Raw genomic sequence first — 127,968 nt, forward strand, 5'->3', positions numbered from 1 at the left:
GAAGTAAACACAGTTAAATGACTTGCCCAAGTTCATACAAGTAGTAATTGTCTCAGAAAAGATTTGAACTCAGAACATTAGTCTTCCTGTCTCCAAGCCTGCACTCTACCCATTTCACTGTCTAGAACCGATATATTGAATAGTAGGCATGTAGTTTCTTATGCTTCTGTATGATGTTTTACTTAATCTGTTCCACTGATCGATCTCTCAAGTTTTAGGCAATGCTAAATTGTTCTAAGAATTAATGCTCTCTAGTATTGTTTGAATATGACCTCATTCCTTTTTACTTCTAAAAACTTCCCTTGAGATTCTTGTACTTTATTTTTCCTAGCACTAGAAAGTAATCCTTTGCTGGTTCGATTGGTATGGCACTGCATAAGGAAAGCAATGGAGGTTTTATTGACATTTTTCTGTTATTGATTTGGCCTAATCAAGAGCAGCAATTAAAATTTCTTTTTTTTTCCTTAGGAGTATTTTATTTTTCCAAATACATATAAAGGTAGTTTGCAACATTCATTTCTATAAGATTTTGTGTAACAAATTTTTTTCCTTCCCTCCCCAACAGCAAGCAAACTGACATAGATTATACATATACAATCCTTTTAGACATTTCCATATTTGTCATGTTGTACAAGAAAAATCAGACCAAAAGAGGAAAAAAAAAAACAAACACACACACACAAGAAAGAAAAAGCAAAAAAAGGAAACAAAAAAGGTGAAAATAGTCAATCTACATTCAGTCTCCATACTTCTCTAGATATGATTGACTTTTCCATCCCAAGTGTATTGAAATTGCAAAGAGTCAAGTCTATCACAGTCGATCATCACATAATCTTGCTGTTACCGTGGACAATCATCTTCTGGTCCTGCTCATTTCACTCAGCATCAGTTCATATAAGTCTCTCCAGGCCTTTCTGAAATCATCTGCTGATGTTTCTTAAAGAACAATAACATTCATATCCCATAATCTATTCAGCCATTCTCCAACTGATGGGCATCCATTCAGTTTCTAATTCCTTGTTACTACAAGGACTGCTACAAACATTTTTGCACATGTGGGTCCTTTTCCCTCTTTTATTATCTTTTTTGGATACAGACCGAATAGTAACAAAGGGTATGCAATTATAGGCCTTTGGGTATAGTTCCAAATGAGCAATTACTATTTCTGCAGTTTGTTTTTATTTTGGTCAACAGTGTTTTATAGTTGTACTAATTTAGTTCATGTATGTATCTTGGTAGAATTTAATGTTATTTTGAATAGATTTCTCTCTTTTTGGATGGATCACATTGGTATTATATGGAAATGGTGATCATTTGTATGTTTATTTTATATCTTCCATCTTTGCTGAGATTATTCATTGTTTAAATTAATTTTAGTTGATTTTCTAAGTACATTATCATGTCACCTTCATTTTCACTGATGCTTATTTTCTGTTTCTTTTTGTATTATTGTCATAGCCACCATTTCTAGCTCTATGTTGAATAGAAGTGATTGTGAAGGCATACTGGATTCACTCTTGAACTAATTGGAAAAAACTCAAGTTTATCCCCATTATAAATTCAAGTTAGCTTTTGGTCTTAATACTTATTTATTGATAAGAAGAAAAAGAAAAATTAAAGTTAAAGAAAAATTCAGTTATTTCTATGTTTTTTGGTTGTGGTATTTTTTTTTTAAGTACAGAAATGGGATATTTTATTGCATCAAAAACTTCTTTTAGATGCATTGACATAATGATTTTTGTTGTTATTAATATAGCCAAATATGGTTATTGCTTTCTTAATGTTACTTGAGAGTATTTTCTAATATTTTTACAAACCAATCCTGAATTTCTGGTAGAAATCCAAACAAGTTCTAATGTATAGTATTTTTTATTTATTGCTGTAGTCTCTGTTCAACTTTCATTGAATAGTTTTGGATCAATGTTCATTTGGGATGTCGGTCTATCATTTTTGTTTATTTAGTTGTGATTCTCCCCTATTGGGTAATGACCAATATAGCATCCTAGAAGGATTTGATAGAATCCCTTCTTCTGTTATTTTTTGCAAACAACTTGTGTCTTCTTGGAATTATTTTTGAGTGTTTGATTGAATTCACTTGTAAATCCATCTGGTCCAGCTTTGTTGGCTTTTTTCTTTCAGTATTTATTTATAGCTTGTTCAATTTCTTTTTCTGAGATTGAGTTGTTTAAATTCTTTCTTGTTCTGCTAATCTTGGTATTTAGTAGTTTTGTAAATATTTATTTATTCATTTTGATGTGGTTAATGGCAGTGCAGAGAGTTGTGGGAATGTGGGAACCCCTCTTTGGTCGGTGCAGGTTGGATGTGAAAGAATTCACGAACCCGAAATATTAGACTGGCAAAAGGAAGTTTATTGGCCCTGAGAAGTCAGCTTTTGCTAGGAGACTGACTTCTTCAGTGGCAAGGTCCTGACAGAGAGATAAAGAGGGGTTTACTCTGAGAAAAGAATGTCTTCCCAGTGGGCAGGGGTACTAGCAGGCAGCTATGCTAGAGAGGTCCTTTGGCCTGGCATGGTCCTGCTGTTAGGCCTTTGCAAAAAAATGAACCCCCAAATTGCCCTTTAAATAGAAAATCTGAGACTGAAGTTTCAATTGAATGTGTAATTACTTCAATGTTGTCACTGCCCCCAGGCCTAGATTCCCAGTTGAATGAGATCACTTAAGTTAGAGCTAAGTAGGGAGTTCTCCTCTTACCTGGAACGGGCAGGAATCCTAATAAGAGTAATAATTAAGGAGCATTTATTTATCTCTTTAAAATTTGTAGTTATTTTTTCAGTCTTTTCCAGTAGCCCAATGATTAGAGCCAAGGACATGGTGTCTGAAAGTTATTCAGTCATTTTCAGCCCTCTCTGAACCTCACTGAAATTGCCTCAGCAAAAATATTGAAGTGGTTTGCAATTTTCTCTAGCTCATTTTATAGACGAGGAAGTTGTCGTTTGGAGTTTGAGGGATGCTCAGTTATTTGTTTAGCTCAGAAATGTCTGAGGCAGAATTTGAACACAGCCCTGACTGGATTTCTCACACTCTTTCCTCTGTATTTGGCACACAGCTTTAATGTGCAATTAGTGGTCGGTCAGGTTACAGGGAGTAAAAGCATTCCTGATTTTCTTTAAAGCTAGAGCTTTGTCTCTGAGATTAACTCCAATTAATCATGTCTACTTTGTTTGTATTTAGGTGCTTTCACACAGTCTCCCTTATTAGAACATAAGAATCTAGAGGGCAGGAAATTATTTTTTATTTTTTGAACAGCAAGCTTATGGATGTGAGGTAAGTAGAGGGTAGGAATGGCTCCAGGAACCACTTCTACTCACCTCAGTGGCCCTCTGCTATATTATCCTAAAGAGGAGAAAGAAAGAAATAGAGTAAAAAAAAAAACTCCAAGGGTGTGTAGTCTCATATTTACGTAGCCAGTACAAGGTAGGTGATTCTGACCCAACCAATTCATCCCAGATTAATTCCCAGTGGCCCAAGCCAATTTTTTCATTCCCAATAAACAGGACTAAATCACTCATCCCCAGTGAGGTTAGGGAAACGCTTCTACATGTCTACACTCTCCTCTGGGAGATGTGATTGTTCCCAAAGTGGGGAAAAGGGGACGCTAAAGCTGATTGGGCTTGACCCGGTACCTAATTCAACTTCTTACAGGGTCAAGATGGGTGCTCTCTGCTGGGTAGCAGCCACAGGCAGCGGCGGCTGGGTATAGTGTGGTCACAGAGGTAGAAAAGCTGGAACCAGTCAGATTTCTGCCAAGTGCCAGCTGCACGACCCGGAGCCAGCAGGATTCAAGTAACTTCCCAAGATTTATCTACTGAGCCATAGGATTCTGATCTGTGCTGATAGAGAGGGTCGAAAAATCCCCCAAATCACAGATCTTTCCCTATTGGTCAAGAGTTGAATGACAAAGAAGAGGAATACACATTTAAATGATTTCTCCAGAGAGAAGGCAGCAAGGTGGCCCAGGGGTTAGAGCATGGAGCCTAGAATCAGGAAAACCTGAATTCAAATGTGACCTCAGATTCTCACTAGCTGTGTGACCTTTGCCAAACTATTCCAGTACTTTTGTCAAGAAAACCCCATGAACAGTGTGTTCCACATGACTGAATGTAGGTGGCAAGTATCAAACCCATAGCCCATAAGACAGCCCAAACGAGCTCAAAATGCAATTGGAAAATGTTTCACAAAATAAAAATACAATAAAAAAATAGATAACATTACATCTTAACACTAAATCAGCTTGAATCCTTGATGATTTAAGTGGTCCCAAACCTAATCCAACCGAGTTGAGGGAAGTCTGAAGGACAGGAACTCAATAATAATCCTGGGAAGGGCTTCTCTTACCTTAGGATGGCCTTTTGACAAAGAAGGAACTATTACATTTGATATTAACAATATTAGAATTAGTTTGGGGCAGCTGGGTGGCGCAGTGGATAGAGCACCAGCCCTGAAGTCCAGAGGACCTGAGTTCAAATACAAACAAAAAATACAATAAAATTAGTTTTCCCGTCACTATTTACCAATTCTGTGACTTTCCGAGAGTTATTTTATTTAAAACCTTGGTTTAAATCTACCATCATATTTTTTGACCCTCTCCATCACTCTCCCCAAACCATTTCTAGAAGATGTAGGTTGAAGACCTGAGCTTAAAAAGGCAGAGGTCTCCCACTGCATCCAGGCCTGTAGAGAGCCAGAACTCTGGAGAAGTATACTTGAAACAAGGTGCTAATTCAGTGGAATTGATGAGAGGATGGATCTCTAATTCACATCTATACTTAGTACTTAGCATGGTGATGTCATGGTTCTTTAGTTCACACATACTCAGTATACTGTAATGATGTAATTGTAAAGTCTCTAGTTCCCATATATACTTAGTACTTAGTATGTGATGTCATGGTTCTCTAGTTCACACATACTCAGTATACTGTAATGATGTAATTGTAAAGTCTCTAGTTCCCATATATACTTAGTACTTAGTATGTGATGTCATGGTTCTCTAGTTCACACATACTCAGTATACTGTAATGATGTAATTGTAAAGTCTCTAGTTCCCATATATACTTAGTACTTAGTATGTGATGTCATGGTTCTCTAGTTCACACATACTCAGTATACTGTAATGATGTAATTGTAAAGTCTCTAGTTCCCATATATACTTAGTACTTAGTATGTGATGTCATGGTTCTCTAGTTCACACATACTCAGTATACTGTAATGATGTAATTGTAAAGTCTCTAGTTCCCATATATACTTAGTACTTAGTATGTGATGTCATGGTTCTCTAGTTCACACATACTCAGTATACTGTAATGATGTAATTGTAAAGTCTCTAGTTCCCATATATACTTAGTACTTAGTATGTGATGTCATGGTTCTCCAGTTCCCATATATACTTAGGACTTAGGGTGGTGATGTCATGGTTCTCTAGTTCACACATACTCAGTATACTGTAATGATGTAATTGTAATAGGGGACAATTTAAATTGGGGACAAAGTCAGGCTTTGGGGAGACTGCTTGAGACTAGCAGACTGTCTGACTGCTGGAGGAGACTGGGTCAGACCACAACAGACACAGACTGTGTAAGAGACAATAAAGACTTTGGACTCTATTCTTGTCCATTCTCCTGGTGTCTATCCTGCCGAGACCAAGGCCCTTCTGGGGGACCTCCAGAAAGCCAGCCCGGACATTACCCAGGGCCATCTCCACTCATCCTGCTCTATATCTCTGGCCACTGCTTCCTGGTGGCTCTGGAAGTGAAAGGGAAGCCAGTGACCTTGCCTCTCTCCCTTCAGTCCAATTCCCTTTTGTGTCATGGTGTCCCCCCTCCCTGATGTCATGGTCTTCTTCCAGAATTAAGGACAAACAACAACCATGAAAAATGGAGGCAGCAGACACTTCTCCAGCTTAGACCTTTTAGCTAAATTCTAAGTTAACCTTTTAAAACTTTCATTTGCAAAGTTCTGAGACCCAGCGAGGTTGCTCCATTTACCTATTTTTATAGAAAAAAATGTCTTTGACGGCTTAGCGAGGTCTTTCTTCATAAGATGTACTGCGAACGTGAGTCTAAACAAGCCCTCCCCATTCCCCCAAACAAAGACTCTTTGAAAATGTGTCCTAGAATACTAAACTAAGGTTAAAACTCCTGGGGGAAAATGCAATTAAAGTTAAAAAAAATGACCCAGGTAATCTCAGATGTAGCATAATATTGGAATTTTATGCTGAATTTGTTTCTTTAATAAAGAAAGCCCAGCCCCATAACAGCTAACAATTAATAATAATGGTAGGCTTTCCATATGTCAGTGATCATTTAACAGGAGAAAACATGACTGTAAGCTAATTGAGCATTCCAGAAAAAAGCAGGTGAAGGTTGAGCTCCAAACAACATCTGTCCTTATAATCCCCAGGTAGCTTTGTTGTTCCCTTGGTAACCAAAGAGGGAGGGAGCAGCCCACCCCCAGACACCATTGTGGTCACCTTGGGTAGCCCAGTTTTCTCAGGAGATAATTTGTGGGGGCAGAGTCCAAAGAACATTTCAAAGAACAATTGTTCAAAGAACAAGTCAGGAGGCTAGGTTCTAGTGCGAGGTCTTCCACTGAGTAGAAGTATGAACTTGAATAATTTGGGGAAAATGAATGAAGATTAGACTAGATGGCCATTCCATTTCTTTCCAATTAAAAAAAAAAAAAATGTGCTTCAGTGCTTCCATTTCTGGTATAAATCTGTAGGGAGAACGGGGGTGTGGCTGCTGAGCCTTGCCCAGATCGCTTTAGACCTGGAAGAGATCCTAGGATCACCTAGTCCCATCTGTAGGCCAGAGGAGCCACAGCCCTACTGCTGCTCATTCTTTTCATACATCTTTTTTTTTTTTTTTTAATCAATAGTATTTTATTTTTCCAATCCCATGTAAAGGTCGTTTTCAATATTCATTTTTGTAAGATTTTGAGTTCCGATGTTTTTTCTTCCTCCCGTTTTTAACCCCGTCGCTCTATGAGAACAAGCAATCTGATATAGATTATACCTGTACAGTCCTTTTAAACATATTTTCATATTGGTCATGTTGGGAAAGAAAAATCTAAATAAAAGGAGGAAAAACCAGGAGAAAGAAAATGCAAACAAACAAATGAAAAAGGTGAAAATACTCTGCTTTGATCTTCATTCAGCCTCCATAGTTCTCTCCCTGGATGTGAATAGTATTCTCCTTCCCAAGTCTATTGGAGTTGTCTTGGATCCCTGCCTTGCTGAGAAGAGCTAAGCCTGTCCTAGCGGATCATCACACAATCTCTTACTGTGTACAATGTTCTGGTTCTGATGGAATGTGAAAGTCTGCCTTGGGAATCCTCCGCCCAGTCTGTCTGACTCTGATAGACTCCTTACTTCTCACTTCATTGCTGACTGATGATCTGGTCAGCGATAATCAGATTTCGGAGACCACCCTCAATGCACCTGGAGATCACTCCCTAGCCCTAGCCCGGAGCCTTAGAATCAGCAGATCTATGGTAGAAGCTGGATTAAAGTATCTCCTTGCTTCTGTGTCTTTACTGGATTCTCTCAGAGTTCAGTCTGCTTTGTAATGGAGTCACTATTACTTTTTTTGCAGAGGCAGTTGGGGATAAGTGACTTGCCCAGGGTCAGTGTTAAGTGTCTGAACTCAGCTCTACCTGACTCAGGGCTGGTGCTCTGTCCACTGAGCCGCCTAGTTGCCCCATGGTCATTACATTAAATAATACTGCCCCTTGACTAGGAGGTGGGTTCAAATTCTTCTGCGAATTCTTCTGAGACATCTCATGACACCGGTCTGGGACCCCAAACTTTTGGGGTCCCCCCTTTCCCAACCTGGATAATTCTCACTTTCCTCAGCACCAGTTCACCTAAGTCTTTCCAGGCTTTTCTGAAATCAGCCTGTTGTCATTTCTTCCATAGCCTAACTTATCCGCCATTTCCCCGACCCAGGGGCGTCCACTCATTTTCCAGTTCCTCGCCACGGGGTCATACAGCTTTCTGAGGGCACCCTTTAGCAGCTTCTTCTAGCTGATTGTGGTAATTCTTGTATATAATTGGTAGCATGGTGCAATCACCCTTTGGGTCACCCAACTTCCTGCTTAATTCAAGCCCATGCTTAGCAAAGGGAAAGCAGAAGCAGTCCCTGCCCCCCCCCCCAGTTTACAGCCTAGCGGGGGGAGACAGATATAAATACAGCTATAGGCATGTGCAGCCTAGATGAGGGACCTCTGGGAAACACAAAGAGTGAACATGGGGAAATGGAAAACCGTCCCCACCCATCTTGTGGCCACGGCACGCAAACCTCTGTACGGATATACTCACCTACATGCCCACGTGTGTGCACGTGCTGTGTGATCTATATTTGGAATCTGTATGATTTTGTATTTAGATAAGGGGTAACTCGGAAGTGGTGTCAGAGGGAGGGCATTAACTGGGGAGGGAGAGAACAGACCCAGCCTCTTCTAAAAAACGGCAATTGAGGGTCTCTAAGGGCACTAAGGGGATGGGGGCATGGAGGAGGGAAAGAGCAGCTTGGGGATGACTAACAGCGTGGCAGCCGGGTATCTGGGGTATGCCCGGCGAACATGGAGAAAAGGGCAGGAGGCTGGTTCCTGCTTTGTGGAGAATAGACCAGGCAGGGAGGGGGATGGCTACTGCAAGGGCTCCTGTAAGAGGCTCTGAACTTGGGGCTTAGCCGTGAGAATGGAGCAAGCAGGACAAGAAAATGGCATCCAGATTATCACACACACATCACACTATGACACAGTGATCTGTCTGGTTCAAATTAAAATTTCATTCTTTAGAATTCACAGTTTCAGAAGTGAAAGAATTAAACTTTCGAATGATATTTTTGTAAGATTACACACACACACACATATGTATGCATCTGAAATTATTAAAACTGGTAAGACTTTAAGGCACTTTGCACCTACTTCCAGTCATCCACCTTGGTGAGGTCTTCAATGTTAGGTTTGATCAGCAGGAGCTGATGAACATTGGTCCCTGAGGCAACCAGGCAGAAGGCTCCGAGAGAGGTCACTTTAGCTCCATGGTCCCTCCATGATCCAGTCTGGTGGAATAAACTCTCTCTGCCAACAAGATCTCAGCTCCAGACCCCGAAAAGAATAAGAATTGAGTCAATGCCCTCCTGAATCTTAAATAGTTACAAAAAGCAGTTCAGAGGGAGGTCTGAAATGGGCGTCCAGAGAAGAGCCAGTTTGGAGCACAGGCCCAAGACTCGGAGGTGGTCAGTGGTTCTGTTAAAGGCAACATTGTATTCTCTGGCTCAAGCTCTGGATCACTTCTGAGCTGCCAGGGCACAATCTTTGCAAAGATTTTAAAAGCCTTGCTATCCACACAGGAAAAACCAAGTGGATGAAGAATGATGATTGTCCGGCCGCTATACAGTCGGACGGACATCCCAGAAAACTCACCCCTTAGTGGACAGATCTTGCACATGACATGGACAATCCACAATTGAGCCTCGGGGGGAAGATAGGCCCTTTGGGAAATGGTTAGTAATGATCCTAAGTTTCTCCCTAAAACAGGATGCATCTTTAAAAAAAAAAAATTGATTAAGCAAATATAAAAGTAGAATTGTTATAATGATTCCACCCTCAGCTTTTCATTGATCTAGATTTTTTTCTGGAAAGATCCAACCCTTTCATACCAGACTAAATAATTCTTTTCTCTGCGCATTGCCATGGCAACAGGCAGCAGGGCTGAATTCTGGCTTCTGCCTCAGAAATTTAAAAACTAAGAGGAAAAGAGATTGTTGCTGGAGCTCTGGGCATGAGCAGAGCTTCTCACTGTGGGCCGAATTCTAATAATAAAAGCAGGTGAGGTCATCACAGGAGCCCTTTGTAAGGATGGTTTGGGCTCTCCTGAAAGGTTTAATCTGTTATCACATCAATATTTCAGACTAGGCTACCTCTGAGTTCTGGGCAGCCACTGCTTAAAATCATTTTAGTTTATCCATTTTTTTTATGGAACTTTTTATGTAAAACATTTTTTTTTTTAATAAAATCAATTAAAAACAAGTAAGGAAAATTGGAGGTCAGAAGTGATATTCAATGATTGAAATGATGTTGATGATGATGATGATGATGATGATGATGATGATGACTCATTAGAAACCAACCCTTTGATATCTTCAACATAGAGAAGAGCTAATCCAATTCCAATTGATCAATGATGGACAGAATCAGCTACACCCAGAGAAGGAACACTGGGAAATGAGTGGAAACTGTGAGCATTCTTTGTTTTTCTTCCCAGGTTATTTTTACCTTCCGAATCCAATTCTTCCTTTGCAACAACAACAACAACAAAATTCGGTTCTGCACATGTATATTGTACCTAGGATATGCTATAAGATATTTAATATGTATGGGAATGCCTGCCATCTAGGGGAGGGGGTGGAGGGAAGGAGGGGAAAAATTCGGAACAGAAGGGAGTACAAGGGATAATGTTGTTAAAAAAAAAATTACCTATCCATATGTTCTGTCAAAAAAAATGTTATAATTATAAAAATTAATTAAAAAAAAAAAAAGAAAGAAACCAACCCTTTGAAGACTAATTAACTAGAGGCATCTAGTGGATAGAGTACCAGGCAGGAGGTCAGGAGGACCTGAGTTCAAATCTGTTCTCAGATACTTAACACTTCCTACTGTGTGACCCCGGGCAAGTCACTTAACCGCAACTGCCTCAGCAAAAAACAAAAACAAGACTGATTAACTTTTGTCTAGGTATCCTTAGCACCTTGTACAATATTAGGCACACAGTAGGTACTTTACAAAAAACTCTAGCATGCTTGATTGTTCTAAGTCCAAAGGTTTTTGTAGAGTAATTCCATAGGATCTAGCAATTGAACATTTGAAACAAGTTGAATTTCTGTAAATATTAATATTAAAATAGTTTCCAAGGATGTGAAGCTGACTATGTTCCAAGAACTAGGTGGGCTTCGTGGATAGGGCCCAGTGCTTTGAGTCAGGAGATGGGAGTTCAAAATCAACCTTGGCCATTTGCTAGCTGTGTGAGCCTGTAATTATTTCATGTCTGTCTACCTTAGTTTCTGAATTGTAAAATGGAGATCCTATGAACAACTATCTCCCAGGGTTGTCATGAGAATCAAAGGGGATATTTTTGAAGTGTTTAGCACAAAGGTTGCTATATAGCAAGTGCTTAACAAATTCCTTCCTTCCCTCCTTCCTTCCTTCCTTCCTTCCTTCCTTCCTTCCTTCCTTCCTTCCTTCCTTCCTTCCTTCCTTCCTTCCTTCCTTCCTTCCTTCCTTCCTTCCTTCCTTCCTTCCTTCCTTCCTTCCTTCCTTCCTTCCTTCCTTCCTTCCAGTTCATTAATCCACAGTACTGTCTGCTTATATTCAAGAAGAACTATTAATGCTGGACTGCTTTGTAGACCATTGGAGAGGGAAAAGGGAGAAAACATTTTCTGCCTAAGAGAGACATGTGCAATCCAGCAGAATCCCCTGCAAGCTTTGGACACATCCACAGCACAAGATCATTGGAAACATTTTTAGGATTCTAGAACACAGAACAATTGCTTGAGGGCAGACACAGCTCAGGGTTCATACAATATGATAAACACTTATTAGGTGCCTACTATGTAAAAGACATTGCTAAGCACTGGGATATAAATAGGAAACGGTTCTGCCCAAGGACTACAAACCACAAGAGAAAACTGAAAAAAAGATTATGGGTGTAGGGAAGTCATAATGGTGATGGCAGTGGAGTCAAAACTAGGCAGAGTAGCTGGTGTGGAATGGGATGACTGGGAGTTTCAGCCCTCAATAAAAAAGAGGCTGTGGGAGGAGTTTTTTGTTCTATCCTCCAGCCTTGAATAGCTGGGTGGTACAAGGGATAGAGCCAGGGAGACCCGAATTCACATTCACTTTCAGACACTTTCCAGCTCTGTGACTCTGGGCAAGTCATTTCCCCTTGTTTGCCTTAGTTTCCTCATCTATGTAATGAGCTGGAGAAGGAAATGGCAAAGTACTCCAGGAGCTCTCCCAAGACACCCTAAAATGGGGTCACAGATGGTTGAACAGAACTGAACAACTAACCCTCCATTCTAAGAAGATGCTGAAACAAGGGGCTTGGGATAAGTGCTGAGAGGCACAGGATTGGAGGGAAGACAGGACCTTCAGCCTAGAAGCATTTCTGGCTTCTCAATTTCATTACTTCCTTAATCCAGTTTCCACAGGAGGAAGGGGAGAAGGGCCCTTGACCTTGAAACATTTAAAGGAAAAGCATTAGATTAAAGAGAAAAGAATTTTCTGTAGCCAAGAAGTTTGATTCCGAACTGATCAAATCCCCTCCCTCTAGGAAAGTTTGGAAAGGGCTTTACACTGGAGAAATATTTATTTCTTAATATTGTCAGTTGAAATGAGATGATTGAGACCAGTTCCAATGATCTTGTGATGGAGAGAGCCATCTACACCCAGAGAGAGGACTATGGGAACTGAGTGTGGATCCCAACAGAACATTCTCACTTTTTTTGTTGTTTGCTTGCATTTAGTTTTCTTTTTTTTTTTTTTTTTTTTTTTTTTTTTTCCTTTTTGGTCTGATTTTTCTTGTGCAGTAAGATAATTGTATAAATATATATAAAAGATTTTACACATGTTTAACATATATTGGATTGCTTGCCATGTAGGGGAGAGAGGGAAGGGAAAAGATTTGGAACACAAGGTTTTGCAAGAGTGAATGTCGAAAATGATTTATGCATGTTTTAAAAATAAAAAGCTTTTAATTTAAAAAATAATGAACATTAAAAAAATATATACATATATATTGTCACTTGATTTAAGGCTTTTAAGGCACTGCACCGCTCCATCTCCTTCTTCTCCAGGCTGTGCTCTCCCAGAAGCTCCCTGTGACTCCCAGAAAGGTCCATTCTCCTCTTCTTCTAGTTGGATACCTCTTCCTAGAATCTCCTTGTTCTCCTCCAGGCTGTGCTGCAAACTTTCTCTGCCAACCCTCTCTATCTTTGACATCTTTTCTTCTCCATTAGAATGTAAGTTCCTTGAGGGCAAACATTTTTCTTTTCTGCTTAAATTGGAATTCTCGGTTTATAATACTGGGCTGGCACATGACAAGAGCTTAATAAATTTGGAGTAGGAGTTTAATAAATATTTACTGAATGATTGTTGATCGACAGACTTGGCACTGTGGAAACAAACTGGCAAACTATCCCTTCCCTCAAGGAATTTGACAATCCTTTAACAGTCCAAAACAGAAATACTTCAAGTGGAAAGGGGTCAGTTGCTTCTTGAAGAAAGCAGAAAGCAGACATGCTTCCATAAAGCAGACATGAGAAGGAAAGGCTCTCCGGACATGGATGGGCCAGGACCAAAGGCCCAGACACTGGAAACGGAATGTCAAAGAGGGAAGGTCAGTTTGTCTGGATCAAAAAGTACAGGAAAAAAGGAGCTCAGAAAAAAAAGGCTATGGCCAGGTTGTGAAATAAAAAGTGAAGTTTTTATACTTGATTCTAAAACCAGTAGAAAATTATTTGTGCTTTTTGAGGAAGAGAGTGACCAGGCTGATCTGCTCAGAGACAAAGCTTGATACAGACGTCTCCGCCAAACTGTGCCCATCTCACTGACCAGCGACTCACAGAATAAGACTAAAAAGTCAACTGGACATCTCTCTCATCCCACCCTGCTGGACTTTCCCCTGGAGGTCTCTTCTCACTTGGGATTTCCTCCTGTAATATTTTTCTGTTTCAGATTCCCCAAAAAACATCAGAAGAATTTGCCAAACATCTTAATTCCTGCCATATTTGTCTGTCCACATGAAGACTCAATAGTCAGAGCTGGTATAGCCATTATCAACCATTGCAAAGCTTTTAAGATTTTCTTCCAGTTAATTTCCTCAGTGGTGATCAGGCTTTCAAAGTCATCATTTTTGAAATCTCCTCACCTTATCCATGCCTGTTTCAGAGTAAGCCCTTAATAAATGCTAGTTGGACAGATCCGAGGAAGAGTAGGCAGATTCTGTTGATTGGGGAGCCCCACTGGAGGCACATGAATCTAATTTAATAATAATATATCTAAGGCCCCCTTTTATGTGTAAATTCTAAGCACAGGATGGATCCATTTCTCTAAGTAGGATGGGGGCTGAGCCATGAATTCATGAAGTGTCCACAAGAAATTACCAAGAACCTAAAGAGACAAAAAGGGTCAGAGCCCCAAATCCTGCCATCTAGCTCTGCCAGAGAGCACAGTACCCATTGATATTGATCAGTGCATAAGACAGATAAGAAGAGCTCACATAACCTGCAGAAAAGAATTAGGTTCTGTGAAAAAAAAAAAAAAAGAAAAAAGAAAAGGATTAGGTTTTGAACATGATGTCTCCTGACATCACAAATGTAAAAATGTCAGCTCTTTAAGAATAGATTTACAATTTTGCTTATTGCATCCCCGATAGGGATATAATGAAATGTAATACCTTATTGGGGTAATATATTACAGGGCTTCTAAAACTTTTTCCTTTCTCTTCATTTCTTCCTCAAGAAACTTTTGCACAACTCTGGGTATATAAAATAGATATATAAGTTAAATATTTACTGATAAGAAATCAGAATTTTGCAACCCTCAAATTCAATTGTGTAGTTCCTTGTGGGTTGCAACCTACAGTTTAAGAAGTCTGTCATATTATATGTATATAATTATATAATATTATATAATACTCCAGTAGGGTTTCTTGCACATAATTGCAATTTTTTTCCCCCCTGAGGCTGGGGTTAAGTGACTTGCCCAGAGTCACACAGCTAGGAAGTGTTTTAAGTGTCTGAGACCAGATTTGAACTCCTGAATTCAGGGCTGGTGCTCTATCCACTGCGCCACCTAGCTGCCTCCATAATAGCAATCTTTAATCTTTTCAGTGTTCTCCAGTTCTTTGTGACCCTATTTGGGGCTTTCTTGGCAAAGATCCTGAAGTGATTTGCCATTTCCATTTCTAGTTCATTTTACTGATAAAGAAACTGAGGCAAAAGGGTTAAGGGACTTGTTCAGGGCTAGTAAGTGTCTTTAGCCAGACTTGGACACACAGAGGAGTTTTCCTGACTCTAGCTCCAGCATTCTGTGCACTATTGATGTGGGTTGTAGTCCCTTTAAGAAACTAGTCCTTTCAGATTCATTTATTCCTTTCTGATTCCCAGCCCCTCCTAGCTGATGCATTAACAATCCAAGAAGCTAGGACCTTTGATTCACAAATCAGGGTCAAAAGCATCCCTTTGAATTGCAATAGAAGATTGCCACCTTCCCAGCCCCCATGGGATCTGAGCCAACTTGGGACTCCACCCAAGAGCCCCTTTAGCTAAATCTCTCATTGTAAAAGAGCCAAGCTGGAGTCCTCTCTTTGCTGAGGTTCCAAACATGGCAGCCTTATGCCTGGCACGCCAAGGACTCTGCCCACTGGAACACTGCTTCTGGTGCCCTCTTATCTTTACCTTCTACTTTACTAACTAGACTTTAACTTTACTTCCAAACCCCATGATAAACCTCTTTTATCAATCTAGGTTTTCGGGTCTGTAAATTCCTTTACAGGGGATTCCTGCGCAGCCACTAGACCTCATTTAGCTCTGTATCCTTGCGCCAAATCCAAAGGGGTTGCAGGGGACCTCTATTTGACTCCCTGTACCCCAAACCTGCCACTAGATCTCAATTAAACCCTAATTTCATTTAGGTACCCCAATTCTAGACCTCATCACTATGGAACACCTAACTGCCCTCACACCTACAGCAAGTGCTTAATAAGAGTTGGTAATACATTGAGTGCCTCCTAAGGGAAAGTTAATGGATGAAATTCTATGATCTTCTACATGACTGAGGCTGTGAACACTAGCCCAGAGAATGAAGGGATAAACCTCCATCAAATGTGTCAATTAATCTTGAAGTGTCTTTGCTTATAGCCAAGAAACAGTGAAATTTGGACCTTACCAAAAAATAAAAAATCTTGTTAATTCAGTGAGAATTTCAGTAGTCAGTGAGTTCTGGATCTCTTAGTTAGACTGTGAGCCTTGGGACTCTGCTCAAAATCATAGCTTCACGTGCATAAAATAAAGGGAAACAAAGGAAACCCATTATACACAAATGCAATTATCAGAATATTTTTTAAAAATTGGCAGGTTTGGGTTTGGTTACCATATTATATTCCCTGGTAGTTTCGTGAACCGCTCCTAGCAACAAAAGAAGAGTGCTTATGGTCAGACTTGTTCATCAGAGCCAACAATGCTGAGATCAAAAAATTTCCAAAAGCCTTTCAGAGCCAAGGTTGACTTTTTACAGACAGCCCTTGCATCCCCTCCCCAAGCAGGGTAGTCCTATTTACAATGGGGCCATCAATTACCTTATCTATTTCAAGTTATCTTAAGAATAAGAAGCAAAGATTGGGGTGGACTCAACTCCCACAGGGATTGAATTTTCAAGAACTTTTTAATTGACTGTGGTAATCCACACTGGACTCAGTTTCCCACAAAGCATTCTTTGGTACCATGGCCTGATCACAAGAATCTATTTAAAACATAATGCCTCTAAAGAATGAGATCATAAATAGATTAGAGCATAGTCTACCTCTCAGACTTGTGGGGAAGGAAGGAGTTTGTGACCAAAGGAGAACTAGAGATCATTATTGATCACAAAATAGAAAATTTTGATTACATCACATTAAAAAGCTTTTGCACAAACAAAACTAATGCAAACAAGATTAGAAGGGAAGTAACAAATTGGGAAAATATTTTTACAGTTAAAGGTTCTGATAAAGGCCTCATTTCCAAAACATATAGAGAACTGACTCTAATTTATAAGAAATCAAACTATTCTCCAATTGATAAATGGTCAAAGGATATGAACAGACAATTTTCAGAGGATGAAATTGAAACTATTTCCACTCATATGAAAGAGTGTTCCAAATCACTACTGATCAGACAAATGCAAATTAAGACCATTCTGAGATACCACTACACACCTGTCAGATTGGCTAAGATGACAGGAAAAGATAATGATGAATGTTGGAGGGGATGTGGGAAAACTGGTGGAGGTGTGAACGAATCCAACCATTCTGAAGAGCATAATTCCAGATCTGTGATTCTTTTCAGATTCCCAACCACTCCTGGCTGAGGCATATCCTCTCCAGACAAGTTGTCTTTTCAAATCCTGGTCAAAAAGTATCCTTCTAAATTCCAATAGGAGATCCTGGCTTGTCCCAGGCCCCATTCTGACTTGCTTGGGCCGCCCAGATCCCACTGGTTCTGATCTGCTCTAACTGTCCTCACTCCCAACAAGACACCCAATATAATAAGCTTCCATCAACTGGAGTCTTTGCAGATGGACCTCAGTAGCTTCCTTTGCTGCCAGGACTTTCTGTCTACTGAGCACTGCATTCTCTCAGTGCAAAACTCCATTTTCCGTAGATTTGCCACCATAGAAGTCATTCTCTGGGCAAATGGATTTCTATCTAACAATAAACTTTCATTTTGCAACTAATATTTGGGAATGAGTGAATTCTTTCACTTCTAGAACCTGCGACCGATTTAAAGGGGATTCTTGATAACTCTCTCTTAGCCACTGACCTCTAGACCACCTGGAATCTAGACCACTCTAACCTCATCACCTGGACTCTAGCTTCTGAGCCCCAGTTACCACCCGTGAGCACAGAACCCTGAATCTTAGTGAATTCTGGGCCCTTGTGGTCACTCGTGCCTCTGGATCCTTAGCCCGTGTGTTCTGAGCCCTTCAGATTCTCCAAGAGCCTTAAGCCCCCTCTTAGGCCCAAACTTTCCTCAAGACTAGAATAAGAGTATCTCAGAGCTGGGGCGCAGGAGACCAGCCGTGACTACCTCCTACACTGTCTCCATCCTTTGTCCTCCTGCTTCTGCTGGATGACCTTTAATGGGGCAGGTAGCAGCCTGTGGAGAACTTTCAAGGAGGGCCTAGAACCCCCACGGAGGCCAGAGAGAAAGTAGGCACTGGTTGTTATCCTTTATTCTCAGCGAGGACCAAAGGACTCCCTCTGTCCCAGTACAATGAGTTCTCCTGTGGCTCCACAAGTTCCGTATAAGTAGTCCACGTGAATATTGAGATGGTTCTTTAAACGTGGACGGGTCTCTTCTGAGCGACTTTAATTCTGCTTTGATCACAGAGCATGTCGCCTTCTTGGATGAGGGTACCCCATGCCAGAAGGTTTTGCGCTGGGGTCTCCAATGTTGCACAATCAATTCCAAGGAAAGCAAGCGCTATGCTAGAAAGAGTATCAAAATGAAACAAAAAAGAAAAGAAAGAACATTGCATTTGGAGACCTGTGTTCGAAATCTGTCTGCCATTTACTCCTTTGTTAGAGACCTTGGCTTAAAAAGGCCATCCCCCGTCGTCCTGATCTATATCTGGCCACTGGCCCCAGATGACTCCTGAGGGGCAGGTGAGGCAGGTGACCTTGCACAGACAGCCCTCACTTCAGTCCAATTCACCTTCGTTTCAGGACATCACCTTCCTGATATTTTGGTCCTCTCCTAAGAACAAACAACAGGAAACAAACAACCTTAAGATTTATTTTCCCTGGATCCCAGCTTCTTACTTTGTAAAATGACTGGTGGGGATGGAGAGATCTAATGGTTTCAAGGTCTCTCTTAGCTCAGATCTACCCTAAATGTTCCCTTATGTTGAGCTTAGATCTCAGAGTCACTTTCTGTGGCTGACTCCCAGCCAGTGGTCTTAGTGAGAAGGAGGCTAATTCTGCAGCTCTACAACAGCCCTTAAAACAAAGCTTCTACAGATCCTCAACACCTTCCTATTTGGGCTCTGAGCTTGCCCCTGTCTCTCCCAGACTGAGCAGACATGGCAGGATTTGGGGGCTCTGAACACCCGCCTTCCTCCTCAAAGACCCTTTTCACATTATGTGGGGTCTTAGAGGATTCGAAATCCCTTGAAATCATCAGGGCTTTAGGTGAATTATTTGGCCGGCCCTGTCCCCACTTTATTTTTTTAGTTTTTATTTTTTTTCCTGAGGCTGGGGTTAAGTGATTTGCCCAGGGTCACACAGCTAGGAAATGTTAAGTGTCTGAGACCAGATTTGAACTCCCGTCCTCCTGAATTCAGGGCTGGTGCTCTATCCACTGCGCCACCTAGCTGCCCCCCCTGCCCCCACTTTAAATCAGTTTAGTCCAACAAATACATTACCCTGGGCTACTCTGGGCAAGACTTTGGTGACCCGAACAGGCAGGACAGAAATAAAATGGGCTGAGCTACTGGGCCTCTCCACATCACTGAATGTTAGGTGTCCCTAAATCCTTAAAATAATAGAAACTTAAGTCAAGAGCAGGAAAGCACAAAGTAGAGACTGGGGGCAGGGACGGATTCAGCAAAGGGGGTGACATTGGAGCCGTCCTGGGAGGGAAGCAAAGGACGCTGGGAGTAGGAAAGGGAATCCACCTTAGGAAAGGTGGAGGTGGGGATGGGAATCTTGAGCTAAGCATTAAGCGTTCCTTGGGATCGGAGCTTTAAAACGTCCTGGAGAATAAATAACCTGAGGGCTCAATTTACCTCTCCTATAATAAATGGCTCCAATTACCAAGCTGTTTATCAGTCATCCCCTGGGGAAAATCCCTCCAGGTAGAAAATGACCTCAACAGAGACACCTGGACAAAAGAACAGAGATCTTCCTCAGTGAGAAGTCCCCCTGCCCTTCATCTTTGCCTTTTCCCTAGTCGTGGCTCTGGCTTATTTATTAAAATAAGGTATTATTTAGTTTAACACCAGAGTTCTTTCTGGATATACTCCTCATCCCCCACCTCACCTTAAGGACTTCCCCCTCCTATCTCCATCCCCTGAGAACAAAGGACCAAATATAGGTACAAGGGACTTTGGACAGGACCATCCACTAGTTCTGGTCCAGCTTGATCCAGCCTTGCAAATGCTGGGAATTCTGAATTCCGCATCCTCCCAGAGTCCTTTTCACTGGTGCTATGGACATCAGCATATGAATTGTTCTCTTTCCTTTCTAAAGGTGATTTCTCTGACTTCTTCATCACTGCTTCATTACACTCTTCATTCATAATTTTTTTTTGATGAAGCAATTAAATGACTTGCCCAGGGTCACACCGCCGTGAAGTGTTAAGTGTCTGAGATCACATTTGAACTCAGGTCCTCCTGACTTCAGGGCTGGTGCTCTAATCACTGCGCCACCCAGCTGCCCCTTAATTCATAAGCCACTTTCCCCCCAAAAAAACCTTGTTTATGACTATCTGGGCATTACTGAGGCCTTTATTTCCAAGTTCACCTGTTTAGATTCAGCACCAGGAATGGCTACAGCAGCTTCCCTATCTCCCTCTTTCCTCCTTTTCTTCAGAGAGTTGGGAGTTAGCCGCTGGTCAATAGTTAACTCAACCTGTTAATTCAAACAGAGGCTAGCTTGGCTCTCTAGGGTCTGTAAAGAGAAGTTTGTATATTAGAATTTTTAAGCATCCAAAGGGGTATCGAGGTGACACAATGAACAGTTTCCTGGGGTTGGAGTCAGGGAGACCGGGCTTACAGTCCAACTTCGGGCATTTCCTAGATGTGGAACTCTGGGCAAGTCACTAAAACCCTGTCTGCCTCAGTTTCCTCAATGCTAATATAGTGATAATAATAGCACCTCCCTCCCAAGAGTTGTTATGAGGATATTATTTGTAAAGCCCTTGGCACAGTGCCTGGCCCTCAAAAGCTACTTATTCCCCTCTCTCCATTGAGCTCCTCTTGATTTGTTGTTCTCCTTTCTATAAGCATTGTTACAGTTGTGTAGCTTTTCTCTCCTCTGCTTATTTCACTTAGCCAAAATTCGCAAGTCTTCCCATGATTCTCTGTATTCTTCATCCTCGGTATTGCTCAAGTGGAAGTCATTTTCCATTCAATGGATGTATACAAATTTGCTGAGCCATTCCCCTATCAACTTGTAGCTCCTATGTTTCCTATTTTGTGCAACTCCCTATTTCGAAATTGGATGGATGTGGCACCTTTCTAAGTCTGACCTTTCTGGGATATGTGCTAACAATGGAATCTCCTGGGTCCAAATTTGGAATCGCCTTTTTAGCATAAATCCAATTTCCTCTCAGGAATGGCTCACCCATTGAACAATGTATCTGGGAGCTCAAGCTCGATCCCAAACAAGCAGAGTTAGCATTAATAGAGTACATTAAAGTTTGTGAAATACTTTTCAAGTATTTTCCAATCTAGCAACCCTAAGGAGGAGGTGCTATCAGGATCCCCATTTCACAGATGAGGAAACTAAGGCAGACCAGGGTCCACAGGTAGTTAATGTTTGTGGCTCTTCCATAACCTAAATTTAACATAATCTATTCTGCTACAGTTGAGGTTCAAAAGGGACCCCAAAGGTTGGGAGACACAGCCCAGTGTCCCGAGGTGTCTCAAAAGAATTTGCAGGTTTGCAGCCTATCTCCAAGTCTAGGGGCAAAGTTTATTTGTAATTGTAAACTCCTTTAAAGCTGGCTGAATTCCAAAAGGATTTAACAAAGAATCGGAAGAAGGAGATAAATTTAAGTGGTTCTCCAAGTCACTGATATGCTAATTTTATGGCCCAGAGGTAGAACTGAGGAGTGGTCTCCGGGAATTTGGTTATCACTGAGCAGCAGATTATGTAGGGGACAGTCAGCTACTTTTGTGAGACCATCCTAAGGCCCTGAAGACTTTGGAATCATTGACTGATAGGTTGGTAGAACACTAGCACTCTAAGGTCCTTAGGATTATTGCTATATTTCCCCTAGAAGCCGTACCCTATTACCTCAATATAAGAGATGGCTCTTGGGTAGGGGAAGAGAAGGGATACATTGGGAAAGGTAAGTGTAAAGAGAGAAAAGAATAATTCATTTTTTAAAAAGAAGGTTGTTGTATGGACATGTCTACATATATTGTATTTAACATATACTTTAACATATTTAACATGTATCCGTCTATCTGCCATCTGGGGGAGTGAAGGAGAGGAAAAATTAGAACAAAAGGTTTTGCAATTTTCAATGCTGAAAAATTACCCGTGTATATATCTGGTAAATAAAAAACTATAATTAAAAAAAAAAAAAAAGAAAAAAAAAAAAGAAGTAATGAGATGATTCATTCCAGTTCCAATGATCTTGTGAAGAGAACCATCTACAACTAGAGAGAGGCCTGTGGGAACTGAACTGAGTGTGGTTCACACAGCATTCTCACTCTCCCTGTACTTTGCTTGCATTTTATTTTCTTTCTCATTTTTTTCCCTGTTTGACTTTTCTTGTGCATCAAGATAATTGTATAAATATGTCTGCATATATCGGATCTAACATTTTACCATGTTTAACATATATTGGATTACTTGCTATCTAGGGGAGGAGGTACAGGAAATGGGGGGAAATTGGATCGGAAGATTTCGCAAGGGCGAATGTTGAAGAATTATCCATGTGTATCTTTTGAAAATTAAAAAGCTTTGGGGGCAGCTAGGTGGTGCAGTGGATAGAGCACCAGCCCTTAATTCAGGAGGACTGGAGTTCAAATGTGGTCTCAAGACACTTAACACTTCCTAGCTGTGTGACCCTGGGCAAGTCACTTAACCCCAGCCTCAGGGAAAAGAAAAAGAAAAAGAAAAGAAAATTAAAAAGCTTTAATAAAAAAATATGCAATAGGTAAAAAATAAAAATAAAAAGATGTATTAATCTCTTCCCAAAGAGTTTCTTCTCCAAAATCAGCGAACTCACAAGAGTTTTCTTCTCTTTGCTGCAGTTTAGACTGAGGAGATATTTCATCTGGCTCAGAGAAAATGCTTGGAAGTTGGACGAGCCTGAAACAATCAAAGAAAGATCCTGGTTACTCCATGGCCTGGGCGAGTCTGAATGGTTTCCTCAGAAGCCCAGCTTTGCTTTAGATTTTAGCAGGGAATCTTAATTGTTTGATGATAATAACAAGAGCTGCTGTTTAGAAAGTGCTTTGGGGTTTGTAAAAGACCTTACCCACAGGAGGTAATGTGGTCTTCCTGGCTATCTGTCAGATAGAAGCCATTATTAATGAGATGGGGAAATTGAGGCATAAGAAATGGACAGATTTTTCCCTGCACTTACAACTATATAAATAAGTGAAGTGGGGTAGATAGGATTATTAGCATTATCTATATGGGCAGCTAGGGGGCTCCATAGAGCTGGTCTGGAGTCAGCAAGTCTCATGTCCCCAAGTTCAAATGTGATGTCAGACCCTAATTAATTGTGAGACCCTGGTCCTGTCACTTAACTATTTGCCTCAGTTTCCTCATCTGTCAAATGAGCTAGAGAAGGAAATGGCAAGCCCCTCCAGTATCTTTGCCAGGAAAACCCCAAATGGGGTCACAGAGGGTCAGATTCTGAGAAAACAATAATTTGTAGAAGAAGGAAATTGAGATTTGTTGACTTATTCATGGTCACACCACTAACTAGTGCCTGGGATGGGGTTTGAACTTACTTCTCTTTGATGAGGTCCTGAATGGTTCTGGACAGAAAGAAACGAAGAATTGCTCCCTGGTGTTCATGTGGCCTTTCATTTTGTCTGTAACCTATTCCCTAAATAAATGTACCTTTTGCCAAAGAGAACGGCCATTGTGAACCCTTCCTATGACCGAACCCCACCTGTCAGCCATCATCTGGTGTCTACATCGCCCACATACATCATTGTGACTCCACAGGAAGCACGCTGTCCCTTGCTTCGCTCAGATTCTCAGAAGATTAAAGATCTAAACCTGAAGGGGACTGTAGTGACCATCTAGACCAAGGAGGAAAAGAAGCTCCAGACCGGCTAAGAGATTTCTGAAAGTCCCACACAGACCTAATGATCACAGAATCTGAATTTGAACTCGTCTTATGATTCCAGGATTAACAATCTTTCCAATATACCCCACTGTCTCAGGTAACATTTCTACCAATTGGCACATTTTTCCATTCCTTTGTGAGCAGACATCTTGCTCAAAGGGAATGAAAAATTTTAATGAAAAAAAATCAATTCATTTCTAGGCATTTTTACCTGTGATCATTTGTTTTGGAACAGATCCTGGCAGCTGGGTTGCATCCCGGGGAGCCTATTCAAGGCAGCTTGGGAGCCTTTGAATCTCCTTGTAAAGAAAAGGGGAGCCAACATTTCATCTTAAGGAATCCTAAAGATTTCTTCTCCATTTTCTAAATCTTATTACCCTTCTACCATCTTAGTCCAAAAAGGATGATGAGAGACTTTGGAATACTAGTGGGCATCATGATCATTCTTTCTGAGAATTTATTATTTTTTTCTGACTTCTTGTCAATTCTGCAAGGAAGACACTTAGAAATCATCAAATTCAATTTTACCCCTGCCCTTTCATTCTTTATTTTTCATTTATTCATGCATTTATCTATTTATTTTACTTTTTATTATTTTTATTTTTTCCAGTTAGATATAAAAACGTCTTTTTGTTATACATTCTTTTTTTATTTTATTTTTTCCCATATTTCCATATGTATCATGTGGGAAAGAAAAATCAGAACAAAAGGGAAAAATCTGGAGGGAAAAAAAAAAGGAAAATAGTTTGTTTGTATCTATTATCTATTTCATTATGTATCCATTAGCTTGTTTGTTTGCTTGATTGTTTTGCAGATGAGGGAACTAAGGTTCTGAGGAGTTAAGTGACTGGAATAAAGTCAAACACTTAGTGGCCAAGGCTGGATTTGAACTTGGATATGTCCTGACTCCTAAACCGCAACATTCTGCCCGCACCTATCAAGAGTAAGTGTATAGGGAAGGAAATGTTAATGACTGGACAAATTAGGAAACAAGCCTTTTAAGAAGTGCCCAGAGCATTGTGTTTATTATGTGTTAAACACTGTGTTAAGTGTTCTACCAATATTATCCCATTTTTGATCTTGGAAGTACTATTATTATCCAGTTGCGGACACTGAGGTGGAGCGGAACTTAAGTGACTTGCTCCCGGTCAGGTTTTTTAATGTTCTCTTCCTCCCAGGTCCTTACAACCACAAAGAACAGATAAGCAAAACCAGGTAAACCAGTCTCTGCAGTCTAAAAGGAGATACTCCATTATATGTACCACTTCCACAAGAGGGAAGGCTGAGAAATACAATTTAAGAGAGAGGGATTTCAGAAAATTAAAAAAAATTCACATTAAAACAATAAAACAATTTGGGGCAGCTAGGTGGCGCAGTGGATAGAGCACTAGCCTTGAATTCAGGAAGACCCGAGTTCAAATCTATACTCAGACACTTAACACTTCCTAGCTGTGTGACCCTGGGTAAGTCACTTAACCCCAGCCTCAGGAAAACAAAAAAACCCAAAAAAACTAGTCTCTTCTCTCCTTGATACTGAACTGTGGCAAAAAACGGGGTCTCTCCTGCCTGGGGATGCCCTTCCTTATGCTCTCCCCTTGCTTCTCAAAATCCCAAATTTCCTCCTTGTTTGAAGTCCTGGGTCAATTTCTCCATAAGGCTTTTGCTGACACTCACAATTACTAGTGCTTTCCTTCCTCTCTTCATCTCCTGGTCAGCCCCTACCTCCCAAATCATTTTGCATTTTATTGATTTTGTATATTTTGTAATGCACTTAGAGATGTACAAGCTGTTTCCTTTTAGAGAATGTAAACTCCTCAGGGGTAGAGACAGTTCCCATTTTTTCTAGGTGGGCCCAGAGCCTAGCACAGTCTGGGGCACATAGGAGGTGCTTAATAAATATTGATGGACTGATTTGTTATTATAATAACCCAATCCCCTCTTATTATGAGGAAAAACACTTTAGCAAAATCCCATCTGACAGGGTATCCCTCATTCCTAATCTGAGTCCCCCAGCCAGGGAAAGAGGTGTATTTGATTTTCTAGGCTGTGATCAGGACTATTTGTTTTAAGTAATTTTTTTTTTTTTTTTTTTGTCTGAGGAAAGCAGCTTCTGAGCCACCCAGAACTGGCTCCATCCGGTTCTGATTAGCACCCAGAAGTAAATCTTCTGCTGGATGAATGAATAAGAATAAGTGACAAAATGCAGGTGAGCCTGCCTTTGGAAAAGGACAGACAGTGATTAAGGTTCTCTTCCCGAAGCTTTTTACAATTAAATGTCTCTTGAATTGATGGTGAGTGAAACTGAGGGTTGTCTTTGCAAAATTCATTTTCTGTCCCTGGAGGTATGTCTGAAACTGGGCTCCCCAGATAGTTCAATTTTAAGACATTCCACGATCTAATTAGCTTGATGTAACCATTAGTGAAATCAGGTAAATGATGAAGTGGGGTTAATCAAACACACCATGGAAACAAGGTAATCATTTCAGGACTTTGGTCCAGGATCCATCCTGTAAGAAACAAGTAGGAGAGAAAAGAGAAAGGCAAAAACAACAATAACAAACAGCAGAGAATGCTTTGGACTAAAAGCAAGGAACAAACAGGAAGCATTTGCTCCCTGTAATCCTCCAACATCAGGTCTTTTCTGCATGGATCCCTTGGGATAGAAAATAGACATTAAAACAGAATTTCCAGTCCCCTTAGTTGGAGGTTATCAGGGTAGCGAGGCAGAAGGAGCTGATTTTGGAGTCCCAGGAGCGGGTTTCAAATCCAGCCTTCCAGGTTACTACCTTTGTGACCTCTGGCAGGTCCCTGACCTTTCTTGGGGATAATTTCCTCCTCTGTGACTCTCTTGGAGCTTTAAACCTATAATTCTTTTGGACTGAGGAGCTCTATCCTTTGGGCAAACTGAGGGTTTTCTCCCCCTACCTGTCTCCTGACCAGAAAAGAGAGTGGGGATGGAGGCTCTTCCAGTTCTTTGCCCAAGCTTCTGTAAGTGTGATGGTGAAACTGACAAGAGGTGAAACTGACAGAGATGAAACTGACACCTCCAAGCTTCTGCACTCCATTATTCCGATGGGTTTAAAGAGAAATCTTTCTCCCACGTGTTGCAACCAGGACACAGAGCACATTTTCTCCTTTTCTTGAAATAGCAAAATCATGAGAAAACCACATTGACATTGGAGCTTTTTCCCCAGATTTTTTTCCTCTCTTTCCTTCATGTCAAGCTGTCAACTGTCATTTATGCTGAGACTGGGCTTTCCTCCAAACATGTCCCTCCTTCAAGCTGGATACTTAGAACCTTCTGCAGAATGCCAGATAATTAAGCTCTGATTTCTCTAATGCCGCCATAGACCTCCTACGTACCAAATCCAGTGATTTTTTTTTTTTTTGCCTGCTTTATCCTTATCCTTTCTGTAGCTTCTGCTCCCTGCTGACCACACTCCTTTCTGGAGGTTCTCTTGGAATTGATTGGAATTAGGAAGTCCTAAATTCAAATCCTCCCTCAGACATTTAGCCATTTGATCTTGAACTGATCACTTAATGTTTCTGAGCCTCAGTTTCCCCTTTGTAATGTAAAATGAGAATTTTAATAACATCTAATTCAGAATTAATGTGAGAATCAAAAACAAAATGATAATAACAACATCTAACTCAGAGTTATTGTAAGAATCAAAGATGTAAAGTTGTATATAAATGCTGGCTGCTTTGTGATTCTTCTTGTTGTTCTTTTTTGTCTCAGTTCTTTCCAGCCTAACTCTCTGACTCCTCCTTCCCTGCCTTATCTGACCCTTCCGGGAAGGTGCTCTCCTCTGGTCCTTAGTGTTCTGTTGGACAGGTGGTGCCCCACATCACTCACTCACTTGGGTGTAGAGGAGTGTGTGAGACATGGTGGGGAATATGCCCATGATTGACCACAGCCACTAACATCTCGACCTTATGTAGGATTGAGGTGATACCAGGAGTTGAATTGGGAGAGTGCTGGAACAGGAAAAAGGTATGAGTTTTGTATTTTGTTTTTAATTATTTAAATTTTTAAAAAAAATTTTAAAATCTGCTCTGATTGGCAGAAGAACATGGCTTTTGGCATTGGCTGGGGTTTGGGGAGGAAAGGCCTGAGGGTGGAATGTGGTCTAGCACCTGTGGACTCTGCTGGTGAGAAGTTTACAGCCTAAAGGGATGTACAGAAATTTCCAACTTCTTTCTTCCCCTTTCTCCTCCAAACTCATTCCAAATACACCCACAAGCAACTCCTGCTTTTCAGGACGTCAAGTTTCATGGATCTGGTGACCACTTGGAGTTGGAAGTGCTTCAGTTCAAAATTTGATCTCTGATTCAGTCTCTGTATAATTCTGGGAACTCATTAGCCTCCCTGAGTTCTGCTTCCTCATCTATAAAATGGGTCTGAATACATTTGTGAGCTATAGAAATGTCAGTTTCTTTGATGTAACACTATCTAATTAACATCTTGGGGTCCTTTCTCTGCAACTTTTCCTTTCTGGGAGAGGAGAGAGCTGCTCCCAGGTTAAGTAAGAGAAGAGACAGACAGCAAAGTTGTAACAGAAGAAAGGACTGGACAGATAGAAAAGCAGATGACTTTTGGACTCCTGAAGTCAATGAAAAGGGTGAATTCACCAGCAGTGAAAAGGAAATTAAAGCAAGAATTAGGAGTTGTTTTGCCCAAGTGAATGCCAATAATTCTGACAATCTAAGTAAAAAAAAAAAATAAATTGCCCAGGTTAACAGGAGATAAAATATTTAAATAAATAATCTCATTTTAGAAAAAGATGGATTTACAAGTTAATTCTACCAAACATTTATCCTCAATACCATAAAAACTATGTGGAAAAAGAGGTGAAGAAGGAGTCCTATTACATTCTTTTTATGACACAAATAGTATGTTGATATCTAAATCAGGAAGAGCCAAAACAGAAAAAGAAAATTAAAGAACAATTTCCCCAATGAATATTGATGCAAAAATTTTCAATAAAATATTAACAGAGATTACAGCAATTTATGAGGAAGATAGTACACTATGACCAGGTGGAATTTAGGAATTCTGGTTCAATGTAAGGAAAACTGTTAGCAACATTTTTCATATCAATAACAAGATTAACAGAAAACATGTGATCATCCCAATAGATGCAGAAAAAAAGCTTTTGACAAAGTATAGAGAATAAAGGACAAAACAAAAACAAGAATCCATTCTTATTTAAAATACTAGAAAGCATAGAAAAATTTTCAATAAAATATTAACAGAGATTACAGCAATTTATGAGGAAGATAGTACACTATGACCAGGTGGAATTTAGGAATTCTGGTTCAATGTAAGGAAAACTGTTAGCAACATTTTTCATATCAATAACAAGATTAACAGAAAACATGTGATCATCCCAATAGATGCAGAAAAAAAGCTTTTGACAAAGTATAGAGAATAAAGGACAAAACAAAAACAAGAATCCATTCTTATTTAAAATACCAGAAAGCATAGAAATAAATGGGGGTTTCCTTAAAATGATGCATAATATCTAAAACAATCAGCAAATATTATCTGCAATATTTTCCCAATATGATAAAGAGTTGAAGTAAGGATGCCCATTATCAACACTATTATTTAATATAGTACTAGGAAACCTTAACTTTAGCCATAGAAGAAAAAGAAGTTGAAGGAATTAGGATAGGCAATGAGGTAACAGAACTATCACACTATAGATGATATGATAGTGTACTTAGAGAATCCTAGGAAATCAGCTAAAAACCAGTTTGAAATAATTAAGAACTGTAGTAAAGTTGTAGGATATAAAATAAACCCACACAAATCATCAGCATTTCTCTATATTACCAAGAAAGCTCAGCAAGAAAAGATAGAGAAATTTTATTTAAAATAATGTAAACAATATAAAATATTTGGGAATCAACTTGCTAAGACAAACTAAGGAACTACATGAACACAATTATAAAACACTTTTCACAGAAATAGTCAGCTATAAATAATTGGTAGGCTGAGCTAATATAATAAAAATGATAAGTCTACTTAGTGAATTTTGTTATTCAATGCCATTGTAATCAAACTGCCAAGAAATTATTTAATAGACATAGAAGAAAATAATAACAAAATTCATCTGGAAGAATGAAAGGTCAAGGATATTAATGAAAAAAATGCAAATTATATTTTAAAGCAGCAATTATCAAAACCACCTGGGGTTGGCTAAGAAATAGAGTGATGGTTGATCAGTGGAATATGTTAGGTATTCAATGATTATTGTAATCAGCTATTTGATAAACCCAGACTTTAGTTTCTGGAATATGAACTCACTTTTTGAAAAAAACTGCTGAAAAATAGTCTAGCAGAAACGAGGCATAGACCAACATCTCATATTCTTTACCATGTGTTTGGATCCTTACAAGGTGCTAAGTCACTGGAATGGATAGAGACAATAATTATCTAATTTAGCATGGTTCAGTATGATTGATCTGACCCTACAAGGAGATGTTATGGGCCAGAACTTGAAACAAGGTACTGAGTGGAATTGAGGAGACAGTGGTTAAATCTAATTTAGCATTGATTTAATCCTACAACAAATAATAGTTTTCTAGTGATGAAATGATTGGTGTATACTCAGTGAGAAGCATAGAAGCAAGAAGCTTTCAGGGCCAAGGAGGACTTCGGGAGATTCAAAGTCAAGAGGACTTTAGGAGTCAGGATTCAGTCAAGGAGATAGGGAAGACAGAGAAGTGGTGGCAGGCTGTCTGGTGAAGAACACTGAAACCAAGATCCGAAAGGCCTCCAGAAAACTAGCTGAGCCCCTAGTGAAGGAGATAAGATTTGGAAAGAGACAGTAAAGGATTTGGACTTTAATTCCTGGCTTCATTTGAGATTATTGAACTGAACTGAAACTAAGGCTGCCTCAGAAACTCCCCAAGAAACCTGCTCCCAGAGAACATTACAATTTAGAGAAGAGAACATTACAACCATGCAAGATAAGATCAAAATGGGTACATGGTTTAGATATAAAGGGAGTTATCATAAGCAAATTAGGAGTCGAAGAAATCACTTATCTTTTAGATCTATGGAGAAGGGAAGAATTTATGACCAAGCAGAAGATAGGGAACATTATGAAATCTGAAATGGATAATTTTAATTACACTGAAGTTAAAAAGTTTTTGCAAAAACAATGTAACTAAGATTAGGAAAAAAAAAAAAAGATGGGAAGCAATTTTTAAAGCAATTGTTTCTGATAAAGACTTCATTTCTCAAACATATAGAGAACCAAATCAAATGTATTAGAACAGAAGTTATTCCCCAGTTGATAGTCAAAGGATATGAGCAGGCAGTTTTCAGATGAAGAAATTAAAGCTATCTGTAGTCATATAAAAATGCTCTAAATCCCTATTGATAGAGAAATGCACATGAAAGCAGCTCTGAGGTATTACCTCATACCTATCAGATTGGCTAATGTGACAGAAAAGGAAAATGATAAATGTTGGAAAAGATTAGGGACACTAATACATTGTTGGTGAAGTTGTGAACTGATTCAACTACTCTGGAGAGAAATTCAGGACTATGCCCAAAATATTATAAAATCTTGTATACTCTTTGATTCAGCAATACCATATATTAGGTCTGTATCCAAAAAAAAAAGAAAAGAAAAGAAAAGAAAAAGGACCTACATGTACAAATATTTACAGCAGCTTTGTTTGTGGTAGCAAAGGATTGGAAACTATATGGATGCCCATCAATTGGGGAATGGCTGAAAAGTCTGGCATATTAATGAAATGGAATACTATTATTCTATAAGAAATGTTAACCAGGAAAAGTTCAGAAAAAAACTTGGAAAGATTTTTTTGAACTGAAGTTAAGTGGAATGAGCAGAATCAGAACATTGTATACAATAACAGCAATATTATATGATGATCAACTATAATAGACGGAGTTCTTCTTAGCCATCCAGTGGCCCCAAGACATTTCTAACAGATTCATGATGAAAAATGCTGTCCATAGCTGGAGAAAGAATTATGGAGTCTGACTGCAGACTGAAGCATAATATTTTTACTTTTTTGCTGGTTTTTTTTTTTTTTGAGGCTTTTCCATTTTGTTTCTTCTTTCTAACATGTTTAATGTGGAAATATGTTCACATGGTTGCATATGTAAAACTCATATTACATTGCTTATGAGTCTTAGGAAGTCTTAGGGGAATGGGAGGGAAAGAAGAGAAAAATTGAAATTCAAAATCTTTATACATATGGAAAAATAAAACTATTTTCACATGTAATTGGAAAAGTAAAATACAATTTATAAAAATATAAATATTTGATGAGTTGAAAAAAAGAGTTTTGAAATTCACTGATCCTCTTTCTCACTCCCAGGCAAAAAGGCTGCTCCTCCTATAAACGTTTTTCCCGCATGTGTCGGATGAGGGAGCTGGACCTAGTGAGCTCTAATCTCCTTTCCAATGTGATGATCATAGTTTGTAAATAACTTAACACCACTTGGCATGATGATGTCATCCCGCAGAGGCTGCTGGGTTATCCAAGCTCAGCTCTGAGCTATAGTAGGTCTAAAGCCAGTATGGAGTCTTAGCCAAATCCAGCGCTAGTAGGGCAAGTTCCCAGGAGGGGGGCAGGTGGGCGGCAGGCTGCTTAAGCAGGGGAGAAATGGAACAGGTCAAATCCGGCTGGATGATGAGCAGCTCTCTAAGAGAACAGAAGTCCAGAGATGGCGGCTGCCTCCCAGCTGGGGAGCAGGAGACAAGCTCCATAGAGCAGCAGCAGCAGCAGTTACACCCCCCCTCGTCCCAACCCCCCCCCAGGCTTCTCCAGGGGTGAGATGGAGCTTCGGAAATGGCTTCCTTCTCAAAGGGGACCAAGCGTCCAGCTGTGGCCTGTCAGAGCAGTACGGGCTCCCCACGCTCCGCCACAGGTCGCACACAGAGTCCCCATGAACGTCCGGCTGCTTCTCTAATAGTGAGCATCCTGAGGTTGTTTTGGTCTAATTCGGTTCTGCACTCGTTCAGCACCTGGATGATGTGCTGGGCGGTCCGGTGCCGGTGTCTCTGTGTCACACAATCAGTTCTAAAGTTGTTAAGAGAACCGGGTTCTTATCCCCAGAGACGTGTCAGCGGCTGCTACTCATTTTGTATTTTTTTCTTAATTTTTTTAACTTGATAGTACCTTTTTATTTTCAAAACACAAGCAAAGATAGTTTTCAACCTTCACTCTTGCAAAACCTTCTGTTTCAAAATTTTCTCCCTCTCTCCCCCCTTCCCACTTCTCTAGGCAGAAAGTAATCCAATATAGGTTAAGCATGTACAGTTCTTCTATGCCTATTTCCGCAATTATTGTACTGCACAAGAAAAATCAGATCAAAAAGGGAAAAAAATGAGAAAGAAAAAAAAAAGCAAGCCAAAGGCAACAACGAGGAGAAAATACTATGTTGTGATCCCCTCTCACTGGCCGCAGATGGCTTTCTGATGGTACTTCTTTTCTTTCTTTGCTGAGACAATTGGGGTTAAGTGACTTGTCCAGGGTCACCCAGCTAGGCTGTGTTAAGTGTTAAAGGCTGGTGCTCTATCCACTGTGCCACCTGACTGACTTTAACCATTTCCCTGTCAGACGCTCTGGCCTTTGCTGATGTCACCCATCATTACATTGATAGAGTGCCTGGCCTGGCATGAGACAGACTGAGTCCAAATGTAGCCTCAGATACTTCCTAGCTGTACTACCATGGGCCAGTCTCTTAACGGCTTTCTACCTCAGTTTCCTCATCTGTAAAATGGGGATAATAACATCCACCTTACTCGGTTGTTGTGAGGGTCAAATAACATAATAATTATAAAGCTTTTAGATAATACTACACAAATATTAGCTATTATTATTTTCCTTCTTTTTTTGGTTTCTTCAAGGATTTCCCCGTCTTCTTCCTTACTTCCCCATTAGGCTTTTAAAAATCTTCCAATCTTCTTCACCCTTGTGTGAACCCCAGTATCTTTTCTCAATCTGGTACAAGAGGGCTTTTCTCCAAGCCAGTCTGTTACCTTGGAATCCCTGGCTGCACCATAGGGAGGAGTTTCTTCAGCAGGATGGCTAGCTAATTAGGTGAGAGAGGAGGTTTGGGGAAGACTGACCCCTGACTCTGGCCACCGCTTGGATTCCCAGAAATGAAAAGGGCTGGAATTGTGGGAATAGGGAGGGTCTCGGCCCCAGCTCAGGCTTCGGCCTCTCTGACACAGATTGCTCAGCCTGGCGGAACGGAATCTGTCTGGTTCTGTCTGCATGAATGAAGGAAGCACTGGGATCTCTGGGTAACCAGGGCAGGATGGGAGGACCTAGATTGACGACAGCTACGGGTTTTCGAAGTTTACAAGAGTGGCAAGATGGTTTCTGTACTTTATCGCATTTAAGTTTTACCTCATATTGTGGCTATTATTGTTCCTTTTTTTTTTTTTCCCTGAGGCGATTGGGGTTAAGTGCCCAGGGTCACACAGCCACGAAGTGTTAAGTATGTGAGGCCACATTTGAACTGATTTCAGAGGGCTGGTGCTCTATCCACTGCGCCACCTAGCTGCCCTGTTCCCCTTTTATAGATGACAAGACTGAGGCCCAGAGAAATGGAGGCAGGAGTTGAATCCAAGTTCTCCTCAAGCCCAGTATTCTCTTCCACTGCATCTTGCAGTTGCATTTCTAATCATTTCATGTAGCATCTGTCCCTCTCTATTTGCTTATTCATCATTCGACCTATTCAGCTATTTATTTTAATGTCTTATTTTTGTTTTCAGTTCCAAATCCTCTTTTCCCCACCCCTTACCCACTGAGGAAGCAAAAAATATGATCCCCAACGTATGAAGTTCATGTGATATCTAAAGCTGATCTTGAGGGGAAACTAAAGAGAAACTTGGGGGATGGGATTTTTTCCCCCTGAAAAGTGGAAACATTTTGATTTAAATTATTTTTTAGTCATGAGGAAAATGTGTAAGACAAAGTTTTCAGAGAGGAGACTCTAGAAGTCTTAATTTTAAAAGACCCCTAACTTTTAATTACATTAAGGGCAGCCAGAGGGCACCACAGGGCACAGAGCAGGGAGATGGGAGACCAGAAGAGCTGAGTTCAAATGCAGTCTCAGACACTTAATAGCTGTGTTCCACCGATCTTATGGCAGTTTCCTCATCTGTAGTATGGGGACCATAAAAGCACATCCCTCTCAGGGTTGTTGGGAGGCTCAAATGATGTAATCATTGTGAAGTGCTTAGCTCAGATCCCAGTACCAGCTTGTAAATATCGGCTCTTATTATTATTGTTATTATTCTATTGCTCCTTTATTCCCAAAGCGTTTCTTTTCTTTTTTTTTTTCCCCCTGAGGCTGGGGTTAAGTGACTCACCCAGGGTCACACAGCTAGGAAGTGTTAAGTGTCTGAGATCAAATTTGAACTCGGGTCCTCCTGACTCCAGGGCTGGTGCTCTCTCCACTGCGCCACCTAGCTGCCTCCCAAAGCATTTCTAAAAAAACTATGCAACAGAGTATTTTTACTCTATGGAGTAATGGAGCTTACTTAGACCATCATATAATTATAGTATCCATCAATAAGTCTGGACAGACCAAAATGCATTAGAAGCCTTTTTAGAAATTGCAGAAATTTTAATTTTTTATGAACTTGCCTTCCTTCTTCCCTCCCCACAGAAACCAAAGTGGGCCTTGAAGGATGGGAAAAGACAGCAAACATATCTCTCCTTGTTACTGAGATCACAAGCTGTAAGTTGGGATGCCTTAGTGCTGGTGTGTGTATATATATATACACACACACAGAGAGAAAGAGAGAGAGCGAGAGAGACAGAGACAGAAAGACAGAAAAAGGAAGAGAGAGACAGAGAGAAAGAGAGTCAGAGAGACAGAGAAAGAGAGAGAGAGAGAGACAGAGAAAGAGAGAGAGAGAGAGAGACAGAGAGACAGAGAGACAGAGACAGAGAGAGACAGAGAGACAGAGACAGAGAAAGAAAGAAGAGACAGAGAGAGAGAGAGAGGTACACCCCCACACACATACATATACACATTTACTACTGTATTTCCCTGAGCACAAGTTCTCTCCTGCAGTAGACTATAAGCCCCCCAGTCCAAGGGCTGTATCTCCAAAGTGTGTGATGAATGCCCTCCCAGCGGCATGAATGGAAGACTCGCTGCACAAGTAATAAGAAGGTGCCATAGTGCACAGGGCACCAAGATGAGTTTCCTGAGTTCAAATCTGGCCTCAGATGGGTGGGTGACTCTGCACAGGTCACTTCACCCTGTGTGCCTCAGTTTCCTCACTGGTAAAATGAGTTGGAGAAGGAAATGGCCAATTAATTGCTCCAGTATCTTTGTCAAGAATACTCCAAATGGCTCAGGAAGCATGTGACACAAGTGAAAGACCATAGTCCTCCGGGAAAGGGGCTTTAGGCTGGCTTGCCTGATGCTTAGTTTTCTAACAGAATTATTGGGGTGCAAAGTTTCCTTTCATTTCACTAATTTTGGCCCTTAAGCCAAAGGTGGCTCCCTGAGTGTTTGCAAGCCTGGAAGGCCCCCTCCTCATGGGCCTCTCTCGGCTTTCTGGTTTCCTTCAAGGCTCAGCTAAAGTCCAGAAGGCTTACCTAGCCTTAACCTGAGTGTCTTCTGAGACTGCCCTTGCCTTATCCCGTCTCTATCTTGTTGAACTCAGGTTATCTCGCCTATTAAATTGTAAGCTCTGAGGGCAGGGATTGGCCTTTTCCTGTGTTTGAGTCTCCAGAGTTTAGCAGTATGCTTGACTCGTGAGAGGTGCTTAATAAATGCTCATTGACTGACTGAGATATAGAGGGAGGGGGTTGGAAGATGACTTTGGGGGTTTCAACAGTGAATTCATTAGCTAAGCATTTTATTACATGCCTATGAAGTGCCAGGAATGCAAAAATTAAATGCTTTCTGTCTTCAAAGGAGTTCAAGATCAATGAAGATCTATGTATCTATCCATCCATCCATCCATCCACATGTATGTATGCACACATGTATGTTACATGTTATATATGTTATATTTACATACATATACTATATAAGTATATAGACTACAGGTCCTATGAAGACAAGGCCATTTACAAGGTAAAAACATTTTTTTTTGAGCGATGGGGGGAAAAGTTAGGAAGGGGGAGAATCTAGAAAGACCCTGTGGAGGAGGTGGTTCTAGAACAGTACTGAAAGAAAACTGGATTTGGACGATCTGTAGGGCAAAGACTGGGCCCTACTTATCCAAGGGGGGGGAGGAGACCTTTGAAATGAGTAAGGCAGCTCAGAGTGTGTAGACACATCATCTCAAGTGAGGCTTGAATCTTACCCTGGCAACTAGTTTGGGGAAAGAATTGCTTATACTTCTAAAACGCTTAATGTTATTGTTATTTGTAATTTGTCAAACACTTTCCTTAAAATAGCTTTTGAGCTCTGTGTACAAGAGTTAGTGTCCCTTTTACAGGGGAGGAAACTGAGGCTCATAGTTCATCTCTGGCCTATGATCAGGCAGCTGATGGTAAAATATAAGTTCTTGGAGGGAATGGATTGCTTTGTCTCCTGGACTAATACGGCCACCTGACAGCCAGCTGGGGGATGTGGTGGACAGAGTACTGGGTCTGGAGTCGGGAAGTTTGAGTTCGAATCCTGCCTTAGCTGGAAATCCTTCCAAGCTGTGTAATCCTGAACTCACTCAATCTGTTTCCTCATCTGTAAAAAGGGTTTAACAGCCATTCCTAGTTTCTAAAATTGTTGGGAGGATCAAATGAGATAGTTTGTAAAGAGCTTAGCATGTGCATGGCATCAGTTCTGGTTTCCTTCCTCTCCCTTCTACTGTACCTGATTCTTGGTCAAGTCCCATTCAAATGGAACCTAGGGAACCCCTTCCCACAACCCCTTCCCACCCATGTCCCATTTCCTGGCACTTAGGGCCTCCAGAGCACTTTCCCCACAGTCCTTGGAGAGGTAGGTAGGGGAAATCTGCCTTCCCCCATTCCACAGATGAGGAGACTGAGGATGGAAGTTGAGCGACTTCTTTGCCCAAGGTCCCAGGAAGTAAGGGCCGGGTCAGGGACCCCGGGCCGGGCGCTTCCCCTTCCCCCAGGAGTGGCCTCGGCTGCCTCAGCACAAGGCTTCCTGATTTTCCCTTCTAGCAAGGTTAAGGAGGGAAGGGCGCCACAAGTGCCCGACAGCCCAGGGCCGGCTGGGCTCGCTGCAGGCCGGCTCCGGCCTGGGGGAGGCTTTCTCCACGAGCGCCCTGGGGCCACCACAAGCGTTGCCCAAGCTCGGAGCTGCCGCCTCCGGCTAGGGTTGCACAAGGCCGGGCTTTCCTCCTCCTCCCCGCCCAGTCCGGGCCCTCCCAGGGAATTCCTGGCCCAGAGGCTCCAGAAGCCCTTCTCAGACGGGCCTGAAGGTGACGGTGGGGAAGGGGCTTTCCTGGAGGGCTGCTATCAGGCTCCCGGCGGAAGGAGAAAGAAGGGCACAGTACGGGTATGTGCCGGGGCCGGGGCCGGGGCAGGGGGGCAAGGGCTGAAACTAAGTCCGGACGGGAGGCTGGGGTCGGGGCAGGGGCTTAGGGAGGGACCTCGGGGCTGAATCCTGGGCTGGTTCTGGAGTCAGGGGCCAGGGCCAGGGCCAGTGGCTGGGCAAGGTCTGGCACTGTGGCAGGGTCTGGGCTGGGCAGGAGCAGCGGCCGGGGCAGGGTCTGAGCTGGGGCTGGGACTGGGGCTGGGGCTGGGGCTGGGGCTGGGACTGAGCTGGGGCTGGGGCTGGGACTGTGGCTGGGCCGGGCAGGGTCTGGCCCCCGGGCCGGAGCGGAGCCCGTCACACGCTGCAGCCTGGGCTGGCGCCCCCTCCCCCGCCCCCGGTCTCGGGGCGGCCCCCCCACAGCCGCAGCGCGCAGTTGGACTGGTCCCGGCTCTGCGGCGGCTGCGTGGGAGCCCGCAGATCCTCCCCGCGCGTCCGCTGCGTGTCTGCTGTGCTCGGCCCGACCCGAGGAAGCCGGAGCCGTAAGTGAGGGGAGCCGGTCTCCCGCTTCTGTCGCAGCGAGGGGGGGGCGCGGGGGCCGCCGGGGCGCGGAGGCGTCCTCCCTTCCAGATGTGCGCGAGCGGCCAGCTGCGCCCCGAGGCGGGCGGGGCGGGGGCGGGGCGGGGCGGGCTCTCCCGGGGAGCAGGTGAATGCGGTGGGAATCTCCCGAGCCCCGGCTCCGCTGGTTCCTGGGCCCCGGCACTGGGCGGGGACGGGAGCGGGGACGGGAGCGGGGACGGGAGCCGCGCCTTCTCCCCGGAGCCGCTTTTCTGAGGTTTTCTATAAATGAAGGAAAAGCCGCTTCTGGGGGAAGAGTCTGTTTCCCACCGCGTCCGAGGTCCGGCTTCCGAGCGGCTTCTCCCCTGGAGAGGAGGAGCCGCCTGGGGAAATGATGTCAGACCCGGGCCGGAGCTGTGCAGCCGGAGAATCCCTGGGCGGCCGGAGACCCTTCCTTCCCTCCGGCTTCTTCTTTACACAGAGAGAAACTGAGGCCCAGAAAGCGAAGGGGAACAAGCGCTTGCTAAATAGCCTACTGTGTGCCCGAGCCCGAGTCCTTTGCACTTGGGTCTCCCTGACTCCAGGCCTGGCCCTTTCCAGGCCGGAGACAATGTGACTTGCCCCAAATCTGCAGAGCAGGAATTAGCCACTTAACAAGCATTTGGAAAGCACTTAGTGGGGATAAACCGAGTGCTGGGGATGCGAAGACCCAAATGAAAGAGGGGTAGAGCAAGAAAAAAGACAAAAGACTCTTGCCGGCCCTGTGACCCCCGCCCAGTCATTTGAACTCTCTATGTCTCAGTTTCCTCATCTGTAAAATGGGGATAACTAAAGCAGAGTTGCTGTGACAATCAAATTAACATGTAATGTGTTTTTTTGATAATTTATGTAATAGTTTTACATAAATACCACCCACTTTTTTTTTTCCATTTCTATTTATTTCTAACATTCCTTTTTTAAAGTTTTGATTTCTCTCTCTACCTCTGGTCTCTTCCCCCCCACCGATGGAAGTCAAAAGATGTATCAGTCAGATGGTTGTTATTGTGCAAAGCATATTTCCATATTTATCCGCTTTCCTTTAGTGAGTTTGTGGCATCGGGGAGACATTGTGTTTGTGGGACACACACACTGAAAGTATAGGAGACTCCTAGCAGAGGTACAAGGTGCCTTTGGGGGGGATGCAGTGATCTTGGAAGGGAAGATGGAAATCTCCTTCGGCAGCAGGATCACAGATTCAGAAGGTCATCCCATTTAACTCGCTCATTTTGCAGGGATATTAACCTGGGCCCAGATGTGCAATGTCTTCTCCAAGGTCCTAAAGGAAGTATGACCCCTCCCCCCCCATGCAGACAAGAGCTCTGGCTGCTCAGATACTACCCTCGAGTCCCTCCCACAGGCCCCCAAGCCTTCCCTCCTAAGCCCATGCTGTGAACATTTCTGTCCATATTTGTAACCTGTTGTATTTATTTCTATATGGCCTTCGATATGCTCCTTGGGGTCATTTTGGCTTCTCTTTGTTTCCCCAGTTCTAAGCATAGCCTGGCACATAGTAGGTGCTTAATAAATGCTTACAGATTGGTTCATTTATAGAAAATCTCAGTAAAACACAGCACGGGAGACCCAAGCCAAGACTGAAGGGCAAATGGAGTTCTGGGGGGAGGGGGGCAAATGGGCGAGCCGACAGCTAGCTTTTTGGTGCAAATCTGACCATTTCAAAGAATGCTCACGAGTTTTTGTTTGTTGGTTGGAGAACCTGTGCACAGGGCCCAATTTTCTCCAGGGCAACTAAATGGAATTGTAGATTCGGGCCCTGATGTAAAACAGGTGTTCAGTCTTGTCCCGGAGGAGAGATCATGAAGGCACATACTCTCCTTGTGGCACAGAGGTGGGGGGCTGTGGGTTTGAAATGTTTCATACACTGTCCCTGCCCCTTGTTTTTCCCTTCTTAGAGGAGGGTTTAGCAGGAAGGGGGAGGGTATCAGAAAATAATGGATGTAAAAAGAAAAACAAACCCAAGACTTCAACAAAATTCAGAAAAAGATACAGCTCTTCTACAGAAAATTCATAAATAAGCCGTGCTAAGTGGAGATCACTGAACTTTGCTGTTTTTAGGAAGTAGATTGTAGAAGGGAGTGGCCTTGCTGTGATCCACAAGCCTTTTAACTTAGTGGGGGGGGCTCTAAGTTTGTGTTGAGGTGGGAAGGCGTGAAGCTTGGTGCGGTAGAAAGAACAGGGGCTTTTGGGGGCAGAAAACTTGGTTTTTCTCTGACACCAGTTGTGGGCCAAGTACCTTTCTGAGACACAATTTCTGCATCTGAGAAGTGGAATGATGGCTCTGATAGCATCTATCTCTGGAGCTGCCTGAGACATTTTTTTTACCTGTGACATAAACACTCCATACTATGCCCAGGGCAAATGAGAGCTAGAGGGGATGGGGGAGAGGGGACCAAGTACCCTTTCTGAGACTCGATTTCTTCATCTGATAAATGGAACAATGCCTCCCATAGTATCTACCCCTGGAGCTGTCCCGAGCTATTTTTACCTGTGAGACAAACATTCCATACTATACCCAGGGCAAGTAAGAGTCATTGGGGTGGGGAGGAGAAGGAAGGGTGATGAAGAGACAAGGGCCCTGGTTACCTCTGAGGCTCATGGGAGCATAGGAAGGAAGGATGGGGGGGGTAGAGAGGAGCTCCCATTGGAGGCTCTGGTCTCAGGAAGCCTTGCCTGCATTTGGGCCGCTCATCTGGCCTGGCAAGGTGAGGCTTTGGGCCTCTTCCTCGTCAGCCTCCTCTTTGTGCCATGAGGGGCCAGCTGGGGGGTTATCATGGATGACCTCTGGGGCTCCTTCCAGCTTTAGGGATCTGATTGTGCTATACCGAGGAAAGTCATGGGACTCATTCTGGATCCCACAGCTAATGTCCAGGGCATGATCAAACCTGGGAAAGGAAATTCCAGTCTGCAAAGGCCCTGGGATAAGATGGGGCTTCCCTCCAGGAGCTCTGATTCAAGTTTAAGAAGAGTCCCAGGTGTTTGAGAGTCCTGGTCTCCAGCTCAGAAGCACAACAAAATAATCCAGTCACATGACAAACTGACCAGTCTGTGGAAGAAAGTTCTGGCAGTTGGTGGCTCTGGAAGGGATAAGAAACTCCAGAGCAGGGTACATAGCAGTGTAGTCTCAGCCTTCAGGTCTGGTGAATGGGCTTGCTCTGTAATGTGCTTTCTAGAGCCCCCACGCTCTCTCTCTGGAGGAGCTCAGGATTGGCCCGAGTCCTTGGTCTTAGTGGAGGAGTGAAGAAGGCAGGAGACCCACGAGGATGGTCAAAGATGGGGTCCATTTATTTCAAGTCCTCTCATCCCCTAAATACTTTAGTCCGATTACATCACTACAGCACACTGAGCATGGGCCAACTCTAAGCACCCGCTATTGACATGTAAATGCCTCTTGCTATAAGCATCCCTTGCTTCATGTAGAACACCTTGGTCTTGCCCTCCTTGATTTCTCGGGAAGCTCTTAAGGGAGACGGGAGCCCAAGCTGACCTTGTCTGCAGGTTCCCTCTGGGCAGGAGGGTCTTGTACCTCACCCAGAGTTCCCCACTCTCTGCTCTACATTGCTCATCCAACTTTCTTATTTCTTCAGGATCCTGTCTAACTTCTTCCACACTGAGGGCGGTTAGTTTTTCCCAGGGCTTCCCATTTCTCGGTTGATTCTGAACAAAACAAGATGGGGCCGTGGAGGACACGAGCAGGTTATGACGTCCACCACAGAGAATTAATGTGTTGTTGCCCAGTCCTGTCTGACTCTCTGATCCCATGTAGGGTTATCTTGGCAGAGACTCTGGAGCGGCGAGCCACGTTTTACAGATGAGGAAACTGAGGCAAACGGAAAGTGCCTGAGACTTCCTCATTCTCAGTCTAGTATTGCAGCTGCTGCCCCTCGCTGTCTCTCTCCTGTTGTCTGCCCTAGAAGTAAGCTTGGACTATTTCTCTTGTGTTTTTGTATTGCTTGTTAGTGCCATGCCCAACAGTGGCAGAGGCTTAAATGCTTCTTGTCTGATGGACAAAGGAGGTTTTTAAAGAAATGTGTGATTGATAAAAATGGAAGATCACACAAGGTGAGAGGGGTCGCCTCGGCCCATAGGGGAGTCCTTGATAAAATGCTACTTGATTGGCTGACATGGGCTGTGCCCCATGGGTACCTTGGAGATGGGAGGGGGAATTGGGGAGTGCTCCTAGCTCACTGAGCACAGTGAACTTGGGTAAAGATGTGACTCCCCAGGCTGGGAGCTTCCCCGGGCTGCAGTCTGCATCCCTGGAGGGAATACCCACAGCTGTGAGCTCATGGATAGTGAGTGGGTATTAACACGTGGCTTTATAACTGTGCCTCTGCACTGTTCAGATGCTGAGGCAGCTAAATTAGGCCATTTTTAATTCAGGGGGAACAAAAGATGACTGATGATAGATATTTATCCAATCTATATCCATATCCTCTAAGTGACCTATGCATTGGGTCATGAAACCAGAAAGCGTCCAAGGTCCGATTTGAATTCGGGTCCTCCTGGCCCTGGAGCTGGTATTCCACCCACTGGACCAGCTAGCTGCCTCTTCTACAGCTCTTCCTGTAGATCCTCCAGCTGAGGCTTCATGGGGCAGACTTTACTCTCCCCCTTTTCCAAGTGGGGAAACTGAGGTACAGTGGCTTGCCCACAACCCAGAGTTGTCGAGGCTGGAGCTCATGGTCTTACTGCAAGTCTGGGACAGCTGATTGGGCCCGAGACCCGGGTGCCAATGAGTTTCCTAAGGGAGCATGCGTTAGCGGTGACTGGGAGAGGGTTATTTATTGAAGGCTCTCTCGCCTGGGCTATTATTGTGCCCCGGGTCCAAGGTTTGAAATGTCAGGGCTCAGAAATGAGTGGGAGGAGGTGAGAGGCCCTGGGAAAACTGGCTCCCGCCCCTCCGACTCTCAGGAGACTCGTTCGGACCAGAAGGACAACTTAATAATTTACATGGGAAATAGAAGAGCCGAGTGGGGCGGATGTTTTTCCTGGACAGTTTGTGTGGGTGATTCCCAGGAGGGAAGGCCTTTGGGAAACTGAATTAGGATGACAAGATTTCTTGGGAAAGAAGGGAAGGCGCCTGAAGTGGGGGGGGGGGGCTTTGGGGATTTGGGATCAGGCTTCGGGTCCCTGCTGTCTCTGGAGAGGTGACAGAGCCGGGTGAGGGTTCGGGCGCCGTGTGCCTTGTACATTGGAGGGACACAGAAAGGGCCCAATATTCCCATCAGAGGGCAGGAATAGGACCCGAGGAACCTTGATGTCCCATGAAGGCCGTTGCCTTTCCGCTGCTCCGTGCTCTTGTAACAAAGGACTGATTCATTTTTTAAATGCTTTGTGAGTCGTAAGCTTATTTTATTGGTTTATTTTTAGTTTACCTGTTGCCTAAAAAAATCCATAGGGAGGCGTTTTAATCTTACCAATGTGCAAGAAGCCTCTGGTCATTTGAGGGACAACTGAGTAAATGGGGCGTAAAGCGTGGTTTGGGATCCAGATGTTCCACAAAAAGTGCTGCTGAGGACATTGTTGTAGGGCCTTTGTGAGGGCCTTCAGATTTACATAGGGCCTTTCTTTTTGTCTTTGACCTCTTTGGGGTTCATGCCTTCTAGTGGGGTCAGTAGTTTAAAGGGTAGAGTTTTGGTCACTTTCTGATTCCAAACTGGCTTATAGAAGGGTTAGACCAATCCTCAGCTCCACCAACAATGTATGAGCAAGCCTGCCTTTTCTTCAAACATTGACTCCTATCTTTTTTCCAATGGGTTGAAACCTCAGAATGGTTTTGATTTGTGTTTCTCTAATTATTAATGATTTGGAGTGATATTTTATATGTTTTTTTTTAAAGAGCTTATAATTATATAAGTTTTTGAGAACTTTTAAAAAATACCCTTTTATTTGTTAATTGATTATTCTGAGTACTTATCTATGTTCTGGGAATTAGCTCTTAGTCTTACATATTGGAGTAAATTCCTGATATCTTGAAGGCATAAACAAAATTAAGTGATGATTATTTTTTTTAAGGATGGAGCTTGGACCCTGGGGTAGACAGGAGGACCTGAGTTCAGTTTACTAGATGTGTTACCCTGAGCAAATCATTTTCTGTCTGTCTGTCTCACTTTCCCCATCCCTATAATGAGAGTAATAATAATACCCATCTCCCAGAATTGTGATGAGGATTTAATGAGATATTTGTAAAAGTATTTAGTGCCATCCTTGGTGCCTAGTAGACATTATATATGTATTTATTCCCTGCCTCTTCCCCCAATGAGAAAATGTTCTCTCACCCTTTTCTGAAGTGTTATACTGTGGGTGTGCTGAAATATCAGACTGTGAATGTGGAATATAGTACATACTATCAGATTGAGTTGATTATGTTGGTTAGTTTTGCTAAAATGCCTTTTTTATTTTTAAAAAACTTTTGTTTTTAAATGGAATAACTTATTGGGTGTGGGCGATATATTAAAAATGAAGGTGTAAAAATATATGATAACAATTCGTGGGAAAAAACCCCCAAACTTCCCTATTTAAAATTAAATTTCATTTGTTTATATTTAAATTATTTTATTTTTGTTTCCAGGCTATTTCCCTTTTTTTTGGAGGAGGTGAGAATTAATTTTTAAAATTACTTCCCACTTCTTCAAATTTCTTACTTGATTAACTGCATGTTGTTCTGATTGAATCATGGCCAGCCAATGGTAATTAGTTCCTGACAGGTTCCTCTTTTCTGTGGGGGATGGAGGCTTTCACTCTGACTGTTTGCTAGGTTCACTGAGCAGTAGAACTGAAGGGATGCCCCCTGAGGCTCCTTTCCACCCTGTACTCCCCTCCACCCACCTCCCCAAGTTGTCTTACTGATAAGGAAGCTGAGTTCTGGGACTCCCTGGTCATACATACAGCTCGTTAGCAGAGGATCTGGGCCTTCTGCTTCCTGGCCATCTTCCCACTTTGTCATGAGTGGAAGGCAGAAAGCTTGATGCTCCCTTATTACTTTCTATATGAAGGACATACTGTCAGAGAGATTTTGGGGATCTAGATTGACATTTTGTGGTGCTATGTGGTGGGAGAGCATGATCTAAACCTGATTTCTGCCAGATTTCTTTCCATTTTCCTTCAGGGAGCAGGGAGCTTTTATCCCAGGAGCTGATTTCTCTCCTAACTTTTTGAATAAATGGAAGCACTCCCTCTTGGATTTTTCCATTTCCTACTCAATACATCCCCAACCCAACTCATTTTCCATCTGTCCGCTACTCAGAACTGCTTCCCTCTTCCACTTCCTTATTTCTCTCAGTGACAGTTCTTCCTGTCCTCCAGGCCAGAAACCTTGGATTCATGTTTAATTCTTTCCTTTCTTATGATTATCTGTGCTTAAGCCATTTCCCTGTCCTGATGATAAAGAGAGGGAAAAGGCTCCTGTAACCCAGCCCACGCATTTTATAGGTCAGGGAATTGTGTCCTAGAGGGATTCATTGTTTCCCCAAGATTACTGAGGCTGGGTCTCTGCTCCTCTCTTGTTCCGCCTTCATTCCTCTCCACATTTTTCTCTTTGTTTGGTTCCATTCTCACTTACTTTGTTTCAGACTTGTGACTTCTTGCCTGGATTCCTGCAGCATTTCCTCTCTCGCTTTATTTCCCTGACTTCTCTCCCTAATGTATCTTCCTCATTCTTTGCAGATTAATCTTCCTAAAATACATTTCCATCTCACCAAAAATCACGCCAGATTCCTACTGCCTGTAGGACAAACCCAGGGGCTTTAAGTGTTCAGATGTGATCCCTCCTTCCCTCCACTCCAGGCCTGGGAGCTTGCCTGTGGAGGTCTTGGGTTTGAATTTTACCCCTCCCTAAGGGGATGGCCTTTGGTGCTCTGCATCTGCAGCTTAAATTTCATCTTCTTGGCTGTTTCCCACGTAGGACTGACTGGAGTCTTTGCTCTCCATATTTCTTTCTCTTTTTCTGTATTGACCCTCACTTTAAGGTCAAATATACCCCCCCCATTATAGCATTAATCTATAGATCACTGTCATATACAATCCACTTTAAGGCTTGCAAAACACTTTTCCTTTTTTTTTTCTTTGAAAATTTTTTAAAATTAAAGCTTTTTATTTACATTAACATATACGTGGGTAATTTTTTCGACATTGACCCTTGAAAAACCTTCTGTTCCAACTTTTCCCTCCTTCCCCCCACCCCCTCCCCTTAGTGGCAGGTAGTCCCATACATGTTCAATATGTGAAAAGAAAGCGCATTTCCTTAATGTTACATGGTAGCAGTCTTATTAATTGCATTTTCATAGGAGAAAACTGAGGCATCCAGAGCTGCTGGCCCCCAAATCAGACAGCTAGTGTGAGTGTTGGGAAGGAGGGTCACAATATAAACTCGGCTCCTCTGATCCAAGTTGTTTATCACCCCATGCTGCCTCTCTTTTTCTGTTTTTGCAATTGGGGTTAAGTGACTTGCTCAGGGTCACATAGCCAGGACGTGTTAAGTGACTGAGGTTAGATTTGAACCCAGGTCCTCTTGACTTCAGGGGTGATGCTCCATCCACTGAGCCACCTAGCTGTCCCCTGCTGGCTCTCTTCCTTAGGACACTGGCAGTGTGGTATAGTAGATGGAACACAGGATTTGGTGTCAGTAAGAACAGAATTCAGATTTTATCTGAGAATCTTACTAATGACTCTGGGCAAAAGCACTTAAAAACAGTCCCTGGCGTACAGCAGGTGCTGTATAAATGCTGGTTATTATGATTACTTACCCAGTGTGGACTTCATGTAGAAAATTGAAAAAGTTGCACTATTGATGTCTTTCAAATGTTCTTTCTAGCTCCAAATCTAGGATCTGATGGTCCAGGTAGAGTTAATAGTCCTAAATGCTTTTATAGATGACTGGATGAGTGAATAAAGCATTTATTAAATGCTTACTGTATACAAAGCATTTTGTTAAGCCTTGGAGATAACAAATAGAAAAGAGAAAGTCTCTATTTTCAAAGATCTCATATTTTAATAGGGAGATAAATAACTTTATTATGTATTGTTAGAAGATAAGATTTCAGGTGAGTCCAGGGCATTGGAGAGGAAGGTAACTGCTAAACAGGAACAAAGGAGACCATATTTAAGTGCTCAGCATGCTGCCTGGCACACAGTAGGTGCTTTAATAGATACTTGTTGCTTCTCCTGACAGTGGTCAGAAGGAGGACCAGAGAGAACTGGATGAGCTTTATTTCTGGTTCCCTGTGACTCTGTCCCTGGAGCTTTCCCATCCTTCAGTAAGGAGCTTTTCTGCCCCGAAATGATTTAGTTACTGAGACAACCCCGGGCCCTTGGAGGCCATTGAGGTTTCAAGATGTTCCATTAGAGTCCGGCCCAGACCCGAATCTCCCATTTCGGGCCGCCTTTGCTTGTTCTGTGATGATTACTAATGACACTAATGAGGGGATGAATTAGGTGGCCTCCGGGGCTGGAGGTTCTCCCCCTGGGAGGCACCTGAGGCTGCTGGCATCTGACTTCTTCCCTCTGTTTGTGCAAGAGAAGGAGGGAGTGTGCATGTGCTTGTGCTTGTGTGCATGTGCATGTGCATGTGCTTGTGCTTGTGTGCATGTGCTTGTGCTTGTGTGCATGTGCATGTGCTAGTGTGCATGTGCTTGTGCTTGTGTGCATGTGCTTGTGTGCATGTGCTGGTGTGTGATATCTAGACAGAATTGTGATAGAAGAACTAGAGCCGGCACTAAATTGAAAAATATGAGAATGGTCAAGATTCAGACCACTGAGCCCATCCTCCAGGGGTTTTTACTCTGGGCATCCCAGACTTCCAAAGGGTCCATGAACTTAGATGGGGTGAGTTACCTGGGAATGCCAGACAGTTGTTTTCCTCCCCAGTGCTCTAGGCATTTAAACCCATTATTCTGAGGGGTCCAGAATCTTCCCACGGGACCAGGACACAAAACAGTCAAGAACCCCCCCTCACCCGGAAGCCTTCCATGATTCCCTGTTGCTCAGAGCCTCAGTTCTGGGACGGTTTTTGTTCAGGGCACCCTCAGTGCCGTTTCTGGTGCTGGATGAGGTCCCGGGAAGAAGCTGGCAGTCGAGTGTGTGTCCCGGTGTGCCCTGCACCTTCCCCGGGCCTCCTCCGACCTTCCTTCCCTCCCCAGAGGCAGCAGGAGCTGCCCCCGTGACCTTGTAGATGCCAGAGCTGGGTGGCATGGGGGGCAGAAGTGTTTGGGCACCAGAAAGCCCAGACCTCTGCCTGGAGGGTAAAATAGAGAGCCCTGGCCCTGGCCCTGGCCCTGGCAGTTCAGGCTCTGCTACTTCCTTCCAGCACATGTTTCTCCAGCGTTGCTCCCTTCAGCTCCCGGGCACCCTGGGCAGGAGAGAATTCCGCTTCACCCAGCTCCGGCTCCTCCCGTCTTGTTCAGGCACTGAACCCGGTCCTGGCCCTTTCTGGAATGGGGAAATAACTGCCATCCTTCAAGACCGTGCTCCAGGCCCCCTCCTCACTCTGTCCCTGGGCCCCTGCTCCCACACAGCTCCCCCCTGTCCCTTTTTCCTATTGACTTTGCCCAGCGGTTTTTCTCAGATGAGCTGGCAGCGCGATTGCTTCTTCTTCTCTTTACTATTTATATCTGTAGCTTTAGTGCTTAGCACGGGGCACAGTACACAGCAAGTGTTTAATAAATGCTTATTCATTTATTCTTTAGTAAATTATCAGGGGGCAAGACCTATGCCATGTTTCCTGTGTTATCTCCCTTGCTTTGTAAACTATAGGGGCTTAATAAATATCAACCTGGGAATATTTTCGAAGTTGGTCCATGCGTAGTTCCCCATAGGATCCACCTGGGTAAATGGTGTTTTCAAACGCAAGGCCCTTCCCTGTCCCCCTGCAGCTGTTTAGGAAATCACATGCATGAGAGACTTTAACATGCATGGTCAATCAGTCAACGAGCATTTATTAAGCGCTTTCTGTATGCTGATGCTATCTTTTGATTCAGTTCCGCCAGGATTGTATTTTGTATCCATAATTTTTTTCTGCCATTAAGTCCTTCCCTGTGACCAAGAAAACCAGGGAAGTGGACCAGGCGAGCCAGGACTGGCTGGTCCCCACCCTTTCCTGAGAGGGGAGAAAGGGGCCTCCGTGGCTGCCCCTGGGACCCGGCGTGGCCACTGCCGTGGGCGCCTCCGGTGTCTGGGCTGTGACCGGCTGCTGCCATCTGTGCTCCTGCCCTCCATTCCCGAGTCCTTAGCGGGGCACCTCCGGGTGGGGTAACTGATGTGCCGGAGGGCAGAAGCATTCTGGGGGTTCCGTGGCCCCAAGGCTGGAGCCCAGAAAGGCCAGGAGATGGTGGGCGGGGCTCGTTGGGCCAGCTTGGGGTGGGGGGGAGGCTCCTCCTGGTCGACCCAGTTCTGGCTCTTCATGCTCAGGGCTCTAGAATCCAACTGCGGATCTTCCTCCCCTCTCCTTCCTCCCCATCTTATCTCTCCTCTCCCTCCTCCCCTCTCCCTTGCCCTCCTCTGCTTTCCTTCCCTTCATTTTTTTTAAACCAAAAGATACTTCATTAGGTGGAATAGCAAGCCAAACATCATTTACAGAGTTATTCCTGGTGAGTAGAACCCCAGGCCCGGGCTCGCTGGAAGCCTTGGGATCCATCCCAGCCCGGGTCACCTACATCCTTCATAGCCACAAACCTGAGTGCTCCCTCAGCAGTGAGTGAATGAGTGAATGAACAAGCACTTATTGAGCACTTACTGTGTGCCAGCACGAGCCCGGGGCCTCCCCCAGCAGGCTCTTGCGATGCTTGTGGCCCCCGACCCCTTTCACGGCAAGGCCAGCCCGGCCCGCCTGGGCCCGGTTCCTCTGGCAGACCCCCCTTTCACAGAGGGGGAAGTCGAGGCTGGAGACTGTGATCCACAAGATAAGAAACAAAGCGAGAAGCAGCCCCCCACTCTCTGGGAGGGATCTCTTCTCCCCAGGGCGTTGTGAGCGCCCCAGGGTCTCGGCCCCACCTCCCAGCAGTGGCGTTGGAGGTTCCGGGAGTGATGGGCGCGGGGCTGAGCTGTCGCTGGAGCCCTGGTTCTCTGTGCCCGGGCAGCTTTGCTCAGGTGTCCCCGTGACCGAGCCACAGTCCGGTCCCTCCGGTTTTAAGGGATCATCGGGTCAGGATCAGATGAGGAAGGGGTCTGAGGTCATTCTGGGGTCATCATGGTTCTTCTGTGCCCCCTCCCCCCAGATAAAAGGCTGTGGCTTCCCGGATGCCCAAGGACCCTCTGCTGGGGGCCAGGCCTTCCCGCAGTGCTCCTGCCCTCACAGTGAAGTGCTCCCGTATCCCTCCTCGGGCCCCCGCGAGCTGCTGCCCGATCCAAGAAGTGGGCTGGTCCCAAGTGCGGGCGCTTTGGTGCTCCCCTTGTAAGGCTGAGGAGGGCGGGGCCTTCCTTGTGCCTTTACTGCCCTGTGGGACCGAGGGTCCGGCTCTTCTGGGGTTTTGTCAAGGACGCACTGGAGACTCTGCCATTGGTTGTTCTCAGAGGTTCCCAGCAGCACTGCATGCAGGAGTGCTCCCCCCAGGGCTCCCTCCTCTGTTCCACCAAAGAAAAAACAGTTAAACCAAAGCAACGGCCGGTGACCACAGCCCCCGACCCCCCCCCAGATCGTTGTTTAGTCCGGAGTCCCCCGCAGCTTTGGCCATGGCCGCTGCTTATGCTGTCAGCTCTTCCCACTTCCCCAAGCCTCGTTTTGTCCTTGAGCGCGCTGTCCTCTGGGTGCGGTGATGGGGGGGCATTCAGCAAACCCCTTGGGGGGTCCTCCGTGATACATAGGGGCCACAAGGAGGGTCCCGGCCTGCCAGGAGCTTCGGGGGATGAGGGTGGGGGGGCCCAGCCTGCAGGCGGCCAACAAGTACAGAGATTTTGCAGAATAAATACAGAGATCGCCCCTTGCACTTCACCCAGGACTCTGTGCCCCCCAACCATGGGAAGCCCAGATGGAAATTGCCAGGAATCAGGGACGTCTTTGTGGGGGGGCTGGAGAGAGGGACGGAGGGAGGGGGCCGGGCCCACGTGTCCCAGCGCCTTTCTGAGGGCTGGAACTGGGCTTATGTGCAAGGTCCGACCCATGTGTCCTCCGGGAAAGAGCTCAAAGCGGGGTGGATAGAACAGATAGCCCCGAGTTCAAATTCTGCTTTAAACTTTTCCTGGACAATCGTGTGACCTGAACAACTTCTTTTCCATGTCCCTCCCTCCCTCCCTCCATCTGTATAATGAGGGCCTTGGACTCAGTGGCCCTTCCGGGCCCTTCCAGCTCTGAGCCGGTGGCTCTGGGTCTTACTTCCTGGGCCCGACACTCAGCCCTTCCTCCTTTGCCCAGTAAAGCCTCATGTGCACGAACCGGGCAGGGAACACAAAGAAAGAAATTCCCAGATTGGATCTCCATCCAGAGGAGGAATTCATGTTGGGAGAACAAATTATACTTCCTTTCTTTTCCCTTCTACCCTTGCTTCTTTCCCTTTCCCCTTCCAGTCTTTCTTCTTTCCTTCCTTTCTCCCTCTCTCCCCTCCCTCCCTTTTTCCTTCCTGCCTTCCTGCCTTCCTGCCCTCCATAAAATGGGATGATAAGAGCATCTGCCTTGCAGGGTTGTTGTGAGGATCAAATGAGATGCTAAGTAATTATAGAGCTACTGAAAAACTAAAAGCTTTTATACTTATCATTATAGATATTTTATTATTAGCTGCTGTATCATCAGGCTGATAATCATAAGAAAGATGCTGCTGACCCTCCCCTTCCTTTTTTTTCCCCTGAGGCTGGGGTTAAGTGACTCGCCCAGGGTCACACAGCCAGGAAGTGTTAGTGTCTGAGACCACATTTGAACTCGGGTCCTCCTGAATTCAGGGCTGGTGCTCTATCCACTGCGCCACTGAGTTGACCCCCTCCTTCCTCTTCTTTATGGGGAAAGGGGGGAGAGAATATTGCATTTAATGTGAAACTTTTTTGATGTATATTGGGTGGATTGTGTGATCTTGCTTTTTTCTTTCTATGTGAGGAAGGGGCCCTCCCCCCGTCCAAGGCCCTTGAAAGGGCGGAGCGGCTGCGCCCCTTGTCCATGCTGGCGGTTCCTGGGTGAATTGGTCTCTGCTGGAGTCAGTGTTTAAGCCTCATTTACTGGAAAAGCCCCTAATTCTACCTTAGAAAATAAGTGCGATGTGGAAGCAAAAGTTAATAATTAAAGAGAGAAAAAATCCGGCCAAATGAGGAAGCGACTGTTGCTTGGGGAGTAGGGTGGGAGAAAGAAGGAGAGCTCCTTTTTAAGGAAGAGTCTGCCTTGCATTCTCTCCGCTGCTCTGCCTCAGGCTACCCGGCCACACACCAGGCCCAGATTTGGGAGCCCGGCTTCCATAAGTGGAGTCATCGAATCTGGGATTTCCTGCTTGCGGTGGGCCTCCTGAACTTGATCTGGCAGCGGTTTTCTGAGAGCCCGAGCTGCTTATGGGAGCCTGAAGTGCCATAGGGCCCAAGCCCCCCTGGACCCTGGGAGGATTTTCAGAAAAGTTCCGTCTCCCGGGATTTTGGCCTTTCAAAAAGGCCGGGGTGGGCGGGCGGGCACCGGCCTCAGCAGGTTTGGGACCTTTGCCAAGTCCTTGCTGTGAAGTCTGTGACTGAAGGCGGCCAGCTGTAAGGGCGGACCCTCCCCTGTCCCAGCCCTCTTCCTCCTAGTTATGGTCTGGCTGGGTTAAGGCAGGCTTCGGAACTGAGCTAATAGCAGACAGAAGATCAGAATCAGTCTTCAGGCACTGGATTTGGGGGCAGGTAACAAAGTTAAGTTTCTTTCTTTCTTTCTTTTCCTCTCTCTCTTTTCTCTCTTTTTTCTTTCTTTCTTTCTTTCTCCCTTTTTTCTCTTTCTCTCTCTTTTCTCTTTCTTTCTCCCTTTTTTCTCTTTCTTTCTCTCTCTTTTCTCTTTCTTTCTTTCTCTTTTCTCTTTCTTTCTTTCTTTCTTTCTTTCTTTCTTTCTTTCTTTCTTTCTTTCTTTCTTTCTCCCTTTTTCTCTTTTTTTCTTTCTCCCTTTTTTCTCTTTCTCTCTCTTTTCTCTTTCTCTCTCTCTCTCTTTCTTTCTCCCTTTTTTCTCTTTCTTTCTCTCTCTTTTCTCTTTCTTTCTTTCTCTTTTCTCTTTCTTTCTCTTTTCTTTCTTTCTCTCTTTCTCTCTTTCTCTCTTTCTTTCTTTCTTTCTTTCTTTCTTTCTTTCTTTCTTTCTTTCTTTCTTTCTTTCTTTCTCCCTTTTTCTCTTTTTTCTTTCTCCCTTTTTTCTCTTTTCTCTTTCTTTCTTTCTCTCTCTTTTCTCTTTCTTTCTCTCTTTCTTTCTTTCTCCCCTTTTTCTCTTTCTTTCTCTCTCTTTTCTCTTTCTTTCTCTCTCTCTCTTTCTCCCTTTTTCTCTTCTTTCTCTTTTCTCTTTCTTTCTTTCTCTCTTTCTTTCTTTCTCCCTTTTTTCTCTTTCTCTCTCTTTTCTCTTTCTTTCTCTTTCTTTCTTTCTCCCTTTTTCTCTTTATTTCTCCCTTTTTCTCTTTCTTTCTCTCTCTTTTCTCTTTCTTTCTTTCTTTCTTTCTCCCTTTTTCTCTTTCTTTCTTTCTCCCTTTTTCTCTTTCTTTCTCTCTCTCTTTTTCTTTCTTTCTCTCTTTCTTTCTTTCTCCCTTTTTTCTCTTTCTTTCTTTCTCTCTATTCTCTCTCTCTCTCTCTCTCTCTCTCTCTCTCTCTCTCTCTCTCTCTCTCTCTCTCTCTCTCTCTCCCCCCTTCTCCCTCCCTCTCTTCCTTCCTTTTTCTTTCTCTTCCTCCTTCCCTCTCTCTCTCTCTCTCTCTTTTTTTTTTTTTCTGGTTCATCCCAGGATGCTTCCCTCACTAACATCAGCTTCATTTGTGTCTCCATGTACTAACACGATGCCTTGCATTCAGCAGGCACTTATGAAATTCTTCTTAATGGATTGATTATAGCATCTGAGACTTCTTCTTGCAATATGGAAATATATACACATATGAGCATATGGATGTTTGTGTATTTTTAATAGTCTGGCCTTGGAGCTGTCAGTCTTATTTAGATAAATTGCTCTGAAACCTTTTGTTTTTGTCCTTGAAAGAGGGGAAGACAGGGAAAGAAGCAAGCTTTTTTTCTTTTCTTTTTCTTTCTTTCTCTTTCTTCCTTTCTTTCTTTCTTTCTTTCTTTCTTTCTTTCTTTCTTTCTTTCTTTCTTTCTTTCTTTCTTTCTTTCTTTCTTTCTTTCTTTCTTTCTTTCTTTCTTTCTTTCTTTCTTTCTTTCTTTCTTTCTTTCTTTCTTTCTTTCTCTCTCTCTCTCTCTCTCTTTTGTTTTCAATCTCTCTTTCTCTTTCTCCCTCCTTTCCTTTCTTTCTCAAACAGGGTGAAGTGACTTGTCCAGAGTCACACAGCTATGACATGTCTGAGGCAGATTTGACCTCAGGGAGATGAGTCTTTTTGACTCCTGGCCCAGTGCCCTGTGGTGGCATTTAGCTTCCCTGAAATAAGCCCCTACTATGTGCTAAACACTCTGCTAAGCATATTACAAATATTATCTTATTTGATCCTCACAATAGCCTTGTTATCCTTATTTTACAGTTGAGGAAACTGAGGTAAACAGAGGTTATGGGAGACAAGGCTTAAATTGCATGAAAATTGGAATTTTGGCATTGTGGATACCTTGATTTCAGATCTGTTGTGTCCCTCTGAGAGGGACCCGTGAATGTCATATGATTTGCTTTTTTTAAAGCTCATTTTAAGAGAGCTGTAGGTAGGTCACAAAGCAGGTAGAGAGAAATTGTGCTAGCGGGAGCACAGCCAAGGTTGGAATAAACAGTTTCTCACCGAAAGAGGGGCACAGTACATTGTGGATCAGAAGAGCGAGACTGGGGGACAGAGTCACTGAAGTAGGGCGCCTGACAGAAAAAGGTCCAGGGGGTTTGCACGCTCACTGAGTCAAGAAAACTCGTGAGATGTGGGGCTGTATTTGGAAAGTTGGGGGCCCAGGCCCAGGGAGGAGACCTTTGGCCCCTGCCTGGCAGCCGGAGGCTCAGGTTCAGTTCAAAGCATCACCTTGAGGAGAGCAGGGACTTCTATCCATCATTGGTGCAGGGAACCAAAAAGAGGTTTATTCTGAAGATGAAACGTGGGCTAGAGGTTAGCCCTGCTCAGCTCGGCTGCGAGGGCAGAACTCTTCACAGCCTTTGTAAATTCCCAGAGAGGCCAGTTTAATATTGAAATCTTGCTGCCCCTTTTTCTAGAGTGGGCTGGTTGCAGGCCGGGGGACTGGGTCCCCTCCTCGGGCAGAATCTGGATGCCCACTTGTCCTTTCCATTCCAGCAGTCGGTGATTTCCTGATCCTGTCTCTGAAAGTCAGGGCACCCCCCCTCCGGATGCTCGCTTTCAGGCTCCGACACCTGTGCTAAATCAGGACTCCTTTACCCGGAGTCTGTCTGGGGCGTCGATTCATTATCCCGGGGCGACTTCTTGTGCAAGGCGCGAAGGAGAAGTTAGTCATGTCCCAGGGAGTGGCAGAAATCTGGCAAAGCTTTCCGGGCTCAGGGTCAGCCGTGAGCGTGATAGAGCAGCCCAGGCTGGCAGCTGCCAGTGGGGGGGGGGAGGCTGGCAGCTTCCCCTCCAGAAAGGGATGTGGTGATGCCCGCTTCCCACTCCCCGGGGAGCTGCGGAGCTCCAGCTTTTCTAGGCGGGTATCAGCGTTGGAGGGATATCGTCTCTGTCTCTCGCCCTCGGTCTCTCTCATTTATTCATTCATTCATTTATTTTTAACACACTTTACTGTATGAATCATGTTGGATGAGAAACATCAGAGCAAAAGGGAAAAAAACCATGGGAGAGAGAAAAAAGACATGGCGTGTGCTGCTTACAGTCGGTCTCCTTGTTCTCTCTCTGGATGCGCATGGCCTTTTCTGCCCAGAGTTCTCTTAAGCGCTGGACTTGGAGACTAGCCGGGCCCAAACTCTGCCTCCGCCACTGTCTGCTTGCCTATGTTGGACAAATGACCTTGTCTCTGGGCCTCAGTCATCTCATCTGGCAAAGGAGGGCACTGATCAGTAATGACACACGGGTAACTATTACCTGGGGTTTCACTGGCTTGGGGAGTTCCTGGATCAGGAATCCTGGGCCCTCCCTGAGGTGCCTGTCTTAAGGGAATGCTTGAGGCCGGTGTGTATCCAAGGCAGCATTTGAACCCGGTTGTCCCGGTTCTTGGGCCGGCTCTCCAACCGTTAGGATGTATCGTCTCTCACATCCCTATTTACTTATTAGTATACATGTTCTCCACCAAGCAGCGTTAACTCCTGCTGCTCACCTCGGCAGGGGCCAACTGGCTCTTACCTTCACCAGGTCTTCCAGTGCCTCTTACTCTGCTCTTGAGATTTGCCCTTTACTCTAACAAAGCAGAGCTGAGCTCCTTGAGGGCGAGGTCTGTTCTGTTTTTAGATTTCTAACTAATAGCAGCTAGTATTCGTAAAGTCTTTTAAGGTTTGCAAGAAGTGCTTTACAAATAGTATCTCGTTTGATCTTCATAACAACCCTGTGAGAGAGGGGTTATTCTTCTTCCCATTTTACAGCTGGGGAAACTGAGGCAGGTAGCTGTTAAGAATTTTTTTGGCATATAGTAGATGCTTAATAAATGCTTATTGAGTTCAATTGAATTTCATTCCACCAATAATGATCATCATAGAACGGTTACAGTCGCTTAAATGGAAAGAACACTAAAAAAAGTAGGAAACTTTTGAGTAATTGTGAGAACCAGTATCGGCCCTGAAAGAAAGAAGCCAGTCTGCCCATGTTTCTGCAGATTCCTCCTCTTCATCACTTCTTTTTTTTAATTTATAATTTTTGTTTTCAGTTTCAAATTCTCTCCCTCCTTTCAATCCTCCCCCACCCATTGAGAAGGCAAGAAACTTCATCATTTGTAATCATACATTAATACTCTGTTATATTCATGTGCTATTATTCCATAATTTAGTATTTGAGCACTTTGGGAGACTTTTGTAGCATGCTAGGTGAAGACTTTAACCATCTAGCTGTCCCTCAGACAGCAATTATTAAGAGCCTGCTGTGTGCCAGCAAATCAGTCAGGTGGGATTTATTTATTTAATTTTAATTTAATTTTTAATTAATTTTATAACTATAGTTTTGGACATTACATATGCATTGGGTAATTTTCTTTACAGCATTATCCCTTGTATTCATTTCTTTTCCGAATTTTCCCCTCCCTCTCTCTACTCCATTCCCTAGATGACAGGCAGTCCCATATATGTTCAATGTGTTACAGTATATCCTAGGTACAACATATGTGTGTAAATACCATTTTCTTGTTGCACATTAAGTATTAGATTCCGAAGGTATAAGTAACCTGGGTAGATAGACAGTAGTGCTAACAGTTTACATTCACTTCCCAGTGTTCCTTCTCTGGGTGTAGTTATTTCTGTCCATCATTGATCAGCTGGAAGTGGGTGGGATCTTCTTTATGTTGAAGATTTCCACTTCCATCAGAATCCATCCTCATACAGTATTGTTGTTGCCTTGTACCATGATCTCCTGGTTCTGCTCATCTCACTCGGCATCAGTCCATGTAAGTCTCTCCAGGCCTTTCTGAAATCCTCCTGCTGCTCATTTCTTACAGAACAATAATATTCCATAGCATTCATATCAGCTAGCATTTATTAAGAGCATACTATGTGCCACGCACTGTGCTCAATGCTGGAAATACAAAATAACCGAGCCCTGCTCTCCAGTCTGGGAGGAAATAACATGCAAAAAATGAAGGTACAGACAGGGAAAATTGAGGACGATCTCAGGCTGAGGGCAGTAAAACAAAGGAGTAGAAGAGGCTTCTTTTGGAAGGGAGGACCTTAGCTGAGCCGTGAAGGAAGCCAGGAAGTGGAGTTCGGTGTAAAAAAGATTGGAAAGATGGGAAGGAGCCAGATTATGGAAGGCTTTGAATGGCAGAGGATTTTTACAGCTCCTGGAGGTGCCAGGAAACCCTCGAGTTTAGTGAATGAGGGCTGACATGACCAGGGGAGCACTTTGGGGAAATTGATTGGGGGCTGAGGGGAGGAGGGATTGGAGCAGGGAGAGACTTGGAGCAGACTTACTCACCTGTGGGTTCTTGTAACAGTCCAGGTGTGGGGGCGGGGCAGGGGGCAGAGACCTTGCAAAGGAAGGACTTGGCCACTGATTAGGTGTGGAGGAGGGAGAGTGAGAATCTTCCCCAAAGGGGAAGAAAAACAAAAGCTTCTGCCCTCAGGGAGTTTACATTTTACTGGGCAGCTGGCCGCCACTTTGGATTTGAACCTGGACCCATGGCTCCAAGCCCACTGCGCTTTCTCCTGTCCCATGCTGCCTCTCTTCGGAGTATTTTCAAAATTGGCTCGGATTACCAGGTGAGAACTCAGGTTGTCTGGACAGTGACAAGGTGAGAACTCAGACCTAAGGTCTGAGCCAGAGAACTATCAAGTCAACCTGAGTTCTCACCTTGTCACTGTCCAGACAACCTGAGTTCTCACCTGGTAATCCTAACAGGATCTCATATTCTCAGTTTGTCACGAGGGGCTGGGGGGGGGGGGGCGGCTTCTGCTGCAAGATCTGGCGCAGCACCGAGCAGCCACTTAATGAATGGTGGGGGGAAGGAGGGGAAAAATTGGAGCAAAAGGTTTGGCAACTGTCAATGCTGAAAAATTACCTATGTATATATCAGGTAAATAAAAATCTATAATAAAAAAAATGAGTGGTGGGCCCGTCCATGTTAAAGGATTCCACGTGGGTGAAATGGGTAAACAAGTTATTCTTTGACTTTGGAGGAGAGGATACTTTTCGCTTTCCTTTCCCGTTATTTCGCTCTCTGCTGGGTAGTCTGTGGTCAGTGCTACGGCCTGCTGCCGGAGGAGCAGTTCCTGGGCCTAGGCCTTCGGTGTGTCCATCTGGAACATTGGGGGTGGGCATGGAGAGATCCGGAAATGAATGGGAGGAGAGCAGGCTCGGTGGGGATCGTTCCATTCTCCCTGGAATAAACCTCTCTCTTAAGCTCCGGAAGCCTTCTGGTGGCCTATATGGCCGTGGATCATGGCCACCCACCATAATGAGCATCCGTAGGCTCAGCGTGTTACCAGAGGAAACGCTAGCGAGAAAGATCGAGTTCTCTGATCTTGTGGAAGGGGATCTAGTCCTACAGATTGCAATTCACGTGCTTACTCAGCCTGGAGGCCCTTGCCCCTGTTCTCCTGGTAGTTCCTCTTAGGGTCCGCTCAGAATACTGCCCCCGTCACTCGCTTCTCTTCATAGTCTAAGGATATGTAGAAGTACCTGTTGACTCTGTTGCTTAGGTTTGATCCAGTGTTAGTTGAAACCATTGGGGGCCGTGGAAAAAGATCCTGATTCAAATCTTGCCTCTGATGTTTACTGATCTTGGGAAAGTCATTCCAATTCTCTGCACCTCAGTTTTCCAATCTGTAAAATGAGAGAATAGAAAGATGATCCCTAAGGTTCCTTCCTCCTACTTCTGGGTGATTAGGGTATCTACTGCCAAAGGGAATGCCCAACTCAGGCAGTTAGGGATCTATTTCAAACATACCACTGAGTCACGAAGTACTTAGAAATATAGTGTGTTTTAGAGAAGCGCCTCATTTAGCAGCAACATGAGTCAGGAAGGTCTAGATTTGAATCCTGCCTTGGATTCAGTTGACTTGGCTTGGATGGGCTGACTGGGTTGACCCCTAGATAAGTCAGTTAACTGCTCCGGCCTTGATTTCCTCATTTGTAAAATGGACGTAATCCCAGCACCCCTCACAAGCTTGAGAAGTCCCAGTGAATCAATGCTTGTAAAGCCTTTCTACATTTAATGGCCACGTAAATATTAGCTCTGATCATGATTATGAGTCCTTGGGGGCCTTGCTCCCCAGGGCCATTCGATAGCCAGGTTCAAGTGTGATAATCCATCAGCCAGTATTTATTACTATGTGATACTTATGTAATAACAAGTAATAATAATATATATATACACATATACTACGTCTATAGTCTATATTACTATAGATACATGGTAATAAGTAAGTAATACTCATTATAGGCCAAGCCGTCTGATAGTATTGTAGAAAAGAGAATTTGCTTACGAATCTGGGGAAGTGAGCCTGGAAAAATAAGTGATTTGTGAAGAGATTACTTCATCAAATTTGAGATTAAGCCAGTGTCAATAACTATCTATCCATCAATCAATAAACACTTATTAAGTGACTGCTGGGTGGAGCTAGGATACCATCTCAACCCAGCCTGGGTGATTAGGATTTTCTTTATTCCCTTCTATTCTGGATTCCATTCTATTTATCTGGATATTTCTGTCATAGGGCCAGCCTTGATTTTTTTTTTTTTTTTTTTTTTTTTTGTGAAGCAATAGGGGTTAAGTGACTTGCCCAGGGTCACACAGTGTTAAGCGTCTGAGGCAGCATTTTAACTCAGGTCCTCCTGACTCCAGCATGGATGCTCTATTCCCTGTACCATCCAGCTGCCCCTCTAGCCATGTTTTTGTTGATATATTTTTTTTTTATGATAATTCTCTGTCTGATCTGGAGAAACAAATTCTTGAGCTGGCCACGTTCAAATAAAGGGTCTGTGTGTCTCCTCCTGCCCCTCAGTCCTTCCCCTCTGTCAGGAATCACGTCTGTTCGTTTCTCGGAGACTCTGATTGGTCACTGTATTGATCCAAGTTGTTGAGCCTTCTCAGGGTGGTCCGGGAGGGCAGAACAAAGGTAGGCCGGGGGCCCTGGGGCGGGTTGCGGAAGGAAGCTCAGGCTCAGTGCCACTTCCTACTCCTTGTTTGGGAGGGGGTGAGCTCCCGTCACTGGACGTCTTCCAGCTAAGACTAGAGAGGAGACGTTACAAGCGACCCCACCAGGATGGGTTCCGAGGGCTTTCCCGATTCTGGGAGCAAATGGAGGAGAAAGCCGTGAAAAGGGCCCGGGCTCTAAGGGTCAGATATTACCTGGCTCCCCGTGGGCATGTCTAAGGACCATAGAAGGGACTTTCCAGAGGCTTTCTTGTACCTCTTTTTTTAGGGAAGGAAACCGGCCGGGAGGCGGGGTAATTTGCCCAAGATCAGTGCTTGACACGGAGTAAACAATAATTATAAAAACTTATGAACAAATCCTTGTTACTTGAGTAACTCTGGCCGTCTGGATTTGAACCCAGGACTTCCGCCTCCTCTCTTCACCCCTGCAGGCTCCATATTTCCCTCAGGAAGTTGCGGGGGCTGGGCTGGATGGCCTGTCTTAAGGCCCCTGTGCTAGAGCAGATAGGGAGCTGATTTTATTTCCCCAGCCCCCCCCCCTTCCCGGCCCTGCCCTCACCTTTCCTTCCAGGTGTGTTTGTGCTGTGGAGATTTGGACTTTGGCTCGTTGGTGGGATGCCAAGTTAAGAGGCTTTTAAAGGGGTTTTTCTTTAACTGGGCCCGTTCCTTGATGCCTGCCCAGCTGCCTCCCTGCCCCTGAGACCTGGGCTGGGCTCTGGGCTTCAACCTTAACGGCAGGAGCTGTGGACTTTAAGGCTGAAGGGAGCCCCAAGGGCTCCTGGACCCTTCCTCAGCTCTCCCCTCGTGGTCTGGAAACTGACGCCATAAACCATAGCTCCCACATGCCAAAAATGGAGCCTGGGGCCACCGCTGGGAAAGGAGAAGGGACCCCGGGGGCCGGCTCGTCCAGCCAGCTCATTTTGCATGTGGGGAAACCGAGGTCTGCGCGTGAAGTAATTTGTCCAAAGAAACAGGGACAGAGCCCAGTTCTCCTGGAACCGCTCACCACTGTACCACACTGCCTTGTTTATTTATTTATTCATCATTTTATTTTTTCCCAGTTGCATGGACCACACTGTCTTAATAGTAAGGTTTTAATCACTGTGCATTTTCTCAATCAATAGTCACTAACTGGCACAATCAACCAGCATTTTCCCATGCCCAGTGTATTCTAAGGGCTGGTAAATCTAGAAGGGAAACCGTGGCTTTTGTGGTGATTATTCAGTCATTTTCAGCCATGTCTGACTCTGCATGACCCTGTTAGGGTTTTCTTGGAAGAGATAGTGGAGGGATTTGCCATTTCCTTCTCCAGCTCATTTTACAGATGGGGAAACTGAGGCAGCAGGGTGAAGTGACTTGGATTTGACTTCAGGTTCAGTGCTTTATGGGCTGTGCTACCTGCTGCCTTTCTAGCACATTACGTTTAGAATGTTGAAATGCAGCCCTTGCTCGCCCCCAAGCCTCAGTTTCCTGATCTGTAACACGAGCGGCTGCATCAGATGGCCATGATGGTCTGCGCATCTGGATCCAAAAGAGAGAATCAGTAACAATTTCTGGGTTCCCCGGCCAGAGAGAAAGGTCTGAAGCCCTTTGCGGGCCAGGTCAACACAGCCCTAGTGAGGCAGCAGAGGTGTAGACGTGCAAAGGGAGCGGACTTAGAGTCAGGAAAATCCGTGTTCAAATCCTGCTGTGTGACCTGGGCAAGCCCTTGAGTTCTGAGCTGGCCTCCGTTCTGGTATCCTGGCTGATCCTGGGATGTACAATCTTTGGTTTGGGTTTTTGTTGTTTTTGTTTTTATATAATAATAGCTTTTTTATTTTTCAAATACCTATAAAGGTAGTTTTCACCATTCACCCTTGCAAAGCCTTGTGTTCCAAATTTTTCTCTCTCCCTCCCCTAGATCAGTTTAGGTTAAACATGTGCAGTTATTCTAAACATATTCCCACATTTATCATGGTACATAAGAAAAATCGGATCAAAAAGGAGAAAATGAGAAATAAAACGAGCAAACGAACAACAGCCACAAAAAGGTGAAAATGCTGTATTGTGATGCACTCTCTGGGTGCAGATGCTTCTTCATCACAAGGTCGTCGGAACTGGTCTGAATCATCTCGTTGTTGGAGAGGCCACGTCCATCAGAATTGATGGTCTTATAATCTTGCTGTTGCCGTGTACAGCGATCTCCTGGTCCTGCTCACTTCCCTCAGCATCAGTTCCTGTCAGTCTCTCCGGCCTCTCTGAAATCCTCCTGCTGGTCGTTTCTTTTAGAACAACAATGTTCCATAGCATTCATGTACCATATTTATTTAGCCGCTCCCCAACGGAGGGGCCTTGGATGTGCAATCCTGAGGCCCGACAGCCAATGGACAAGCTGCTGGGGGGGAGACAGTGCCCTGGACCTGCCTCTTCCCCACCCAGAAGGCCAATCCCCCCCAAGCCTGGCTGATTTCTGCCTTTGCTTTGCTTTGTCCCGGTTCTGACTGGGCGCTTAATCCATGCTGAGTGGAAGGGTGACCAGGAATCAGAGATTTAGAGCTGAGTGCCTCATTTTCCCAAGGAGGGAACTGAGACGAAGGAGGATAAATGAGTCGGCCATTGATGCACAATGATAAGGACAGAGGCTGAATTTGAACCCGGAACCCCTGACTCTAGATTCAGAATCAAATTAATCTTAATCTACAGGATTACTTTATTTCAAATGAGATGATTTGCTCAAAATGCTTTGCAAGTCCAGACTTTAAAACGCTTTCTCAATGTTGGCTGTTTTTGTTTTAGTCAGCGTAATAAAAATGGCTCTTCATCAATCATTCTTCTACTCCCCCTCTTAAAAAAAACAAAATAAAAAGGACAGGATGGGCGGGTTCTTTCAAAAAAAAAAATTACTTTGTCTTTATTTTCAGTTCCAAATTTTCTCCCTCTCCCCGCCATCAGGAAGGGAGGATGGGTATATTCTAATAGCAAGCTGAATTTCCTGTTCTCGGTTACCAAGGCAACCGTCTTGGAGCCTGCTCTTTCGTCTAGGTTGAATTATCATTTTCTGTTTTTCATTTGTTCACTCTCGCCGAGCTCCTACTGTGTGCGGACACCGGCGGGCTGGTGCCCGGGCTCCCCCATCTCACACAAATCCTGTTGTGACATTGTAAAGAAGTTAACAGAAGTCGGCAACCAGAGGAAGCCGGTTGGGCTCTGGTTTCCTTTGCAGCATCCCAGAGATGGAACGACAATAGCATGTGCAGCCCTTGGTTGGGGAAGGATGTTCCCCTTGGCTCTGGGCCCTTCAGAGCTGCGGGGACCGCCGGGACCGCCGGGGCTGTTGGGAGGGGATTCTGAACAGAGGAGACCCCGAGGCCTTGGATGCAAGGCCGGGCCGGGGAGCTTCCTCCGGAAGGGTCTTGGAGCCGCTTTTATTTCTAAAGCATTGGTTAAGCACGTGGCCTCTGCAGCAGCTTCCCGCCCCAGGCTGGCTGCCCCTTGTGGCACTGCCTCTGGGCTGCTGGTGGGCATCCGTGTGACCCATCGGGACTCGGTTTCCCGGTCTGTAATATAAGACCAGGCGGCCTCCGAGGTTGGTCCCAGGGTTGGATTGTCGGCTTCCCCATCAGGGGCCCTTTGACCTCCTCCACCACCTGCTCTTCCACCTGGACGCCTCTCCAGGTTGGCCCATTAACCAATAAGGGCTTGGTTCCAGACCTTGCACCTGCTCTGCTGCTGGGAAACCCACGCACACCGTCCGGTTTTTTTCTGTTCAAATAACAAATCAATAAGGAAGCTACACGCACTAGAAGAGCCGGGCTTCTGACCTTGCACGGAGTGGGAGCAGAGTTCTCTTCCCTTCCGGGGCCCTGCCTCTGTCTGGGCAGCCCCGGGCTGCTCTCTCCCTTCTCTCTCAGGACCCGGCCTCCCTTTTCCGGCCTCCCTCATCCGGCCTCCCTTGTCCGGCCTCCCTTGTCCGGCCTTCCTCGTCCAGCCTCCCTCATCCGGCCTCCCTTGTCCGGCCTCCCTCATCCGGCCTCCCTTGTCTGGCCTCCCTTGTCTGGCCTCCCTCGTCTGGCCTCCCTTGTCCGGCCTCCCTCATCCGGCCTCCCTCGTCCGGCCTCCCTTGTCTGGCCTCCCTTGTCTGGCCTCCCTTGTCCGGCCTCCCTCGTCTGGCCTCCCTTGTCCGGCCTCCCTCATCCAGCCTCCCTTGTCTGGCCTCCCTCGTCTGGCCTCCCTTGTCCGGCCTCCCTCGTCTGGCCTCCCTCGTCCGGCCTCCCTCGTCTGGCCTCCCTTGTCCGGCCTCCCTCGTCTGGCCTCCCTTGTCCGGCCTCCCTTGTCCGGCCTCCCTCATCTGGCCTCCCTTGTCCGGCCTCCCTCGTCTGGCCTCCCTCGTCCAGCCTCCCTCATCCGGCCTCCCTTGTCCAGCCTCCTTTGTCCTTCCAGAGCCCAGAGGGAGGCCTTGGCAGGCCCCGTCCAGGGGCTCACATGGAGGGCAGGAAAGCCCCCGGCCTGGGTTTGAGCCTCCCTCCCTCCCACCACATGGGGATCGGCCTCTGCTTCCCCGCTCTCTGATCTCCCTCCTTCCTCCCCTGGTTCCACTGTCACCGAGGAGTCGGAGCCCTTCCGAGCTCATGGCTTCTGGCTCCCGCTCCCCGATAAGTCTGGTCGCTGGCCAGCCGTGGGACGGGCTTCAGACTAGGGGGCCTGGGTTGGAAAAAGCCCGGGATCCCGAGAGGAGAAAGTCCATTCAGGCAAATGGGAGTCAGGCCACAGCTGGGGGCTGAGGGAAATCGTTATTATCCAGGAATGGAAAAGACCCCCACAAACTGGAGAATAAGGAATGCAAAGCTGGGCTAGCGCCGGGCCAGGCTCATAGTAGGGCTACGTTGAGTTGTTAATGATGATGATGGAGGAGGAGGAGGAGGAATGCAAAGCTGGGCTCGCTGCGCCTGGCCCACAATGGGCTCTTGCTGACTGATTGCGGACCCCAGTCCATGCTGAGAGTCTGGGCTCTAGGTACAAAGCCTGAGCCCCCGCCCTGAGGGCCCCCCTTCCTGTAGGAGGCAGTGCTCAGGAGTTTTGGCCCGTGACTTTCCTCGGGCCTTGGAGCTTGGGTCACTGCAGCCGAGCCTGAGGGGCTGCTGACCCCGGTGGGTCCGGAGAGGGCAGCCCGAAGGGGGGGAGGGGGCAGAGGCGGGCCTTGTGGCCGGATGCAGCAGGTCTGCCCAGGATGAGTGTAAGGGGCTTCGCAAACCGCCCCCCCCCCCATGCAATGGGAGAACAGTCCGAGCATCTCTGCCCTTGGTTGGGAGTCCCCCAGCAAGGGCCCCTGAGGGTACGGGGCCGAGGTCTCCGGGCACCGCACGGCCCTGGCAGCCCTGCTGGCTCAGAGTGGGGAGGTGAACCCCGTCTCCCTGGGAGAGAGGGTGCGGGATGGGGGGCCGGGGAGCAGAAGTGGGAGGGGGAGCCTTCCAGCCGCGGGAGAGGTGACCCCAGTCTAACTGTGGGTCACGTGCATGGCTGTCCCTTACTAACAGGAATCCCCTGCTGGCACACGCAAGACAGGGGGCCCTCCAACCTTTTTGCCCAGCTCTGAGCCTTGGTTCCCTAATCTGTAAAATGGGGAGAACCCTCATTGGGGGGGGGGGCCCTGCCCTTTGCGGGCGTGCTCCTTTCTCTCACACAGTCACTCGGCCCAGGAGGAGCGTTTGGGAGCCGGGAAGCCCCTGGAGCCTCCCTGGTCCTGAATGTCCCGCTTTATCCCACAGCTGTGCCGTTGGGGGGCGGCAGGAGGGGGGAAGAGTCCGTCCTGGACTTGGTAATTGGGGGGGGTGGAGCCGGGCTTAGCTCGGGTGGGCCCTGTCGGAGCCTGTATCTGGCGGTCCGTGTCCAGAACGCAGGGTGGGCTGCCGGTGGTCTCTGTATCTGAATGGAGGCGAGGGGGCGAGGGGAGGGGGGACAGTCAGCGGGGGGGGGCGGCCGGGGGGGGGCGGCCGGAGCGAGGGCCCAGCTTGAGGTTCCGAAGGACTCACGCGCCTTTCTGTCTTTCAGATCCCCATCGATCGGACCGAGTGCAGAAGATGTTTCCGGAGGAGAAGAAAACGGTAAGTCGCCTCTCGTGAAATAGACGATAGGGGGCCTTGTGTGGGTCACGCGGGCAGCTGGGAAGACCTCCGGAGGGGGGTCGGGGCCTTTGGGAATCTGGGAGCAGAAGTGGGAGCGGGGCGTTACTCCCCACGCCCCCCAAGGCAAATCACCTTTCTGGCATCCTCCTCACCGTAAAACAAGGAGGAGGGGCTTGGAGCGCCCCCCAGCTCCTTGGGATATCCCCTCCACTTCTCCGGACCCCAATTTTCTCATCTGTGAAATGGGTACCCGGACTCAATGCTCCCCGAGGCTCCTCCGCTGCCAGCCCACGATTCCTCGTTTTTAAGGCTCTTTCAGGAGACACAGGCCTCATAACAGCCCAATAAGGTTGTGTCTGCGCGGTGGTTCTCCCCATTTCACAGATGAGGGGACTGAGGCCCAGAGAAATTAAGTGAGCGGGGACCCCAGAGCAGGACGGGAGCTCCCGGGCGCGAGTCCGAGCCCTCCTGCGATGGACGAGGTCCGGGTGCTGCGAACTGCCCAAAGTCACGTGGGTGGGAAGCGGGATTTGCACTCATGTCCAGCCGCTCCCGAGCCTGCCACTTTGAGGGGCTACTTCCCCCCCTGGGTCTCCCGGCCTGGGGGAGGCTGAGCTTGGGCCTCTCCCAGGCCTCGGTGAGGCTGCTTCTCTCTGGGGGGCAGCTCTCCGTCAGAGCTAGCCCAGTGCCTTGGGTACGGCTGGCTTACAGATGAGGAGGAGGAGAAGTGACTTCCCTGCCAGGGGTTTCTGAGGCAGGACTCAGGATCGGGAGCCGGGGTCCCGTCCCTCCCAGAGGCTGCTCCCAGCTCTCCAGCACCGGCCCCCGAGGGGCGTCTCCGCCGGGGAGGCAGGAGAGGGGCTTTTCTCCCACCTGGCTCCCGTGGAGGCCCCTGGGCCCGCTCAAAGCGCTTCCGCTTTCTCCCCGTCTCCTCCACTTGGGCGGTTGAGCCCAGCCCTCATTTCGGTCCTTCTCCTGCCCAGGAGACCCCGTGCCTTCCCCCGGGCAGTGCCCGGTGGGCCTTTGTCCCCTCTGTAGGATGGGGGTGGGGACCCACTGCAGCCTGCCTTGGTGAGCCAGCTTTATTGCTTCATAAATCTAGGAGAGGAGCGAAAGGATGGGCTGGAGCCCCGGCCCCCGCCCCGGCCCCCGCCCCAGCCCCCGCCCCAGCCCCCTCCCCGGCCCCCGCCCCAGCCCCCCCGAGCTTCGGCTCCCTCCCGGGAGAGTGGCGTGGGGGCTGATGGATCCTCCCATTAATGGGCCTTGGCTGAGGGCTCAGCAGAGGAGAGCCATTCAGCCTCAGCCAGGCGTGAAGCTTTAATTTACAATTAAAATATTATGGGCACATATTTTAATAAAGATGATTCATGGGAGCAGCCCGAGTCCGCATTCCCTGTGCTGGGAGGGAGAGGAGAAGAAGGGCGGGAGCCGAGCTCCTCAGGGAGGCTTTTGTGGACGGGGGTCTCACAATCGGGGGCCAAAAGGACCTTTTCTCTGGCTCCGGAGTCCGGGAGCCGCCGCCCGGAGGGAGCGCTTCGTGGGCCGCTCGGACGTTTCTCCGGAACGATTGCTTTTATTTTGTGTTTTTTCCAGGCCTTTAGTTATTGTTATTCTTGTTATTACCTGTGATTTCCTTCATAAGGAGCCTCCCTATACTGTGTTGATGATAATAACTAATATTTTTTGACTTTGTGTCATTTTAAATTAATTTTTATTAAAAACTTTGTTAATCTTTATGATCAAAACACATGCAGGATAATTTTCCACCATTGTCCCTTGCAAAACCTTGTGTTCCAAACTTCCTCCCCCCTTCCCCCACCCCCTCCCCTAGGTGGCAAGTCATCCAATATTGTTAAACGATGGAAACATAGACAGTAGGGGGCGTCTGGGGGCGCAGTGGGGAGAGCACCAGCCCTGAAGTCAGGAGGACGCCGGCCTCAGACGCTTCCCAGCCGTGTGACCCTGGGCAAGTCACCAACCCCAACTGCCCCAGCAAAAATGCATATATAGGGAGACACTAACTAATGCTTCTAAAGCACCTCTCGTGTGCTGGCGCACGGGACCTAGTCTGGTCCTCGGGATAACCCTGACAGGAGCGGGCTGTCATTGCCCTCGTTTTGCAGAGGGGGAAACTGAGGCAGTCATACAGCCAGGACGGATCTGAGTCTGGATTTGAACTCGGGGTTTCCTGACTCACCAAAGGGGCTGAGCTGTAGCTGAAGGGGCTGGAACATCCGGGCAGGGCCGGGCGGGAGGGGGCTCCTTTGCCTTAAATTCTCTCTCCTCATCAATGATCCAGTGTTCGTTAATAAATTAATTCCTCTAAGGATAAGGTGGTTTCCTCATGGATAAAGCAAGGTATGCGGTGCGGCGCTCACCTCATTAACACTTTAGTCTAAATTTGGCTGGATCTTTTTCCGAGTGAGTCCGAGTGGGGGGAGGGGGCGGCGTTGGGAGCTGGGGAAGCGGAGGCTCCGGCGGGCAGCGGCCGAGCCTGCCGAGGACCCATGGAGGCCGGTGCTCCTGGCAGTTTCTGACCACGCTGCAGTCCTGGCTGCCCGACGGTCCCGGATTCGAGCAGAAGAGGAGGACACGGAAAGGGAGGTGGGAGCTTTGGGGAATAGGGGCTGTCCCGTGGGAGCACCTCCCCAGGAGGCAGAGCTAGCCAGGATACACGCTGCGGGAAGGCAGATTTGGCTCAATTTAAGGAAAAACTTCCATGTTTTGGCTTTTCCAGTTAAGCAGGACAGGTAGTGAGCTCCCCGTCCCTGGGGGTCTCCATACAAGAAGAGGTCGTGGGGGGGTGGGGCAGGGCTCCTGCTCTGACCTTGGGGTTCTGTGCTCGCAGGAAGCATGGTGGGGGCTGGTTGGGTGGGAGGGAGCCGCCGCCCCAGAACCTCTGAGTAAGGGCCGGCGGGGCCTCCCAGACTTCCCCGCCCGCACCCGATGCCTCGTGATGATCCAAAGGCCGATGAGTGGAGTTTGCCTCCTTCCCACAGTCCCGCCCTTCCCCCTTCCTCACAGATCGTGTTTCCCACTTCAGAGTCTGGTTCTTCAGCAGATAAACCCAAGGGAAATCGGAGGCCGCATTTCACAGCAGCACCAGGCATGGGAGAACGTCCCCACGCCCGGGGGTTGGCGTGGGGGGCGTGGGGGGCTTTTGAACTTAGGAGCTTAACAAGGGTCAGCAAAACGCCGCTGAAGGTGTGGTCTGGTGCCCTGCCCCGGCCGGCATCCTGCCCGTGATGCCACATCTGGGCCCCGGCACTCCACAGCATCACTTTCCATTTGTGGGGCAGAGGCTGCTCTCGCCAATGCGTCTTTCCTGCCCTTGCACTGTCCGTGTAAGTCTCAGGCAAGGCCGTGCTCCCTCGGGTATCCGCTCCCCAGTTCGTGGATGGCCGCTTTCTGTCTCATTCTACTGCCCCAAGTCTGAGTGGGCTCAGCCGAAGCTCTGGGAGCCGGCACACGTGGCCGGTTCTCCCTCCCTCTCTCCTGCTTCCCTTCCTCTCTCCCCAGCTGTTCTGTGGTTCATTTCCCCCATGGCCCCTTCACACCTTTTCTCATCCATCCCTTCATTAATCCAATTTAGGCTCCTGCTAAATTCCGGGAATACTCTGGAGAAGCTTCCTTAACTAATGCATTTTGGGATATTCCCTCCCGCCCGCCATGCCCTTCTCTGCTGTTTTTGGGAGGAGAGTTTCACCTCCATTCTCTGGGATCCCACCATCATAAAATAGCCTGGAAGCAGCTTGTATGTAAAAAAGGGGGGGCCGTGTTTGGGGAGAAACTTGGGGTCCTTCAAAGTAAGCCGGTCCCCTCCCCGCTTGACCCCAGCTGCTGCTTCTGCCCAGTCAGGTCTGTCCGGAAGCGCTGGGCAAGCCTGAGCCAGCTGCTGGGCAAACCATGATTTGTCGGGGGAGACTCTACTCACCCACAAGCAGTTTTCCCAGCTGTATTTGGGGAACAGGCCCGGGCTCTGGAGGCGATGGGCAAAGAAAGCTTGCTCTGCTTATGTTTGTTTGCATGTCTCTCCCTTTTGGAAGTAAGCTCCTCAAGGTCAAGGCCTGGCTTTTGCCTCCTTTTTTTTACCTCCCAACACTTAGCGCAGCACCTGGCACATAGTAGGTGCTTACTGTTTATTGAGTTATTAATTTGAGCTGAATCTGGAAGGGCTTCTAATAGACCGAGGAGGGTGGGAGAGCCCCTACTGTGGAAATCACAGAAGCCTGAAGCATTTCATTCCATTAGACGGCCCTTTAAATCGCCCTTTTTGTGTGAACTTCCTTCTTAATAACTATTTCTAAGCACCTAAAAAAATGAATCTTAATTATATAAGAAAAGTCATTAAACAGCTCGGACTTTTTGCCCCATAGATTTCCTTAATGAAAGTATTCCCCAGGGAAGAAAGGCACCGAAAGAAAGGCTCCATCTGTAATGAAATATTCAGCATGGTGGATGTAGAAAAATACAAAACCCAAACTGGGAACAAAATCTGTGCCTCGGGATTTGGGTGTGTTTGGACCCATGGAGAGAGGGAGGAAGGAAAGGGGTGGGAGGGGCAAAGAGAAGAACAGGAACCCAAAACTGCCCAGGGGGAGAAGCTGGCCAGGAATACTGGGGGGATGGGAGGGGTACAAATAACTCCTGCACAGTAAAAGGGGCACTTAGTAGGCCTTTGACTTGCTTGTTGGACAAAGGAAGGGATCCCAATGCTGCAATAGAAAGAGCACTAGATTTGGGAAGAGAGGTCATGCATTTGAATCCTCGCTCCTTTCTATCTGTGACCTTGGCCAGCACATTTCTCCAGGACCTAGTTTTTTTCTTTTTCTTTTCTTTTCTTTTTTCTTTTTTATGTCTTTTTTTTTTATTAAAGCTTTTTATTTTCAAAACATCTGCACAAATAATTTTTCAACATTAACCGTTGCAAAACCTTGTGTTCCAATTTTCTCCCCTCTTCCCCCGTCCCCTCCCCTAGATGGCAAGTAATCCAATAAATGTTAAACATGGTAGAAATAGCTGTTAATCCAACATATTCATACATATTTCTACAATTCTCTTGCTGCACAAGAAAAATCAAATCAAACCAGAAAAAATGAGAAAGAAAATAAAATGCAAGCGAACAACAATAAAAAGAGGGAAAATGCTGTTGTGAACCACACTCAGTTCCCACAATCCTCCCTCTGGGTGGAGATGGCTCTCATCATCACAAGATCATTGGAAATGCTTTGAATCATCTCAGGACCTAGTTTCTTCATCTGTAAAATGAAGTGATTGGCCAAGAGCATTCTGGGATCCTTCCTTCTCTCTCTCTAGGGGACTTGTATTCTTCTTTCTGTCTTTAAGAACCTAGCATAGTGACTGGCATATAGTAAGTAATTAATGTTTGTTATTTGTGATTGACTGAATTCTATGTGTATCATTATGTTTTAAGAAAGGACGAGGGGCAGATGTAGAGGTGTGGGTAGACAGTTGGTCTCAGGATCAGGAAGCCCTGGATTCAAGTCACATAAGGACTGTTGGTCACAGAATCAACAAACATTTATTGAGTGCTTACTGTGTGCCAGGCCATGGGGTGCTTTAGACACCCAGTCAACTTTAAATTTCAGAACAGGATAAAGGGATTTTCCTCACTCAGAGCTCCTAACATCAGAGAAAATCCCAGGCCCTTATAAAAAAAGAGAAAAAAGAAGAATTCTGAGAACGTGGGAAAACTTGCATCAAGTGATGGAGAAGGAAGAAAACAAGAAGCCCAAGATGGCTAAACATCTAGTACCATTGAGCTGAATAACGGACCTTGGTCCTGGAAAGCTGAGAAGGAAGGAAGGTTGAGGTGGGAATCTAGGGATCCGGAGTGCAGTATACACAGGGGGACCAGGACATTGGATTTCTTGCCTTCTTTTAAGTGTTTTCTTTTATTAGAGGGAAAGCCAGTCAGGAGAGGCAGATGGGGGAGTCCAGAGGAAACATAAAACAGCCATGAAATCAGAGGCTGGGAACATTTTTTAACAACGACAAATCTTGCTAAGTTTTTGCTTTTTGGCACACAGGCGTTTTCTGGGTTTCTCTGGTCGGTAACTTAGGGTTTCAGCTCCCCGGCCTCCCCCCACTTCCCTTATTTTTAACGTGGCTCTGACTCTCCTTCCTAAATTCAGCTGGCCAGCAGGAACTCCCTGCCCAGTTTCTCTCAGTGAGTGATTTCGGTTCCTGATTCAGGGCAAGACTCCTGCCTGTTGGATGGGCCCAAAGCTGGGCTTGCTGTAGAGCTGAAATAAGAGCTCAGTGTGGAGGATGAAAGGAGCGGGGTCCGGGGAGTCCATGGGTGGGAAAGGCCGCGGCCTTGTCATGGGGGGATGGACCAGAGTGAAAATGCCCTCAGAATAAAGGGGGGGAGGCAGCGTGCTGCTGAGGGAGTGAGCACGGAACAGGGTTCCTTTTTGCCGGTGAGTCTGGTTAGTCACTTGTCTGGTCTGGGAAAGTGACTCTCCCACCTCCCTAAGTAGTTATCGTGACTCCGTACTCTGTACTCATGGCCAGTGAGCACTGGCGTTCAGAGCATCTTCAGTCTGCAAAGCGCTTTATGTGTGGTGAGACTTAGGTGCGGTGATTATTCCCATTTTTACAGATGAGGAAACCGAGGGTGAGCTGGTGAGCTTATGAGCTTACGTGACTTGCCTAAGGACACACAGCTAATAAATTCGAACTCATTTCCTTCTGGCTACAAGTCAACACTGAGCCACTGTCTCAGGATTCTAGTATGGCTTTGCCCCAGGATGCTGATATGGGGCTGGGGGGAGCAGTGCAGGCAGGGGGACCCCACCTGTAACTCCTATCATTGGGGTGCCGTTGGCTTCCCCAGGGCCTCTCAGGCCCCTGAGCTGGATTCCCGGAGGATTGGCTGCCCCTGTCCCAGAGTCTCTGCACTTGGGGTCGCCTGCCCTCTATGAGTCAGCTCCCACCTGAATTGGCCCCCAGCAGCAGAATTCAGAGGTGACAGGAGGGACCCATAAGGAGAATCAGTTTAGAGGTAGTGCTGTGGTAGGAGAAGCATGGTGTGTGGGGCACAGACTTGAGTTCAAATTCTGGCTGAGCCGCTTACTTCCTGTCTGGTCCCAAGCAGGGCCTTTATTCTCCTTGGGTTTGCCTCAGTTTCCCCATTTGTAAAATGAAGCCGTGGAAGCAGTGATCTCATTTGCTGGCTTTGTGGACGGTGTGGGGGAGGAGATTCCTGCTCATGTAGAGTGGGGCTTCTTGTCCACTTGGGGATCCTTTTAATCCTGAGATTGTAAGGACCCCAAGGTCCTCTAGCCTCCCCAGAATGAGTAAAATCCCCTATTTGTGGGTAAGCCCCTTGAGGGCAGGGATGCCCAGAGCTTGGTCTGGGAGGCCTTAGTAACTATTTGTTGAAACCCTTCTCATCCCTCTTCTCCCTCCCACTGTCCCCATGCCTGGAATATGCTCCTCTGACCCTGCCCCCCAAATCCTTGTTCCCTTCAAGGCTCATCCCAAGATCTGCCTCCCTCAGGGAGCCCAGTGGTTAATGCCCCCCTTCCCCTCCCCCAATTTTGTCTTTCCATAGTTACAGGGTCTCCATGGTCTCAGTGAAGTTAAGCTTGCGTAGCTTGAACGGATCATATCTCATGTCTGGGTTTCCACTGTCGGCCTTCACTCAGATGTCGTTTCCACCAGCATGGGCGGCTTTCCTGGGGGGGGGGGGGGGGGGGGCGGTGTCTGCAGTCCCCGGCCCTGGGTGGGCTTCACAGACTCTTGTTAAATCAAACTGGCCAGAGATGGTCTGACAAGAACCACGGTCCGGAGAAGCCTTTAAACAGGAAAACACGCGGTTCTGGGATAAAACCCGCCTCCTTCTCCATTCCGTCATTGTTTTTCTCACCTTGGGGAAAGACGGAGCAGAAAAAGGTTTCTGTGAGAATTTGCCTGTTCACTGGCTCCATCACCCTGAGAGAACTTCCAGGGATATTTTGTAGCCTCCAGCCAAGCTTTTTTTCTCAGCTGGGAACTTCCAGTTTCAATGTCTAATCTCAACAACACTGTTGCAGAGCCTCTAAATTACATTCATAATTAGTCAGAAATAAGGGGGGAATGGAAAGGTTCTGGATGTTCTTAATCTTTGTCTCCAGCTCCCCGTGGGTGACTTATCAAGGTGAGCTCTGAGCATGAGCTTCATCATCTGCAGAAAAGGAAACCAAGGGCCTGGTTGTCCCCCAAGCTGTGAGTCCGGAGCGTGCTGTGACCATCCACACAGGAACGCCAAAGTGGGTGAGGGTCGCCCGTGATAAGTCATTGGCCAGACAAGCCGGAGAGCTGGTCTTCGTGTGCCCTGGGCAGACCCTCCCCAAGATTGTTACCGGAGAAGAATGGGGTGGATTCCGACTGTAAAGTGCTCTTAGAAGCCAAGTGAGAAGGGTCTGTGTGAGGGGGTGACTGCAGGAGTGCAGAGAAGGGCCGGAGGTCAGAGAGGCTGTCAATGTGGAAAGTGTGGCAAGGGGTCGGGTAGAGGGGGGGGGGAGTGAGCGGAGTCCGGGAGGACACTGCCAGTGGAGGCCGGGAGGACTGGGATGGAGGCGCCTTCCACAAGAACAGGAAAGAGGAGGAGCGTGGGGGGAACTCCCTGAGTCTGAGGTGCCTGTGGGACATTCAGTCCGGATGTCATTGGATAAGGGGGGCCCAGATTATGGGGGAGCCCTGTGGATGGGCTCCAGCCCCTGTTAGAGGGAGCAGCCACATGGACAAGGTCACTGTTGCAGCATCCCCCTGCAGAGGAGACAAGACTAAAATTCAGCAGAGGTCTGAACGGGAAAAGTCAGAAACAGTGTGGAGAATTAAAATAATGACTTTTCCATTCCCTGAGAGAACACCAGCTCCTTGAGAGCTTGGGGCCTGGCACGCAGTAGGTCCTCAAGTGGATGCTGATTCGCTCTCCTTTGGGCCTGCCAGCCCTGGCTCCAGCGAGGCAGGTGCCGGAGATTGTTGCCTCTGTTTAATGCAGGAGGGAATCGGACCTTGGAGAAGTGGGAGCCCCCACAGCTGGTTAATCGGCTGCCAGCTGGCCTCCTGGTGACGGCGGAGGGAACCCCATTTCTAGCCCTGCTTCCCCCCACTGCTTCCATGCTGTTTTTGGAAGGGAAAAGGTTAATTCCGGCCAGCCCGGGGCTTCTTTCATCCTTGGTTTCTTGTTAGGACGAGAAGTCATTAAAATGTTTAATAAGATTATTAAACTGATTGAGTGCATCCCGCTCAGACCATTTCCCCGGGAAATCCACGTGAGCCGCAGGCAGGGAATGGCGCAGGGAGGAGGGTCTGGCTCAGGGAGTGAGTCAGCTTTCTTTTGAGAGCTGACAGCGAGACTCCCCAAAGATGGATGGATCTCATTAAGAAGCCCTGGTAAACATGGCCCTGTGGGATCTGGTCAGCGCCCCTGCCACAACTTCCCCCGAGTCCCTGTGTCTTTGGGGTAAGAGGGAGCTTCTGTTTGTCCCTTAGAGTCTGTGGGGGTCAGACCATGAACATCTATTAAGCGCCTATTGTGTGCTGGGTGCAGTGCTAGATATGGGGATACAGAGGGACACAGACCCAGAGACAGAGAGAGATTGAGAGACACACAGGGAGAGAAAGAGAAAATGAAACAGAGACAAACACAGAAACAGAGATTGAGACAGAGACAGAGAAATAGAAAGACAGATATGAGAAAAAGAGACACAGAAAGAGAGACAAAGACAGAGACAGAGAGAGATTGAAAGAGACATATAGGGAGAGACAAAGTAAGAGAGACAGGGACAGTGAGATTGAGAGACAGAGAGAGACAGAGGGAGAGACATTCACACATACACAGACAAAGCAAGAGAGACAGACAGAAACACAATGTGATTGAAACACACAGGGACAGAGGCAGAGAGAGATTGAGAGACAGAGACAGAGATAGAGAGAGAGAAAGACAGAGACAGAAAAAGAGAGAGAGAGAGGAGGGGAGGGAGGGAGAGGAAGGGAGGCAGGGAGAGGAAGAGCTTCCTGGCTCCAGTGCCGGTGCTCTCTCCATTGGCTTGGGGCACCAGGATATTTGAAGGATGACTTGCACAGGGCCTCACAGTCAGCCTGTGTGTCTCCGGCAGTACCTCGAATTCGGGTCTTCCTGCTCTCCATCTCCCAGACACGCTGCCTGGGACTTGCATTGTCTTTGTTGTTTTTTGTTTTTGCATTATCTTAAGCTTTACAAAAGACAGCCTGGATTACCAGGCTTCTTGAAGGGCCCACAAGTTGAGTGGTGTCTTAGACTCAGTTTTCCGGAGTTTTCCCAGGAAATGGGAGCAGGCGCCTCTGGGGAGCAGCTAGGAGATTTGATCTTGAAAGCCTCAAAGGACCCATGGCTCAGCTCCAACCAGATCGTTTTGTGGTTGAGGAAGTGAGGCACGGTTTATCCTTCCAGCCCAAAGTGGATACTTGAATTCAAATCTGATCTCAGACACTTTGAATAAATTGGGTTGAGCCAGGGAAAGACCTAAAAAGGAAGGGTGGAAAACAGGAGAAGAACCAGGAATTGTCAGGGACCCCAGACAGGAGTGGCTGCCAAGCTCAAAGTGGTCCGTAGGGTCAAGTCCTGAGGAAGGTCAAAGGGGATGCGGTCCCTGAAGAGGCAGGTTCTGGTGCCAGGGAGTTCCCGGGGACTTTTCTATCTGGGGCCTCGGTGTGCATTTGTGCCCGTTCCCCAAGTAGTTTTCAGGGTCCAGTTGGGAAAGCTGGCCATTGACTCAAGGACCTGGCTCCCAGAGGAGGTCCAGTCTCTTTCTCCACGGACTGAGCTGGAGAGAGAGCCTGCAGCCTGACGGCCCGACCATCTCACCTTTACCCTTCTCTTACTGCTGATGGACACTGCTCTGCTGTCGGTGCTGAGCGGGCAAAGTCACGCTCCATGAACAGTCAGGGAGGACTGTGGGAAAGTTACCTCCCAGAGTCATGGAAACCCTGGAGAAGTGGGAGGAATCTGGGAGCAGGGAAGAGTGGCTCGGCATCTGCTCTGGAAAATGACCTGAAAATGAGAAATGCTCTTGGTGCTCCCTTAAAAAAAAGATCACCGTGGCTCCGCAATGATGTCCCTCTCTTAGCTCCGTACCCCTCCCTTGTAACAAATTCGGGCCTGAGCTGAGACTCCTTAGATCAGTCAGAGATGCTCCCATCCTGTTGTGTATGGGTGAGATTGGAAGGCCGCCGATACCCCCTTTTGACCTTCTAATTTTCTGGGAAGTAAATATAGTTTAAAAAAAAAAAAAAAAGGACATACTCGGGCCATGGCTGTGTATGCCTCTTTCTGCACCTGTTGTCCCCCACCTCCTTGCTCAGAGGCTGCCATCAGTCCCCTGAAGTTACCATCAATGACTCTATATTATGTTCTTTTAATGTTTTTCGGGTCCCTCCTGGCTCTTCTTCCTTCTCTGTGTATCCTTAGTTCACATAATTCTTCCCAAGTTTTCTCTGATTTTTCATATTCACCATTTCTTAGGTATAATCCTATCCATTGCATAAAAATAAGTTTCTCAGAGACATGATGGAGACCTGGAGGAGGGGGTGGGGAACTGGCATATTGTATTTTAAATTAAATTTATTTTTGTTAATTTTAAGTTATGAGAACTTTTTTTTCCTTCCATCACCACCCTGGGGAAGAGGGAGAGAAAGAAAAGCAAAACCCGTGTAATCAGCCTGCAGCCAGCCAGTCAAGCAATCAGAAGCAGCCGAGCAAAACTAATTTCCATGTCAAAAAGTGGGTCTCATTCTGCCTAATAGTTAACATTTATGTAGGACCTACTATGTGCCATTGGAGCAAACATTTTACAATTGTGATCTCAGTCCATCCTCACAACTGCCTTGGAAGGTAGATCCTGATATTATTCCCCATTTTACAGAGGAGGAAACCGAGGCAGGCAGAAGTTAATTGATTTCTCCAAGGAAGCAGATATTGCAACAGTGACAGCATATTTATGTAACTTGTAGGTAATAAAAATGATTCCTTTCACCATCCCCTTCTCTTTTCAGTTTCTTTTCTGAAAATGGATACTTTCTCTTTCATCTTGACACAGCAGAGGAAATTAAGCTTCCTTTTCTTAGCTTTCTGCCTGTTTCTCATAAATGGAGTGATGGGGACGGGGCAGAGAAAACTAGATTTTTTTTTTTTTTTTTTTTTTTTGAGCTCAATAACTGGTTGTCGGTGCCTTTGTGGGACAAATGGAATTATTTAAAAGCTAATTTGTAGTTATTCTGTGAATAAACTATTTCCTAGTATGAGTTCCACAGATACAAAATGACTTAGATAAAGAACATACACTAATATTTTTAGCATGATTTTTAAAAAGAGTATTACATTTCCCAGTTTGCCCTCCAGACTTTCCACCCCTGAATCCCCTCACGTTTCAGGTCCCTTTTGACTCATCCATCATTTTACTCTTGTGACTTAACAGTGTCTGAAAATCTTTTTCATGATGGTCATGGGGTGATTAATATGGCTTCAAAAAGGAAAAAATATAAATATAAGTTGCTATTAATTACCTTATTAAATTCTTATTTAACAGAGGCAGTGTGCCTCTGTCTGGGTGAGCCTCCACAAATCTCTCAGGCTGCAGAAGGTACCGAGCTGCCTCCTGGAGGGAATGCCCCGTATCCATGAATCACAGGTCCCCTCTCCTGCCTTGGTTTCCCTTATTAGATTGTAAGCTTCCTGGGGCACAAATGACTTTCTTTGTATTATTTCCCTAGCCCTTGGTACTGGATTATGCCCACCCCTGTGCCAGCTTGGTGATGGGAGCTTCCCCCTGGCCTTTTGCTCTTGCCCTGACTCATTTGGGCCATTTCCCTCTTCCTCAATGTCTCACAGTGACTAATTTAACCCCGTAGCCAGGGCTGGGCCTCTGCATTTCACAAGCTGGTGAAAGAAGGGAAAGACCCATTAATTTTTTCTTGTCCAAGTGGAATTGTAGAATTACAGAATTGCTGCAGAGGAGAATGGGGCCTCCAATACTGCACCTCTGGGAGTGCTGCCTGGAATTTCGTAATTATAACATTTTTTTTGACATTACTTATGCATAGGTAATTCTTTACAACATTACCCCTTGCACTCTCTTCTGTTCCGAATTTTTCCCCTCCTTCCCTCCACCCCCTCCCCTAGATGGCAGGCATTCCCATACAAATTAAATATGTTCTAGAATATCCTAGATACAATATATATGTGTAGAACCGAATTTTTGTTGTCGTCGTTGTTGTTGTTGCAAAGGAAGAATTGGATTTGGAAGGTAAAAATAACCTGGGAAGAAAAACAAAAAATGCTCACAGTTTACACTCATTTCCCAGTGTTCCTTTTCTGGCTGCAGCTGATTCTGAACATCATTGATCAATTGGAACTGGATTAGCTCTTCTCTATGTTGAAGAAATCCACTTCCATCAGAATACATCTTTGTTGAAGTGTATAGTGATCTCCTAGTTCTGCTCGTTTTCCTTAGCATCAGTTGATGTAAGTCTCTCCAAGCCTCTCTGTATTCCTCCTGTTGGTCATTTCTTACAGAACAATAATATTCTATAACCTTCATATACCATAATTTACCCAACCATTCTCCAATTGATGGACATCCATTCATCTTCCAGTTTCTGCCACTATAAAAAAGGATGCCACAAACATTTTGGCACATACAGGTCCCTTTCCGCTCTTTAGTATTTCTTTGGGATATAAGCCCAGTAGTAGCACTGCTGGGTCAAAGGGTATGCACAGTTTGATAACTTTTTGGGCATAATTCCAGATTGCTCTCCAGAATGGTTGGATTCTTTCACAACTCCACCAGCAATGTATTAGTGTCCCAGTTTTCCCACAGCCCCCCCAACATTCATCGTTATTTGTTCCTGTCATTTTAGCCAATCTGACAGGTGTGTAGTGGTATCTCAGAGTTGTCTTAATTTGCATTTCTCTAATCAGTAGTGATTTGGAACACTCTTTCATATGAGTGGAAATAGTTTCAATTTCATCATCTAAGAATTGTCTGTTCATATCATTTGACCATTTATCAATTGGATATAATTCTTATAAATTAAAGTCAATTCTCTGTATATTTTGGAGATGAGGCCTTTATCACAACTTTAACTATAAAATTGTTTTCCCAATTTGTTACTTCCCTTCTAATCTTGTTTGCATTAGTTTTGTTTGTACAAAAGTTTTTTAATTTGATATAATCAAAATTTTCTATTTTGTGATCAATAATGGTCTCTAGTTCTCCTTTGGTCACAAATTTCTTCCTCCTCCACAAGTCTGAGAGGTAAACTATCCTATGTTCCTCTAATTTATTTATGATTTTGTTCTTTATGCCTAAATCATGGACCCATTTTGATCTTATCTTAGTATGTGATGTTAAGTGTGGGTCCATGCCTAGTTTCTGCCATACTAATTTGCCAGGAATTTCGTTAGTTCATTGTCTGTGATGTCACCTGTTGGGCTTGTGGCCCACCAAAACTTGCAGATTTTCTTTCTTTTTTTTTTTTGAGAGCTGTCACCTATCCAAGGCCTCTTTACTTCCATTCTCATTCCATTGTTTTGTTGAACCCAGACACAGGGCTTAACATTCTCCTTAACGTTTGTGAATTGAGATTGAGTGAGCCCATTTTCCCATCCCCTCCTCCTACCTTGGCAAACAGCTCAGGAATCACTGTTGGAAAGGATGAGGGGCTTGGTTGAGCCCCATTATTTCAGTCATTGTCAGCCTTCCTGTCATGTAGACAAGGAGGGGATCTGGCTCTTGGCACTGAGGCCCCTGCGGGCTAAGACCGTCCCCAGGACTCTCATCTTGTCAAATACAACCCGTTCTGAGAATGGTCTGTCTTCATAGGATGATCTCTGATGGCCTACTATGTGCAAGCCCTGCTAGATGTTGGGAAAAGGAAGACAAAAATTTGCCCCCCTGCTTCCAGTGTCTCCACCATCCTCCCTTCCCCTGCCCAAGTGATTTTCCTAAAGAGTAGGACACTCTCCTATCCTGTAAGCTCAAGTGGCTCCTTATTACCTCCAGAACAAAATATTATTTCACTTTTTATTTCATTCCTTTGAAATGTCTATTTTGGTATTTGGTATTAGCACCCATGATTACTAGTATGTTATTATATTAAATAATTTAAAAGTAAAGAAACACACATTAGTATGTTTTGGATAAAAATATAGGTATACGTGGAAACTAATCTCTGAGAAGGGATCAAACCAGAGTAAGATTATCCATTAAAAGAAAAGATGGATCTGGAAACTTGGTGGGGGTGGTTGGGAGGGGAGAGGTCCGCTTCCCTGTTGCCATCCCAGATTTCAGCTTTCTCTTATCATAGGATCATTACAATCCAATCCAATTCAGCAAATAGTTATTAAGCACCTATTATGTGTCAGGCCCTGTGCTAGGTGATGGTGATGATGATGATAACTGATAATGATGCAACTAACAATGATAATAACAATAAACAACAAAATGGAAAAAATGGATCCGTTCTTGTCCTCAAGGAACAGCTATTTTATCGTGGGAAGACGAGAGAAATACTCTCTTAAAATTATTTCTTATGTGTAATGAACCTGGCTTGATTATCTGAATGTTTGTGGAATTGAATCAATTTGGAGGAAAAATCCCAAATATTTCCAAACTAAAATCTCAATATTGCCTTCTTCTAAAACAATTCCTTTTTGGGCAAGCAGACTCTGGGAATTTTCCCAGACGTGTTGAGGGTTGATGATTCACATCTTGCTTCTCTTTCTAGAGAGTTAGAACATTGCCTCCTCATCTTGTTTGCTCAAGGGATCATTTTCTAGACTTTCAAGACCCCCTTTGACTCTAAAACAAATCCCTTGGTTTGTTATGTCTTCCCAGGAGTTCGTGAGCGTCTGGGTCCGGGATCCTCGCATTCAGAAGGAGGACTTCTGGCACTCCTACATTGACTATGAGATCTGCATCCATGTGAGTAGAAGATTGACCCTGTGGCCCAGGGTAAAGGCAAGGGGGCTCATAGGTGTTTGATGAGGAGCCATGGCTGACTTGGAAAATAATGGAAAATGTGACTTTGGATAAGTTCATTACCACTTTATCTCAGCTACAACCATCAAGATTTATTTATTGCGCAGCTTTTAAAGTTGGTTCCCCAAATTATTTTAGCAACCTAGTTTAGTTTTGGATTAATAATGATTGTGATAATAATGATTATGATAATGATTATGATGGTGATAAACAATAAGAATAATGATGCAATTAACTATCAACAACAATCAACAACATGAAGATAACAGTAGCAAGTTAGCTGGATCTGAGAACAGATGTATAATTAAATGTCTAGATTTAATTTTGCTTAGGGCAGAGCATGGATGAGCATAAAGGTGCTAGTTGCCTGACTGACTTTAGTTCCAAGGTTTTAGCAACCATTAAGTACACTGCCTTTCCTTAATGCTCTGGTAAGTGTAGAACTATTCATTCCCAGATAGGATGAAATTTGAAATTCCTCCTTAAGTCTTTATTTTGTTTTTGTTTTTCCTTTCTTTGGTGGGGGAACATATCACTAGATAAATTTCATAGTTACAGAGAGGCAGAATATTTCACACTTGTTATTAGAAAATGGGGAGTAAATAATTGTCTGGAATTGATTCACCTTCGTTCAGAGCCTGGGTCATTTTCCTTATAAGGAAACCCCCCAACCCAGCAACAAAAATGGAGAGTAGCTACTTTGTCACTGCACTTGGAATGAGACCAGAGTGTGAGCTCAGAAGGGAAATCATGATTTCCCTTGGTTTTCCCCATTTCATAAGGGCCGTCCTTTTCTACTGGGATAGGGGAGCCGTTCTGGGCTTCTGTGTTTATTTGGATCTGGGATTTCCTCAGTCAGTTGTTAAGCATTTATTAAGCACCTACTGTGTGCCAGGCTGTGTGCTAAGCCAGGATGCAAAGACAGGCAAGACAAGCCCTGGCAGATACAGATGGGCTAGTCGGAGATGGCCCTGACCTTAAGGACACCTAGCAAGGCTTCCCGTTGGAGGTGGGGGTTTGAAGGAAGCTGGGGAAGGTGGAGGACAGGAGGAAAGCATTCGTTTCATGCACAGGGAGCAGCCAGGGGAAGATGAAGTATCCTTTGAGGAGCAGCAAGAAGGAAACTCCTGGTGTGGAATCTCCCTTTTCTGTCAGTGCAGCCTCTGGTCCTTCCAACTTTTTTTCATCTCTAACCAGAAAGGTCCCTACAGAAAAGCAACAAAGTCACTCAAAAGTGGATTTTACTGAGGCCGCTAAGGTACACCACAGTGCACAGAACCCCGGACCTGGAGTCAGGGGAACCCAGATTCAAGCGCAGACCCTCACTGGCTGTGTGACCCTGAGCAAGTCACTTCCCTCTGTAAGCCTCAGTTTCCTCATCTGTAAAAAATAAGTTGGAAAAGAAAACAGCAAAGTCCTCCAGCATTTCTGCCAAGAAATCCCCAGGTGGGAGCAGCAAGAGTCCACATGCCTGAAATGACCAAACACCCATTAAGTGCCAGGCTCTAACCTGTCTCACAACAACCCCGGGAGGCAGCTGCTCGTCACTGTGCCCATTTTACCTTTGAGAAAATGGAGGCAGGCAGAAGTCTGACCCTTGCCCAGGATCCCATAGCAAGTAAGCATCCGAGGCAGGATTTGAATTCAGGTGTTTGTGATGGCAGGTCCCGTGCTCTGTGCCCTCTGTGCCCTATCTAGCTGACCCGCCTCCGGGAAGTCTGGCTGATTGCCCCAGCCCGGGTGCCTTCTTCCTCTGAACCAGCTCATCTCTGTTCCCCCTCCGGGGGTACTTTGCCATTCTTTTATCTCTGTTGCAGCCCAGAGTCAGAGGGTTAGGAGCTGGCAGAGTCCTCACTGGCTGCAGATGAAGAAACTGAGGTTCGGATGGAATAAGATTTGCCGGGGATCACAAAGCTGACAAATGGAAAAGTTCAGGATTTGAAGTAGTGGTTGTTGACTGGGACTTCGCTGATGTGGGTCCTCTCTCTGCAGATGCAGATAGCGGCCCTTTTGCTCCTCAGGGGATGATTCCAGGGGTGACTGTGGCCCCGGCACACCGCCGACCGCTGGGTGATCTCGGTGAGCCGGGCTGAGCCCAGGCCCATTTGTGAAGCTTTCCAACTTGGGGCAACCTGCCGGGGCTGGCCTTCTGAGGGCCGGGATCCCCTGTTGGTCCTGGGTGAGGAGGTCATTGGCTGGCCCAGCTATGGGAAGGCCGGTGTCTCCTTGGCCAAGGCCCCGTTGACCTTGTGAGGGATTGCTAATCACAAGACTATGGGAATCACAACTGCCACCGTCTTGTTAATCACAAGAGTATGGGAAGTGCTTTGCGGGGTTCTAGAGTGGGAGAATGCACTCTATCGTCACGTCACCATTGTCTCTGTTTCCTCATCTGCAAAATGATGGGGAGCAAGAAATGGCAAACCACGCCAGTGTCTTTGCCACGAAAACCCCCAATGGGATCACTAAGAGGCGGACTGAAATGATCGAATAACAAAAGTACTGGGTTCTAGAAAGAGGGGAAAATCTTTTCAGAGTTCTGGGGTAAGGGAAAGCATTTTACAGGGTTCTAGAATAAGGGGGGGAAATCTCTGCAGGGTTCTAGAGAAAGGGAAAGCACTTTACAGAGTAAGGGGAAACACTGTCACAGGGTTCTAGAGTGGGTAAGCCTTTCTGTATATCCCCAGCACAATACCTGGCACACAAGAAGCACTTAATAAATGCAGGTTTCCTTTCTCCTCCCTTTCCCAATCCCCCTAGTCTTGGTTCCCTCCCTCTGTTCTACACCTTTCAATTGTCCTGACTAAATCGTGTTGGGACGGAGCTCTTGGGCCGCCAGGTTGTAACTCTCCGAGGGCGGGGAGCTTTTTGCCTGGAATCCCTTGTGCCCAACACCAGTAGGCGCTCAGTAGTGCTCAGTGGGCATTCAGTGGTGCTCAGTAGGTGCTCAGTAGGCGCTCAGTGGCGTCTCAGTGGGCGCTCAGTAGGCGCTCAGTAGGCACTCAGTGGGCGCTCAGTGGCGGCTCAGTGGTGCTCAGTAGACGTTCAGTGGCACTCAGCAGGCTCTCAGTAAGTGCTCAGTAGGCACTCAGTGGGCATTCAGTGGCGCTCAGTAGGCGCTCAGTAGGCACTCAGTGGGCATTCAGTGGCGCTCAGTAGGCGCTCAGTGGCCGCTCAGTAGGCGCTCAGTGGGCGCTTAGTGGGCGCTCAGTGGCCGCTCAGTAGGCGCTCAGTGGGCGCTTAGTGGGCGCTCAGTGGCCACTCAGTAGGCGCTTAGTGGGCGCTCAGTGGCGCACAGTAGGCGCTCAGTGGCGCATAGTAGGCGTTCAGTGGCGCTCAGTAGGCGCTTAGTGGGCGCTCAGTGGTGGCTCAGTGGCGCTCAGTAGGCGCTAGTGGACTCGAGAATGCTTTTCGCCATTGATCTCATAAATGTCTACGTCTCCCCTTATGAACTCAGGTCACATGGAACTGACCGGTTTCCATTTCTTTCTCCAGACCAACAGCATGTGCTTCACCATGAAGACGTCGTGCGTCCGGAGGCGCTTTCGGGAGTTCGTGTGGCTCAGGCAGCGGCTTCAGAGCAACGCGCTGCTGCTGTGAGTGACGGGTGGGCATGGGCCGCGCCCTGAAGCTCCTCCCTGACCTGGGCCAGGGCATTGGCATCCTCCGGGCGGGCGATGGGCTTCTCCTCCCCGACAGGAGCCTCTGGCCCCTCCTCCTTCCCTCCGGATCCCCCTGGCGATTATCTCCTGCTTTCCCCGGCCTTGCCCGAGCCGTGAGCCCTGCTGTTCCCACCCTTAGCTCAGAGTCACTTCTTAGAGCATCCTTGTGTCCCCCTCCTCCCTCCCGTGTCCCCCTCCTCCCTCCCGTGTCCCCCTCCTCCCTCCCGTGTCCCCCTCCTCCCTCCCGTGTCCCCCTCCTCCCTCCCTGACAGGCCCGGGGACTGCTGTCACCCGTCCGTCTGTCGCATGGTGCCCGGCACACAGTAGGCCTCCAGGAACTGCTGGCTGGATTGTTGAATGACTTCAATGTTTCCCCCCCAATAATAGGCCAGGCCACAGGGGCTTCTTTCTCTCTCTGCTGCCCGAGCTGGCGGGTGGGAGAAGACCCCTCTGGCCGGAATAATAACTGTCTTTCCCCCAGTGCAGTCACATTATTCCACGTGGGACCAGGAGCTGGGATCCCCTCCCCCCCGTGTTCCTTCGGGCTGGAAGGCAGTTGGCTCACAGGCCACTTCCTTGGGGTTTACTGAGAACTCTCCCCTTCTCTCTTATTAGACAACTCCCCGAACTTCCTTCTAAAAACCTGTTTTTCAACATCAATAATCGCCAGCACGTGGACCAGCGGCGCCGAGGCCTGGAAGAGTTTCTGAGGAAGTAAGTGCCCCGCCCCTGCGCCGGGCTGGGGGGCGCCCCCGACGCTGTGCGTGCCGGGCTCTCGGGCGCTGTCACACCGTAGGCGCGGGGCAGATCAGAATCCTCACCTACTTAGGTGGGGACGCTGTCTGCGGACGAGCCGCTCTCTCCAGTCCCCAGTCAGAAATCAGGGGCTCGGCCCCGAAGGGATCCAGGATCATCTTTTACAGAGGAGGAAACTGAGCTCAGGCAAGGCCGCGACCCGGAGCGTGGGGGAGGGGCCAAAGCCGGCGCCCCCGGTGCGGCCCAGCGGGAGCTTCCCGGCCCGGCGGCTTTGCTGCGGTAGCCTGGGACCCCCTGGGCGCCGGGCATTGTGGGAGATCCCTAAGTGCGCGTGCACTTACTGAGATGATCATTAATCCAAATTATTCAGTAGTTCCAAGCACTGATTGAGAGGATTGCCGCCATCTTCGCCATGGTTTATTATTATCAGTGTTAGGAGATTCATGGAGCGCTGGGGCCGCTCTCCAAGCTCTGCTCCCTGGGCCCAAAGGAGCGGCCCCGGTGCAGTTTCCGCCTTCCCTGGGTCTGAGATCCGCGCCAGCTCCGACTCGGAATTCTCCTGAACCTGGAAAAGGAGTCTGTCCATGTGCTGTATCGGAGCGCCACCTCGTGGAGGCCCAGGGGGCGGCACCTCGGGCTGCTCGGTTTTGTTTTTTCCTTTCTGAGGCTTTTCGTCTTGGAAAACAGCCCGGACTGCCGCGGTCACGTGCTTCCGCAGTGCCAGCCCTGCAGGCCCCGCGGGCGGGGGCGGGGGCAGCGCAATGCGGCGGGGGAGGGGCCTTCGGGGGCCGCGGAGGGGAGGGGCAGCGGCCGCGTCGGCCGGGCTTGAACCCCCTGGCCCTCCCAGTTACGCGAGCTGATGGCGCTGGGCCGCGGGGAAGGCCGAGGGAGGGGATAAGAGGGGAAGAGATCAGGCCGGTCTCTCCTCTGGGCCCCCCTTTTCTTGACAGAGAGGGGATCTAGGGAAGCCTTTGCCGGCCCCTCCCCCATATCGCAATGGGCCTCATAGTAACACAGCCCCATCCCCCATCAGTATGCCATCTCCCCCTCCCCCCCAGTTACTTTGTCTTTATGTTGTTCCTATGGCGTGGTGACTTTCCTGGATACTTATTGGGTGTCCTTCCCCTTCCCTCATCCCCCACGGGGGGGCTTCCGGAGCACGGGACGGTGCAAGGCTTTCCTTAAAGGCCTTTTTCTGCTGCTGGGCAGGAGCCGCCTCCATCACTGGCTCTCCCCTGGGCAGCCAGGGTTGGAGGTCAGGGGTTAACAGGAGTCTTTGGGTTCTGGGCTGAGGCTTTGCTCAAATGAAGGAAGAGTGGTTTTGTTTTTGTTTTTTCTTTTTCTGAGGCTGGGGTTAAGGGACTTGCCCAGGGTCACACAGCCAGGAAGTGTTAAGTGTCTGAGGCCAGATTTGAACTCGGGTCCTCCTGACTTCAGGGCGGGTGCTCCATCCACTGCGCCACCGAGCTGCCGCTAGGAATGGGCTCTTTGCAGGAAGAGGGGAAAGATATTCTCCATTCAACATTAATGAAAGCACAGTCTCAATTCTTTTTCAGTTTAACAAACATTTATTAGCCTCTATTTTGTGCACTGAGCTGGGGACGCTGAGATAAAAGGAATCTCTCCTGACCTCGAGGAACTTACAGTCACCTGGAGAAATCAGAGAAGTGAATAGAACTTAGGGACAGCCCGAATGTGCCATACTCCTGGCAGGTGCAGACAGAACTCTGAGCCAGGGCAATGTGTGTTGTGATTGGGTGCGTGGAAATGTAAGATCGGTTGTGTTTCTGAACTTATTTTTTATAACGTCAGTTTCCCAACCTGCATTAGTGTGAAAGGTCATCAGATTTCCCCCAGATGATCCACATTCAAGAGCCTTCTGGAGGAAGCTCATTCTAGAATTTTTCCTTTCAAGTCACTTTTGAAATGAAGTCCGCTTCAGAGCTGTGCAGGTGGAATAGTAGTCACGGTGGTAGCAGTGACTGACTGTTACAAGTAGTTATTTGTTTTGCCATTTTTGGCTCACAGCAGCCCTGGTCAGTTGTTAATCCCAATAAAGTGATGCCCATTTCACAGATGGGGAAACTGAAATTCACCCCTGAACTTGAAGTGACTTCACTCCCGCCCCACAGCCATCAAGTGTCAGAATTCCAAATGTGGCTCTCTGAGCTCCATAGACACCTTGGCAGGTTGATCTCCACGGTGAGCTGTGGAAGATACGAAGCACTGTCACCACAGCCACCTCCTAAGGAAAGCTTAGAGTATGAACATTTTGATTAAATTAGTCATTTAACACATCATTATTAAATCATGATGTTGACATTATTTGAAAATGTGTTATAATCATTCTGGGAGAATTTGAATCCCACCCCTGATACTTCCTGGTTGGGGAAGCCACCTTTCGAGCCTCAGTTTCCTTTTCTGTAAAGTGGGGGCAATTATGACCATTAAGCAGTTGACTAGAAGGACCTTAACATGCTATAGAAGCGGCACTGAATGATGTGGTAGTGACGAGGTCGGGAGAGCCAAGATGAGGCGAAAAGAATGTGAAGAATCCCGATGAGGTATGCTCCCTGACTTTATTAATGCATAAAGATCTCGGGCAAAGTCTGATTATGATTTTGTGCCATACTTTGGGGAAGAGTGATTTTTATAGACAGAAGGAGGGGGGAGAAACCAGGAGAGTTGTTTTGATAAATGGTTGGGGAGAAGTTTTATTTGAAGGATAAGATCAAGGAGGAGCAGGGAAAGGTCATGAATATTTGAAGGACAAAACCAAAGCTTGGGAAAACAAAGTCAGGAGAGATTTAGGGGAACAATTTCAGAATGGATTAAGGAAGTTTGGTCTTATTCAGAGAGCGTGCTGGCTTGAGTTCCCATCAGTGGTGGTCATTATTTTGACATTTCTCCAGTATGACTAGTTGTTGATTCATATGGTTTTTAAGTGAAAATTCTTGTGTTGCACATGTGTAATTTGTATAGGATGGCATTTTTCTTTCAGTGATTAAGTGTAAATTTTTCTGTCTATTATTTATATGATAAGAAAGTTAGAGAACTGGGGGGGGGTGGGGATTCTTTGGAAGAAGCCTGCTCCTGGAGCTTTAGGTAACTAGCTATTTTTTCTTTTTCTTTGTAGTAATAATGATAGTTTGATGCCTTTATATTTTTGAACATTGTAGTGTTTCCCTTGGTTATGTAGGTGAATGGGATCGTACATTTGAAGCTGGTAGTACCTTATTTGTTGAATCCAGGCCTGCTCTCACAGTTCCTTCCCACTCATAAATGTTGGCAGCCATGTCCAGTTCACCTGCTTGATTCAAAAGGCCCTGAGAAAACATCTTGCCCTTTCTTATTGGAAGCCTGTGTTCAATAGAGGGCACCAGAACACAGATCATGGATGTCTTCCGTGATTGTGACCAAATTTGCTTTATTTCATGTAAATGGACAATCAATTTTAGGCTCTTTTTCAGACAGCCTAAATCCAACGGTTAACCTTCCTCCCTGTCCAAAAAGGCATCTGTTATTAGGCCAAGTTCCAAGAGACACTGGAAATCATGAGTCAACGTGAGAACAGATGGGCGCAGCCCAGTGGTGTTTTCCATTAGAATTGTGTGTGTATGATGTACCTAATAAAATCACAGTGAGGAAAAGCAGATTTCTGACTGTCCAGTGTAAGGGGGGAAATGTGTTTTGTCTCTGTACAACTTCAACTTGTGAAGCGAAAGAAAAGACTTAAATTTTTGGTATGTCTTCTGTTTTTACATCCTCTGCATTTCCCAGTGTCCCTAACTCTCCTTGAGAGCCATTTAAAAGGAAGATTTTATGATTCTTATTACAAATAGCTTCCTGAAACTTCCTGGATGAACCAAACCAAGAGTTACTTTTTGTTCCTTCTTTCTGGAAAAATGCTGACTCTTAGTATTAAATTGTAAATTTTTTTTAAAAGGCCATTTTGTTTAGAATAGCCATTGTTTATTTAAAATCCCTATTGCATCAGAGAATTTGTTTGAGATTTTAGACTTTTATATTATATTTTTTAAGAGTCCCCATTCAATATTAAGTGTTTTAAAATACCACATCTGAGAATCTCTAGGACCATTCATCATCCCCAATCATGGGACATTTTTTTCCTGTGGCAATTGGGGTTAATTGCTCACAGCTAGGAAGTATTAAGTCTCTGAGACCAGATTTGAACTCAGGGTCCTCCTGATTTGAGGGCTGGTGCTCTATCCGCTGTGCCACCTAGATGCCCCTCATGGGTCATTTCTTATGGGAAAACTTGGCTCATATCCATTGGCAGTTGGTCTTCTCCTCCTCCTCCAGTGATCGAGTGCTTACATCTGTTTACAAGTCATAGATCTCTCTTCCACCCAGGACACTGACTGTAGGCTGCCTGAAGACAAGCAGTTTTTATTTTGTCTTTGAATACTCAGCATCTGGCAACTCTGCTGCTCCCTGCTCTAAGAATATGAAGATCATGGGTTGCTTGAAGGCAGAATTTTAAAAATAGTTTCATAACTTGAGAGCTGTGAGGGCTAATTCATTTTATAGCTGAGGAAACTGAGGCAGAGAGGAGAAGGTCATACAGGTGACAATAGGTAGGATTTGATTTCCAAAAGAGGACTCTGTCCACGGGGATCATTTTGTTTGCATATCCCCAGCACAAAGTGCAGCACACAGTAGTTCTTTGAATTATATCCAGATTGGTTTATGGCAACAATAAAATTACAAGAAGAGCGCCATAGAAGGGAGCATCTGAAGGGCAGCCTCGGCTTATTCAGACTGAGGGAAGCAACTTAGGGAATAGTGAATTACACATCACTCTAGTGATGGGCCTGCTGGACCACTGCTGAATGCCCAGTTCCTTTTCTTTAGTAACTCCTCTGTAGGATGAGTTTTTCCCTGCTCCCACAAAAAAGAAACATGTCTGGTTCTTTTATTTATTTATTTTTTAATTTAAAAAAAACGACACTTTTCAGCACTCTCGGACTGGTAGAGGGTGTTTTCCAAAACCAGCTTAGTGCCCAGAAGATGGAGCGCTTCAGGCAGTCCGGGATGCAGCTGCTTCTGAAAAGCGCCTTCAGGAAAGTTTTTAGCATCCTTCTAGCATCCTCCCAGCATCCTCTCAGCATCCTCCCAGAATTATTCCTCCCTCCTGACCAGCCCAGCCTGGCCAGGTTGGGCCTTGGAGGCTGTTGCTAGAGCCCTCAAGCGCCTCCCCTGTCTGCCCTCCAGGTGGCGCCATTAAGCAGTAAAGAAAACTGGACTAATGAGTCCAATGTAAAGTAAAATTGGAAATTGAATTATAGCTGGAGAAAAGGGCCGGTAGCCTTGAGGTTCTGCTCAGGCTGGGCTCTTACCACGGCCATTGGCTGCTCCCATGTGTTAGCTCACTCGCAAGTTAATAATGGCGCTGGAGCAGTTCAAGGCTTGGACGAATTGCTTTAGACATGAAATAAAGCCAAAATGAATTTGTGTCCGATATCATTGACATTAGTGCTCATTACTTCTGTGGTGTAATGCCTCAAACCATCGGAAATCAATTTTAAAGATTGCCCATTATTTTATAAAGAAAATAAAATACATTTCCAACAGCAACAAAGCAGTAAGTACAATCTCAGGAAGAGTTACTTATCCCCCGGCTGGCGGGCAGGAAGGGGCTGGAGGTAAGGGGCAGGAAGCCCAGGGTGAAATAGACCCCCCCCTCAATTCATAATCCTTCCCCCCTCTTCCCACCCAGCACAGAAAAGTTTATTGGGATGGGCGGGGTCCTTGCTGAGCTCCTCCTCATGGGAAATATTGAATGCATGAGATCCATTTGCAAATGTAGAGAGCAGACTTTCTAAGTGGGATCAGACTGGGATAGTGGCTGGTATTGAGAGTTGTGCCCCCCCCCCCCTTTTCATGATATCAACACATCTGGATTTTTTTTTTTTTTTTTTTTTTTTTTGATGGTGGTGGGGGCGGTGTAAGCGGGTGGGAAGGCATGACAAGGAGGAATGGGTTCAGACTTCTGGCTAGGAAATGTAGCATTTAAAAAGCATCAACCATTTAGTCTCCTCTGGATGGTCGGAAATTTGTGCTGTTTCGAAATTCTTGTCAGACTAGACTGGGAAAGGAAATCTGAGTGGCTTTTGTTTGTGGGGGAAATCTGGAGGAGGGCCTGAGTCTTTTGGTTTGATGCTATGTTTTGCTAAGTATGTTCACATAAATATCAATGTATGTGCCATGAACTTCAAAGATACAAGCATCTAGTATAGTGCAAAAATTAGTGTGCTCATGGGTACACACATACCCAAACTGTAGTCATATACTGGGTCCTGGGATGGTGATAGACACACCAATACATGCACACGCATGTTCACACGTGTGGACACATGCCCATCTGAAGTCTCTGCATTTTATCCCAATGTCTACACTCAGACACATTCCCACAAGTATTTATGCATATCCATGCCATTTATAGATATGTGGGCAAATAATTCACTTCCGAGTATAGATTATTGGATGAAACATACATTTCAGTACACACATCGACACAGGAACATACATGTAGACATATGCAAATAACAATTCCTCACAGGATGGAAAGACTCAAAGCACCTCTTTTATTAAAAGAAACATATTTACACATATACATATGTCTAGGCATATCAGCTAGCATTTATATAGTGCTTCCTAAGTGCCAGGCACTGTGCTAAACACTTAACAATTATTCTTTCATTTGATCCACGCTATTTCATTTTGAGTTACATACAGTCAGTTCTATCTATGTGTATCATATGCATGAACCCAACAAAGGGAGGCTTTCCATTATATTGATAACCTTGGGTTTCTAAGGAGACAAAAATAAAGCTAAATATTCCCTGCTCGTCTAGCCAGGTCTCCAAAAAGAGAGAAAAGAAAATCAGGTCCTTTTTGTTTGAGGGGGGAAAATCTATATTCTAAAGACCTGGCTGTAAAGTTCTATAATTCCCCAAGACCGTCTTTGGATTTTGGACAGCTTTCGTTCTGGCCACTTAATTTGGTGTTGCTGGCTCCTGGGTTATGTCAGTTACAGGAAATTCACCTATCATTGAACAATGCATCAAAGATCAAGCCCATACCTTCCCGGGCTCGTGTTAAAGGCCACAGAATTGTTGCTGTCGACCCTTGGCTTGTCAAATCAGGGGAAGTGTGTTTCCCAAACAGTCCCACTTTACAATACATCTATGATTACTCGTTGGCTTCCATTTAGTATGCGTGTCACAATCTTGCCAAGACATAATTTTGATACAAGAGTTAGAATCTTTAGACAAATCTTTCTGGAATGGAGGAGGTTAATACTTGATGGACATCCCAGGTGCTTCAGATTCCAGCCTTATGTTTGATGACAAGAAATAATCCTTAAATTAGGTTGCTGATTCTAACAATCCTGATGCAGGTAAAGATATGGGAGAAATGTTAAATTCAAATTTTGGATTATTAAAAAACCTTAAGCCAGACTTCATGTCTGTGTGGAAGTATATACATATGTAACTTATATGTTAAAGCCGATTTCTAAAACATGTCTAGGTGTAAGGCATCCCATTATTCATTATGCTTGTTTTAAACGAAAGGGTCCTTGAAAAACTTGACATTTCAGTACAGTCTATCCAGTAAAGATCACTGAGCTTAGTGGTTAGCTATTTAAAAACTTCTTTAAAGGAGAATAAATTTCTACGATTATATAAGCAAAATATTTCTGTAATTGCTCCGCATAGCTATGGCAGATGGGTAAATTGCAGAAATGCCCTTGGAGTTATTCTTATAACAGATGTCTTTCTCTATTAGCTTCATGTTTTTACTCACCTAAAATTCCAAATAATTTAATAAAAGTTAACATATGCTATCATCACCTTAATAGATATCCACTTTAATTCTAGGTCTAGCGGATGTGTTCTTTCTCATGATATTTTAAAAAATGTTTTTTCTTCTTCAGGTCAATCATCCATTCCGGTCTCCCAATTTTACGTGTGTCTGTCTTTTTAAACAGGATCCTACAAAATGCCCTTTTGCTCTCAGACAGCCGGCTTCACCTCTTCTTACAGAGTCACTTAAGTTCTGAAGATATCGAGGCCTGTGTTTCTGGACAGACAAAATATTCCGTTACCGAAGCAATTCATAAGTTTGCTTCCTTAAACAGACGTTTCCCTGAAGAAGATGAGGAAGGAGAGAAAAAAGACAATTCTATAGAATATGGATCAGAAAGGTACTTAGTTACATTCGTTTTTCATTTATTATATGTGCATGTGTATTTACATTCCACATATTTGTGTACAGACACATACACACTTCACTTTTTTGTTGATGTAATACTAAGATAATGAAAAAATTAATTGACTGAGATTTTATTGAGCTGTGACAGCTCATCATAGAAGTCTTCACACACACCTCCACACTGAATTAATGAATGCAGTAGAAATTCAATTATCTGCATTCTGATTATGTGAATTTCATTTAGTCAGACTTGAATTATTCGCGTTTAAATTATCTAGCTAAAAAAATATCCAACTGCACTCCAAATGGCTAATTTTCTCCTCTGTTACTCAGCCTTTGAGTGTGTTGTGAAAACCAATTTCCTCTTTTTATTATTTTTTTCCTCTCTCTCTCTCTCTCTCTCTCTCTCTCTCTCTCTCTCTCTCTCTCTTTTTTTTTTTTTTGCAGTTCATCCTCCGGGCTTGGTCACAGTTGTGAAGACAGCAGTCCACATGGATGTAAAACAAGCCCAGATCTTCAAGAATACTGAAAAATAATTTTTATGTTACTATCTTAGTAATAGGAAATCATGCCCATGTCATAAGGACAGGGTTGGTTCACAATAGCTCCCTACATAAAGCACTTCTGTCCGGTTGACATGATTGGTGATGTGTTCTCAAAGCTGTTGCCTCCCCCCCCCTTTTTTTTTTTTTTTTTTAGTTCATTAATAGTTCCCAGTTCAGGGTTTTATGTTGTCTTGTTTTAGTCCAGGCAGAGGGCAAGGAAAACTCTCTTGGCTGTGACTCAGTAAAATGGCTAATACAGAATTTTTGAGATAAACAACGATTGATAAATGAGCTCCTTCTTCAGTAGGAAATGCTTTATATTAACATATAGGTGTGAATTTACATTTGTATGTGCTGTGTAAAACCTTTGGTTCTGATCAATTAAAAAATCCACTTGGTACATAAACACAGGTTAAAACCAGGATATTGCATTTCCCCTCCATTGATGTGTCACTTTAAACAGACTTTTGAAATCTGTCATAGGATTTTGCAGGTCATATTCTAGCAAGGGCCATACCCCATAGCATGGATTAAGGAAATGTGCTGATATTATGTGGCTCTGTCCCTTACACAGGAAAAAACTTGGAATGTTAGTGTGAGTGTGTGTGGCTGACTCAGTACTAGCTAGGGCTGCTCGGCTTTCCAGCACAATAAATAGTGCACACTGATGGAACACGCAGCTTAGGAACACAGACCAATATTCTAATACTTTTTATTCGAGTATTAATTCAAATAAATAGGGCAACTGACGTCTCTTCAGACTTAGAAAAACATCTTTTCAAGCAAGGATCGGCCTAAGCCTCAGATGTGGAGACTCTCAGATTTTGTCATACATTTGGCAGAGACAGATTCATTTATTTCTTTCAGAATTTGTCATTTTTTCACTTGAAATTTCTCAGTATTTTTAGGTGGTTGTGAATTTCTTCACTAAATGAAAAGACTGTTTTAAAAACAAGACTCAAGGTCATGTTTACAAAAAAAAAGTATTCTGCTAGTTTAGGAAGTAAGATTAACTGTGTGATTATGCATTAAAATTTTTTTTTTTTATCCATTTCCTTACCTCCTTTAAGGCTATGCTTGAGAAATGTTGCAGGCTGGTGAAATATATCCTTATATAACTTTCTGTTGACATAGCACTTTAATAAGATAATTATCCAAATTTCTTCCTTGTCCAGTGACACAAAGTAATGAGTTTCCATTCTGAGAAACTGGCAGGAAGATATTTACAAAGAAACGGAGGTGACTTGTTGCTCCTCCTGAAGGCTGGTGCTTGCAAAAGGCAGTTAATTTAAGGAGTATTTTTGTCATTCTATTATTAATAAACACCTAATGGAGGTCAAAGGATTGTACTGAAATAACAACACAAAACAAAAACGCAAGACAAGAATTATTCTCTTAATTTGGCTGTCTTGCTTTCTTGTTTGGTCTAAACATTTATTAGATTTTGCTTAGAATCTTGATTTAGTATGTGAGGCCTGTTACTGCATCATGGGAGAGCCATTAATTGAAAACAGGAGGAAAAAATCCCCAAGATTTAAGAGCTTTTCTAATCACCCTGGTAACGGAGATAGGGGTAAGGGGAGGAGGGGGTATATTGCCATGTAGTATTAGATTTATTTATTTATTTTTCTTAGCGATACATATTTGAATTTACAATCACTATTTCGCTCTCGGAATATTTTTAGAAAAGATGTGATCGGCCATAAATTTTAATGTTATTTTTAGATCTTGTAACATAAATATCAAAATGTCTTCCTTATAATTTGTTCCATAAGATTCAGTGGATTTTTGTTTCTAAATTAAACGTGAAGAAATCTAGTCTGGCTTGTTTGGTTTATTTCTGAGAGAAAAAAAAAAGATCATTCATTTTTTTTTTTTTCATTGAGATTTTTATTTATTTTTTAAAATTACCTAAAGAATGTTGGCAAATTAAATAAATTTAGCTTTTCTGTTTTTTTTTTTTTTTTTTTTTTTCTTTAACAGTTAAAGTTTGGGAAAAATATTTTTAGTTTGGTTGTTTTGATTTCTAAACACAGGTCGACTAAATAAGTTATTTCCTGCCAGTCTCATGATAGCCAGTTTTGTTGAACTTAACCTCTTCCCCAATCTCTCCCCTTTCCCCCACCCCATTTCCCTGCTTTGTTCAAATCTTCCTTGGCATTCTTACTTACCTGGATTGATTCCATATAAACCTTTTCATGGAGGCAAAAACATTTACAAGTTACTTATGGAGAATAAGGGCCATTGAAGTGATTCTTATTTTTTAAAATGTTTATTTAAAAGATGTATTAAAAAAGCAAATGTCAAATACTCTAAAATATTTTATGGTTTGCTAGGAGTTAGTGGCTACCTATTATTAACGTGGATTTTTTTTTAAGGCAATACTTTGGTACTTCTCCCCACACTTCTTTTTAATTGGTTTGTGACACTTGAAGATTTCCACCATAAAATTCAAAGACCTGTTACACTATGCAAAAGTCCTGCATTTTTAAAATGGTTTTAAAATTGCTATGAAAAGAAAAATGCTACAAGAAAGTAGCTTGGTATTTTTAAGCTCACGAGCAATGTCCACAGAGAAAGATCTTGCTAATGTTGCAGTTTTTTTCCAAGACAAATTCACATTTTATTACATAATTAAATACAAACATATATTGGGAAAGGAGAGGAGACAAATTTCCTTAGCAAATCTTATAAATATGAGAAGAATTTCATCCTAATTCTGGAAATCTATCCAATCATCATTTTAGTTTTCTTTTGAAATAATCTTTAGCTCCCTGAAGATGCACCATCATCTAGTGACAAGGAGATTTCCAGGCTTTTAAGCCAAAATGGTTTTCGAGATAGGCCTTTACATATTTAACACAAAAATGAAGACCCCTTCCTAGCTTACTCTCCCCACCCCTCGCTCCTTATTCCTTCTAATTGACCAGCCTTAAAATCTAAAGTTCCTTCGTTGCCACATTTTGGACACGATGCTGCCTTTTCACCCGGGTCCTGGATGGAAATATATTTTTTTCCAGGAAAAAACAAATTGTTGTTTGCTGGGGTTATTGTATAGAGGGCCCAGAATAAAGTTTTTAATTGAAAAACAAAAACCACGTTGCCTGGAATTAAAGTTTTTAACGACAACTAGACAAAGCGCCGCTGTCCCTCCAATGACCCTCCCCCGCAAAGCCACAAATTTCATAAGATGATTACGGTGTGTACGATGGAGGTGAGAGTTTGAAAAATATGTAAATAAGGTAACCCACGCTGCTTAAAAAAAAAAAAAAAAAAGCCCGTGTTTCCAAGTCTGGGTCCCTCCTGCATAAGAGCCCCAAGGCACCATTGTCCCCTGTAGTCAGACCCTACTACTGATCTTCCTTTTCTCGCAGGAAACTTTCCTCCCTCATGGTCCTGACAAGTGCACTCACTGGACAGAATTGATTCGGCAGTTTAAGCTTGGCTCGCCCACGACCCTGTCCTTTTTCTGCAAAATCCCTGAGCCTCCTGAACCGCGGCCTATGTCGGCAAAAGGAAGGAAGCGCGGGCCGCGGCCCCATTCCCCCGGGCATCTACTCTCGTGTGTCTGGCCGCTCCCTCCTCCCTCCTGGGCCTCCTCGCCAACGCCCCTGGCTCTGCAGCATCTCCAGCAGCGCTTCTGGCCAGCTCTTACCTCCGGGCCTTCTTTATAGCTCCCCCCACCCACTTGCAGTAGCTTTCCCGAAGCTGCAAACACACTGACTGTGTGCGGGGGGGTCTGTCTCAGTGGCCCGCGTACACGCTCACGCGCTCTCTCCGCGTGTTTCTCTCTCTGCCCCGCACACGCGCGTTCCTCCCCTCCTCCCCAGCCTTGGTGCAGTGTGCACAGTCTCCAGCAGGCTCGGGCTGCTGGGACTGTTTGTCAGGTAACCAGGCAGCCGGCCTTGGTCCGGTAACCCATGGCAACCGCCCTGGTAACCCATAGCAACCACAACAAAAAGGGAGGGGGAGGAGGAAGAGTGTGAACCACCACGTCCACAAAAAGGCTGCAATTTACTGCGCAGGCTGGGAGTGCGGGCCCCGAGCCCCGGCAGCATCAAAGCCCAGGCCTGGCGAGCCCCTCTTGCCCGAAATTAAGCCCCTCCTCGCCAGGACGAGAGAAGGGTGGTCGCTATAGGACCGAGGGAGGGGGTGCTGGCGGATGTGGCTTGGCAGCCTTCCCTCCCTCCGGCCCCCCCCCCCCCCCCCCCGGGGTGGAGAGCAGTGGTGGAGGCCTGTAATGCTCACCCACCCCCTCCTGTGCGGTCTCTTCCGGGGCACATCCGGGAGGGGGAGGGGCCCCCACCTGTCCCCACCTTTGTGGTGGAAGAGACTTATTTATTCAGTAAAAAGGCGGCATTATGGGGCACTTCATGGCGCCTCCGCCCGCCTGGCAGGCGGAGGCGGTGGGGGTGCAGCTGCGCGCCTGCGCGTGGTCGTGTCCGCACCTAGGTCTGCCTCCGCAGCCGTGCACGGCTGTGCACAAGCCTTCCCAGAGAGCCGCTTCCATGTTGGCAGAGCTGTCTGTGCGTGCGCGCGTTCGCGGGGCTTGTGATTGGCGCGCGCGTGCGCGCGCACGCGCTTTTGTCTGGATCTGGGTGTACGTGCGCACGCGTGCGTCCGTCTGAGTCTGGGGCTACAATGGCACGCCTTTGTGTGTGCGTGCGCGCGCCGCGCACGGCGGGGACGGGCTGGGGGGTGGGGCGCCGACTGTCCCAGCCCCCAGTGTGTGTGGAAGGGGGGAGGGGGCTGCCCTATTCCTGGTTCCGCCGAGGCTCTTTGTTCTGCGGGCCCATGGCGGAGCGAGGCAGGGTCTGCTTCCGCGAGCGCCCGGTCTCGAGGGTGAGGTCGGGGCCCACGCCTCCCGCGGTCGCCCCTCTGCACGCGCGCTAGTACAAAAGCCCACCCCGGCGCAGGCCGCCCTCGGGCCTCCCTCCGCCTGTCTCTGTTTCCCGCGGGAGGGGCCTCCCCCCGCACGTCCTTTCTGAAAGATCTCGGCCTTGGAAGCCGCGTCTCGTTCGGTATCATTCGGCCTCGCGGAGGGAGCAGGGCCGCAGTGGGCTCCGCGTGGGCACCCTGCCGCCCGGCCCCGGTGACCCCTTTGTACTTGGCCACGATTCAGCCTTGGGACCGGAGGCCGTGGGGGGCGCCGGCGGGACTGGCGCAGCTGCGGCGGGGGGGGGGGGGGGGGGGGGGGGGGGGGGAAAGAGGGGGAAAGGGGAAAAGGGGGAGAGGGCCGACCCTCCCCCGCGGGGACGGTGCTTCCAAAATCATCCACGGTTCACTTTATTTCTCTCTTCCCATTTCCTCACGATCTGCACCTGAGAACAGACAGTGCACACACTGGAGAGTCCCAACCCGCGCGTGGGGAACAGCCTCCGTCCCCAGCAGACCGGCGGCTCGGGGCTAACTCGGGGAACGCTGCGGGAGCCCGAGCTCGGCCAAGTGTGGCAGCCGTTCCTAGGAGCCCTGGTGGACCCCAAAGTGGCCCCTCCCCACGCACACGGCGCCCCACTGGTGTCCCCAACAACCGCATCCACGGTTAACAGCTGCCAAAATGACGTATTCCATCAACTCTCACGGATCCCTCGGCCCCCAGCCTCAAACGTCACTTCATCGTTATCTCATCTTGCTCTCATGTATTTGTGGAAATGTTTATAATGTGCGGACTAGAACAATGGCAAAAGCATATAACAAAATAATGATGAGGTGCATGGACACACATTCTTCCCCATGCGAGTGTGGGGCCAAGACAAAGTGGACAGCGCGGCACCATCCCACCTTTGTGCGCTTATAAATAGTACAGTGAGGTGGGCTCTTTGGTGGGGGGCGGTCAGGGCCTGTGATTTTATTGATAGGGGAGTGAGGGAACTTCCCATATGAATGAATATGGCATCAGTTCTACAAGGGAACAGTTTTAGGAAATTATCTGAGGCCTTTGAAAGGTCAAGTGATAGCCAGGGTCACATATGCCTAAAAGAAGGGTATGGAGGGGGGCACTTGGATCTAGGTCTTCCCAACTCCCAGACTGCAACACAGGGACACACACACACACACACACACTCTCTGTCTCTTTCTGTCTCTCTGTCTCTTTCTCTGTCTCTCTGTCTCTCTCCCCTCTGTCTCTGTCTCTCTGTCTCTCTTTCTCTCTGTCTCTGTCTCTCTCCCCTCTGTCTCTTTCTCTCTGTATTACTGGTATAATCATAAATAACGTATGATCAACTAAAACATCATGTCTAGTCCCACCCTGTTATTTTTCAGATGAAGAAACTGAGGCAGGCCAGAGAGAAGTGATTTGTTAACATTTTTAAAGGCAAATAAGGAGCAGAGACAGGATTCAAATCCTCTGATTTTACCCCTTCTCCACTTAAGATTTGCTACCATAGGCAAAGACCACTTGACTTCCATGAACTCAGTTTTCTCATCTGCAAAATGGGTTCAATAATATTCTCACTATCCACCTTTCAGATTACACATAGAAATATGGCATGTCTATATCTGTATCTCTGTATATACACTTCATAAATAACACATGTAGCATATATGAGGTGAGTATGGGGACACATGTAAGTATATGTGTGAGTGTGGTCTCTGACACAGATTATGATCACCACTGTGCCATTTAATATTTCATCGATCCAAGCAAATATCTAAGGCTATAACTGCTACATAGTGTCTAATCTGGGGAACTGTGTTCCAGTGGAAAGGGCAATAAACTTAGAGTCAAGACTTGAGCAGACAATAGTTGGGTGACCCTGACCAAATCCATCAACCTCTGCTTGTCTCAGTTTCCTCATCTGTAAAAGTCTTCTAGCATTGTAAGCTTTTATAACTATTAATACTACTAACTAAAGTTTATATTATTGACAAATACTTGTTGGTGGATTGATTAATACATGCTCCAAAGGTCCCTTGCAGTTCTGTTTCTGCTCTAATTCCAGATTTGGAGGGACTTACATGGTGGAAGGGTTTGCCAATTGGGAGATTTTTTTTTCAGTCCCAGCTGCTCCCCAAAATAGCTAGACCCGCAGCCACCCACATCCCTTTCCGACACAAAGGCACAGAAAGCATGTACAAATCATGTTTTTGTAAATTGCCCCATCCCACCAAGTCCAGTGGGAGCTAGTTACTTAATGAAGTTTTTATTGGAATGCTTTTGTAAAATGAAACATCCTCTTGTAAAATGAATCATCTCCTCTTTATTTATCTTGTGGGGGAAGCCAGGTTTTTCATAGATCGGGTTTGTTTGGAGTGAGGTAGACCAGGATCCTCTTAGCACTTGGTCCACGTTTTCTCCTAATTGTCCCCCTCTCCTCAAAGAGAGACCTGGGGAGAGAGAAAAGGATCTGCCAGGGGTGGGCCCTTGCCTGCCAGGGGTACCTTTCCATGCAGCCAAAGCCTCTTTGATGTCTGTACTGTTTACCACCAGTACCAGCTGCTTTAATTTATTTTAAACAAAAGCAATTACCGAAAAGTGCAAGTTTAGCCTGTGACATTTAACATTTTGCCGTCGCCGGCAGCCTCCACGTCAATGGGGCCCAAAGGCCTCGTGTCACCCAGTAGTGTACGACACAATCTGGGCCTCGGCCCACAATGACTCGGGGAGGATTTATGTAATTAATTGACCAGTCTTAACCTGTTATCAGGATGTAAGGAATTTGGAACTCATTAATTTGGGCTCTGACAGGTTTCATATTCGAGCTGGCAAATATGGATTGAGCCCCTGAGTCTGGTCGCATCTGGAATTTCCATGACAGAACCCTTAGTGAGGCTGCAGTCCGGTGTTGCTCTGCTGGCTGGAAGACAGGGAGGGGCCCATCGGTGTGGGTGGGGGGCTGAGTAAAGGAGGACGGTACCTTCCTGCACCAGGAGAAGGAACTTTTGCTCTCCCAGCTGAGATTTCTGTGGAGTATCGGCGTTGCCAGGTGAATGAAAACATTCATTGTCATCATACAATCATAAGGGGATGTGGGAGCACCTTGGGAGAAGGCGGAAGGAAGGCTAGATTGGTCTTGTTGCCAAAGTGGAACTGAGGGATTATTTGGACTCTGAATTTCTGAGGGATGGGGATGAGTTGGAGAGAGACAGACAAGGAGAGAGACAGAGACAAAGAAAGAAGAGGGAGAGAAGAAGAGAGGGAAGGAAAGAAGGAAGGAGGCAGACAGAAACAGAGACTGACAGAAGGGGGAAAGAGACAGAGAGTGTATCTAAGAGTCTTACCAGGGGAAAATGTGATTTCTTGTAATGTCGTGTCCATAAATGAATAATTCATAATAGTGAAAGAGAAACTGGGCTCTTCTCAAGCACATTGCCATCTCCCGGTCAGACCACATAAATCCCAGTAGTCACAGAATAAATACTTCACCTGTAATCTGAGCCATCTAATTTTCCTCTTTACATAATACTTAATGAATTAAAAAAAAATCATCAGTGTCCAGCTGCTTTGTGATGCCCCAAAAGCTGACTGAGCCGCAGGACAGTTCCAGGGAAAGAATCTGGAGCTGAAGCAGCTCTGCTGCTTCTTGGATAAACTACTTAACCTCTGGAGGCCTCAGTTTTCTTATCTGCAAAAGGGGGCAACTGGACTAGATAGCTCCTTTCAGCTGTAAACCATTGATCCTGCATCTCTCGGCCTCCCCCATTATTTTTACTTTGATAATCTGTAAATTCCTGGGTTCCTCCAAGTCCCAGAAATGAACCCAATTGGTTGATCTGAATTTCTCAAGAACAGTCTTTTTCCTCTGATAAGAGGATTAACCCAACAACTTCTTTGTAGGGATCATTCCTATGTGAAGATAAGCAGAGTCCCCCATTTAAAACATTTTGCCTCTTTTCCCTGGTAAAAAAAAGTCAGTAGTAACAAGTGCATTAGTCCAAGGGATTCAGCTTTTAAAGAGAAACAAGATCTGGGCTGTAGTTAACCAATGTGTTGTTAATTCATCCATAGTTCTCCAATATGATTTATTGCTGACCCGCTGCTAAAATATGCTTTTAAGGTAAATGTCAAGCTTTGAAATAGACAACGGAAAATAGACTCCGGCCTTTGACAACAAACCCAGACATGGTTAGTGACAATTTGTCTCCAGCAAAAAGACTCCCAAACCTCAGCCAGTGAATGTCTGACTTATTTTGAACATGATTGGAATAAATAAAATAATGAACGACTGTGGACGTGGCTGCCTTCAGATCTGATCTAAGAGGGGTTGAGCCGAGGTTGAAACGAGTGGTCCAAATATTTCTTTGTGGCTACTTGCTTGATGAATCTCTTGCTTTGGGTCAAGTTAAATTAATGTATTGAGATAAACTCTAGCCATTCGCTTTAATTTATTCACGTTGTCCTCCACACTGAAAGCAGAAGGAGAGTGAGGGTTGTTATTAGTGGAATCCTTAGGAACTGTGAAGATAAACAATATACATCACGGAGGTCAGCAGGGGAGGCTCTCTATAATCTTCAGATAACTAGAGTAAACCATCGCAAGGACTGGGAATGGTGTCTATAAACACACTTCAACTAAGTACAGATTGGCTAATCTTTCACCCAGCTCCAGTTTTTTAAAGCCATGGAATGTAATTTGAAAAATTCTAAAAGTGTCCAATTGCTTACTCCTTCGAGTAAGAGGGAGGCTTACCTGGGTTATAAATAAACTGCAGCATCACGGTGCAGCTGGAAGAGCTGCGCAGGATCTAGGCCCAGCTGGGCAGCTTAAGTCCAAACTGTGCCTCTGTTTCCTCATTTATAAAACTAGATTGTTCTGTGACCACCTGACATCATACCTACCTGACGGAGTTTAGTCAGTTGTCTTCCTTTGGGACTTTTTTGGCAGAGATACTGGAATGGTTTGCTATTGCCCATTTTACAGATAAGGAAACCGAGGCAAAGAGGGCTACATGACTTGCCCAGGGTCACACAGCTAGTAAATGTCCGAGACCAGGTTTGAATCTAGATTTTCCTGACAGGGTCATCAAATTAATAAAGATTTCCACCAACGTTAGGGTTTTGGAAAATCTTGAAAATCTGAAATTTGAAAATCTTATGACCAAAGTCCATTCCTGCTCTAACATTCTGTGATTTTAATATGGGCAAATGGTTCTCCATGGAAGGTGATGGCTGTCTATTATAATGTTGTCTGTTATAATTCTTGAGGTAAACTTGAAGGACTGGGGGTGCATGGTTACTGTTGGAGGGGCTCGGCCTCCAGGAACTTCTGAGGTCAGAGCTCAGGAATCCAGCTCTAAGTCTAAGGCCAACGAGAGCCGACAATGGAGGCTTTGGTGGATGGATAGTTCCGTTAGACAGTGTCTTCCTGCTCCTGGGCTCTGGGGCTGGGACTAGGTGATGGTAAGGGTTCTGAGGGTGAAGGCAGGTTGTCAGTAAGCATTTCTATTCTTTCCGTTCCTCCTCTTCCTCCTCTCCCCATCCTTCTCCCCCTTCTCCTTTTCCTCTTCTTCCTCCCTGCTCCTCTTTTCCCTCCTCTTCCTCCTCTTCCTCTTTCTACACACACTCACACACATACTCACCCAGACACACACACTCACAGACACACTCACACACATTCAGACAAAACACTCACACAATCACACACACAGACACACACACACACATACTCACACAGACACACACACTCACAGACACACTCACACACATTCAGACAAAACACACACACAATTACACACACAGACACACACACACACATACTCACACAGACACACACACTCACAGACACACACATTCAGACAAAACACGCACACACTCACACACACAGACACACACTCACACACATACTCACACAGACACACACACTCACAGACACACACATTCAGACAAAACACTCACACAATCACACACACAGACACACACTCACACACATACTCACCCAGACACACACACTCACAGACACACTCACACACATTCAGACAAAACACTCACACAATCACACACACAGACACACACTCACACACATACACAGACACACACACTCACACAAACACTCACAGACACACACATTCAGACAAAACACTCACACACTCACACACACAGACACACACACACATACCCAGACACACACACTCACAGACACACACACATTCAGACAAAACACACACAATCACACACACAGACACAGACACACACATACTCACACAGACACACACACTCACACACACACACTCACACTCACACTCGGTCCCGGAGCGTCCCGGTGTCCCCTCTGGGACAGCCTTGGCTCCCACTTCGGCGCATTCAGCGGAGCCTCCTCACAGGGGACTTGGAGCCTCTAAATCTCTGACAATCTCCTAGTTTTCTGGGGTTTTCAGCAAATGACTTTTCTCTTCACCTCGTTTACCCGCGGACCCTCGATAGGTGCCCCCTCCCAGCGCTCGCGGCCCCTTGACTTAGCGCAGTCCTTGGGAATAAGCCCGTCCCTGCGGGGCGCAGGCCGGGCGCTTTCAGGGGTCCGGTCACCGGCCGCGGGCCGGCTGCAGTTCCGCGGGGAAACAGCAGGTGGGGGCAGCGGAGCCCACTGCGGCAGCTCGGGAGGGCGAACCAGCAGGTGGCAGTAGAGAGGAGAGAACAGGCGCCCGCAGCGCGGGAAGGGCCGGGTCTGCGGCCGGACGGCCCCGGTCCTCGGGGCTCTCTGGGGCGGGCGGGGTCCCTGGGCCTGGGGCGGCTCCAGCTCGGGGCTGATCTCCGGCTTCAGGCCTCCCCTCCCTCCCCCCCTCCCCCCCCGCGGGACGCCCTGGGAAGGGGGCCGACCGCAGTGAGAGGCTCTACAGCAAACCCCACTTTGGGCCCCTGTGGTGCGTGACCTTGGGGTCTCCCTTCTTCGGGCTCTAGCGCACGACCTCGGGAACCCCCCAGGGCCGCTTCTTTGGCCACGTGGTCCTGGATCCCGGATGTTTCCCTCTGGAGCCCGGGGAGGAGGCGGTCGGTTCTCGTCACCGCAGGGCCAGGACCAGAAACTCCGGCTCCTCTCCTTGGAACCAGAACCGACGGCTGCTCCACCTTGTTATCCCTCCCGTGCTCCACCTGGTCATCCCTTCCGTGCTCCACCTGGTCATCCCTCCCGTGCTCCACCTGGTCATCCCTTCCGTGCTCCACCTGGTCGTCCCTTCCGTGCTCCACCTGGTCATCCCTTCCATGAGACCGAGCTTGTTAGTGAAGATGGGAGAGAGACCCTAAAACCCCGCCCGGTGTCACCCGGCTCCTGCCCGGGGAAAGTCCTCCTCCTCTTTAGTCTCCGGCTCCCTCTCCAGCCTGGGAAAATGAAGGGCTGGGCGCCATGGCTTTGAAGGTTCCGTCCAAAAAGTTCTTTCTGAGTTCTTTCTCTAGTCCAAACCCCCGCTGCGGGAATGCAGTCTAATTGTTTTTGACAAAGAAGACAAAACCAGGCCATTTTACATCTTAAAATTTAAATATAAATAAATAAAATAACTAAAAATTTAAATTTTAAACATTATTGTTATTAAACAAACATTAATTTTAAAATGTTGATTTTTGATCCATGATGTTACTAGATTGACCATGTTCCCTTTATTACAGAGATCTCAGTCAATCCGTGTCTCTTCCTCCGTTCCAAGGGTCTTTCATGGCCTCCTACAAATCCCCGCAGTGTATCTTCCTAATGCCCTAATACAGGCTAATAAATAAACAAACGAGCTATAATTTACAATTTTGATAGAGTTTAAGGTTGGTAGAGCCCTTACAGACGCCATCACCTGGACAGTGACCCTAGGAGGTGGGTGCTATTACTATTCCCTTTTACAGTTAAGAAAACCGAGGCTCACAGAAAGGATTCTTGTCCAAGGGGGGATTTGCCATTGCTGCACAGCCAGGAAATGTCTGAAGCTGGATTTGAACTCAGGTCTCCCTGACTAAGCTGGATTGCCTGTATTCTGGCACCTCTCTAGCTTTATTCAGTTGTGCCCAACTCTTTTTGGGATTTTCTTGGCGACCACTTGGGGCGTGGTTGGCCGTTTCCTTCTCCACCTCATTGGAGAAGTGAGCAACCGAGGCAAAGAGGGGGAAGTGACTTGCCTAGGATAAGGGAAGATGAGTCTTTCTGACTTTATTCTGCACGACACCATCTAGCAACCCACTGTAGCACCATCCACCGCCATCGATGCCTTATTGTACACCCTCATTGGAAACACATGCAGGATTTCACTTTCCTTGGCCCTTTGGGTCATTTGCAGTTTTGATTTTTTGGAAATTTTGGTGTTTCATAATTTGCCTGATATGGAAATATTCAAAATGTTGCTCTTTAAAAAGGTGGGTGGTAGTGAGCCGCTTCTGCCTAACTTCCCCTATGGCTCCCATCCATTCTTCTTATCCAGTTTTGGGTTTGATTCATTTATCAATTTAATTGAAAACAAGAGTTAACTTGTACTTTAGTTTTTCCTTCTCTGGGAAAACTCCTCCCAATTCTCATATTAATGGCCCGTTAGTAGGCTTTCCACGTTTATTATTTTTTTTAATTACTACTTTCTCATTCAGAAATAACCCCCTCTAGGTTATTCAGCCAGATTTTGTGAAGGATATTGCTGCTAGATGAGATTGCCCAGATCCTCTGGGGCATGGTTCTCACCGCAGCCGACTAGAAGACAGGACAAAAAGAATCTAATCTGGGTGGGATTTCTCAGGAGGCCACCATTCATTGTGTACTGACTGGGTGGAGGAGAAAGCTTTGGGACAGATTGCCCAGGCAAGCTATTCTGGTTAAGATGAGCCTCTCGGAGTCACTTGATCAGTCACGAATCTAGCATCTCATTAGAATAGACCTACCTCTCATCATAATATTCCTTCTCTCATGAATCATTATCCAATCAGAATTGATTCCTAGATGTTGGGACCACCCACTCTTTCAAGGGTATAAGCCTCCATGAGGGGGTCTTTGGTTTCTGAGAGAAAGCCATTGTGACTATCCTTTTTATTAATTATTTACTAACCATAACAAATAAAATGATTAATTACCCAGAGATGATGTCTCTCCATATCTCATATGTCACAAACCTAAAATTCTCCATGAATATCTTGGGTGGCAAAGTCCTAAATTTAAATGAGACAATGCCTATAAAGCACTTTAGAAAGCTTAAAGCATTATATAAACCTGAGTTATTGGTACTATTAATGATGATAATAATAACAATAACAACAACTTGTTATTATCATGGTATCTTAAATGGGGCTGACCAGTGTTTAGGAAAGCAAAGAGCTAATTTCTTGGTCTCTTTTGAATGAATCCCAAGTGTCTGTTTGGATGATTGTAGTCCAATATGACTTCTAGAGCCTTTTAAATTATTAACAAGGACTAGCGCTTATTGAACACCCATAGTGCCCTGGGCCTGGGTGAGGGTATGGAGGAATGAAGGGCACCATGAAGCAGCTGAGAGTGCAGTTTACAAGAGATAATTTTCCCCCTTCACAGCAAAGCCAAAAAAAAAAAAAAAAAAAAAAAAAAAGCTAAAGAAATAAAGAATAAAAAAATTCAAAAATCACTCTAAAAACCAATGAGATCCTGACTGACATAGTTAATTGGAGGACAGATGTGATTTTTAAAAGAAATCTAGTCCAAAGTCTCTGAGAAAGCAGGAAATCTGGTTTTTGTTCTTTTTTTTTTTTTTTTGAACAAAGTTTAGAAGATGGGTCCTCCAGATAGATGTAGGAGCTACAAATCACATAACCAAGAAAGCATATGGTCATTTCTCTGCAGGGATAAAAACCATGTGATCTCATGTGAAAGAGGCAGCAGTGGCATCCACTGTGGCCCAGTTGTGGAAGCTTTGGCAGAAAGATGAAATGGTTTAATTTTTCCTTAAATTAAATTTCATTTTTTTTTAATTAACAAAAATCTTCCCTTCCCCCAACTTCTTCCTATATTGGAAAAAAATAGAAAAAAAAAAGAAACACAACCCTAGTAACAGATAAAGTCAAGTAAAACTTATTTCCATATGGATCACATCCAAAGCATAACATCTCCTTCTGCATCTTGAGTCCATCGCCTTTGTCAGGGGGTGGGTAATATGTAGGAGAAGTGAGAGCATTTTTTTCTATTTACATAGCAGTGCTTGGGGTGCTCTATCCAGTGTAATGAGAGCTTTTAAAAATGGGATATTCCAGGAATTTTTAAAAAATATATGATCTCTTTTGTTAAATATTTCCAATTACTTGTAAATTCTTAACATTTATTTAAAATTTTTTTGAGTTTTCAATTTTCTCTCTTCCATTTTATTTTATTTATTCCTGTTTTTCCCCCTATCATATTTACCAATATAGCATCGTCCCCTTGTGACTAAACTGTTCCTTGTCCTAGGCAGACAAAATAACAGCATCTGTTCATTCAAGCAATATTCACTGTCTATAACCTTCCACCTCTTGACCAATAAAAATAATTTAAAAAATTTGTGTAGTACTTTAAGGTTTGCAAGATGCTTTGCTTATATTATCTCCTTTGGACTTTACACTAACCCTGTGAAATGGGTGCTGTTATTTCCCCCATTTTTAGGCACAGTGGTTAATGTTCTGGATTTGGAATTAGGAAGACCTGAATGTCAGGAGTGGTTCCGGCACTTACAACTGTGTGCAGCCCTGGGAAAATCCCTTAACCTCTGTCTGCCTCAATTTCCTCAACTGTAAAATAGGAATAATAGAATCTCCCGCTGAAGGTTTTTATAAGAATAAGAAGAGATACTATTTGTATGACTCTGGAAATGTTAAAGCACTACCATTATTATTAATTCTTACTTTACAGATTAAGAAACTGAGACTAAGAGCTATTACGTGACTTGCTTAGTCAGACTGAAACCTGGCTGTTTCAGACAGCCAAGCCCATTGCACTCCTTGTATTTCATCTTTTCTCTGGCACCAAGTTGAGTCATTGTCCCGAATCTGAGCCAGCTACTTTTTAACCTTCTCCTTATTTACATTATTGCCATTCTTGCTCATCTTGTTCCCCTGGTTTCCTTTTCTTCCTTCTGGGCCACTGTATACGCGTGTCTGGCGTGTGTATGTGTGTGGGTGGCTTTGTCTAGTTTCCTATTCTAATACGTTGTGAGGTCTTCTCACTCCTGAACAGGTAAAACCCATGGTGTAGCAGCGGCCAGAGTTCCCCTAGCTGTTAAACTTTGGAATAAGATGCTATCTGGTGCTGCTATTTCTAAGTGTGTGCTTTGCATACATAAAAAAGAAAATATTTAGACTGTTAGATCCAGACAAATGAGATCTTAGTTCAACTCCCTAATTTCAGGCCCAGCAAAGTTAAGGGAATCGAGAATTGGACGGGCAGTGGTAATTTAGATTGTTGCTTGCCCTTACTATGACATCCCTCCCCCACTTCAGCACATCAGGTTCAGGGGATTACTGGAGATGATTTGTTTATATAAAACAATAACTCCAAGTGCCCATGAATGTATCTACTTGTCCTAGCCCAAATTGGGTAGTACATTAATTAAAAGCAAAGGGCACTTAATTAAATATAAGAGCAAATTAAATAACAAAGAAAGACATCCATATGCAAAGGGCCACATTCTTCCACAAATTTCTATGCTACTACATCAAAAGGCAATTGTCCAGTTATAATATTCAACAGAAATACTGGAAAACATAGAGTATAATAAACACTGCTCACTGCTGCTTCCCTCCACCTCCAGAGTTGTTTCTCTGCAGAGCTGCCTCTATCTTCTGCTCCTGGGTTAAGCCGCTGTTCTATCCATTTCTTCATCCTTAAAGAAAAGATTTATCCATTTTTTCTTCGGGGCTGTTTCAGTTTTTTTATTAGTCAGGTACTCAACTGTACCCAGCCAGCATAGCAAAGAGGCCCAGAGGTCAGGTTCTTTCTTTATTTTCTTAAAAAAATTCTTTGCTTTTACACGTCCTTATTATCTCTCCTTTCCACAGTTTCTTCCTCTCCTGCTCAATTGAACAATAAAGAAGGAAACCTAGAACTCTGATAACAAATATACACAGCCCTGCAACACAAGTTCTCGTATTGGCCCATCCAAAAATGGTGATCTCAATCTACATTTTAAATCCCTCACCTCTGCTAGATGAATGTGCTAGTGTATTTCATCTGTAGTCCTTTGGATTCATGGTCATTGTATTATTGCACTGATCACAGTTCTAAGTTCTTTCAAGGTTGTTTTTCATTTTAACATTGTCATGTATACCTTGTTCTCCTATTTCTACCTACTTCAGTCTTCATCAGTTCATAAATTTCTTTCAGATTTCCTCTGAAACCTTCTCTTTCATAATTTCTTATGGCAAAATTATATTTCATTATGTTAATAAATCATTCCTTAATAGGCAGGTACCTCTTTAGTTTCTCGTTTTTGGTCACTACAAAAGAGCTGCTTTAAATACTGCCGTACATACACTTTTGCTCTTTCTTTGATTTTGTTGACCTACTAGCAGAACAGCTGGGTCAGAAGATACATAGTTTAGTAATTTGTGGGGCACAATTCCAGTGCTTTCTAGAACAGCTGCACCAATTCAAAGGTGACTAACACTGTACTAATGTGCCTCTTTAATAGTCATTTTCCTCTTTTGTCATCTTTGCCAATCTGATTGGGATGAGGGAGAACCTCAGAATGGCTTTAATTTACATTTCTTTAATTAGCAATTTGGAACTTTTTTTTTTTCCATAAGGTTGTTAGCTTGGATTCATTCCTTTGAAAATTGCCTGCTGACATCCTTAGGTCAAAATCTTGCTTTCTGACACCCTCTCTCCCCTTCAGGCTTATTTGCTATTTAGGTTGGGGTGAATAAATTCCTTTCATCTCCCAGCATGCCTTGTTGATTACCAAGGCCATGCAAATTACCCTGGAGCTTCACTTAGCAACACTGGGGTCTCAGGGTGAGGCAGGCGAGCTTTCTTACACTTGAAAGAGATTTGCTTTAAAGAGAGCGAGTTCCTACTGTCTGTTTGAAGATTGGAAATTAAACAAAATTTTAAGGATCCTCTAAATGTCACTATTAATGGTGGTACAAAATATAGCGGCTCGTGTTTTCCAGAGGTATTTCTTTCACCATGGAAAAAGCTTATCAAAGAATCCACTTGGACTGTGGTTCCATTAAAGACATGGCTTTGTAAAGGAGAGTGACCCTTTTTGTCCTTGCGTTGGTTCCCTTCTCTATTACTCATTTTTTCACCATCTTCCTAGCTGTTTCTTCAAATACGTTTCCTGTTTATATGGATGGCAACATAGCCCATTGGTCTGATGCAATTTGGGTTGGAGAATCAGATCCATCCTCTAGCCTTTCCCCACCCTCAATGCCAGTGATGTCCCCTTTGGACATTCAGGAGCTGTGATGGAGTCAGAATTGTAGCCACAGTGCCCAGGGGTCATTAGGAAGCCACAAAAACCATGTAGGAAACTCATATAAATATGATCTGCTTCTAGTCTGAGATTTGTGTGTGTGTGTGTGTATATATGTATATGTGTATATATATTTCCCCCCCCCCCCAGGCAATTGGGGTTAAGTGACTTGCCCAGGGTCACACAGCCAGGGAGTGTTAAGTGTCTGAGATCACATTTGAACTCAGGTCATCCAGATTTCAGGATGGTGCTCTATCCACTGCGCCACCTAGTGGCTACAAGGTGTATATGCTTATTCCATCTCAATGACCCAAGTAGCTCTCTACAGAATGGCAGATATGTAGTCTATGTCTTCATTTTTTTGTGCTTTTCAGATTATCACCTCCCTGTAGGATATTTTTACTTCAAATTCAATATTCCCCCAAACATAACTAATTATCCCTGTCTCCCCTCCACCTTGCCTCTCTTCATATGTTAGACTGTGAGCTCCTTGAGGTCAGGGATTATGTTTTGTTTTTCTTTGTATAACCAGCACTTAGAACCAGTGTCTTAATAAAGTGGGTGATTAATAAATGCTGATTAACAGACTACCCTATTCTGCTGATAGCGCCACCATCCTCTCAGGTACACAGTAGTCCCCTTAAAGTCATCCTTGATTTTTCCCTCTCTTCTGATCCGCTTCCTTGGCACTGAGTTCCTAATTGATTCTGACTCGTCCCATCAGTTGTTTCAGATTTCTATCATCTTCTTCTGAACCAGGGCAATAGCCTCCTAATTTATCTTCTCAGTTTTTGTTGTCTCCTCTTTCCAAACTAACCTTCACACAGTTGTAAAAATAATTTTTCTAAATCATAGTCTGAATATATCACTTCCCTACTCAACAGCTCTCAGGGGCTCCCTATTACCTAAGGGATAGAATGTAAATTCTTAAGCTTGGAACTTAAGAGTCATTTACAATCTGTCTCCTCTTTATTTTTCCAGTCTTACACATGTTATCTCCCTTCCTGTACACTTCATTGGAACCACACAGGTTCCCGAACTAAATATGCCCCCGTGATTTTGCCTAACCTGTGCCAGTAATGTGCGCCAACCTCATGCTTGCCTCTCAAAATCTTTATCTTGTTTCAGGACTCAGCTGAGGCTCCACTTCCATTAATGTTGCCCCCATTCCTGGCCCTCTTCTCATCTTTTCTAGCCCGATGTTCTTCTTCTCCTCAAATCATCTTCTGTCTATTTATCTGTGGATAGATTTGTCCCATCATTTGAATGTAAGCTTTGTGAAGGCAGGGGCTTTTTTTGTTTTTGTTTGACCCTAAAGGACCTGGCATAAAATGTGTGTCAAATAAATGGTTATAAAAAGAAGCTAGCATTTATATAGCTCCTACTATGTGACATTTTAAATATATATATGTTATTTCATTTGAAGTTCTCAGAACAACCCTGGGAGGTAGGTGCTATTATTACTTTATTTTATGAGGAAACTGAATCAGACAGAGACTAAGTGACTTGGCCAGGGTCATCCAGCCAGGGATGTCTGAGTCTGTATTTGAGTTTGGGTCTTCCTGACCCCAGGCTCATCGTTCTATCCATTGCAATACCTAGCTGCCTCTTATTGAATTGAGCGGCGTATTATAAACTCCAGGGCTAATAGTGATACTGCTATTTAGCCAATATTTTTTAGTCTACACCTGCTGCCATTTTGATCTCTCTCCAACAGGAAGGACATCCATCTTGCCAGGCTCATTCTAGATTCTTCCCCTTTGGGTACTTCCTGTCCCAGTTAAACTGTCTTGTCCTACTCAAGTGCCTTTCCATTTACTCTCATGTGTCCCTCATTTGCCTGTTGCCTCTCCCTGTAGAACGTAAACTCTTTGAAGGCAGGAGAGCTGATTTTGCTTTTCTTTGTATGCTGAGCACATGGTCTGGTATACAATAAGTACTCCATAATTGCTTGTTGACTGACTAGTTGGCAATCCTGAGGCCTGTAATGTCTTCTCATCTCTGCTTCTTAGAATCCACCTCATCAGGTCTACCTGCTACTGGAGGCATTTTCTGATACCCCATCCATAGACTGTTAGCAGTCAGCCTTCCTTAAATGAATTGGTATTAATTTTATTTATGTACACTGAGAATTTCCTGTCAGAATGGAAGCTTCTTGTGTTCAAAGAACTGGCAAACAGATGGTGCTTAATAAATGCTTCTTGATTGGTTAAGAATAGCGATGTTTATTTTTCCCCCTTTCCAAGCTCTTGTACACAATGGACACTCAACTAAGGTTGCTTTGGATCTCCAAGGCAGCAGAAGCTCCGAGTGATTTGCCACAGTCCCTAGCTAGGAAGAACCAGATGCTGAATTTGAAGCCGGCGCTCTCTGATTCAACAGCCTGCACCCTCTTCCCATGTCCAGGAGCCTGCATTACAACCTTAGGACTCGGCAAAAGTCCCTGGCAAAACTGTGGAGATTACTTAGGAGGCTGTTGCCCTGGGTGGGAGATGATAGAAATCTGAAATAACCGATGGGACGAGTTGGCATTAATTAGGAACTCAGTGCTAAGGATGAGGAGCAAAAGGGACTTCTTCCCTCCAGTCCTGGCTTCAGGAGGGATCCCACGAAAAGGTCCTGGGGAGGAAGAGTCTGCCTTCCCTTGGCCAGCCGCAAGCCTCTGCTACTGCCGCCTGGGCCCTGGGACCCCTCGAAGTGCCCCCGAGATGTCAGGGCATCTCGTCTCCCCTCTCCTCTCCCCACCATCCCAGAAGAGAGCAGCTTCCCAGAAAGCACCAGCTTCCCACCTTCTGGGCTGGCCCGGGGCCCAGCAGCAGAGGCTCCAGCCCTCCCTGAATGGCCCGTCCTCCGCCACAGATGCCACATTCAGGAGCAGAGCAACTGAAGGCATGAATGGCGGGCCCAGGAAGCTGCCCGTTATAGACAGGGAGCTGTTGGCAGGAATTTGCATTCATTTGCATATGGACCATTGTAGATCTGAGGCTCTGCTTTCCTGCTCTGCTCCCTGTTCTCTTTGATGTGGCTGCATCCCTGATACAAATACAGATCATGAAATTTCTGATCTCCTCGAGCCAAAGAGAGGCTGATCAGGAAGGGAGGAGGGGGGAGGGAGGACTGGAGTCTGTGGAGCTTGTTGCTTCCTTCAGACAAAGAAATGAAAAGGAGGCCGGAATTGGGGTGGGGGCTTCTCTTCGGAGTAAACAGGGCGGACAGGATTTCCTTTTGGAGACTCAGAGCAGTTATTCCTTGTTCATTCCAATAGGAACGAGTCTGTGTGGGGGATGAGCATTTGGAGGGTATTTGCACAGGAGCTGCAGCAAGCTGTCGTGGCAGAATGCATCTGGGGTCATCTTGTGACCTGGATGAGTCTCAAGGATGGATCCTGCACTCAGTGATGCTCTAATCTAATGCAAAGAAGGCTAATGGGTGGCTAAAGTGAGGGATGCACAAAGTAACCGGCTCCATTTAGACCTATAGTTGCTTGAGAATCAGTAAGTGTCTCTGTCTCTTAGAATCCCAAGCCTCCCCCCAGTCTGTCGGGAGTCCTCTCCTTCAGGAGTCATGTGCTGATCTTTCCTTCCAGCCCCATTATTAATACCCGCTCCCACTTGAAATTACTTTGGAGAGAGCACCCGCCCTGAAGTCAGGAGGACCTGAGTTCAAATCTAGCCTCAGACACTCAACACTTCTTGGCTGTGTGACCCTGGACAAGTCACTTAACCCCAATTGCCTCAGCAAAAAAAAAAAAAAAATTACTTTGGATGACTTTGTATATGCAAAGTAATTTATATGAATCTATGTCCTATTGTCATCCCTTCTGCAGCCAACAAAAGGTGAGCTCCTTTAAAGTCAGGGGATGTTTTGTTTTTATCTTTGTAACCCCAGCACCTAACACACTGTGGGGCACATAACAGGCTTCTGTTGAATTGAATTGACCATCCTCAATGCATGGTATTATTTATTAACCTAATGGGAGCGTAGAGTAGGCTTTATTTTTATTGTCAGCATTTCGTTTTGTGAATCCTTGACCTTTCATTGTATTACCCACAATAAATGCCACTCCTGTTCTCCGGAATAGTTTCCCAAACCACCTCGGTTTGTTCTGACAGCTTGTATAAAAAAAGGACAAATATTTGTTTTTTATTTCATGTAAATCCGTGCATGCTGTCAAAAGGGACAAGTGCGGAATGATGGGAAGATTTCTTTTCCTAAGCTCACCAGAGGACCGTTAATCAATATCATAGAAGAAGACATTTGAACATAAAACTGAAGATGTGGAAAATGGAGAGCTCGCTGGGTCAAATGGACATTATGGATTTGTTTTTTTCATTCGTAACTGGGAGCCAAAAATGGTTTTGCAATTTTTATCCCACTGAATGCCTTAAATCATGTAGTCATTACATATTACATATTAGGTAGGTCTAAAAAATGGCATTTTTGGTAGGTATGTTGGAAAGCCTCCTGGCTGTATTATGAAACTTAGAAACATATTGTCTAGGTTGTGGGTAGGATTAGATGGAAGGCTGGGAAATGTGAACGGTCGTAGGTAGACTAAATTATAAGGTGAGTAAGAAATGCTTTTCCTGTGCTATCTTACTTGTTTGGCTTCCTGCTGAATGCTATTTGAGGAAACAACTCTGGTCCTGACCTCCGGTTAATTTCCTGCTCTCAGATGCCCACTGGGCATGATGGCTGGAAACTTGGCAATCCTGATCTTCCCATCTCCCATGATTCCTCTCTCCGATAAAGAACCAGTCACTACAATGTTGACATCTGCCTCCTCCAATAGACTGTGCGTCTTGGGATAAGAATTTTTATAAGACCTCCCAGAGGTCTGGTTGCTGTCCCTTTCCAGGGAGAGATTTCCTTCCCAGCATCTCAAGAACTAACTGTCGGGGGCCGCTGGGTGGCGCAGTGGAGAGAGCACCAGCCCTGAATTCAGGAGGACCCGAGTTCAAATCTGGTGTCAGACACTTAACACTTCCTAGCTGTGTGACCCTGGGTGAGTCACTTAAACCCAGCCTCAGGAAAAAAAAGAAAAAAAAAAACTAACTGTCAAAAGTCCTTCCTAGGCGGGAGCTGGCGACATCCCATCTCAATGTCTCTGCATCAACCCCCTCATGTCCAGATTTCTGATGAGAGTTTCTTTTTGCTCATAGCCAGTTCTGCTTTATGTCATTCTAGTTTATCTTGGGTGCTGAAAAGTTGTAAACAATTAACTGGTTTCCAGGGCCTGGTATACTGGCTGCTCGAGGTGAATGAAGAGCTCAGTTTCCCTTCATCACTTAACCCCAACGGCCTTAGCAAAAAAAAAAAAAAAAAAAAAAAAAAAAAAAAAAGAAAAGAAAAAAGAAATTACTTTGTTTGACTTTGAATGAGCCCATCTTAGATTCTGGTCCATGGTAGGCAATTAATATTCAGATGCTCCTGGAGTTGATGAGAGATGGGGAGCACCTTTTCTCAGATACAGCCACCATTATGAATGCACATTTTAGAGTTGGGAAATTAGATTTGTCAGGGACCCTAAATACCTGTGGGTGTCTTGGAAGCTTTTAAAAAGTTTCAGTTAAGAAAGCCCAACGTTTTTAATGAATGCTTTCAAAGAAATGTTCTCTGGCCATTTATTCAGACGGTAGGATGGGGCAATGGAAAGAGAACAAGATTTGGAGACACAGGACGTGGCTTTCTGTCTCTTAGTTCTGCCACTTACTGATGAAACTGGTCTCTCTGACTCAAGTAGAACCTTCCTTCTGTGATGATTTCTAGCCACTCTTTGCATGTATGTCTCCATTGTCTCCTGTAAGGGGGGTGGGCACTATTTTTGCCTTTCTAGTTCCAGTTTTTAACACAGGGTCTGTGTTATTAAGCACAAATGCTTGTTGAGTGACGGACTTACTACCTATGTGACTTTGGACAATCCCTACCCTTCCCTGAGCCTCAGTTTCCTTATGGGTAAAATGAGATGTTTGGATGGTATGATCTCCCAGTTCCTCTACAGCTCTAACTCAGGGCCTCTCTGAGAGGGGCTTAGTCAGGGCAGTTCCCTGATCATTTTCTTGAGCTTTTGTAGAGAAGAAGGTAGAGTTCAATTTGGAATCTTAGGTTGGCCATGGTACCTTGTTAAGGACAAAAGACATTTCCTGACTGGACTAAGCTAAGAACTGGTTGGTTCTGGTTCTTGGGCATGGCACGTGGGATCTGTTTGGAAAAGCCGCCCTGCTTACTGACCTACAAAAGTGAGCAGACAGACCTGCTTAAGTCAGGTCAACAAGCATTTATTAAAGCCCTTGCTATGCGCCAGATGCTAGGAATACAAATACAAGCAGAAAGAAGCTTGAAGGAGAGAGTGAGTCAGGAGCTCAGCCAGGTTGACCTGGGCTTCCTCCTTAAATGAGGGTCTACTAGAAGCTACCCCAAAGGGCAGAAGATTCTTCGGCCTCTTTCATTGGTTCTGTGAGCCTATCCATTTTTAAATTTAAAATGATTTAAATGAATCTTAATAGTTAATTCTTTTAGGGACATTTTGAGTGTTCATTACAAGTAATAAGAGACTCGTGCCAGTTAAGACACACCAAGAGACATGCAAGGCCCCCAATAACAACAAAATCTGTGCCTTGGGAAAAAAGTTATATGTCAGATGGGTTCAGTTATTTTTCTTTGTCTGGCAAGGTTGGTGCTGACAGACAAGGGATTAGGGATGTAAAAATGGGAGCTCATATGTTTGTAGCACTTGAAAATGAGGCCATAGAACAACAAATAGATTTGAGAAGAATTTAGGGTTAGGATAGCTTTTAAATAGGTAAGATTTTAGATTAAACACAGGGCATTGGGTGGTGTTGCCTCAAGCCTCTATGTAGATTGAAGTCCTGCATGGCAGGAAGCACCTTGGACGGGTCAGGAGGGCCCGGGATGCATTTCTCTGTCCAAAAAATGTGAGCAAGTGCCGGAGCCTTTCTGAGCCCTCAGTTTCCACATTTATCAAGTGGAATAGGAGCAGCTCTTCCCTCCCCACATTGTTGAGAGGCTCAGAAGGAGATGGTGTACCCCAAATGGTTTGGCGGCCCCGAGAGCACTACAGAGACGTCATTTTTCTTATTCTACACACATGTATTCTTTCTGAAACATGAACATTTTTTTCCCGTATTTTCAGGTTGCATATTTTTGAAGGTTTCGTTCAGGAGATAAGTAATTATGCTCTCCCAGAAGCGCTCAGAAATGCCATCCATCTTCAGGATGAAAGAGATGCTGCCATATTTGTATTTCAAGGAGGTTCATGATTTATCTTTGTCCAATAGGGCAGATGGTGACAATGAAGGAATTAAGAGGGTTGAAGAAATGAAGGACTTTTTCATTTCTAGGACGTCTGCATTTGTTCCTATTGATTTATTGAATATCTATGACTGTCAAGAGTTTAAAAAGGAAATCTGACACTCTAGATAGAATGGGGTGGACTGTCAGGTGTCTATCTCATGAAAGGGAAAGGTCCCAGAAAGATCCCAGAACGGAAGGACAGAAAAGTGTCCATAGCAGTGGGAACAATCGAGAAAGGTCTCATGAAAGAGTAAAGGAACAAGTCTTTGTCAAGTGTTTTGCAACTATTATCTCACTCTTCATTACAACCCTGGGAAGTTGGTGCTATTATGATCTCCATTTTACAGTTGAGAAAACTGAAGCAGACATTTAAAGCCTCTTTCCCAGGGTCATAAAACTGGTAAGCATCTGTGAGTGGATTTAAATTTAGGAGGACTTCCTTTATGCTCAGTACTTTATGCACTGGACCTCCCTAGTTAGACCCTTCATATGATAAAGTTGAATTGTTCTGTAAGAAATGATAACTCAAGTCAGGAGGACCTGAGTTCAAATCTAGCCTCAGACACTTAATATTTCCTAGTTGTGTGACCCTGGGCAAGTCACTTAACCCCAATTGCTTCAGTAAAAACAAAACAAAACAAAACAAAAAACCGATAACTCTGAGGAATTCAGGGAAGCATGGGGAATGATAAAAAATGATGCCCAATGGAATAACCAGAATCTAGAGAAAAATGTACCCCCATTGGTTACAATGGTGTTATCATAAAAACAACAAAATGGTAAGTCTTGAGCAAAATTGGTAAAATACAACTAAAGTCTGTGTAAATATATGACCAAGCTGTCCCCTGGGGAAGAAGTGAGAAGATGAACTTGCTTCCTCCCTTGGAGGTGGGGGCCTATGGGTGTGAAATGTTACATATGCTATCAGATATGTTGCTTGATTTTGCTTAAGACTTGTTTTTCTTCTTTTGGTTAATATTTGTTTCCAGGGAAGGCTTGCTGGAGAGAGCAGAGGGAAGGTAGGAAGGACCTATTCAGAAATGAATGTGAAGGAAACTTCGAGGTGGCGTATTATATAGACTAGTCTCGTTGGACTTGGAGTCATGAAGAACTGAGTTCAGATATCCTTTCAGACTCTGGGCAAATTATTTAACTTTTCTCAATCTTAGCCTCCTAAGTTCAGTTCAGTTCATCTAATTGTGTGATCCATTTTGGGTTTTCTGGGCAAAGAGACTGTAATGGTTCCATATTTCCTTCTCTAGTTCATTTTACAGATAAAGAAACTGAGGTGACATGAACCTAAATGATAGTCCTTGTCTTCCAGGCTTGTGGTGAGGATAGAATGTGGTAACCCATGTAAAAAGCTTTGAAAACTTTGGATGTGGCAAAAAACAAACAAACAAACAAAAAAACCTTAGAATGGCACTAAGACTTTTGGGACATCCTGAATAAATATTTGTTATATTTAAAAGCAAAAGACATAACTAGAGCTTTTTAAAAAAAAATTGAATATGGGGGCAGCTAGGTGGTGCAGACTGGTTAAGAGCACCAGCCCTGAAGGCAGGAGGACCTGAGTTCAAATTGACCTCAGATACTTAACATTTCCTGGCTGTGTGACCTTGGGCAAGTTACTTAACCCTAATTGCCTCACGGGAAAAAAGAATATGGGCTGAAGAGAGATGACTGGCTACTCTGGAAAACTTTTCACAGCATCTACCTTTATTGCTACTGTTGGGGATTTGGAGGGCTTGTGAGTGTGTCTCCCTCTGTGCTTTTCTGTATTGGAACTTCAAAAGCTAGGCCTCCCAGGCAGCTTGTAGGGGCTCGGTTTATTGTGCAGAGATATATTTTAAACAATCTCTTACATGGTTATTATGACATATGTAGGTCAGAATCATACTAACCCTGATCGTCATGCCATAATCTCCGTATTTAGCATTAGAAGAGAAGGGAAGGAAATAATCAATATTCACCATCAGGGATATGTTCTACAAAGATATGGTCTATGTACTTGGGTGGAAAATCAGACCTTTGTAAGATCTGTCAGCCTGGCATTAATTTTACATTATGAATAATGTGGCTACCGATGAATCTTTAATATTTTAAAAATGATGAAATTGTATGATGTGCTCTACAAAAGTAAATTTGATGAAATGGGAGACTAGACTGCTCAGTGAGGATGCTGATGTATCATGAATTAAAAAAAACATTTAAACAGTGTTCCCCAAAACGATTGCTAAATGGACATGGTAGCTTGGTTACTGGGGAGAAGTTTTAATCCTAGATAAATTCAGGTGACAAAGTCTTTTTCCCTTTATCTTTTTCCATTTTATTATTTTTATTCTGAATTTCAACACAAAATAAAACATTTTCATATATGTATATATATGTTTATGTGTATATATAAATACATATATACACACATACACACACACACATATATATATATATATATATATATATATATATATATATATATATATATATATATAACATGTGTGTGTTTGTGTATTTACATAGAATAAAAAGAGAGAGAGTTGCACATGAGACAGCAAATCTTATTAGATAGCCACAAAGTCTTGAAAACCTTAAGAGGGGCGGAATTCTGGAGAAGTATACTTGAAATAAGGATACTTACAACAAGGTGTTAAGTCAGTGGAATTGATGAGATAATGGTTCTCTAGTTTACATGTACTTAGTACTCAGCATGGTGATGTCATGGTCCTCTAGTTCCCACATAATGAGGATGCTGTAATGATGTAATTATAATAGGGTATTTAAGGGCTGAGAGAACTGGGGACACAGTCAGTCAGTCAGAGTGAACAGACTGTGAAGGACACAATAAAGACTTTAGACTCAATTCCTGACTATGCTTGTGGTGACTATCCTGCTGAGACCAAGGCCCATCTGGAGGATCTCCAGAAAGCCATCCTGGACATCACAAAAACCTGTGAGAAATTGTTATCACATCAAAGATGGTCGTTTCCAAGGACCCACGCTTCTGGAGTTGGAGCACCTGGATTCAAATCCTACTTTTGACAATCGCTGTATGGTCTGAGTTTTAATTTCCTCATCTGTAAATGAGGAAGAGTGAACTCCATGGAGTTTCCCTCCAGCTCTAGAGCTTTGAAATGAGTTATTCCATATTTCCTGAAACCAATATGGTGCTTGATAGTAGCTCTTAATGGAAACCAGCTTGAAACTGCCTAATAAGCATACAAACTAATGTTTCATTTATAAGAGAAGTCAGTGTTAGAGAAAGATTCCCAGGCCAACTGATGACTAGAGATCTCATTATCCATTCTCCCTCTATGAAACAATTCTGGAATAATTGGTTCCACCGTCTCTAATTTTCATCAAAAGTAAGAAGACTAGATCGAGAACTTTGCTTATAAAATACTTTTAATGAAGAAATTTTAATCAGTCCTTGTTGAACCGGAGATAAAAAAATAGTTTGTTTCCTCAGATTTGAGAATTAACATGTATCTGATTGTTAATATTTGATTCTTGCTTAATTATTTATGATATCAAGGAATGAATCTGTCAAGTAAATAATGAAATGCGTACATGCCGCATATGTAATTAGGTTAGGTGCATAAATCCAAAGTGTTCACTTTATAGTTGTCACCGCAAAATTTATTAATAATGAGAAATGCTAAGTGAAGAAAATTCTTAACACAGTCGACTCATTAGTGTAGGTTACGGCATTTGTTGGTAAAGAAAGTTCAGCGGCATTTTCTTAGTTGGGCTTTAATCATTTTAATATATTTAGCAAAAGAGGGCACTTTTCATTTCCTCCAACTTTGGGATCTGGGATGAGGAGGAAAGAAGAAACTAATGTGTGGGTGCTCACTACCTCCTTGCGGTAAGGAAAAAAAAAACCAAATAGGTTATCAGAAGTGCAGATTGCAGGTTTCCTGGGCCCAAACCGGATTTTAAGATCTGAGGTGTGAGAGGATTTGATTTATATATATATATATATATATATATATATATATATATATATATATATATATATATATATATATATATATTTACAAAGAAAGCTCTTTTAAGAATTTAAAGGTCAGCTTTCATAATTCGCCTTCTTGTTAGGATTGCTAGGATGGCCAAACTGATTGGAGCTCTCCAAGATCTTGCGATGTTCCAGATCTGGAGCTCAGGGACCAGCTAGCCCAGTTCTTTCGGTTTACATTTGAGGGAGCTCTGATTGACAAGGAGCTGAGCACCATTTTGCCAGTTCTGGTTTGGGAGTACAAGGGAATGGAGGATGATAGAAAGCTTCGCTTTGTCTTTCCTCCCCTGATTCGAATTCTGGGTATCAGTGGTAGGGTTTGAACTTAATCCTACAATCCAGCAGGCCATTGTGTGATGTGGTCTCTGTAAAGGGATGGAGATGTTCATTGGGTGGCCATTCTCGAGATCAAGAAGGGGTTCCACCCTTGGAGTCTTTAAGGATGCCTACCAGGCGCCTCCTTTGTTACTCCGAATGGCTATAAGTTGGACCGTGGTTATTTTTCACTGGGAAAGGTCGAGTTCAAAGTGTCACTTGACTTTGTCGTGTTTGTCGTGAATCCCTCCTCTGGTTACTTCACAGGATAGAAGATGAAGCCTGTGATTCTATGTAGCAACTGAAGCTTGGGTGGGTGGACCAATTGAAGATATTATTTTACTATTACTATATTATATTATTTTTTATATTATTATCCTAATATTCAGATATTCTTGGTCAAGCGTTGTTTTAGCTGCAAATGTTAATTTGTGTTTTTTTTTTGGGAGGAATCCAGAGCAGTTATTTGATTTAATGAGATAATATATGCGAAGTGCTTCACAAACCTTAAATACTGGATAAATTCTAGTTATTATTATAATCAAGTATGTTAGGAGCCCTGGGAAGTTAAATGACTTAAACACAATACAACTGGTATGTTTCAAAGGCTGGTCTTGAAGTCAGGCTTTTGGTCTGCTCTACCACTCTTCTCAAAAGTGTCTGTAGATGGAGAGTCTCATCACAAAAAGGAGCCCAAATATGATTTTGGTAATTTATTTTTCTCAGATATAAATTTTCTTTTTTCTTGTAGGAAAGGAATAAAACCTAGCAAATATGCACAGTTCACTCTGCAGACATCAGAAAAGGAGAGCTGTATATGAAAAGGTGAATTATTCTGAATTATATCCAGGTCAGCTGTCTCTCTCCACTAAGCAACCCTACCTCTCAGTAGAATACAAGATGTCCCAAAAGTCTTAGTGTAGCTTTAAATTAAGACTGTTTAAGTGACAGGATCTTAAAACTTCACTAAGTCTCTGGGAAACATTA

The 127,968-nt window shown here is 45.2% G+C and overlaps 1 protein-coding gene across 3 annotated transcripts; it reads left to right on the forward strand.

Moving 5' to 3' along the window:
* The first annotated feature begins 37,979 nt into the window (after nt 1-37,979).
* SNX10 (sorting nexin 10) lies at nt 37,980-98,846 on the forward strand. 3 transcript variants are annotated; one of them, XM_074268613.1, is made up of 7 exons: nt 37,980-38,309; nt 67,723-67,775; nt 83,684-83,770; nt 87,323-87,423; nt 88,105-88,203; nt 96,260-96,475; nt 96,931-98,846. In XM_074268613.1, the coding sequence occupies exons 2-7, from the start codon at nt 67,752-67,754 to the stop codon at nt 97,010-97,012; spliced, it is 609 nt and encodes a 202-aa protein (XP_074124714.1). In that variant the 5' UTR covers nt 37,980-38,309; nt 67,723-67,751; the 3' UTR covers nt 97,013-98,846. The 3 variants fall into 3 exon arrangements, with proteins under 3 accessions (XP_074124714.1, XP_074124716.1, XP_074124715.1); XM_074268615.1 differs by lacking the exon at nt 37,980-38,309 and adding an exon at nt 38,739-38,827; XM_074268614.1 differs by lacking the exon at nt 37,980-38,309 and adding an exon at nt 53,579-53,678.
* Nucleotides 98,847-127,968: the final 29,122 nt, after the last annotated feature.

Source organism: Sminthopsis crassicaudata, chromosome 5 (genome assembly GCF_048593235.1).
Source record: "Sminthopsis crassicaudata isolate SCR6 chromosome 5, ASM4859323v1, whole genome shotgun sequence".
NCBI lineage: Eukaryota > Metazoa > Chordata > Mammalia > Dasyuromorphia > Dasyuridae > Sminthopsis > Sminthopsis crassicaudata.

Excerpts from the sequence above, each read along its gene's own strand:
- SNX10 (XM_074268613.1), top strand. The coding sequence starts at position 67,752 with ATGTTTCCGGAGGAGAAGAAAACG. Across the intron at positions 83,771-87,322 it reads ACTATGAGATCTGCATCCAT|ACCAACAGCATGTGCTTCAC; the intron begins GTGAGTAGAAGA and ends TTCTTTCTCCAG. Across the intron at positions 88,204-96,259 it reads CTGGAAGAGTTTCTGAGGAA|GATCCTACAAAATGCCCTTT; the intron begins GTAAGTGCCCCG and ends CTTTTTAAACAG.